The sequence below is a fragment of the Antechinus flavipes genome, chromosome 3, assembly GCF_016432865.1.
Source record: "Antechinus flavipes isolate AdamAnt ecotype Samford, QLD, Australia chromosome 3, AdamAnt_v2, whole genome shotgun sequence".
NCBI lineage: Eukaryota > Metazoa > Chordata > Mammalia > Dasyuromorphia > Dasyuridae > Antechinus > Antechinus flavipes.
In genome coordinates, this window is record NC_067400.1 from 196,826,772 (window position 1) to 196,970,950 (window position 144,179).

General features: G+C 33.9%; 1 protein-coding gene across 2 annotated transcripts; it reads right to left on the minus strand.

The window, feature by feature from the left end:
• Positions 1–11,024: 11,024 nt before the first annotated feature.
• On the minus strand, positions 11,025–120,992 carry PROS1 (protein S). 2 transcript variants are annotated; one of them, XM_051984376.1, is made up of 15 exons: positions 120,376–120,763; positions 77,030–77,187; positions 73,587–73,611; positions 70,398–70,484; positions 47,866–47,988; positions 47,610–47,741; positions 42,872–42,997; positions 37,948–38,069; positions 30,524–30,642; positions 25,630–25,819; positions 23,150–23,317; positions 21,506–21,674; positions 19,332–19,480; positions 14,741–14,966; positions 11,025–11,611 (listed from the first exon to the last, which is right to left on the minus strand). In XM_051984376.1, the coding sequence occupies exons 1-15, from the start codon at positions 120,452–120,454 to the stop codon at positions 11,451–11,453; spliced, it is 2,034 nt and encodes a 677-aa protein (XP_051840336.1). In that variant the 5' UTR covers positions 120,455–120,763; the 3' UTR covers positions 11,025–11,450. The 2 variants fall into 2 exon arrangements, with proteins under 2 accessions (XP_051840336.1, XP_051840337.1); XM_051984377.1 differs by lacking the exon at positions 14,741–14,966 and having other exon boundaries at positions 11,483–11,611; positions 120,376–120,992.
• Between the last annotated feature and the right edge of the window lie 23,187 nt (positions 120,993–144,179).

Consider the following 144,179-nt stretch of genomic DNA (forward strand, 5'->3'; position numbering starts at 1 on the left):
GACAAGGCTTTCTGGCAACAGGTGTTAATGTTCTCGCTAGTTAATTTTCGGATAAGAAGACCAGCTGCTTCTCCTTTACCTACTAACTTCTCAACAGCTACCTGTAGGCGAGCCACAAAATCAGGGAAAGGTTATACTGCTGGAAGTAAGAGAGCCAGCAGCTCCTTAACATAGAGATTTAACCCTGTAAGTGTTAATTGCCTCTTTCAATTCCTTAAATTTCTTCCACTCCAATGAGACCCACATTCTTTCCTGGGGGCTACCAAACATGCCAAATCCTTACTTCCTGGTTCCCTTCGTTTGCTGCCTTCTATAATTTAGATCCTATAAATCTATCTACTTCATGCTTCTTTCCCCACTACCTCTTCCTGTGATGTCACATCTACTTTTGGCTTGCTTTATCAGTCTTAGGGTCTTGTCTCCCTTCTCATGACCGGACCAGCCAAACTCATGAGGTCCCTGGTCAATTCTGTCCCTGTTCTGGTACCATTTGTAACCTCTTACTGAGATTACTGATTGTCATGGCCATACATACCAATCTTCCCATGATAGACATGGAGACAAGACCAATGTTAAAGTACCAAACAGCCTTTCTTTATTGGTTATATCAGCATGGGTTAGCAAGAAGCAAGAGCAAATGTATGTTTCTGCATCTCTCTCTTTGCATGTCTGCCTCTCTCTACTTCTCTCTGCATCCTTTTCCTGCCTGTGGCAAAGCTGGCCATTTATATTTACTCTCCTCTGGGATTACCCTGTGCCTAGCCCACTCAGCACTGCATAGGTGGATCTACAGAAGGGAAACACTGGAGTTAGTGCTGCATCCTAAGAAAAGATCTAACACCTGTAAGACACAACCTTCTCCCTCAAAAGCCAAGCCCTTTTCTACCTCCTGGGTCCCTACCAGCTGACATGGCATACATGGCAATTTTCAAAAGGAAAGTTTTTAATAGGTAAGTAAGAATTATAAATTAAGTAAAGAATTAGTGTTTTTAATATTGAATGGAAGCAGGAAATTGATTCCATATAGACCTTTCTTTATGTCTGAGAAACATAAAATTCATCACAGATGGTAAAGGCCAGAAGGAAATATATGGTCGAGCAGTCTGTCTGTCTTATCTCCACTCTTTCTGCCACTCCTTTCTTTTCCCTCCTATTTCTCCTTTCTTCCTCTCCCCCAAGCTCCTTTCTTAACCTTTCTGTCTCCCTTTGCCTTGAAAACATCATGTTGCTACTGCCTGAAACTGCCCAGCAGAAGCAGGAGAAGCTATGCAAGAACCAATTACAAAAGTTTCTGCATAATATTAGAGGAGGATTTCTGATTTTCTTAAGTTTCATACGGGGTCTTAGACTTATACCATTTATATTTGGGATTCACCAGGAGCAAGAGACATAGGCAAAGTCATCTTCATGGTAATCACAATACAATATTAATAACAACATTTCCCACAGTTAGATTTTCTGGAGAATATTTATTTCTCCACTATATATCCACACTCTCTGATGATGAAAATGCTATGATTCAAATATAATTCTCAAAGCAGTAAATCTACTTAATGAGCTAATTAAAATAAGCCATGGTTCATGTATTCAGGATCTAGAAAAAAAGGGATCAAGCCCATGACTAGTGGAAATTTTTGAAATTAAGCAAGAATTGGAAGTATTTTTAAAAAATCAGAAAACTAAATAACTCTTTGGGAAAAGTTAAAAGAAAAGAATTCAAGCAGAATAAAAAGGTTTTTTTAAATGAAAGGAAACAACAAAAATTTAATCACTATAGATAATACAAAAGGAAATTTCTAAAATGCATAACAACATTATTATTGTCTGCTATGCAGAGCAGCTGGAAATATAGGCTCAAACAATCCAATGAATTTTCTAAACTATTGGGGAAAAAACCACAGACCCAGAAGAGACTCTCAGAACTTAAGATTACTGACATTCCAGTGAAGTTAGAAAAACAAAAGAATCTTAATATTATATTTCAAGATATTTTTTCAAGGAAACATCCTATTAATTGGCAAAAACAAATAAACAATTAAGACAAATTGAGAAGAATCCACAGGACCACCATGAGGAAAAACACAAGATTTAAAACACCTAGATACCTCCTATTAAAAATTTAGAATTATAATGATAAGTAAAAAAATATTGCAGGCTTTCACGAGATGTAAAGATCACTTTCTAAAAAACAGTAGAATGCTTTTAGGATTTTCAAGATAAATATGGAAGAATCACAGAAACTGGAATAAAACAATTTCTACATTAAGTTGTATGAGTCATGAGACCAATATTATCCAGAAAAATTCTGTTTTCCTATGTAGGAAAAAATATGGACATTGGGAAACAAATGAACTGAAATATTAATAGAAAAATATTTATTTCAAGGAAGCCTTTAAACATCAAGAAATTGCTAAATTTTAAAAAATCCTATATTCATTGGGTTTGATTCATTAATGATTTCAAGAAGCAATCTAATCACCTAAAAAAGTCAGAAAGGTATCTCGGGGGGGGGGGGGAACACAAGAAAAAGCAAAAGGAGAATGAAGAATAATTGGTATAATATGAAAATGAAGCTTCTCCCTTTTGAAGGACAAGTTTGATTTAAAGTTACTTATCTGCTTATTAGTATATTAGTATATGTTAAACTTTGCTTAAATTGCATCTGTTAAGATTGAATTAATGATAGAAACAATAAGAACTTAAAACATTTATGTTTCCTTCATATTGAAGGACTAAAGAAAAGCACATCTAACAAGTATAATACTAAATGTTAATATACCCAAGTGTCCAATAATACCCCAAAGAGTAACAAATTGAATTAAAAATTCAGATTCAATGATAAGGTGATCACAGGGAAAACATTAAATCTATCATTATTTGTAAGTATTATTAAAATGAAAGATTAAAAGAAATAGCTAATCATTTGAAGATAACTTCTAGGAAAACTGAAAAGTAGTCTGGCAGGATTTAGGCATAGATTAAGATCTCATACTATATGATACAACAAAGTTGAAATGGATATGTTACTTGTATAACAGAGATGACTATATATAAAATTACTAGAAGAAAAGTAGATCATGTGTCCTTCATGACTGCAAGTAGATCAACTTAATTAAATAAGGAATTACAAAAGACAAAATAGATAATTTTGATTATCTGAAATTGAAAATCTCTTGCACCAACAAAAATAAAACATAAGAAGAGAAATTGTCAACTGGGAAAAAATGTTATCAAATATCTCTGATAATGGTATGATATTCAATATATAATGACAGCTAAAATATGTAAAACCAAATGCCATTCCCCAATAGAGAAATCATTTTAAAAACTGAACAATTCTCAAAAAAATACAAACTATTTATAACTATATGGAAGAAAGCACCACATTATTAATGAGAAATATTTATCATAACTGAGGTTTCATGTTATAGTTAGCAAGTTGACAAAGACAATTAAACATAGGAATAGTCAACATTGAAAGAGTTGCAGAAATATAGGCACACTTCTGCTTTGTTAATATGGTTGTGGATTGTTTCAAAAAATCTGAAAAACAATTTGGATTTGTGCAAAAAAAAAAATGAGCAAAAAGTCTGTAAATTTTGACTCAGAGATCCCACTGCGAGACATATACTTCAAGAAGGTAATTGATAAAAAGAAAGGATATATAACACAATATATTTACATTAGCAAATTGCAGGATAGTAAAGAGTTGGAAACAGAGTGCATGTTCATCAGTTGGGGAACAGTGAAACAAACTGGGCACATGAATGTACAATATTGCCATTCTATTACAAAAGAGAAGATTGCTAAATATAGAGAAGCACAGAAAGGCTTATATGAACTGATGCAAAGTGAAATAATCAGAGCTAGGAAAATTATATATGCAATCACTACAGGAAAGTATAAGTGGAAAATACCATTATTCTATCACCATGCTAGAGTATACATAAGGGCCTTTCTTCCTATCTATATTGACTTGAGAATATATACCCAATAGTGGGATCCCTGTTTAAAAGAATAGGAAGAGTTTAGTAATTTTCTTTTATGATTCCAAATATTTTTTTTCCAGAATTGTTGGGAAAATTTATAGCCCCAGTAGCATTGTATTAATGTATTTTCTTCTCACAACTACTCCAACATTAATGATTTATCTTTTTTGTCATCTCTGAGTAGTTGCTGGATGTCTGTTGGAATCCTTACAAACTGCTAACTAATTAGAGTTGATCTAATCTTACAAGAAGATTTTGGCCAGAACCTGAAACAAGGTACTAAGTAGAACTAATTAGTACAATGCTTGTGTTTACACCTTTGTGTTCACACCTCCCTTAAAGCTCTTTGGGCCAGAGAGCACTATGGGAGAAAACCCATAATCCCATTCTCTCAGAAGATCCACATATAAGGCCAATGAGGAGAGAGAGCTATTCCAGAATACATTTTCCACTTGGCTGGCTGATCGCAGAGGAGAGTTCAGCTGGACTGGAGAGGAGCGACTCTGGTGCAGACAGAGAGCACTTTGACAGATTTCAGCGGAATTACGCCAGAAGCCCTCTCTCTGAGGCAAGGCAGAATATATTCCACTTGGCTGGCTGGTGGCAGACGAAGAGTTTTCAGAGGATAAAACTACGAGTGGAGAGTTCAGTGGACAACCAGATTCATCTTCATCTTACACCACTGTAGTTGGTGGCTGGGCTCCTGCACTTCCCCCACTGAGACCAAGCTGGTCTGAAAGACTCACCAGAAAGCTAGCCGAGCCCCAAGTGAAGGAGACAAGAGATTCATTCCATCTCTGTGCTGGTTGGAGGCTAAAGGACAAAACCCTTGGATTTGAAGACATTCGGAGGGCTCTAAGCTAAACCGGCTGTGCATTGAGAAAAAGAAGAACTCCAACATTTGAACTCCCAACAGATGTCAATTTAAAACATCAGTTATTTTTCTCTGCATTTCTTTTATTGGTGATTTGGAGCTGTCTTTTATATAGTTTCTGAGAGTTAGCAGTACTTCTTTTGAAAACTGTTCATATCATTCCACCACTAATCCACTAGGGAATTGCTTATCTATTTTGTGTTTTAAATACATACACATACATATATACATATACATATATTATACACACACACACACACACACACACACACACACACACATATATATACACACACACACACACACACACACACATATATATATATATATACACACACACACATACATATGCATATATGTCAGTTTCTATTAGCAATATTTGATGCACTTTCTTCCCAGATAAGTTTCCCCTCTTATCTAGTTACATTAATTTTGTTGTAAGAGCTAACTATTTTTATGTATTCAAAATTATCTAGTTTTTTTTCTTGTTTGTTTTATGATCTCTATCACTTTTTGGTTAAGAATTCATTATTTTGCTAACTTTGGCAATAAGAGTTGAGAAAGAGATTAAAGGAATTAGAATAGGTAATGAGGAAATCAAATTATCACTCTTTGCTGATGATATGATGGTATACTTGGAGAACCCCAGAGATTCTGTTAAAAAGCTATTAGAAATAATCCACACTTTTAGCAAAGTTGCAGGATACAAAATAAACCCACATAAGTCATCAGCATTCTTATATATATCACTAACAAAATCCAACAATCAGAGTTACAAAGAGAAATTCCATTTAAAGTAACTACCAATAGTATAAAATATTTAGGAATCTATCTGCCAAGGGAAAATCAGAAACTATATGAGCAAAACTACAAAACACTTTCTACACAAATTAAGTCTGATGTAAACAATTGAAAAATATTAAATGCTCTTGGATTGGGCGAGCAAATATAATAAATATGACAATACTACCTAAACTAATCTATTTATTTAGTGCTATACCAATCAGACTCCCAAAAAGCTATTTTAATGATCCAGAAAAAATAACAACAAAGTTCATATGGAAAAACAAAAGGTCAAGAATTTCAAGGGAATTAATGAAAAAAAAAAAAATCAAGTGAAGCAGCAGTTACCAAAACCATTTGGTATTGGCTAAGAAATAGACTAGTTGATCACTGGAATAGGTTAGATTCAAAGGACAAAACGGTCAATAACTTTAATAATCTAGTGCTTGACAAACCCAAAGACCCCGGTTTTTGGGATAAGAACTCATTGTTTGACAAAAATTGCTGGGAAAATTGGAAATTAGTATGGCAGAAACTAGGTATTGACCTACACTTAATACCGTACATCAAGATAAGGTCAAAATGGGTTCATGACCTAGATATAAAAAATGAGATTATAAACAAATTAGAGGAACATAGGATAGTTTACCTCTCAGAACTGTGGAAGAGGAAGGAATTTATGACCAAAGAAGAACTAGAAATCATTATTGATCACAAAATAGAAAATTTTGATTACATCAAATTGAAAAGTTTTTGTACAAACAAAACTAATGCAGGCAAGATTAGAAGGGAAATAATAAACTGGGAAAATATTTTTACAATCAAAGGTTCTGATAAAAGCCTCCTTTCCAAAATATATAGAGAATTGACTAATTTATAAGAAATCAAGCCATTCTCCAGTTGATAAATGATCAAAGGATATGAACAGATAATTCTCAGATGAAAAAATTGAAACTATTTCTAGCCATATGAAAAGATGCTCCAAGTCATTATTAATCAGAGAAATGCAAATTAAGACAACTCTGAGATACCATTACACACCTGCCAGATTGGCTAGAATGACAGGGAAAGATAATGCAGAATTTTGGAGGGGATGTGGAAAAACAGGGGCACTGATACTTTGTTGGTGGAACTGCAAATACAGCCAGCCATTCTGGAGAGTAATTTGGAACTATGCTCAAAAAGTTATCAAACTGTGAATACCCTTTGATCCAGCAGTGCTATTACTGAGTTTATATACCGAAGAGATTTTAAAGAAGGGAAAGGGACCTGTATGTGCAAGAATGTTTGTAGCAGCCCTCTTTGTAGAGGCCAGAAACTGGAAACTGAGTGGATGCCCATCAATTGGAGAATGGCTGAATAAATTGTGGTATGTGAATATTATGGAATATTATTGTTCTGTAAGAAATGACCAGCAGGATGATTTCAGAAAGGCCTGGAGAGACTTACATGAACTGATGCTGAGTGAAATGAGCAGGATCAGGAGATCATTATACACTTCAACAATAATACTATATGATGATCAATTCTAATGGACCTGGCCCTCTTCAACAATGGGATGAACCAAATCAGCTCCAATAGAGCAGTAATGAATTGAACCAGCTACAGCCAGCAAAAGAACTCTGGGAGATGACTATGAACCACTACAAAGAATTCCCAATCCCTCTACCTTTGTCCAACTGTATTTTTGATTCGCAGGCTAATGGTACACTATTTCAAAGTCTGATTCTTTTTGAACAGCAGAATAACTGTTTGGACATGTATACTAATATTGTATTTAATTTATACTTAACATATTTAACATGTATTCATCAACTTAACATCTAGGGGAAGGGGGTGGGGAGAAGGAAGAGAAAAATTGGAACAAAAGTTTTGGCAATTGTCAATGCTGTAAAATTACCCATGCATATAGCTTGTAAATAAAAAGCTATAATAAATTTTTAAAAAGAATTCATTATTTCCCTTAGTTGTAAAAAGAACCATCTTCTAGTATCTTTTGGTTTTTCATAATCTTTTTATATTTACTTTGTGCATATATTTAAAACTTACTGTAGCATATAGTATAAGATGTTATTCTAAATCAGTTTTTCTGCAGCTTTTAATTTTTTCCATTTTCAAAAGCTCTTATAAACAAGGACGCCATTCTCAAGTAAGTTACAGTTTGAGTTTTGTCAAATACTGAAATGGTAAAGTCTATTATCTCTTGTCTATTCTGATTTATTTTTTAAAATTGGCACCAAATAGCTTGGATTATTATTGCTTTTCAGTAGAATTTGACATTAGGAAATGCTTTATAGTCTTGATTCCTTTTTTTTTTTTCATTATTCCCCTTGAAATTCTAGATCTTTGATTCTCAAAAATGAACTTTTGTTATTTTAATTCAAATAAAGTATCCCTGTGGTAGTCTGATTGCAATAACACAAAATCTGTGAATTAATTTGAATACCACTGACATTTTTTTATATTGGTACAGCCAAAACACAAGTAATGAATATCTGTTGGAATCCTTACAAACTGCTAACTAATTAGAGTTGATCTAATCTTACAAGAAGATTTTGGCCAATACCTGAAACAAGGTACTAAGTAGAACTAATTAGTACAATGCTTGTGTTTACACCTTTGTGTTCACATCTGATAGCAGCTGAGGTTACACCCAGAGGAGGCAGAAGAAAACAGAGGCAGAGGCTAAAAGGCAAAACCTTTGGATTTGGCGACCACGGAGGGAGCTCTTGGAACCAAGCAGAGAGATGGACCTCTAAGCTAACCGGGCTATATTGGAGATAATAAAAGATCTGAACTTTTATCACCTGGCTGTGTTTTGAGAAGAAAAAGCTCACCACATTTTGGCGCCCAACGTGGGGCAAACAGACCCCCTCAGTGGATTTCAGTGGAAAAGCTACGATCCTGATCCAGTGGAAAAGACTCTTCAACCCAGAAATTAGGGTGAGTGCAACAAAGAAATTTTGTTAGAAGAGTTAAAGTAGAATTTCAGCTAAGATGGGACAGATGGCTCTTTGGGCCAGAGAGCACTATGGAAGATGTGAACACAAAGGTGTAAACACAAGCATTGTACTAATTAGTTCTACTTAGTACCTTGTTTCAGGTTCTGGCCAAAATCTTCTTGTAAGATTAGATCAACTCTAATTAGTTAGCAGTTTGTAAGGATTCCAACAAATATCCCTTTTAATTATTTCTCTTCCTCTAATTCGCTACAGAATGTTTAGTTTAGAGGAAGCAATTTGTGACCAAAGAAGAACTAGAGATCATTGTTGATCACAAAATAGATAATTTTGATTGTATTAAGTTAAAAAGTTTTTGAACAAACAAAACTAATGCAGAGAAGATTAGAAGAGAAGCAATAAATTTGGAAAACATTTTTACATTCAAAGATTCTGATAATGGCCTCATTTCTAAAATATATAGAGAATTGACTCAAATTTATAATAATTCCAGTCATTTTCCAACTGATAAATGGTCAAAATATATGAACAGACAATTTTCAGATGAAGAAATTGAAGCTCCAAATCACTATTGATTAGAGAAACGCAAATTAAGATAACTCTGAGATACCACTACACACTTCTCAGATTGGTTAAAATGACAGGAAAAGATAATATTGAATTGGAGATGTGGGAAAACTGGGGCACTGATCATTGTTGGTAGAACTGTAAATGGATTCAACCATTCTGAAGAGCAATTTGGAACTATGCTCAAAATGTTATCAAACTGGGTATACCCTTTGATCCAGCAAATGTTTCTACTGGGATTATATCCCAAAGAGATCTTAAAGGAGGTAAAGGGACCCACATTTGCAAAAATGTTTGTGACAGCCCTTTTTGTAGTGACAAGAAATTGGAAACTGAATGGATGCCCATCAATTGGAGAATGGCTGAATAAATTATGCTACATGAATGTTATGAAATATTATTGTTCTGTAAGAAATGAGCAGAAGGATGATTTCAGAGAAGCCTGGAGAGACTTAGATGAACTGATGCTAGATGAAATGAGCAGAACCAGGAGATCATTATATACAGCAACAACATAACTATATATACAATGATGATGAGATGACTCAAACAAATTCCACTTGTTCAGTGATGAAAAGAGCCATTTACACCCAGAGAGAGAACCATGGGAATTGAGTGTGGACCACAACATAGCATTCTCACTCTCTCTGTTGTTTGCTTGCATTTCGTTTTCTTTCTTCCTTCTTGATCTGATTTTTCTTATGCAGCAAGATGATATAAATATGTATATATGTATTGTATTTAACATATATTTGAACATATTTAACATGCATTGGACTACCTGCCATCTAGGAGAGGTGGGGGGAGGGGGGAAGGAGGGGAAAATTTGGAACATGAGATTTTGCAAGGGTCAATGTTGAAAAATTACCCATGCATATGTTTTGTAAATAAAAAGCTTTAATAAAAAAAAGAATGTTTAGTTTTTAAAAAAAGAATGTATAGTAACTATATTTCCACAAGAAAACTGTAGATTGGGAGGGTTAGTCGCATTTTTTGGTAATAATTTTATATGAAACTTCTATTTCTATTGTTTCATCTTTTTTGTTTCACTATAAAAATGTTGACAATTATTGCATATTTATTATGTATTCTGCTATTTTAATGATTTTCTTACAATCCCAATTATTTTCTAAGTCAATATCATTCATATCAACAGCAAACATGGGGATTTTGTTACCTGTAAAGGTAATACCTCAAGTGTAGACAGAGACCACATGTGCTAAGGGGGAAGGGAAGAAGATGAAACAGTAGCATTCCTGAACTGGAATTGGTAGTTTGGGTCCTTGTTGGAGGATTAAATGACCGCCTGAGAGTGATAGCTTGACTTTTGAGTGAACTGAATTTAAATGAAGCAGAGCTATGCTACAGCTTCTCTCTTTTCCTCCAGAGTCAACAATCCAGTGGCAAGACAAGAATCCAAGACTGGAGACTACTAGCAGCTTCTAAGTCAGTAAAGAAAGGTAGAAGTTTGGTGGGCCAGTGGGTTGTGGGAGACTTTGGTGACAAGTTTTACAGCCAGGTGGTATAGTTAAAACTTGGCCTGAAGTTAGGAAGAACTAATCTTCCTGAGTTCAAATCTGAACTTAGACATGTACTTAGCTGTGTGACCCTAGATAAATCACTTTCTCTTGCTCACTTTAGTTCCTCAAGTATAAAATGAGCTGAAGAAGGAAATTGCAAACCATTCCAGTATTTTCTCAGAGAAAATCCTTGAAGGGATTGTGAAAAATTGGATATGATTGAAATGAATGAACAACTTATGTCCCACTGACTTGTCATATCTTATGAGCTAGACTCTATTTTGAAAACAGTAGGGAAATAAGTATATGTGAGTAATGGCATGCAGTCAGGTTTCAGTGCTACTGTTCACTTTATTTCTTTTTTATATATAACATGAAAAAGGAAACACATTTTCCTCTCATGTGTAAAACCCAAATATTCCAGCTCAAAAACTATTTAATGAAAACAAAAAGTAAATTTGACTTTTTTCAAATAGAAAAGTGAAAGACCAAATATAAAAAAAATTAAAGTTAAAAAAATCTTTACATTTCATTATTTTATGTTCTTAATGTCAACAGAGGCAAAAATTTTTTAAAAAGTTATTTGAACCATAAAAGTACTTTTTTCTATAAAAAGTGTTTTGCCTACCCAAAGAGGGTCAAAGTATTTTGAAAATAATCCCTCCCCCCAGTTCATTGCAAATAATAATGTTCAGCTTTCTTTGCAACTTGAGTCACAAAGAGGAAAAAGAAATCATATCTTATAGAGGAAACACTTTTAGAAAGTGTTTGGGTTTTTTAAAACTGTTGGACATGAATGAGATCTGATATCATTCTGTTTGAAGACTGCTTCATCCAGATCCAACTCTTTGCCATTAATTTTCACGTCCATGCATCCATTGTAAAAGATATTCACCAGTGTAGCATTGACAGGAACATCTGTACAAAAAAAAATAGTGGACTTGTAGCATTCTATTGATTTTCCAGATTAGTAAAAACATTCTAACGTTCTATTTCCAAATCACTTGCTTAACCTCAAGGAAGAATCAGCAATTTAGCATAAAATATATTTATTAATTACATTTATAAATATTATCTTCTCCATCTATACATATCAGAATAATCTGATAAATTTGATCAAAGTAGAAAATGCAGCACATGCTTCTCTGGGACTTTTTTCCTAACTAATTAAATTCTGTAGAAGTAAAGTAGTCAAACAATGAAATACTTTCTTTAGTTTGAAAAACAAAATGTGGAAGCTTTTTAAAATATCTGGAAATCACTGTTCTTATACTTGGTTAGGGTTGGAGAAGGAAAACAGATTTGCCAAGTTTCTTTAAGCTGTATTTTCTTGCTGACCAAATATATATTAAAAATTTGGTTGCAAATCTATCATATTCTTAAAGACAAGCAGTTCTTTTATTCTGCGATTAGTCTTAGGACTAATTTAAAGAGTTTTTTTTCCTCAATCTTTTATCTTCTCCCCTTTTTTCAGTTTCATCAATAAATTATGTATTTAAATGATATTCATGGCTCCCTCAGAGTTCACTTACTCTTTTTAAATACTCTCCAACTACTTTTTCTTTTGACACACTATGTCATTATCACAGTGAAAATATCTTTTGTTTCTCTTCACATTCTTCACCTTCTTCATATTCTGTTTCTGAGATGAACTTATCTGTACCTACAAAGTGTTCTGCCAAGTATAATGTAGCTAACATCCTGTTCTGATTCTCTATACATGAGGATCTTGTAATACTGAGAAGACTGGCACATGTGTGAGTAGTTCTGATGCTGATTTAGCAGAGTGGGCAATTTAGTGTTTTTTCTGCAATAGAAGGCAAAGGTTATGTTTAAAAATTCAAAGCAATTCTAAAATTAATACATCTCAAGTTTAAACATTAATAATAGCATTATTACTTTTATTTATCTTAACATTTAAATTATCACTGTTTATTTTATTTGTATAATTATAATTCATTAACATATAAATAATTTAATAATATAATTTGTTTTATTTTAATAACTATATAATTATATTTTATAAATTTAAAATTTGTAGTAATTTTATTTTAATAATTTATAATAAACGTATAATAAAAAATAAACTTATAATTTATTATAATTATAATATTGAATTTAGTTTCCTGACTCAATCCAATTTTTTTTCAAAGCATTATGCTATAATAACTAACTTTTCATTATACACTAGCCTTTAAATCAACTCATAAAACAAGTTTAATATATCTTCTTTTGTGCTTTTTTATTTTGTTCTACCTCTCTAAAAGTCTTCATTATATTAAATGAAATAGTTTCATTTAGTCATCTACACATAAAAGAAATATACTTCCTACTACAAAATGTATGATCTAAAAGTTATATCTTTTTCCAAAAAGAAAAAAAATTATTATATCAAGCTAATTCATTAACTTACAAAATAATAATATTATGTTACATCTAAACAAAGTACATCATATATATGAAAACAAAAAACAAATTCTTTTTTTCAATTAATCAAATACTGTGAAACATGCTTAGTTTTCATGAGATTATGGACACTAAAATAACCAGACTGATTCTGTCTTTTTTAATTGATCCTATTTATTGTTAATTTATTTTTTTCTGTTAAATAAACCATAATTCTTTGTTTCGGAACTTAATTCAGAAATTTCACTGGCTTTTAATGAGGTTAGTTTAGAAGTCCAGTTAGTTAGAAGTCCAGAAGTTATTCACTTCCCCATTCTTCAGTCAAGGAAATCTGTTACCTTTGAAGCAGACAAATAAACATCAGGGAGTCTAGCCTACTATCTTTACACTAACAAGCTATCCTTCAGGGATGTCTGGTTTGTTATCCAAAATAGTCTGGTTTGTTATCTCAGTCCTTATAGATGTGACTGGTATCAATCTACATTTCTTAGTCATAGCAAGAAAGGATGGAGTTGTTAGCCTCCACTCTCAATTTCCATCCAAATATATTTTTTTCTGTCTATAATGCTAGCCTTCCTATTTTCTGTACTCCTCAAAACTATAAAAGAGAGTTGTTCCCCTCATTTTGAGTTTTAATTTTGCTGGAGAAATTAAGATCATATTTACTGGTAAATTTTTGCTTTACTAATAAATTGATTATGCTTGAAACTCCATGCTTTAGTCTACCTTAATTTTAAGATTTATAATACCATTCAGTGAGTATCAGGTCAACCTCCCAAAAAAGTTATCAAATATTAGTTTACATCTAAAGCAAATGAATCACACCTATAAAAAGGAAAAAAAGGAAAGTTCTTTTTATATAGCTTAATTGAAATTGTTTTGTCATTAGTCTCCATGAAATCATGAAAAAATACACTGAAAAATTTACCAATGACATATTAATAACAAGATAAGAGAAAGGTATAATAGAATTTATAAAATATTTTGCCTTTTCTCATCCTTACAGCTCTCTGCTACAACAATATATTGAAAATAATATCAAATTTTACCAAAAATATTTCAAAAAAATAAATCCAACCTGTATTTAGCTATTGTGTATATATGATGAAAAGATTAAATCTAGGCAAGAGCATGATTAGATGAATTTGTAATTCATTAAGTGTCCAAAAAAACCACAAAAAAGTAGGGCTAAACTATTTGAGATATTTAAAATATAAAATTTATAAGTGATACAGCAAAATTTGAAGAATTGTCACATGATAAGGGGAAATGGACTCTTTTCATGTGACTCCACTGAGTAGAAATAATATTAATGGATTAAAGAGAGAAAGATTTGACATAAGGAAAAACTTCCTTAAGTTGAAACCTCTCCAAAATAAAATGAGTTTCCTCTAGAGGTAGTGAGCTCCCCATTAATAGGAGACTTCAAATAAAAGTTGTATATATTTATATTTGTGTGGAGAAGGCAAAGTTACATATAAGCTTACTTTTGACCTTAAGGACAGGGCCCTTGTCATTCAATCAGAATGACTGACATGAATTAATGAATGACAAAAATAACTAATCATATTATCAACTAGTTCATATTTCTCAGTCTCATACTTCTAGAGTCTCTGGGATTGTAAGGTTTTAAAGAAATACCTGGAAGTCCACCCAAATAGGTAGCTATTTTCCCCAACATTGCTTTGTCCAAGATGGCAAGTTTTGTTTTCAGATCTTCATGATAAATAGTTTCTCCTTGAAAACTGTTTGTCAATTCCAGCAATCCCCTGCTGACTCTGAGTTCCACTTTGGAATTCTCATGGGTACACAATTTCTCAACCTCCATCCGAGATACAATGGTATTTTCAATAGTTACTAGAACATCCTGAGAGGCAAGGTGAACACTTGTAAGCAAATATTAATAATAAATTCATTTAGATTAAATATTTAAAATGTTATTGTATTTCTACCAGGGAGATATAGGTGTATGAATATATGTGTGTGTGTGTGTGTGTGTGTGTGTGTGTATCAGATACTTTAAAAAGAAAATTTCCTCATGACAGTGATAAAATGTATTAACAATAAAATGCCTTAGAAATCAATCTACAATGATTTCCAAAAACTCAATAAGTCAATAAAATTTGTATCTATTAGTTCATTGCAACTCAACAAAATGTACTTAGGTAATGATAGACATAAAAATGAAAATATCATAGTCCTGACCCAGAAGGCATTTTAAATCCATTGAGGTTAAGCAAAGGAATAAGACACTAGATTGAATGTTATAAGGGCAACTAAGAACCCCCCACAAAAAGCTCTAAGAGGGAAGCATCAGTTTTCAGTTGTGAAAATCAAGGAATTCTTCAGACTAGATGTAGTTAGACTTCGCAAGAAAAAAATAAGCATTTCAATAAGTAGAGACTATAATAGTTGTGTTCTAGGTTACATATTTGAGGCTTAAGTGACAATAGAAATAAGTGAAACTAAAGTCAGAACAAAGGAAAGATTCTTTTTTGGCCTCCAAATGTATAGTATCTTCAAGATAACATTATTGGCAAAGGCCTGAATATGTGGAATGCTTGCTTAAAAAACCTTTATTTTTAGTTATATCCTTAATAACAAACATACATTTTAAAGGCATACTTCTTTTTTTGATCCATTTAAATATTTTTATCCATAATAAAAGATATAGACACATATCCTCCTTCTAGTTAACAATACAGAATTTTTAATCAATATGTTTTTGTTTCAAAGTTACCCTTGAAAAACCTTGTATTCCAAAATTTTATCCTTCCCTTCCCCCACCCTCTCTTCAAAGACAATAAATAATTCTCTATATATTAAACATGTACAGTTCTTATATATGTGTGTGTCTGTGTTTCCACAATTATCATGCTGCATAAGAAAAATCAGAACAAAAGACCATTGGAATTAGCCTGAATTATCTCATTATTAAAAATAATTGATCATCCCATAATCTTATTGCTGCAGTATACAATGTGTATTTTGACTGAAAATTGTCTGTTCATATCCTTTGACCATTTATCAATAGAGAATGGTTGTATTCTTATAAATTTGACTCAATTTTCCTTAGGCCTTTATTAGAACCCTTGGATATAAAGAATTTTTTCCAGTTTTCTGCTTCCCTTCTAATCTTGTCTGTATTGATTTTATTTATACAAAACCTTTTAAATTTAATATAATCAAAATTAGCCATTTTGTATTTCATACTTTTTTAAAAAATTCTTCTTTGGTTTTCCTTCTTCATGGATCTGAGAGATAGACTATCCTTTGTTCTTCTAATTTACTTATCATATCACTCTTTATGTCTAAATCATGAACCCACTTTGAATCTTATCTTGATATGTTAGATGTTGATCAATATAAAGGCATGGTTCTTACAAGCCAGTGGTTCTATGCTAGAATAAATGTCTAATTTTTTGAATGTAAAATTCACTTCCAATACCAAATCATAATTAGTAGTCTATGTTACTGGTTCTTTGAGGAAATATATTTTAAGAAAATTAGTCAATGTAAAACATATTTTGGCAGAAGGAGACATTGGCTTATATTTTATGTATATAGGTCTCATATATACAGAAAAATCATAAGATAAAGACATTTTTAAAAGTTGTAATCAATATTAGAAATAATTCTAATGGGAAAGATATGCATTTGCCCTTCTTCAAATATAAAAACTACATTAAGTTCTTTGAGTGTATATAAACAATTTGTGAAAGAAAAATGTAGTCTGAATATATTAATCAGTTTTGTTCAAAGAAATAAAGGATCTTTAGTAGATGAATAAAGTTGTTATTGCTTCACCTTTTCTTTTTAGCAATATACATTTTTCTTTCTAAAGCTTTATAATTTGCAGTACTTTCTGAAAGCTTTTAAAAAACATTTTGAACATCTCCTAAGTCAATTTCTCCATGAACATCTACTTTAACATGCCTTCTGCTGTCAGTAAGTATCTACTATGCACAAAGCTCAGAGTGAAATGTTAGACTTTAACAGAGGCAGTCTGATATGATTTTAACCTCTACATAAAACCTAAACATCCTTCCACTGAAACTGCTAGCAAGTGGCCAAAGAATTGTTTTAATTATCTCTCTTTCTCATCTTCTACCCTTACCTGATGAGATGTAAAAGTATCAAAATCTGGATAGTAATTAGGAAAGAGAAGGAAAAAACTTCATAAAACTAAGTAGGCAGGCTTAGAATCATTAGGAGGAAGTTAAAAAGATTAATTTTATTCTCAGTGTAGTGTTTCAAAGAAACTGCATGGAGCACCATGACAAATGTTGGTTCAGGAAATTGTTGAGTATTTAATCTTGGATATTTAAGCAAAAAATTCCAGTTTCATTCCTATTCTCTCTAGACCCTGATGCCTTGCACTAGTCTACCTTTCAGAATTATTCAGATAAAATGGAGGCTAATTTATCCACTTAAATACATCAGTTGAATATCAATTCATGTTTTTTACATCTCAGGCAAATGATAACATAAAAATGGAGACATCGTATATTTTTAAAATCAATTCATCTTTCAAACAGAACAAGCTAGACATAAGACATAAGTACATGAATTTACAAGTCCAAAAGACTACAATTGTTTTACTTCTTCCTTTTCCTCCCCCCAAATTCCCTCATAAAGCACAAAAGCCAGGTTATCATAACATTGAGGCCAGAATGCCTTTTATAGATGATACTAGTTTAGCCAATGGCAAGTCTAAGTAAAATTAATTAATAAACCAAACAAAAAGTTTTTATTAAGTTCCAAATGCCTGTGACTATGCCGAGTCTTAGAGATATGAAGACAAAAATGAAATTGCTTGTTTTCACGCAATTTACATTCTATCGGGAAAGGCAACATGTGAAAAGAATATACAAAATATAAACAAAATAAACACAAGGTAATTTTGTCAGGCAATATTGTGTAGTGGATTAAGAAGTAATCCATTTCTTATAGTTAAGATTATTATAATAATCATATAATAATTCTAAGAATTATTGAATCATGAAATTAAAATCATGAATTTTAATTTATGATCATGAATCATGAAAAAACAAGTTTATGTCTTTCCTTTTACACATGACAACTGAGTAATTGTACACAAGTCCCTTAAACTCTCAAGAGTTCCCCAACAACTTTGTGAGGCAGTTTCCTATACCAATGCAATGAAATCCCAGCGTTGATTCATTCCCCACCCCATCCTGCCAAAAAAAAATGCTGTTTAGATTCTTGTGTTTGATTCCCGGTTTCTATCTGGGAATAAAAGGACCCTGGATGCTAATTTTGCAATGGGACAGAATGTTAGTCTCTGGGTGTCTTATGGCCAGAAGAGAAGATGATGTATTTACCATCCCCACCAGCTTTCTATTACATTTTAAGAGGAAATGACAAAAATATGACTCCACTCACTCTTATCTCTATTAAGTCTCCTTCTTGATCACACAGCCTTTCAAGTTTCATGATATAAATGGACAGAAATATGGTAGATTTGGAGAATCAATTTGCATAAGGCCAAATATATAGTTTATGGCCTGCTTTAAAAGAGTGGAACCAGACCTTCATTCCAAATGTCTTCCCTGTGAATCCTTTTTGAATCTTAAGTATTCATTATAGTCCCTTGGAAATAAGAAATAAGTAATAAGTAATTATGATAATTATAATTATGCTATTAATGACCAGTAGGAAGCATTTGTGTATTTGAGTTAAGTATGGCTAAAGAGATAAGAATGGCTACTTTAATTAAATTTCCTTTGCCCTCCCAGTGTTTTGATGAAGCATAGTTTATTTGTTTGTTTGCTTATTTGTTTGTTTATTTTTTTTAATTATAGCTTTTTATTTACAAAACATATGCATAGGTAATTTTTCAACAATGACTCTTGCAAAATCTTCTGTTCCAATTTTTCCCCTCATTCCCCCTACTTCCTCCCCTAGATGGCAGGTAGTCCAATACCTGTTAAATATGTTAAAGTATATGAATAAATCCAACACATATATATATATATATACACACATATATATATATATATATATATATACGTATGTGTATATATATATACATATACATATATATAATGTATGTGTATATATATATATACAAAATATATATTTATACAGTTATCTTGTTGCACAAGAAAAATCGGATCTCGAAAGATAAAAATCTGAGAAGGAAAACAAAAATGCAAGCAAACAATAATAGAAAGAGTGGAACAGCATTGTTTATTTAGAATAAAATTACCTGGAATTCTGAGGAGCTGGAATCTACCAAGGACAATGCAAGAGGAACTGTATCCCCGGACACCAAGGCAAGCATGACACCAGTGCCTGCAGATGGCCGGATGGCCAAGGTCACATTTATCTGCCAGCCTTCAGCACTGACCACATTATCTGATCCAAAGGAAGCAAGCAAAAGGAGAGAGAGAGAGAGAGAGAGAGAGAGACAGAGAGAGAGAGAGAGAGAAAGGAAGAGGGAAAGAGAAAGAAACAGGCATGAAGACATTAAATGGCTTGGAAGGTGACTAAAAGTATCAGTTTATTACCCTAAACCTGTTTTACTCCCATCTTTGTATAACTTTGTATAAGTGAAAGAATTTGCTTTTAACAAATCTCAGTGATCAAAAGATCCCTTAGTTCCCCCAAAGGAAAAAAAAATTAGAAAAATCCAAAGTGCAAAAATACAAAGCAAATCTGATATTTTATTTTATTTTTATTTCTTTTTTGTTGTGGTGGTTGTTTTTCACTTCCAACAATAGCATTAGCTTTTCTTTACTGACTTTTAATAACTAAATGCTTTGCACACTGATTATGATGCAAGAAATTTTGAATATTGACCCATTTTATAGGCTGCTGTCAGGAAAAAAATGTTTACTATTTCATATTTCTTTTTTTTCTGATTAAGAATAAAATAAAGCTCTGGTTTCTGAACCTTCCAGGGGATAGAACAAAGCAGGGTATGGTGGTGGAATATAGGATTTGGAATAAGGATATGGAGGAGTAACAGTAACTTAATAGAGAAATGTTCTAAACATACTATTCTGTTTTATAATTAGCACAATTTCATGCATCAGAAGCAAAGACAGTCTTCAAGGTGAAATCAATTCAATTCAAGTAGCCTTTATTAAGCACCAATGCTATTCAAGGCTTTGTGTCAGATACTGAAATTATAGAGAGAAATTAAGATCTTTATTCTCATGAAGCAGAACAGACAACTATATTAAATAAAGTGAACAAAAAGATGAAATATAATAGACAATGTTGTCAGTGAATGATTACAGCAAAAGCATATAGTTTTTTTTAAAAAGCATATAGTCTTCATTTTTGCCACAGTCATTTTATTACACCACTTTACTTAATTATTTGTGGAGTTATTCTCCACCAGTGAGAAAGGAATGAGGAAGGCAGAGATTGAGTGTTTGTTATTCAAAAAAGAATAAAAATATTTTAAAGAATATACAAATAAACAAGAAAAGCAATTACATGTAAAGTAATATCTTAGAAAGAATTCTGGATTTGGAGTAAGAGAACCAAAGTTCAAATTCTAATGCTGCCTTTTACAGTGTGACCTTAAATAAGTCACTTCCCTTCTCTGTTTTTCAGTTTTGTCACTGAAACTGGGAGGTTTGGGAAAAACCAGGGAATTTTTAAACATTTTTGGCACCATGGAAAAGCCTGTAGGTCCCTCAGAATGATATTTTAGATATATAAAATAAAATATATAATTATAAAGGAAAGCAATTATGATAAAATAGATGTAATTTTCCCCATAAACCTCTCTCTCCAAAATATATAACCACAAATCCTTGGGAGAGGGCTCATGGACTCCATATTAAGAGCCATAGGATTAAACAATTACTAAGACACTTTTCAATTCTATATCTTATGATCCTATCACTCTGTATATGAATAAAATTTTCCTCCTCAAATATTAGTACTTCAAAAAATCTCAGACTTCATTAGTGTGAATCCTAAGCATTATCTTACCTTAGTAGATGATTTCATTAGTTTTGGGACCAAAAATCTTTATTATTTGCTGGCATCTTTTAATGATACCTCTTCATCTTGATTGTTAATCTCCATCTGAGATTAATATAATCTCAGATAACAACCCAAGTTTGCCTCTACACCATTGTAAATCATTAGATTAAGATTAAGTATTTTTAAGCTTCAAAAAAGTTCCTTCATAAATAGTTTTCTAATCTCAAAGCAGGAATATACTAGAATTCTGCTACAAAGCTGATCTATTAGCTAGGAATCTTTAAATATAAATATAAGAATATATGATTATAGTTTTTAGGTCATTTGGTATCAGTTATTAAAAGAAGGTAAATTACAAAGATATATGTAGCATCAATAATAGAGCTTAAAATGCACAAATTTCTTTAACTCTTTAACTCAAGAAAGAGAATAACTTACTATAGTCAATGTCAAATTGGGCAACTCCAGAACCAGGATAGTAGGAACCTTTTTCCACGGAGGCCAAACAATGTTTATTTTGTTTTTCTTGAATAATTTCTTTTACTTCTGAAGCTCCTTGATTCATCAAGTTCCATCCACGAATACATCCATCTAAGCGAGGGTTAATCTACATAAAAGTTGGCATAGAGATCAATGAGTTAATTTTTCAACACATCTAAGTTGAACAAAGTAAGCAAAATACTGGCAATATATTTGTTTGACTATACTAAAACATTACAACATTTTAGTCATTCTAAATTATTAAAAGATAGTTTCATTTAGCTAAAAATGCCAACAGAAATATTTTTATTCCTTCTTTCCTACAGAAATTTGAGTTTTAAAAAACTATTTAGCACTTGGTTACATAGATTTGCAGTATATAATATCATTGTAACCTCCTCCTACCAAGATCAATTGATAGTAATTGATGGTGTTTAATCAGAGATGATGATGTTTTAAAATGTCAACAACTTGTGATATCTTTATGAAACATCTTCCTCTTCCTCTGATGGATTCAGAAAGGATTATACATTGGCTGAACTGAAAACTGGTTACAATTCATGGAGCTTTTAAAAAGCTAAGTCGTGAAGATGGAGTCAACAAAGTTCTAGAGTTGGAAACAGTTTAGACAGGATTCAACAGTAGGTTAGGATGTCATTTGGTTGAAGGAATGGATTTTTTTTCCCTTCACCCCCCTACAATCTGCAAGAACAATGTAGCTATTCTCCCAGACATCTATCCTTATACTGTAAAGTCAAATTAAGAGAGTTTAAAGCATATTGAGAAAAAGACACATATTTCTGACATACAAATACATAAAATACAAATGCAAAAAAATCACTCAAGATAGCTCCAACTCTAAGAAAACAGTAAGGAAGGACTAATTTGCTGGTCTATTTATCACAGGATTCAGAGGCAGCTTTACTGCTTATAAATGCAGCACCTTTTCACAAAATAATAATGACTCTCCTTATGAAATGGCAGTTTATATTAGCTCAAAATCAAATTAAAATTTCTGCAAATAAAGAAAATGTTCATTCTCCCCTCCTAGTTCTGATCTTGACTTTTCCAAACTTGAAAACCACCCTTCAGCTGCTAGGTCTCATTCATGAGTTTTCACCAGTGCCTGGAGCCTTCTTTGCCGGATATATAAAAATACACTTATGGCCTTCTCACCCATCCATATCAATCTGCCAGGCCAGTCTTTTCTCCTGGAAGTCAATTTTCTCTAGAGCCTTCCTCCCATTCTACACAGTTGCATCTAATTTCCACACTTTGTCTTTTCTCTAGGTTTTAGTTCTCTTTTGCATGATGTCTTCTCCATTATAATGAAAACACTTTGAAGGCATAACTGTCTTTTTCCTTGTATTTGTATCTTCAGTACTTAGCACTGTATCTGCATTTAATACTAGTGAGCATTAATAAATTAATGATTGTATCATTTCTTCCTAACTATGTTTTAAAGACATATTATGATATTAATTTTTCTGCAAATATTTCATAAACTATTATTTTTGATATTTAAATACTTTTGAAACAATTAAAGGACTAAAAGTATCTGAGAGGTAAGAGGTACTAAATGTTATGATGTTGAATTATTACCAATTTTATAAGACCATTTTCCATCATCCGAGGTAATCCGGCGAAGTATACTTTAGTTTCCAAAAAACCATTATTAGGTTTGAAAAGACGTCCAGGGCTGTTTATATTCATAACTGCTTCTTTGGCTATTTTAACACTTATGCTATTTTCTAATTCTTCAACAGACACCTAGAATCAAACATTTTGAAATGTTGGGTTTAATAAATTAAATAATTTAAGGGCAGACAACAAAACAAGTTAAAGCAATAGCATTTGATCACAAATCCAAAGCAATGAGTAAAAAGATAGATTAAAAACATCAGTCTGCATAGAATATATTTTAAAATCCCAGTGTCCTACAAAGTATGGTATAAACAAATGAAACAGATTATATTGTAGAATGGGTAAATTATATTTTTAGTTATTGTTTACATATATCTTTGGGGCTTTTGAGGGAATAGGACATTTATAAAATATAAAATACTTATCTAATCAGTGAATTAAGAATAAAATTTTAAAGTAAAGGAGAATTGGCACTTCAAAAGCCCTATTACATAGAATATATGTAATATGCACATATAAAAATACACATATATGCTTTTTTTCACTTCCAGGAAATTCAAGTTACAACAACAAAAAAATCTGAAAGCTAATTATCTTTAAAATGATTTTGTTTTTAATTAGGTTTTCAATTGTTTTTGATAACAAGATATTAAACATTTGTCCAATTAGTGACTTAAGAATAAAATTTTAGAGTAAAACAGAATTGACATTCAAAAGTCCTGCCTATTATACAGAATAGTTATTTATATATGTGTATAATACATATTTTTCCATTTCCAGGAAATCTAAAGAAATTCAAATTACAATGTATCAAAAACCTGAAAGCTAATTTTACTTAAAAGGATTTCATTTTTAATTAGGTTCTTTCAATTATTTTTAAACTTTTGTTCAAAAGTTGCTTTTCTATCAAGAAAATTGAGAAAAAGTTATCTATGCAAATTAATTACAAGAAATTTATGATTGCTTCATGTAAAAATTATATAATGAATATCAAAAGCTTTCTTATATTGTAAGTAAATTGGCTGGTTTTTATGTATGCTATTTTAATGATCACCTCTTATTCTATATCACAAAATTATTCCAAATAATTGATTTTAAATTGAATTTCTTTCATTTAAAATGATTTTGTGAACTTTAAAATGTATATTAAGTTTCTTGATTAAAGCATACTCTGTAGTATAATTAATATCAATATTTTAAAATTAATTTATGAACTACCCTTTCGAAGTATATATATAAAATGATTGTTTTATTTGACATATCTTTCTATCCCAAAGAAGTTCCTATGAAACATTCTATAGCATAACTTACTAAGCTGCCAAATTTATAAATCAGTAATATGTTACAATATAATACTAGTCAAAAAATGTGAAAGACACTACAAATCAAAAGTTATATATAAATTACTAAAAAGCTTAATGTAAACAAAATAGGTGCAAACACATTAGAATCTATCATATTTAAAAGTTTCTGAACTACTTTTTGATATGTGTTTTTTAACACTCAATCTATTAGAAAATAGTATTTAACCCCAGAAAGAGATTCCTCTAAAAGTAGACAATATCATTTCATTTTCACAGGATGAGTTAGTAGCAGGAAGTATAAGAAAAATACAGTATTGTATATTATTCCACACCATTCAGTATTATGTCTCTAATAAGGGCCAAGTCTTGAGAGATTGTAATAAATGTCTTCTATAATCTTGATTTCACAGATTTAGAGAGAAACTCTGAATATTTCTAACATTCTTTACCATCACTTTTCCTTTCAAACTTGAGTATAATCATCTGTAATATAGGGCTAATAATAAATGTACTGCATTTGTCAATATGTTTTGTAACAATTCGCAACCCTTTAAATGCTATAGAAAGGTAACTTAGTATTATCTCCTGATTCGTGACCCAAACTTTTCCTATTAATTCAATTCCACAAGCATTTATTATGTGTCTACTATGTGCAAAGCACTATGCTAGGTATGATGACATCATTCCTTAAAATTATGTAGTATTCTGTAATATAAATAATTGAGATATCCAGTGTGGTGAAAGCTAGATTAATTGAAACAATAGATCAACTGATAGGAATTAGTACAAAAATCTGATTAAATAAATAGTTATATATAGGATGTCTATTATGGCTTATTTATTAAGGTCAGTATTTGCATTTACAACATAAGATAAACTTGAATAAACATCAATGTTGATATTTAATAAATTGACATTTGCTGTTGCTCATTCATTCACAGTCATGTATGACTTTTCATGACCTCATGAACCAAACTATCCATAGAGTTTTACTGGCTAAAATACTAGAGTAGTTTGCCATTTCCTTCTTCAGAAGTTCATTTAGTTTCTACTAAGATCAATCATCACTGAATTTTATAGGAGCATACTAAAAGTTTATAGGCAAAATGTGAGATTGGTAATCTTAAAACTTACAATGTTCCACACACCATCATTAATAATTTTGCCACCACTTGTGACTTTAGTCCCATGTTCATTTTTGAACTGAATTTCAATCCTCCCATCACGAAGGGCAAGCAGGAACCATGCTGAGTGATCAAGGGATTCTGCATAGAGTATAACACCTTCTGAGTCATAGGTCCTAAAATCAAATTCAGCTGAAAATCTAATAGCAAAATGAGAGATATTATTCAACATGTGAAATTTTGGAAGGTTTAATAACTCTTAATGACACTGTCAAACATTCTCTGGTTCAAAAGAGCAACTAATAATCTGGTTCTTTTGAATTAATCAAATAGTCAGAATTAGGTCTTTAGGTAGATTCTCTTTTGATATATCTCTTCAGATACAAATTATTTTGATTGCTTTCTTGATTACAGATGAGCTTTTGTCTTGCTTTTATCCCTGTATCTATAGAACCCCACTTCTTCCAACTTTAGGCTTTTGAAAATCTCATTTGAAGGATTATGAGGATTTTTAAAGGTATTTATCTAACTTGCATTGCTTGCAATCATCTAGTTCAAAAAGACAAAAACAAAAACCCGGCAACTTCTGAAGTTCATGAAAGTTAAATATTCATTTACTCGTCATCTTAATAGATTTTGATAAACAGCACTGAAAGAATAAAACATTTAAAAGGGAAAGAAATAAATACCTAATATAATGTCTGTCATATCAATCAATATTGATTGATTAATAGATAATTAATAGATGATTAAGCATTTACTATGTTCCAGGTATTGAAAGAGCCATAGGGAAAAACCATATAATTCTGGATGATCAATCAGTACAAGAGGCCTCAAAAGAGTGGTCAGATCAGCAGGAACAACTCCTATTAGCAAAGTTTACATTCCAATGGCAGAGTACATATAAATACATATAAAGTACATATAAAATTACATACAGAATAAATATAAGATGAATAAACATGAGTGTCTTTACAAAGTATACATACATACAGAGAGAGAGAGAGAGAGAGAGAGAGAGAGAGAGAGATAGTTTTGGAGAGTGGATATTAACAGATGGGGGAATCAGCAAAGACTTCATGAGAATAATGAAGATTAAGTTGTATGTTAAATAAAAAGAGGGAATTTATGAAGTGGTGATAAGGAGGAAGTGCATTTAATGCATATAAAATGGCCAGTACAAATCCAGATGGAGCAATAAGTATGAGGAATAGAGAGAAATTCAATTTGACTGGGTCACAGAATACAGGAAGGAGAGGGAATTATGTTTAATAAGTCTAGAAAGATAGGTTAGGGACAGCTTGTGTACAACTTTAAAACCTTAACAAAGTACTTTTGTTTTGTCCTAGAGACAAAAGGAAGCCACTGAAGTTAATTAATAAAAGAATTACAGGATCAGATCTCAGCTTAAAGCTTTGGCAGAAGCATATAAAATGAATTGGAATGAAAAGACATTTGAAGCAATTAAAAGACTTTCAGAGTAATCTGTGCAAGAAATGATGAGGATCCAAATCAAGATGTTAGTTGTGCAAATGGAGAAAGCAGGTTATATAGGAAAGATGTTGTGAAGAAAGAAACACCAAAATTTTCCAACTAATTGAAAATGTAAAAGACTGGAAGGATGATGGTAACTTCAACAGAAATAGGAGAGTTTAGAAAAGAGAAAGGTGTAAGGGGAAAGATAATGAGTTTAGTTTTAGACATGTTGAATTTAAGATGTCCCCTGGACACACAATTTGAAATGTGCAATAGAAAATTGGTGATGTGGGATTAAAAGGGAGATACTGGGCCTACATATATAGATGTGGGAGTCATCTGCATAGAGATAATTCTAAAATTCTTTAGCGTTTATAAAGTCACCAAAAGAAGCAAGGAGAGAAGAACAAGGAGAGAACCATATAATTCTGGCTGATGAATCAGTAGAAAACATCTCAAAGGAGTGATCAGACAAGTAGGAAGCAATCCAAAAGAGAGTAGTATCATGAAAGCAGAGAGAAAAGAGTATGCAGGAGGTATCAGTGGTCAACAGTATTAAATGTAACAGATAGGTTGAGTTCTAGGACTGCAAAAAGACTCCATTGGATTAAGCAATTAAGAGATCATTGGTAACTTAGCAGAAAGCAATTTCAATTGAATGATGAGGTCAGAAGCCACATCACATTACATTTTTGTGATAATAATCTTTAATTTAGGTCTTCTTCGTAGTGCCTTATTTGTATATCTTAGAATCAGCAAACATCCACCACATTGCATTTCTCCATTGTCCTCTGAATGATGGTCACTTTTAATTCTTGGAAAACCATAATGATCCACAACTTTAAAATATAAAACAATATCAGTAAAATATTGTTGGTATTTAAATGAGGCCTTTATTTAAAAAGAAATTTGGAGTGGTGTCTTCCATATAAAATAATACAACAGTTCTAAAGTCAGAGAAAGAATGAAAACATATTTGTTTTCATAATTCTTTGGCAAAATGTTTATAACTGTGTAAAGGTTATGCTAATCATAAATTGTAAAGGATTTTTAAGGACTTGATGATGATAGGGGCTTAAATCAGGAAAGAACTTAAGAATCATGTGGCCTTTTTAGACAGTTTCATTGTCTCTGAAATATTATCAAAAGATTAAGAGAAATAATTCTCAATATGTATTTGTATTTAAGGGATCTTGCTAATCTTGCAAATTTCTCTACTCTAATGGCACTATAGAATCAAGGTCTAAACACTTCTCTGGAGAAATTCTCTGGCTTAGTTTCCTTATTCTACAATATAATAAGATGAGGGTATCCCTTCAGGGAATTCTGATCGCTGGAGAGAGATATTCTAAGGCCCTGGTGATTTTTTTCTTATTAACTCTGATACATTCCTACCATAAAAATGACATTCTTGAAGAGGGCAGCCACAACTCAATGAAAAAGTACACCCACTGACCCCAAAAGCAGTCATTAAGGGCCCACCAGAAAGACATTCAATGCTATTTTGAAAGCAGAAAAAACCTGAACACATTTTTTAAGAGGAAAGTTGAAGTAAGAAGAAAGATGTTTCTACTTGGTATACTTTTCAACATTAAAACCATGCAGAAATAGTTTCTTTTGTGTTCTCCCCTCCCCAGGCAAATGGGGTTAAGTGACTTGTTCAGGATCACACAGCTAAGAAGTGTTAAGTATTTGAAGCCAGGTTTGAACTCAGGTTCTCCTGCCTTCAGTCGTGGTGCTCTATCCACTGCTCCACCTAGCTGCCCAAAAATAGTTGGTATGTTTGTTTGGTTTTTTTTAAGTTCAAAAGTGTCCAGCTTTCCAAGTGGCAAGTAGTAAAGTGAACAACTAACCACATGTATTATCACCTAGTTTATTACAATAACCTTCCAAATGTCCTCCTTGCCTTTAGTCTCTAATTATTCCAATTCATGCCTGACTTAGCAGCCAAGGTGATTTTTTCTAAAGTATCCATGTGATCCTATTATTCCCTAGCTCAAAAAGCTCCCTATTACTTTCAAGATCAAAGAGAAGTTCTTTTTTTTAATGTATAAGACTTTTCACAACCAAGCTTTTCCTAACCTTTCTAGTCTTCTTTCTCTCATGACCCAGTGACATTGACTTACTTGCATATTACTTACCTCACCTCTGTGTCTGTGACTGACTATCCCTTACATCTGGAAGCCCTATTGCCCCCTAGATTCTCTGGCTTCTTGCTATTAATTTAGCCCTAATCTAACTTTCTGTCAGAGGCCTTCTCTTCTCAGATCACCTTCATATATTTCATATATTTTTGTCTGTAATTAGATGATGATGATAGCTAGCATTTATATAGTATCTCCTATTTGTCAGGTCCTGTCCTATGTACTTTAAATATCTTGTTTGATCCTTATAACAATCCTAGCAGATAGACGCTATTATCTCCATTTTACAATTCAAGAAACCAAGGCAAAGAAAGATAAAATTAGTTGACCAGTGTCACACAGCTGATAGGTGTCTGAAGTAGATTTTCAATTCATGTCTTTCCTATCTCAAGCCTATCCCAAGTATCCACTGTACCACCTAGCTGCTTACAAAAAAGAAGCCTTAAGCACCTATTATGTGCTAGGCTTTGTGCTAAGCATTTTACAAATATTTTCTCTTAATTCTCACAAAGCCCTGGAAGATAGGTGCTATTATCCTCATATTACAGTTGAGGAAACAGGAGTAGACTGAAGTTAACTGACTTACCCAGGACTAATTTGAACTCAGAGCTTCCCGACTCCAGGTTAGTGCTCTACTGTCTACATAGTTACATATTATCTCTCCCTATCAGATCTTGCTAATTCAAAGTCCAGCACTTCATCCTCATAGCTGCTCTTTCTGAACAATGCTCTTCCATTGTGACCACCTTAAAATAATTCACATCACCTTACTAATAGGGTGTGATGAAGAATGATACTTTAGGGTGGCAATGCAAACTACTTTTAAATTTTTCCTAGTGGGGCAACTAGGTGGTGCAGTGGATAGAGCACTAGCCCTGACGTCAGGAGGACCTGAGTTCAAATCTGACCTCAGACACTTAACACTTCTTAGCTGTGTGACTGGGTAAGTCACTTAACCCCAATTGGCTTAGCAAAAAGAAAAATTCCCAGGTAAGTATACATTCATGCAGTCTGAAAAGACTGGAAGAAGGCAAGCAGATGGTTAAAGAAACTAAAGGAAATATGGGGAAGATTTGGACAAAGTTATCTTAAAGGTCATAACTAGATTCTGGATTTTTAATGATTTCAATGTATCACAGAATTGATTTAATATCCCTTCTACAAGATTTTTTTTTCTTAATTGATCTGGTAATTCATGCAAGTCAATGTTTCTCCATCCAACATTTTCTTCTTCCTTCCTTGTTCTCTAACCTCTAGAAATAAATAGCTGAAACAGCTGCTCACCTCGTGATTTCTGGCAAACGAAACCTTAAGTATAAAACAGGGATCCCAACAAACTGTTCTGCCAGATAGAGTAATTCATAATTTTTTTCAAGGTTCAGAGGAAGACACAATGGAACAATCTAGAAAAACATACACAAAAAAGCATATGTTAGAATTCCCATGGCTATGTAATGTGGTACAACTTTGTTCTGGTCCACAATGGACTTTTTTCAGGGAGAGAAGGGCATGTATATCCTGCATAATATATTTATATAAGCTGAGATTCCCCTTGGGAGTCGTATGTCTCATTATCCATCATATATACTATCTTACATCCCATACTTTTGTAATTTAGTAGTTGTAATACATGTAATTAAGTATTTCTCAATAATTGTGATTTCTAATTTAGCCAGATATATTTCCTTTCCATTTTTCAATTTCCCAATACAACCTACTTTTAGCATTTCTTCCCCACTGTTGCTAATGCCTTAACTCCATTATTGTATATTATTTCAAGATAATTTTTATTTAAAACACTTTTCATTTGAATATCATAAAGAGCTTTAAAAGTCAGTTGTCTATATAACTATAGTAATATAGTAATTGATAAGCCTAAAGACTCCAGCTTCTTGGATAAGAACTCACTATTTGACAAAAATTGTGGGAAAATTAGAAAATATTATGGCAGAAACTAGGCAACTAGGCAATTGACTTACACCTAATACCCTATACCAAGAAAAGATTGAAATGGGTTCATGATTTAAATATAAGGAGTGATACGTATGCTTATGGTAATAAGCAAATTAGGAGAACAAGGGATAGGCTACCTCTCAGATCTGTGGAGAAGAAAGGAGTTTATAGCCAAAGAAGAACTAGAAAACATTATAAAATACAAAATGTATAATTTTGATTATATTAAATTAAAAAGATTTTGTACAAACAAAACCAATGCAGCCAAGATTAGAAATGAAGCAAAAAACTGGGGAAATATTTCCATCCAAAGATTCTGATAAAAGTCTCATTCCTAAAATATATAGAGAGAATTGACTCAAATTTATAAGAATACAAGCCATTTTCCAATTGATCAGTAATCAAAAGTTATAAACAATTTTAAAAAGAAATCAACGCCATTTTAGTCATATGAAAAAATTCTCTAAATCACTATTGATTAGAGAAATGCAAATTAAGACAACTCTGAAGTACCACTTCACACCTTTCAAATTGGCTAAAATGACAAGAAAAGATATGATAAATGTTGGAGGAGATTTGGGGGGAAAATGGGACACTAAGGCATTGTTGTTGGAGTTGTGAACTGATCCAACTATTCTGGAGAGCAATTTGGAACTACGCCCAAAGGGCTATCAACAATGCATATTCCTTGGTCCAGCAATGTCTCTACCAAGTCTATTAAAGAAATCATAAAAAAGGGAAAGGGACCTACATGTGCAAAATGTTTGTGGCAGCCCTTTTTTGTAGTGGCAAGGAACTGGAAATTGAGTGGATGCCCATCAGTTGGGGAATGGCTGAATAAGTTATAGTATATGAATGTTATGGAATATTACTTAACATGACCTGATGCTAAGTGAAATGAGGCAGAACCAAGAGAACATTGGTGATTATGTGATGATCAACTCTAATGGACTTGGTTCTTTTCAACAGTGAGTTGATTCAGGCCAATCTCAATAGATTTGTGATGGAGGGAGAGCCATCCACATCCAGAGAAAGCATTATGGGGACTGAATGTAAATCACAACAAACTATTTTCACTTTTGTTGTTGAAGTTTGCTTACTTTTTTTTTCTCATTTTTTATTCTTTTTTTATCTGATTTTTCTTGTGCAGAATAATAAATGTGTTTAGAATATTTTTAGAAGAATTGCATATGTTAATATTGGATTACTTACTGTTTAGGAGAGGGAGATGTTTGGAAAGAAGAGAAAAATTTGTAACATAAAATTTTGTAAGAATGAATGATGAAAACTATCTTTGTATGTGTTTTGAAAATAAAAAGCTATTATTAAATTTTTAAAAATCAATTGTTTCACACCATTTCAGCAAAGTAGAAAAAAGTATTTTAAGAAGTAGAAAGATCACATGGTGAGCAAAGCATCAAGACCACCCTGGAATAAATATGTTATTTCATAATATCTCTCACATCACACAGTAGAGCAGACTCATCTCTGAAACTTATTTTGAACTCAATGACCCTTATCTTCCTGCATCACAAAAGAGCAGAAAAAGTTCTCCATCTTGTGGAACAATGCTTTTAAAACAATAGTTTTATTTGGTGTAATTAAAGGAGTTATACTTTTTTTCTTACTGCTACTTTTTAATAAATGTCATCAGATTAGCAGAAGCACACACAATATTTGGTTTTAAGATTCCAAACAAATACATTTGAGTTTTATTTTACAAAATTCTCAATATCAAGAGAAAACATTAGATGACTAACACACTCATTGTCACATGAAGTGGTTCAGAAAATTAAAAATTATTGAAATATTTTGTTAGGGAGCAGCTAGATGGAGCAGTGGATAGAGCACCAGCCCTGAAGTCAGGAGGACCTGACTTCAAATTTGGTCTCAGATACTTAACACATCATAGCTGTGTGACCCTGACAAGTTACAATCCCAATTGCCCAGAAAAAAAAAATTTTGTTAGCTATTTGAGTCAATAGAAATTTACTTTGCTTATATTTGTATAAAAATGCTTAGGTTTATCTCCAATTTATTTCATATCTATATTTTCATAGTTATTTGAACTATTTTTTCCTCCAAAAGACTATGAGCTCATTTATAACAAAGGCTTTTTAAAACTTTTCTCCATATCCTTGGCACTTAGCACAGTGCCTGGAACATGAAAGACACTAACAAATACTAACTGACTAAAAAAGTACAAAATTTAGTAAAGAACAGACAAGTGATACCTGGGGCAGCTAGCAGTTATAATGGATAAGGCATCAGCCCTGAAGTCAGAAGGACCTGAGTTCACATCTAACCTCAGACAATTAATACTTCTTAGATTTGTGTGACCCTGGACAAGTCATTTAACCCCAAGTACCTCAGAAAAAAACTATCATACCATTATATGATTGCAGCACTCATTGTTATTACTTGAAATAGGTAGGAATATACCAATGATAAAAATGCATATTATCTTCTTGAAACAAGCAAGTCATATAATAATCAAAAACCCATTTTTGAGAACAAATGCAAGTTTTACATTAGTAAAAAGAAAATTTGGACGCCAAGACTTATAATTTCATGCACATAAGGGATTTCTCATATATAAACACTTTTTCACTGACACAGATCTACAACTTATCTGCAACTTTACCATCTTAGAAATTTGCTTACAAGGCATAAAAAGATTAAATCACTGCCAACTGTCACGCAATTAATTAGTATGTTGTAGTTCAGGACTTGAACCCAGATAAATGATACAATAGGAAATAATCTCAGGACTGGAGACAGAAAGGACTGAGTTCAATTCCCAATTCAAACAATTAACAGCAATTGGACTAGGTCACCTAATTGCAGTTTGCCTCAGTTTCTTGATCTATAAAATGGGGTAATAGCACATACCTTCGAAGGTTGTTGTGAAATGAAAGGAGGTAATATTTGTAAACTATTTAGACTACACCCTGGCACATAGTAAGTGCTATATGAATGTCCACTATCATTATCTCCATCAACATCATTTTTAAAAATTGTTTTAAAATAAACTTCTACATAGTTTATTTAGTTTTAATCTGTTTATCATAGACTGGCTATATACTTGCCCATATGCAAATGCATATAAAATAATAATATATTCACAATCCTATTCATAATAGTAATAAGCACTATAAAATTCTTGTACTATGGTCAATTTAATTCAAGATATGATGTATTCTGTCTCAAGGTATCTGCTAATAAAAAAAGTACAATATCTTGGTTGGCTAGGTTAGCCTTTACACTTGGTTTGTGTTTCCAAATGGAAAAATCTGAAGAACTGTATTTATAAGTATAAATTCTTAGAGGATGGGCATTGAAATTTATGTATATATATATATATATATATATATATATATGCTATTCTCTAAATATATCTTGAATATATACACATGCACACAGATATATTTTTGTATATATATATATATATATATTTATTATTAAACCCCTCCCCTGGTGACCTATGATAGTATGAAGATGATCCTGGGTTTTCATATGGTTTACTAGTAGAGTAAAAGGTCTAATAATAATAATAAAAAATAGTAATAGCTAATATTTAGATAGTGCTTAGCATATGCTAAGAGCTTTATAACTGTTATCTCATTTTCTTCATCATTTTTTAAGGCTGACCCTCTAGCCATTATCCCATGCTAACTCTCTAGATAAAAGTGTTTGAGGTTTTTGGGGACCAAATCTGGGGCAGTTAGGAGGCACAATGAATAAAGTTTAAGCCTGGAATCAGCAAGGCCCTGTTCATATCCCATTTCAAATAATTAGCAATAGCTATGTGACTCAGGTCACTTAACCTCTGCTTGCCTCAGTTTCCTCATTTTTAACGTGAAGAATCTATCTCCCAGGATTGTTGTGAAGATTAAAGTAGTATTGCAAAACACAAAGTAGTTGCTATATAAATGCTAGCTATTATTTAATTGGGTTATAGAACGCCCAGTGAGGAACCTCCTTCTACTATTATGGATCAACAATTGCTCTGCAACTTAGAGAGTTACCTGACTTGCCCAGGGACATCTGGTCTTTTCAGAGGATGACAGATCATAGTATTATGGATTTTAGAGCAGAATGAGGTCTTAGAAATTATCCAGTCCAACCCGCAGATCCCACATCAGAGGACCAGGAAGGAAAGGTGATAAGGTTACAATTATACAGGTAGTGCCATAGGCTGCATTCAAATCCTGATCCTTTGATTCCTAAATCCAGCACTCTTTCCACTTTCCCAATTCAGGTCTTCCTGTTTCTCAAACTAGCTGTCTACTTATTATGTTATGCTGCCTGAAGGAAATATGTGGGCATAAAAATGTTAACATATTAAACATTCTAGTAAATATGCTAAATATCTGGTGCTAAGTTTTAGAATGATAAGCTTTGTCTTCTATATAAAAAATTTTCAGTATACTATCAAATTTCATCTTGAGTGTGAAGGAAATAGACTTTATTTTAACTATAATATGTGTTAATCTACAGATTTTGTTATGTCTCCAAATGCATGCTATTTTTTTTTAGTAAAGGAAAAATTGTACCCATACACAATCTACTACTAAACATAAAACTCCTAAATCTCAAGTCTCACTAACTAAAAGCAAAAATAGAATGCATGGATAAGTACATTCTTTAACCTAATCCTAGCTTTAACCATCAAAGACTGTTTCCACTTGAAGTTGAACATTTTTCAAATATCTGGTAGATCTCAAACTGTGAAAGGAGAGAGTCTGAATTTTGTTTCAGATTCAGATAAAGAATATTAGTCATTGGAAAATGCTATTATTGACATCTATTCAAAGATGCTTTTTTTGTCACACTAGAAATAAAGAACTTTAAATCTCTTTGGTGCCTGTAGTTATTTTGCAGGGGCTCTACTGCTGCTTCATCAGTGCCTTCTGATTCTCTACCACTGCATACCTTTGAATAAGCTCTTATGTTGAAAGTCCTTAGGGTCAACTTACATAAAATAGGCCATGACTAAGGGTTAGTTTTGTTACACAGCAGTTTTAATGGAAATACTATCACCTTCATAACTTGTCTCTATTGTGCCAGAAGGAAACAAACATTTGTTAAGTAAGAAACTGTTAAGTTCCAGGAACTATGTTAAGCACTTTACCAATATTATCTCATTTGATCCTCACAACAACACTGGGCAGTAGGTGCTATTATTATCCCCATTTTATACCAGAAGAAACCAAGACAGACAACGGTTACGTGACTTGGCCAGGGTCACACAGTAAATATCTAAAACTAGATCTACATTCACATTTTTCTGACTCTAGGACCTGGCACTCTAACTACTAGACCACATAGTACAGGAAGAATGTCTAAGAAGAAGTTTGACTACTTCATTAAAAGGTCAATAACGGGTTCATGATTTAGGCATAAAGAATGAGATTACAAATAAATTAGTAGAACATAGGATAATTTATCTCTCAGACTTGTGGAGGAGGAAGGAATTTGTGACCAAAGAAGAACTAGAGATCATTATTGATCACAAAATAGAAAATTCTTGATTATGTGAAGTTAAAAAGCTTTTGTACAAACAAACCTAATATAGACAAGATTAGAAGGGAAGCAATAGACTGGGAAAACATTTTTATATTTAAAGGTTCTGATAAAGGCCTCATTTCCAAAAAAAATTTTGACTAATTTATAAGAAATCAATCTATTCTCCAATTGATAAATGTTCAATTTTCAGATAATGAAATTGAAACTATTTCTACTCATATGAAAGAGTGTTCTAAATCATTATTGATCAGAGAAATGCAAATTAAGACAACTCTGAGATACCATTACACACCTGTCAGATTGGCTAAAATAAGAGGAAAAGATAATGACAATTGTTGGAGGGAATAAGGGAAACCTGGGTGGGACACTGATGCATTGTTAGTGGAGCTGTGAACAGATCCAACCATTCTGGAGAACAATTTGGAACTATGCTCAAAAAGTTATCAAACTGTGCATATCCTTTAATCCAGCCGTGTGACTACTGGGATTATATCCCAAAGAGATATTAAAGAAGCAAAAGGGACCTGTATGTGCAAAAATGTTTGTGGCAGCCCTTTTCATAGTGGCTAGAAACTGGTAATTGAATGGATGTCCATCAATTAGAGAATGGCTGAGTAAATTATGATATATGAATGTTATGGAATATTATTGTTATGTAAGAAATGACCAGCAGGATAAATACAGAAAGGGTTGGAGAGACTTAGATGAAGTGATGCTAAGTGAAATGAGCTGAAACCAGCAGATTATTATGCACTTTAACAACAATACTATATGAGGATCAATTCTGATTCCTTTTTTTTAAAGAGGATCCAATTCAGATCCAATTGATCAGTGAAGAACAGAACCAGCTACATCCAGCAAAAAAACACTGGGAAATGAGTGTAGACTGCTTGCATTTTTGTTTTTCTTCTCAGGTTATTAAATCTGATTCTTCTTGTACAAAAAGAGAACTGTATAAATATGTACACATATATTGTATTTTAAATATACTTTAACATGTTTAACATGTATGAGACTGCCTACCATCTAGGGGAGAGGGTGGAGAGAATGAAGGGAAAAGTTGGAGCAGATGTGATTGCAAGAGTCAGTGTTTAAAATTGACTCATGCATTTGTTCTGTCAATAAAAAACTTTTATAAAAAAAAGAATAAAGGTGCTCCCCCTCCTCTCAAAAAAAAAAAAGAGGACAATAAAAATGGGGAGAATTTACCATTTGGAGATTTTTACCTCACAATTCTTCTGATCCTGAGTAAGCCTGAATCCTTTCTTCCCATCACAATAGCAAGAATATCCTCCAGGATGATTGACACAAAGTTGAGCACATATATTTTCTGCACATTCATCTACATCTGTAGGGAAACAGAGCACATACTTGAGAACTCAATGTTCAGTTCAAGGTTTTAGCACTGAAAATAACAGACAATATTTCTCCAATGAAACAAATGCCTTTCTCAGATTCTAGTTGTAGGGGTGTAAAATAAAAATTTTAAATGTTTGACTCTGGAAATTGGAATGATTTATAACAATATATTTCATTCTTGCTTATTAATTTCTTTATTTTTCTTCTCTTCAGATTCTTTTTTGCCTATGTTTGAGTGTGTATAAACTTTTTACATATTTGATTTAATTATTTAATATTTTCCCCAGTTACATTTAAAACATATTTTTAAATTTGTTTTTAAAATTTTTGAGTTCTAGGTTCTCTCCCTTATCTCCACCCACAATTAAGAAAGAAACCACATGGAAATTATGCAAAACATTTCCATAAAAGTCAAGTTATAAAAGAAAACACTCCCACCCTAATGAAAAAAAACATCAAGAAAAATTAAGTTAAGAAAGAGACACAGAGAGAATAAGAATGCTTCATTCTGTATTCAGATACAATCAGTTCCATCTCTGGGTAGGGATAGGACTTTTCATCATAAGTCCTTCAGAGTAATCATGGATGATTGTACTACTGAGAATAGCAAAGTCATTTACAGCTGGTCATCCCAGAACACTGCTATGACTTATCCATTTATATAGTATATTTCACTTTGAATTCATGGAGGACTTTCAGGTTTTTTTTTTGTCTGAGAGCATCATGCTAATTATTTCTCATAGAACAATAATATTCCATCACAAACACAAATCACAATATATTGAGCCATTACCCAACTGATGGGCATCAATATCCCCTCAATTTCCAATTTTTTTGCCTTGAAGAAAGAAAGCTGCTATGAATATTTTTGTACACATAGGTCATCTTCCTTTTAAAAAAAATCTCTTCTGGCATTCATGCCTAGTAAGTGGTGGTGTTAGGTCAAAGGATATACATGAATTTATAGCCTTTCAGGTACAGATCATATCTTTTGATCATTTAACAACTGGAGCACAGTTCTTATTTTTTATAAATTTGACTCAGCTCCCTCTGTGTTTGAAAAATGAAGTCTTATCCAAGAAACTTACTTTGAAACTGTTTTTTACAATTAATATTGTTAACTGTATTTTCCCCCATTCGTTTTCTCTCTTTTTTCACCCTGTCCTCCTCAAAAGTGTTTTGAGATACTAATTCCTTCCCTCCCCCAATATGTCCTCTCTTTTATCACCCCCCTCCTGTTCCCATATCCCATTCCTAGCCTATTTTCCTGCAGGGGTAAGATAGATTTCTATCCCCCTGCTGAGTATATATGCTATTTCCTTTTTAAGCTATTCTGACAAGAGTAAGATTCATTCACTCGGCCTCTCCTTCATTGGAAAAACTTTTTCTTGACTCTTTTTCCATGGCAGATAATTTGCACCATTCCACTTCTCCCCTTCCCTTTTTCTCAGTATATTCCTCTCTCACCCTTCATTTCATCATTTTTTAAAAAGATATTATCCCTTCTTATTCAACTCACACCTATACCCTCTATCTCTATATACTTTGAACTTTCATAAAAATAAAATTCTAATGAATAATCAGTAATAAGTATCAATCTCTCATATAGGAATGTAAATAGACAAATCTTATTAAGTCCCTCATGGTATCATTTTCCTGATTATCTCTTTATGCTTCTCCAGAGTTATGTATTTGAAAAATCAAATTTTCCATCTAGTTCTGGTCTTTTCATTACACATGCTTAAAAGTTCTCAATTTCATTGAATGACCATCTTTGCCTGCTGGGTAGGTGATTCTTGGTTGTAATCCTAGTTCCATTCCTCTCTGGGATATCATATTCCAAGCCCTCCAGTCCTTTAATGTAGAAGCTGCTAAATCTTGCATGATCCTGATTGTGGCTCCACTATACTTGAATTGTTTCTTTCTGGATGCTTGAAATATTTTCTCCTTGATCAGGGAGTTCCAGAATTTGGTCATAATATTCCTGGGAATTTTCGTTTTGGGATCCCTTTTGGGAGGTGATCAATGGATTCTTTCAATTTCTATTTTACCTTCTGGTTCCAGAATATCTGGTGTCCAGAATAAAGGACAGTTTTCCTTTATAATTTATGTAAACATGATATCCAGGCTTTTTTTTTATCATGACTTTCAAGTAGACCAATAATTTTTAAATTATCTCTCCTGGATCTACTTCAGGTCAACTGTTTTTTCAATGAGGCATTTCACATTTTTCCCATTTTTTTTCATATTTTTTGATTTTGCTTTATTGAACCTTGATTTCTCAAAATCATTAGTTCCCCTTTGCTCAACTCTATTGTTTAAGTAATTAGTAAGCTTTTGTACCTTCTGTCCCAATTGGCCAATTTTGCTTTTTAAAGGAAGGCATTCTTCTCCTCATTAGCTTTTTGCATTTCTTTTTGCATCACTCTCAATTCTTTTCCTAATTTTTCTTATGTCTCTCTCTTACTTGATTTTCAAAATTCCTTTTGAGCTCTTCCATGGCCTGAGTCTAATTCTTATTTTTCTTGGAGGCTTTGGATGTAGGAGCTTTGACTTAGTCATCATCTTTTAAGTATGTGTTTTGATCTTCTTTGTCACCATAGTAATTTTCAATGGTCAGAAATTTTTTCTATTGTCTGCTTATTTCCCTAGCTTGTTACTCATCTTTTAATGCTTTATTAAAGTAGGGCTATTTCCAAGGTATAAGGTGCAGTGCCCCAACCTGTTTTTCAGAAATCCTTCTAGCCCTCTTTTCTGCCCTTGGAGCAGTGTCCCCATGCCACTATAGCTGAGAGTCCTGCTTTCCTTAAGCCAGGATTGGGGCAAGGGTCAGGGCTAGAGTTGGGGCTGGGGCTGCGCTGTCATGGTAGCATTTGAGGCAAAGAATCTGTTCTTTCACATAGTCCTAATAAATAAATGAATGAATCTAGGAGGGAAAGACCTTCAGGGTTTCTAATCAAAACAGAAATGATTGCTATTTACATTCTATCTGGGACAATCAGGACCCAAACAATGACCAAATAGGGCTCAGTAGGGCTCAGTCTCATTTCTTTCTCCCCTTTATTCCAGGGTTGCAGAGAATAAATACTAATATTGTTTTCAGACAATAAGCATCACAAGCTAATTGATCCCTGAAGCATGAAAACATTAGCTGTGGCCAATAAAACAAGGGAATGCACCTGCATTTCTCTCCTCTGAAACTACCTATAAGCAATCTAGTAAAAGTAAAAGGACCCAGACTTCTTGATCAGTATTCAGAGAAGAATGTGTTATCAGGAAAAGGATTTTTTAAAAGTCAGGCAAGACTTTAGAGCAGAGCACTGTAGCTTTGGGGACCCTGGTTATTCCCGAGTGTTTTTATTCTCGTGTGCATGTGTGTGTGTGTGTGTGTGTGTGTGTGTGTGTGTGTGTATACATATATATATATATATATATATATATATATATATATATATATGTCTGAAGAGAAATAAATTAAATCAATTGTACTATGAACTGTTGAAAGATATGTTGTGTACAAAATGTGTGAAATGCTGTCACCAGATACATCAAGACACTGATACATAAAATTTTAAAACAAAAAAAAAACACCTTGCTTGCCTGAAATTCCACAGATATTTTCAAAACATCTATACAATTCATGATAGTATCTATATAATGAGTGTTTCAGTGTTACTGGTGGGAAGTAGGGTTCGGGTAATCAGTTTCACCTGGTCACTTCTATATTGTTTCTAAGTTAATTTCCATGATAACCATGGATAATTATATGGACTGAAATTTACAAATATACTAAAAAGAATCCCCAGGATGATCTAGGTCACAGATTTGTGACCTAGAGATATGATAATACCTAAAAAGGAATTTCACACCACAGTTAAAATAAGAGTTTAAATTGGGGGTTAATGAGCAGTAGCTGGAGGCAGGGGGGGGGGTGGGATCCAAAAGACTGACTCAAACATATCAAAGAGTTTTTCTAACTTAGCTGATTGGATACAGATGACTAGAGCTTGTATCACTAATGAGTTAAAGATTGATTCTGGACTATCTAGTTAAAGAGGTAATAGACCCTTCCAATTATGAGGAAAAAAACCATAAAACAGCTCAAGATAATCTGATGCCAGTACAGAATAACGCACAAGAGTTACCAAGTAGGGCACTGAAATGGCATTACCATTTCTGCAGCACTGGAGTTGTGAGTTGTCACAATCATACATGTATCTTGGCCATAAGTATGCCTTATGTGTATATAATTTCATGTTTTCTGGGCATTCAAATTTTCTGTGTGAGTCCTCTCCCTAACCAATGGTGTGGCAGACTGTGAAAAAGTGTGCTTTTGTGTCTATAGGTATCTCTTATCGTTTATTTTGACATGATGTTTCATTAACTATTTGGGGAGGAGGGTTGAATGAGTATATCCTCTTTTTGAACAAGTAAAATTAAGGAACTCAGTTATCATGATTTTAAGTAGATACTAATCCACAACAAAATACCTTGGACTTGGTGTAAGTTTACCCATACTTATGTGGTAAGGAGACCTGGAATACAACACTATAATAGATCAAATATTACATAGAATTATCCTAATCATTTCGCCATGCTATACTATAGTGTTCTATATCTATTACTTGAAGTAGGGAATGTTCTTTTATTTATAAAAAAAAAATTGTTCTAATGACACTCATGATAGGATTAGCCTGCATCCTTATTTATTAGGAAAAAATTATTTGCTTAATGATATATATTAGAAGCCATTAGAAAAACTATGAATATAACCCACCCTTACAACTTTACCTTCACATTCCATTGACATGGGGTTATATCTGTAGCCTGTGGAACATTCACATTCAAAGTCCCCTGGGATATTCTTGCACAAAGCTGTCCCACAGACTTTTGATGACAAAGCACACTCATTCACATCTATAAATGATAACAAAATCTACATATTACAACAAAATTCATACTAGAACATGACAGTCAATTAAATAAATCAATCTGCATTTATGATATGCCTTTTCCTAGTTCTACCATGAATTTAAGGAACAGAAAAAAAAAAAAAACAATGTTTTGAGTTAAAGGTACTAATTTATACCATTAAAAATTACCTAGTTATAATGACCATCCTTCTTTTCTTCCTAGATTTAGCACAAATATGGATAAAACTTAGATTACATTCTTACTGACTTTACATAATTAAGGAAAAAGGGAAAAAAGTGTTTTTCCCTGCCCCCTTTTCTAATAGGAGAAAAAATGTGAAATGGTCTGAAGGAAGAGAACCAATAAAGTTCCAGATAAATGTTTGCTCTCTAAACATAAATTTTCAAATGAAAATTTGTCAATAATAGAAAGCAGTAAAGAAAATAATCATGTGATCCATTTGATATACATGGATGAACACTTTGTTCCAGTTAGCTTATATTTATTGCTCTGTTGAGTGAGGATATGAACAGATAAAATCAATTATCAGTGAAATTAAGAATGTGGCTTTATGTTCTGGGAACTTGTAATTTATTCCATACCAATTATCATTTAAACTTTTGTTCTAGAAATTTTAGGATTATTCATTTTATGATGTGATAGATAAGGTAGGAAATTAAATATCAATTACAGTTAGTTTCTTGAGAATGAGACATGAGAGAAATAGACAAAAGCCTGAGAAATTAAGAGGAAAAGAAAAAAAATGAGTGAATTTTTTTCTTCTGCAACATATGAGGAAAAAAATATAAATCTTAATGGAAAAAAAATTATATTTTCTTTTCTGAAAAAGGTATATTCTTTTAATTTCATCCAGAGCACAGAGAATAAAGACTATAGTTGAAATTCCAGACTGTTAGTCTTTCTAAGATATTATGAACAAACTCTAAAAATAATATTCTCGAAGTAATAAAATTTATCAAATTCATTATTTTTCTGGGTTAATTAAAAATATATATAAATACATCAGTAATACTTCTAGCAGGGTAATCTACTTCTAATGATGTTCCCAAAGGATGTTTAATGAAAATTTAAAAGAATTTTTAAAACAATAAAGTTCTGATGTTTATCATACTTTCATTTGATCCATCTATAATTTTATATAATTATACATGCATGACTTTTGTATTAGGCACAATAACTTGGGATAATTATGTGAATGATCCCAAACAAAATTATTTTAAAATAAATTCGATTTGACTTTGGAAAATAGTCAGAAATATGAGCCAATACACTTAAATATGTGTACACTCATATATGTTTATCTCTCTGTTAACATCCTTGACCTTATTCTGTTTTAGCTCTACCAGTTAGAAAATGAAGAAGAGGTTACAAATAATCTACCACAGTGGATAATCCATTTATAGATAATCCAAAACTGACCCTATAACCATTATTAGACAGTGAGTCAGTTAATAAGCACATATCATGAACATATTAAGCACATATGAAACATGTTTTCCTTTGATATATTGTTATTCACCATCCCCCAACCTTCAATTGAGGAAATTTCCATTTTCCTTCTCATAGAAAAAGCTTCAGGCACCATGGAGCTCATTGGGATGGAATAAAGAATTACATTCCCTGCCAAGATGCTGCTTTTCCTTCACTGAGAACAGACAAATCCTTAACTGTCTCTAGCAGAAGAGTTGTTCCATCTCTCAAGAGATATGCATATTCAGATTATTTGTGCTGTGAATGCGGTCAATTTTCCAGTCATTTCCTTGGTTTAAACAATACTAGTCTGCATTCCAACCTCTATCTCCAGTGGAAACTCAAGTTCTCCTCAACTTCTGTTGTAAGAAGAGTCATCTCATCTTACCTGGACACACATCACTACAGTACCTTGTAGGTATCTCCATATCATTTCCCTTTAAAGGCATATGTTTCCCCACTCTCCTCCCTTGCTTTTTTCCATGACTAAGAACAATAATTGCATGAACACTACAATTCCTGGTAAGTATATGTTAATCAAATGACACATTATTCCAATCACTATTCTCTCTTATTCACTGTACAAAACAACTATCTCTGATTAATACTGCCCAATATGTACTGCCTTTCCCTAATAGAATATAAACTCTGTAAAGGCAGAGATCATTATGATTATTTGCAGTTATTATTTCCAATACTAGTACATAGTAAGTGCTCACTTAATAAGTGCTTTTTTCATTCATTTATTCACTTAATTTTGGTGGAAAGTGATGTCATAATCAAGTTGCTTCAAATCCCTTTGTCTGTAGAACAGAAGTGAGGAAGATCATACAAAAAACCATAACTGAAGTACTGTTAAGTTTCTTATTTGCCTTAATCCTAATTCTAGCAGGCAGTATCCAGTAAGATAAAGTCAATAATGAGCCATTAGGGCTCTTTAAAACAATTGCAAATTAAAACAAACAAATAAATAAACTCCATGTTATAAAAATTGTTTAAAGTTTTTAATTTTTTAAGTAAAAAAATATTTAAAATGCTCAATTATAAATACTCAGTTTCATATAAACTTAACTGAAAATTATTTATTTGGCTAAACCTGAAATGAAACATTTCATTATTAGATGATAAAACAGAAGTCTACAATCTAAAATGTAAAATTAAAACAAAACAAAACAAAAATTTCACTGTAAAATTGTATGTATTAAAATATAACATAGGGTAAAATTTGAATCATTCGTTATTTCCCATTCATTTTCCTGACCTACACTGACATTTAATGTCAGCAAAAAACATTTATTCCTTAATTTATCAGACACTTGCCTTTTGATGTGAATCTTAATAACTTTATTTTAGTCTCTTTAATTATGAGCATTTGATTCCAAGCTTATCCACATCTTGGCTAAGACCCCATTCCGAGGTTTTTTTTTTTTTTTTTAATATATATATTCTCTTTACTATACTGTATGCCATCAGTTAATTGTCATGAAAGAAAAGCCCTATTTAAATAAGGGTCATATAAGCATGTTTTCTGGTCACTAGACATATCAGTGCTTAAAGTGCTTGATGATCTATACATATATGGCTTACCTTGAGAGTTAAGAATGAGTTGTGTTTTTTTCCTAAGAATTATATTCACCCATTCTTTAATGGGAAAGATATTATAATCTAATAGGCAGATGCCTTTGGATATTTAATGAGTCAATTTTTTTTATTCCTTTCTGTAATAAAAACTAGTATCTCACATCTGTGTATCCCTTTAAAGTTTCTAAGTGGAATACTTATTATAAACAACAGAAAGAAGCTTGGCTTCAATGACAAGAATGATTATAATAGTCTGTCATGATTATAATAGCCTGCCAAAGCAATATTCATAAATACATTGAAGGAAAATAGCTGGCCACAAATAGAACATTGATTTAGAAGGGAATATTCAATACTCTAAACCATTTTAAGATCATTTAAAACAATGGTTAAAACTAAATTTACTAAGCAATAGATTTACATGCTGCATTAGATTGCCTGTTCTAAGAAATAGTTACAGCCTTGCTATAATGGTACTTTATATTCTGAGATGAAAAGGGAGAAACTGGAAAAAAAATTACTTACCTTTGTGGTTAATCTATGAATGTGATTAAAAGAATAAAAAAAAATAAAACTTACTATACTTATTTGCTAAATCATTTCTTTTAATCAACTTATTAATAAAAATAAAAGTAAACTAAGTGAATTGTTATTAGTTGTGATGGGCAAAGATGAATTCCAGAAAATTAAGTTCCTCTTTCTCCCAAATAAAATTCTAAAGGTTCAACAAGAATGGATAAAAAGTGATTAGGCAATTTCCTAAAATAATCCAAGCAGTCTCCTAAGAAAAAAATCATGGGTTTGGGGGGAAGGAAGTCATGTGGAAGAGAGGAAGAGAAATAAAATCTACTTCTGAATTTAAAAGAAGCAAGTTAAAAAAAATAAATGAATGAATAGGGTACACAAATAGTTAAAGGAACTTGAATTATTAATTTAGTCTGGGAATCAAGTCTTCAAATAATTACATAAGAACATTATCAAAGGATCATAGAATCACAGAATTTTCATAAAATCTATGACCTAATCTATCTTCCCAATTTTATAGATGGGGAAAACGGAGGTCCAAAGAATTATGTAACTGTCTCTTTACACAGTAGCAAAGTTGAGAATAGAATGCAGACTCCTAATTTCTAATCAGACAATCAACAAATAATTAATAAGCAACTATCATATGTATCAGGCACCGTGCTGGGTGCTAGGGATGCAAAACCAATAATTAAATAGTCTATTCCCTCAAAGAACAGCCACTGCCAACTCTCTTGTGAAAGCAGAAAAATGGGAAATTAACTTGGGCTGCATCTCAAAGGATTTAGTTCAAACATGAGGGAAATTTTTTTTAAAGGATAGTTATTAAATGAATTGGGTTATTTAGGATGATTATGAATATTTTGTCTAGATATAGATCTTTATATAATTGAATGATGTGATAATGAAGTCAGGCTTTTACTCAACAATAGCCTTTTTCAGGGACATAATACAAAGGCAATGTCAACCTTAATTTTAATTTCATACAGAAAACCTCTTTATTCCTCGTGATCCTTACCTCTACAATCCTTTTTATCAGAAAGCAAATAGAAGCCACTCTCGCAGGAACAGCGGTAAGTTCCAGGTAAATTCGTACAGATTTGACTACAACCCCCCTTTATATAAGAGGGATCTTCACATTCATTGATATCTAAAAGAGAAAGAGGAAAAATATTTTTAAATCCATAACTGTGGGTAATCCTTTTTCCTGATCCTTTTAAAGATTTCTCAAATGGTTAAATCCTGTCATTTTGGGATATATATAGTAAACATACCTTCTTCACACCTTAATCCTTGCCATCCTGGTTTGCAAACACAAGTAAATTGGCCTTGGCCATCTAGGCAGCGTTCATAGCCAACTTCATTACAGGGCAGAGGATTGCACTGGTTTGGAATTGCTAAGAGAAATAGAAAATGTTGCAAATTAACCACAAAAATCATAATCTCAAGTAAAAATTATGAGAACCTATAAAAAATGTAAGAAATTCTATCCATCTTTTTTGGGGGGAAGTTTTCACAGAAAATCTTTTTCATGTTGTGCATTAGACAAATTCTTTATACCCTGTATCCAGCTGGGAGAAACCTTAGTCCAATTTTACAAAATAGACATAATGTATATGATTTTATGAATATATATATATATGCATGTGTATGTATACAAAATATCCACACAACTGAAAAATGATTAATGCAATTATTATGTAAGCACATTTTTTTTTCTGGAAGGGAGGTTATTTTAAATATTTATTTCCTTTTAAAGAAGGTTTTCTTCATTCTTATCATCATTGCTTACTTTGTCATTTTTGTTTTCTTCTTCTTCCAATCTTAATACAATATACTATTTTTGCTATGATCCACTAAATTAGAATTTTTTTTAAAGGCTTAGATGTTTGATTTAGGGAGGTAATCATTCCAGCACAATTAAAGTTCAGCTAGCAGATTCACCAAAAGCTTCATTCTTCCTGATGAAAGGATCAACTTCTCAACAAAAATTAAAGAACCCTAAAAGCATGATTATAGCATGTTTTATGCAAACTATATTTGAAGAAGGAAGAGACTATTCAGAATGATATAGTAGTTTCATTTATTGCCAACAAATAAACAATAGTTTATTAAAAAATATAAATTGAGGTTAAAACTTTGCTAGTTGCTTTCTTCCTGAAGCTGACATTTAAACCTAAATATATAAGTATACCAGCGGCAAAAGGGCAGTTTTTGTATGTTTTTATTTTATAAGTGATCAATCGTACTTGTGTTCCATAGAATCAAAAAGCTGAATCCCCATTTCAGTTTCCTTAGTCTTCTAGATCTTGCCAAAGAAAGTTGATCTTAAAATACCTACTTCTAAACTACTAGGTAATGGAGAACAAATCATTCTCTTTACTTAAGAAATAACAGAACCAGTTTCAGAGATCCAGAACAAAGGAACATTAACTATAACACAATAAATGGTGTTCAGGCTCTGATTAGGATCTTCAAAGAGGGGAAGCACTAACTCGAGGCAAACCATCTTACATTTTTAACAACTCTGCTTTTTAGGAAGGCTTTCCTGACATCAAACATAAATTATTCTCTTTTCAACCTCTACCTATTGTTCCCAGTTCTGCTTTCTGGAGCTAAACACAAAAAGTCTAATCTTTTCTCCACATAGTCCTTTACTACCTAAAAATGGCAATCATGTTCTTGAGCCTTCTTTCTCTCTACCCCTTCCCTACACTCTCCTTAGATTCCCCAGATTAAACATACCTATTTCTTTCAAGTGATCTTCATTTCACTCTCAACTAAGTTTAGCTAACTCTTCACTTTCCATCAGTTGTTCTGCTTGAAACATTATCCTTTCTCCCATGGGATACACCCTTGAATCTCCTCCCCACACCCTGCCATTTCAGCTTCCTTGTCTTCCCTCATTAGATTGTAAGCTCCTTGAGGACAGGAACTATCTTTTCTTATTTGTATCTTCAGCATATTATAGGCATAAATGTTTGTTAAACTGAATTGGATCTGATGTGGACACACCCTTAAACATATTTTTTTTCCTCTGAACACTTACTCTCCTACTTGCTTTTGTTCTTAATTATGGCACTCAACACAATATTCCAAATAACAACAGAACTATCACTTACCTATTATTGTGTGTGTATGTGTCTCTCTGTGTGTAGCATTAATTAAACATATGACATATGATTCTTTAAAGAACTGCACAAATAAGTAGACTTTATTAATATACAAATAATGTGGGGATTTATTTTTTATTCAATAAGTGACTCATCTTTATGATTTAAAATGTCACTCTATAGGGTAGGCTGAGCCAATATAATAAAAACGACAATTCTGCCTAAAGTAGTATTTATTGAAAGCCATGCCATTCAAACTAGAAAAAAGTCATTTTATAGAGTTAGAAGAAATAAAAATTCATTTAGAATAACCAGAGTTCAAGGATATCAAGGGAATCGATGAAAAAAAAATGCAAAAGAAAGTAGTCATCATACCAGATCTCAAACTGTATTATAAAACAGTAATTATTAAACAATATGGTACTGGCTAAAAAACAGAAATACTGGAAAAGATTAATTACAAATTACATTATAGTAAATGACCATAGTAATCTAGTATATGATAAACCCAAAATCCAAGCTTTTGGCACAAAAGCTCCTTAGTTGGCAAAAAACAACTGCTGGGAAAACTGGAAAATAGAATGGCAGAAACTAGATACAGACTAACATCTCACACTGTATACCAAGATAAGGTCAAAGTGGGTACATGATTTATACATAAAGGATGACACCATAAGCAAATTAAGAAAACATGAAACAGTTTGTCAGATTTATAGATAACGGAACAATTTAAGACCAAAGAGGATAGAGAGAGTATTACAAAGTGTAAAATGGATCATTATGATAATTTAAAATGTGTTGCATAAACAAAACACAGTGCTCAGCATTAAATATAATTCTAAACATGCAGTTTGGAAATAGAATTATTTCATAAAACTAGATTTTCACAAAAATGGAAATTGGTTTCCTGACCCATGAATTTTATTAGAACAAGAAAATCTATTCCATATAAGTAATAATGAAAGCATTTATAAAAATGAACCAGATGACCAGAGAGGCAATATATACAGATTTGGAATCTGGAATCAGATACAGTGAAATTAAATTTTGTTTTTATTACTTACTAACTCAGTGACTTTTGATCAAGTAACTTCTTTCTGAGATATTTTCCCCATTTTGTAGGATGAGAAGGACTAAATGATTTCTAGACTCTTCTAGTTCTATATCTATGATCCTTTGCTCTTTTAATGTTTCTCCCAGCAACGTAGGTGGGGTTAAGTGGAGGATGAATTAAAAGAATTGTTACATTGTGTAAGTAATGTCTTATAGAAGGACATAGTTGTTCTCTTTTACAAACTCCCTCAAATGGTAGTTTTATTAATAATTTATTTCAGGCTGTCATATTAAATTGAGAAGATTTCAACCACAGACTTTATGAAAGATTATATATCTTTATCTGATGTTTGAGAACCTGTCAAGCTATGTTGTAAGGCTCATCACAAGGCTGGCCATATATTGATTAATTTTTCAACCTTAGCTACTCTGAGTCAGAGATGGTTTGTGATCCATGCTGGTGGAGAGAATATTTACTAACATGCACCAAAGTATAATTTAAAAATAGGACTCTCTTATAGTTTAACTCTCTCAATATTCAAGAATGTCCCTTTATTTCAAAAATCCAAGAGCACAAAAAAGATGAAGAGAGGAGAGAGAGAGAGAGAGAGAGAGAGAGAGAGAGAGAGAGAGAGAGAGAGAGAGAGTATGAATGTGAATGTCAGAAAGAGTGATTAAGTGAGATAGAGGGAATTTATTAAGTGCTTATTATGTGCTTTTCATTATACTAAGTTTTGGGTACAATCCCAGAGTTGAGAAGCATTTTAGAGGTCATTTAATCCAACCTTAAGAGAAGCAATGTGCTATATGATAGGGCACTAGAACTGGAGTGAAGAACTGCATTCAAGTTACAAGAACATACGTCTCAAACAGACTGGACTCCCTTAGATTCCCAGTCCATTTTTAAATTCAGAAACTTAACAATTATATTTGTACAGATGAAATTCTGACAACTTGTCCATTCTACTAATTTTTATCTTGCTTTGCCTTTTGATTTTGATAAGTTAAGACTCCATCCCTAACACAAATCCTTTTTTTTTTAAATTTTTATTTAATAATTACTTTATATTGACACTCGTTTCTGTTCCAATTTTTTTTCCCTTCCTCCCTCCACCCCCTCCCCTAGATGGCAAGCAGTCCTTTATATGTTGGATATGCCTAACACAAATCCTTGCTTGAATTTAGCTTGAGGAGATATTTTAAACTCAATACATCCAAAATCAAACTCATATTTCCTTACAGAACTTTCCCTTCCCCTACCTTTCCTATTACTGTAGAAGGCAACACTCTCCTCTTAGCTAGCCACCCAGGAGTCATCCTGGAATCCTCATTATTTCTCACCCCACTCCCTTTTATTCTATTCCATCTATTAACAAGGCTTTTTGACCCCATCTGTTCAAAATTTTTCATAACATCCCTTTCTCTTCTCTAATATTGTGCTCATCACCTCATGCCTAAACTACTGTAAGAAACTGCTTGTGAATCTTTCTGCTCTACTCCAAATCATCCTTCACTAAAACACTGAAGTGATCTTCCTAAAGCTCTGATCCTATGTTACCACATCACACCATGCTATAATCCAACTTCATAAATTTTAGTAATTCCTTGTTGCCTCCAGGATCAAATACAAAATTCTCTGTTTGGTATTCCAAGACCTTCATAACCTAGTTCCCTTCTACTTTTCCAATCTTCTTAAACCTTATTTACCACCATATAATTTTTGTCCCTTTTCTTCTATGAACAAGACACTCCAGGACTTCCGGCCAAGATGGCGGAGAGGAAATACACTGCTGTGTAACCTCCGTGTTTTTTTCTCACTATCCATTGCATTTCATGCCTCTGAATTAATGCTCGACTGAAAAAAAACATACAATTACTTACCAAGAGAAACCATCCTTGAGACTCGTCAAGAAAGGTCTGTTTTTGCGCGAGGGCGGGGACAGTACTTAAATCGGAAGCAGTCTGCGGCCAGCAGCTGCAGCAAGAGCACAGATAGCAGCTCAGAGCCGAGTAGAGCAGAGAGGGGGTGGGGCGTGATCGCAGCCGTATCTGCGGGGAGAGCTTTGCTACAGGATTAGATACTTTGCTCCGGCAGCAAGTCAGCAGCCCAGCAGAGAAGCTAAAAACACCGAGGGTGAAGAATACAACCCCAATCAGCTGGAGTCTCGCAGGACCTGGCCACCCCTCCCCCACAGTGTTTCAACGCGCTCGGATCTCAGTGCGCAGGCTCCATAGCACAGTAGAACCCGTGCCTCACGACTACCCTGCCCCTCCCCCAAAGAAAGCAGCCTCCATTCAAGGGTTTTTATTTCTTCTGTTTCTTTGATAGTTTGTCTTTGATTATTAGACAGAATGAGCAAGAAACTGAAAAAGAATTTAACCCTTGACAGCTTCTATACAGATTAAAGAGCAGACTCCAAATCCTGAGGAGACTAAAAACAAACAGTCCCCAGGTGAATCCCGAAAGGAGGAGATCATATGTTCCTCAGCACAGATGAATCTCATGGAGGAAATTAAAAAGGCTCTCACAAGGGAGCTAGAAGAAAAATGGGAAAAGGAGAGGGAGGCTTTGCAAAAGGGGAAGGAGGCTTGGCAAAAGGAGAAGGAGGCTTTGCAAAAGGAGAGGGAGACTTGGCAAAAGAGCCTGGAGAAGTCAGTTAAAGAGAGAGTGGATAAAGAAACCAAATCCTTGAAAAATAGGATTGGTGAACTGGAAAACAAAATTGGCGAAATGGAAAAAAATTCCACAGAACAAAAGAACTCAATTGGACAATTAGAAAAAGATCTTAAAAAAGTGAGTGAAGAAAATACCTCACTGAAAATCAGGGTCGAACAATTGGAATTGAATGACTCGAGGAGACAAGAAGAATCAGTCAAGCAAATCCAAAAAAATCAAACAATGGAAAAGAATGTGAAATACCTTCTGGGGAAGACAACAGACCTGGAAAAGAGATCCAGGAGAGACAACCTGAGAATCATCGGACTTCCAGAAAAGTATGATGAAAAAAAGAGCCTGGACACTATTTTCCAGGAAATTATCAAAGAGAACTGCCCAGAAGTCATAGAAACAGAAGGTAAAATAGACATTGAAAGAATTCATCGATCCCCTACTGAAAGGGATCCTAAAATCAAAACACCAAGGAATATAGTGGCCAAATGCCAGAACCCTCAGGCGAAGGATAAAATACTGCAAGCGGCTAGAAAAACCCAATTCAAGTATCAAGGAGCCACAATAAGGATCACCCAGGATCTGGCAGCATCCACATTAAAGGATCAAAGGGCCTGGAATATGATATTCCGAAAGGCTAAGGAAATTGGTATGCAACCAAAAATAACTTACCCAGCGAGATTGAGCATCTTTTTCCAGGGAAAAAGATGGACATTCAACGAAGTAAGCGAATTTCATCTATTTCTGATGAAAAAGCCAGAACTTAACAAAAAATTTGATCTACAAACACAGAACTCAAGAGAAATCTAAAAAGGTAAAGATTAATCTTGGGAACTATATTTCGCCTATAAAGATGTATAAAGAATACATGTATACCTTGTTCTAGAAACTAGATGTGGAAAGGACATTGTACCAGAAAAAAGGGAAAGTGGGGGTACTGCATTTCATGAAGAGGCAAAGAAAAACTAGTATATCTGAGAGAAAGAATGGAGAGGGATGAATATAGTGAGTATTTTACAGCTTTCAGAATTGGCATTAAGAGAAGAATTTTAGACATATTCAATCTATGGTGAAACTTCTCCCACCTCATTGAAAAGTGAGAAGGGAAAAGTGAAAAGGGAAGGAATAAGCTAAGTGGAAGGGAATACGGTAACTGGGAGGGAAAGGGGTAAGTTGGGGGGGGGAACTTTAAGGGGAGGGGAGGGATACTAAAAAAGGGAGGGCTGTGAGAAGCAAGTGGTGCTCACAAGCTTAATACTGGGAAGTGGGGTAAGGGAGTAAGAAGGGAGAAAAGCATAAACCGGGGTTAACAAGATGGCAAGTAATACAGATTGGTCATTTTAACCATAAATGTGAACGGGGTAAACTCCTCTATAAAGAGGAAGCGGTTAGCAGAATGGATTAAAAGCCAGAATCCTACAATATGTTGTTTACAGGAAACACAACTGAAGCGGGGTGATACATGCAGGTTAAAGGTAAAAGGTTGGAGCAAAACCTACTATGCTTCAGGTGAAGCCAAAAAAGCAGGGGTAGCCATCCTGATCTCAGATCAAGCTAAAGCAAAAATTGATCTAATCAAAAGAGATAAGGAAGGGCACTATATCTTGCTAAAGGGTAGAATGAATAATGAAGAAGTATCTATACTAAACATATATGCACCAAGTAGTGTGTAGCATCTAAATTCTTAAAAGAGAAATTAAGAGAGCTGCAAAAAGAAATAGACAGTAAAACTATAATAGTGGGAGATCTCAACCTTGCACTCTCAGAATTAGATAAATCAAACCACAAAATAAATAAGAAAGAAGTCAAAGAGATAAATAGAATACTAGAAAAATTAGATATGATAGATCTCTGGAGAAAATACAATGGGGACAGAAAGGAGTACACCTTCTTTTCAGCAGTTCATGGAACTTATACAAAAATTGACCATATATTAGGACATAAAAACCTCAAACTCAAATGCAGTAAGGCAGAAATAGTGAATGCATCCTTTTCAGACCATGATGCATTGAAAATTACATTCAATAAAAAGCCACAGGAAAGTAAACCAAAAAATAATTGGAAACTAAATAATCTCATACTAAAGAATGATTGGGTGAAACAGCAAATTATAGACATAATTAATAACTTCACCCAAGAAAACGATAATAATGAGACATCATACCAAAATGTATGGGATGCAGCCAAAGCGGTAATAAGGGGAAATCCCATATCTCTAGAGGCCTATTTGTATAAAATAGAGAAAGAGAAGGTCAATGAATTGGGCTTGCAACTAAAAATGCTAGAAAAGGAACAAATTAAAAACCCCCAATCAAACACTAAACTTGAAATTCAAAAAATAAAAGGAGAGATCAATAAAATTGAAAGTAAAAAAACTATTGAATTAACTAATAAAACTAAGAGTTGGTTCTATGAAAAAACCAACAAAATAGACAAACCCTTAGTAAATCTGATTAAAAAAAGGAAAGTGGAAAATCAAATTGTTAGTCTTAAAAATGAAAAGGGAGAACTCACCACTAACGAAGAGGAAATTAGAGCAATAATTAGGAGTTACTTTGCCCAACTTTACGCCAATAAATTCGACAACTTAAATGAAATAGAAGAATACCTCCAAAAATATAACTTGCCTAAACTAACAGAGGAAGAAGTAAATATCCTAAACACTCCTATCTCAGAAAAAGAAATAGAGCATACTATCAATCAACTCCCTAAGAAAAAAACCCCAGGACCAGATGGATTTACATCTGAATTCTATCAAACATTTAAAGATCAATTAACTCCAATGCTAAATAAACTATTTGAAGAAGTAGGGATTGAAGGAGTCCTACCAAACTCCTTTTATGACACAGATATGGTACTGATACCTAAACCAGGTAGGCTGAAAACAGAGAAAGAAAATTATAGACCAATCTCCCTAATGAATATTGATACTAAAATCTTAAATAAAATATTAGCAAAAAGATTACAGAAAACCATCCCCAGGATAATACACTATGACCAAGTAGGATTTATACCAGGAATGCAGGGCTGGTTCAATATTAGGAAAACTATTAACATGATTGACTATATCAACAACCAAACAAACAAAAACCATATGATCATCTCAATACATGCAGAAAAAGCATTTGATAAAATCCAACATCCATTCCTAATAAAAACACTTGAGCGCATAGGAATAAATGGACTTTTCCTTAAAATAGTCAGGAGCATATATTTAAAACCATCAGTAAGCATCATATGCAATGGGGAAAAACTGGAACCTTTCCCAGTAAGATCTGGAATGAAGCAAGGTTGCCCACTATCACCATTATTATTCAATATTGTATTAGAAACACTAGCCTCTGCAATAAGAGTCGAGAAAGATATTAAAGGAATTAGAGTAGGCAATGAGGAAACCAAACTATCACTCTTTGCAGATGATATGATGGTATACCTAGAGAACCCTAGAGATTCTACTGAAAAGCTATTAGAAATAATTCATAATTTCAGCAAAGTAGCTGGATACAAAATAAATCCCCATAAATCCTCAGCATTTTTATACATCACCAACAAAATCCAACAGCAAGAGATACAAAGAGAAATTCCATTCAGAATAACTGTTGATAGCATAAAATATTTGGGAATCTATCTACCAAAGGAAAGTCAGGAATTATATGAGCAAAATTACAAAAAAGTTTCCACACAAATAAAGTCAGACTTAAATAATTGGAAAAATATTAAGTCCTCTTGGATAGGCTGAGAGAATATAATAAAGATGACAATACTCCCTAAACTAATCTATTTATTTAGTGTTATACCAATCAGAGTTCCAAGAAAATATTTTAATAATCTAGAAAAAAATAACAACAAAATTCATATGGAACAATAAAAAGTCGAGAATCTCAAGGGAATTAATGAAAAAAAAAATCAAATGAAGGTGGTCTAGCTGTACCTGATCTTAAATTATATTATAAAGCAGCAGTCACCAAAACCATTTGGTATTGGCTTAGAAATAGATTAGTTGATCAGTGGAAAAGGTTAGGTTCACAAGACAGAATAGTCAACTATAGCAATCTAGTGTTTGACAAACCCAAAGATTCTAAATTTTGGGATAAGATTTCATTATTTGATAAAAACTGCTGGGATAACTGGAAATTAGTATGGCAGAAATTAGGCAAGGACCCACACTTAACACCACATACCAAGATAAGATCAAAATGGGTCCATGACCTAGGCATAAAGAACGAGATTATAAATAAATTAGAGGAACATAGGATAGTTTATCTCGCAGACTTGTGGAGGAGAAAGAAATTTGTGACCAAAGATGAACTAGAGACCATTACCGATCACAAAATAGAAAATTTTGATTATATCAAATTAAAAAGCCTTTGTACAAACAGAACGAATGCAAACAAGATTAGTAGGGAAGTAACATACTGGGAAAACATCTTTACAATTAAAGGTTCTGATAAAGGCCTCATTTCCAAAATATATAGAGAACTGACTCAAATTTATAAAAAATCAAGCCATTCTCCAATTGATAAATGGTCAAAGGATATGAACAGACAATTTTCAGATGAAGAAATTGAAACTATTACCACTCACATGAAAGAGTGTTCCAAATCACTTTTGATCAGAGAAATGCAAATTAAGACAACTCTGAGATACCACTATACACCTGTCAGATTGGCTAAGATGACAAGAAAAAATAATGATGAATGTTGGAGGGGATGCGGGAAAACGGGGACACTGATGCATTGTTGGTGGAGTTGTGAACGAATTCAGCCATTCTGGAGAGCAATCTGGAATTATGCCCAAAAAGTTATCAAACTGTGCATACCCTTTGATCCAGCAATGTTTCTATTGGGCTTATACCCCAAAGAGATACTAAAAAAGGGAAAGGGACCTGTATGTGCCAAAATGTTTTTAGCAGCCCTGTTTGTAGTGGGTAGAAACTGGAAAATGAATGGATGCCCATCAATTGGAGAATGGCTGGGTAAATTGTGGTATATGAATGTTATGGAATATTATTGCTCTGTAAGGAATGACCAGCAGGATGAATACAGAGAGGCTTGGAGAGACCTACATGGACTGATGCTAAGTGAGATGAGCAGAACCAGGAGATCATTATACACTTCGACAACAATATTGTATGAGGATGTATTCTGATGGAAGTGGATTTCTCTGACAAAGAGACTTAACTGAGTTTCATTGGATAAATGATGGACAGAAACAGCTACACCCAAAGAAGGAATACTGGGAAATGAATGTGAACTATTTGATTTTTGATTTTCTTCCCGAGTTATTTTTACCTTCTGAATCCAATTCTCCCTGTGCAGAGGGAGAACTGTTCGGTTCTGCAAATATGTATTGTATCTAGGATATACTGCAACATATTTAACATATATAGGATTGCTTGCCATCTTGGGGGGGGGGAGGAGGGAGGGAGGGGAAAAAGCGAAACATAAGTGATTGCAAGGGATAATGCTGTGTAAAAATTATCCTGGCATGGATTCTGTCAATACAAAGTTATTATTAAATAAAATTAAATTAAAAAAAAAACAAAAACAAACAAAAAAAACATATATTTGCATTCAAATTCAAAAAAAATCAATGATAAAAGCTATCCTTATGTGTATTTGGAAAAAATAAAATACTATTAAAACATTAAAAAAAAAAAAAAAGAACAAGACACTCCATCTTTCAGCTCAAAGCTTTTTTCTTTGGCTAGGTCCCATGCTTATAATACACTCTCTCCTCTACTCCATTAATCAACTTCCCTGGCTTCCTTTACATTCCAAGTAAAATCCCATCATCTACGAGGAAGCCTTTCCCAACCTTCCATAATTCGAGTGCCTTCCCTCTGTTAATTATATTCTATTTATCCTACTTATAGCTTCCTTTGTATATATTTATTTGCATTTTGTCTCTCCCATTACACTGTAAGCTCCTTGGAAGCAGACAAAAAGAAACCATCAAATATTAAGGAGCCACAATCCAAATTACTGAGGACTACCAAGAGATGGAAAAAGGAGAAAAGGGAGGAAAAATGGAGTAAAATACAGTATGTGAAAAGGCAAAAAGACAATTGAGGGGAAATGGGGAAGGGTATGAGCATTGTTTGAACTTTGATCTGATTGAATTTGGGACTATCATACACATTTAGATTGATATGAAACTTTATTTCATCCTATAGAAGAGGAGGGAAAAGAGGAAAGGATAATGGGAAATATAGTTATTAATTTTGACTGTGATTGTGAATGGGATAAACTCTTCCACAAAATGGAAGTAGGGAGCAGACTAGATTAAAAACCAGAATCCTACAATCTGTTGTTTTCAAGAAACACATTTGAAGCAGAGAGATAGAAACTGTGTAAAGATAAAAGACTAGAGCACAATCTTCAGCAAAAGAAAAAAAAAAGTAAGGGTACCAATCCTGATCTCAGATTAAACAAAAGCAAAAATAGATCTAATTTAAAAAGATAAGGAAGGAAACTACATCTTGCTAAAGGTTACCATAGATAATTAAGTAATATCAATATTAAACATATATGCACCAAGTGGTATAACATCCAAATTCCCAGAGAAGTTTAAAAAGTTATAAAAAGAAATACAGAACAAAACTATACTAGTGGGGGATTCTCAACCTCTCTCTATCAGAACTAGATAAATTGAACCACAAAATAAAGAAGAAAGAAGTTAAAGAGGTAGACAGAATTTCAGAAAAGTTAAGTATGATAGACATTTGGAGAAAATTGAATGGGGTCAGAAAGGAATATAATTGTCAGTTTTTTTGTAGCAAATGGAATTTACACAAAAATTGACCATGTATTGGGGTATAAAAACCCCAAGATCAAATGTGGAAAGACAGAAATAGTAAAGGCATCTTTTTCAGCTCATAATGCAATAAAATTACATGTAATAAAGGGCCAGTGAAAAATAGATGAAAAATTAATTGGAAACTAAATAAAATAATCCTAAATAAACTAGTGGTAAAACAACAATCCACAGAAACAAATGATAATTTCATCCAAGAGAATGACAATAATGAGACACATAGCAAAATTTATGGGATTCAGCCAAAGAAGTTCTTAGGGAAAATTTTATATCTCTAGATGGATACTTGAATAAAATATAGGGAGAGATCAGTGAAAACAACATGCAACTAAAAAACCCAGAAAAAGAACAAAAAGAACCCCCAATTAAATACTTTGAAATTTGAAATTCTGAAAAATAAAAGATTAATAACATTGAAAGTAAGAAAATTATTAAACTAATAAACAAAGCTAAGAATTTGTGATATGAAAAAACAATAAAATCTATATTAATTTGATTAGAAAAAGGAAAGAAGAAAATCAGATTCCTAGGATCAAAAGTGAAAAGGGTGAACTTACCACCAATGAAGAGGAAATTAAAACAATAATTAAAACAAAAAATAACAAAAATCTGATAATCCAAGTGAAATGGATGAATATTTACAAAAATATAGATTGCCCAGATTAATAGAGGAGGAAATAAATTACTTAAATAGTCCCATTTAAGAAAAAAGAAATTGAACCAATTATTAATGAACTCCCTAAGAAAAATCTCCAGGGCCACATGGATTTACAAGTGAATTCTAACAAACTTTTAAAGAACAATTAGAATAAAATACAAGCTATCTGGAAAATTAGGGGAAGAAGAAGGTCTACCATTTTTTTTTATGATACAGAAATAGTGCTGATCCCTAAATCAGATAAAGATCCAAACAGAGAAAGAAAATTATAGACCAATTTCCTTAATGAATATTGATGCAAAAATCTTTAAAAAATATTTACAAAGAGATTGCAGCAACTTATCACCAAGATAATACACTATCAATAAGTTGTATTTACACCAAGATTTCAGGGCTGATTCAATATTAAGAAAACTACAAATATAATTGACTCTATCAATAACCAAACTAACAGAAATCATATGTTTATATCAACAAATGCAGAAAAAGTATTTGATAAAATACAATAAGCATTCCTAGTTTTAAAAAAGGAGAGAGCATAATAATAAATGGAATTTTCCTTAAAAACATCAGTAATATCATCTAAAACCATCAGTAAGAGTCATATGTAAAGGGGATAAACAAAGCATTCCCCAAAAGTATAGGGATGAAACATAGTTGCCCACTATTATTATTCAATATTATATTAGAGATGTTAGCTTTAGCAATAAGAGAAGAAAAAGAAATTGAAGGAATTAGAATAAGTAAGGAGAAAACAAAATTTAGCACTCTCTGCAGATGATATGATGGTATGAGTTTACTAGAGAATCAACTAAAAAACTACTAGACATCATTAACAACTGAGCCAAGTTGCAGGATAGAAAACAAATCTACATAAGTTATTGACATTTCTATATTTTATCAACAAATTCTAGCAGCAAACAATAGAAAGAAAAATTCCACTGAAAAAATAACTGTGGAGATTATAAAATATTTAGGAGTCTTCCTGCCAAGACAAAGCCAGGAACTACATAAGCACAATTACTAAACACTTTCCATAAAAATAAAATTAGAGCTAAACAACTAGTAGAATATCAAGTTCTCATGGATAAGCCGAGTTAATAAAAATTACAATACTACCTAAATTAATCTATTTATTCAGTGCTATACCACCAAACTGCCAAGAAATTATTTTATAGACCTAGGAAAAATAATAACAAAATTCATCTGGAAGAACAAAAGGTCAAGAATTTCAAGGGAATTAATGAAAAATGCAAACATTTTTGTCTTACTTGTACTAGATCTAAAACTATATTGTAAAGCAGCAGTCATCAAAACCATTTGGTTGGCTAAGAAACAAAGTAGTTGATCAGTGAAATAGGTTTAGGTTCACAAGACACAATAAAAGTGACTATAGTAATCTAGTGTTTGATAAACCCAAAGATTCCAACTTCTGGGATTAGAACTCACTATTTGACAAAAAATTGCTGGGAAAATTGGAAAATGGTACGGCAAAAACTAAGCATTGAAAAACCTAACCTAACAACCCACACCAAGATAAGGTTGAAAGCAAATTAGGATAATCTATCTCTCAAATCTGTGGAGAAAGCAAGGAATTTATAGCCAAAAAAGAATTGGAGAACATTATGAAATTCCAAATGGATAATTTTGATTACATTCAATTAAAAAGATTTTGTATAAACAAAACTAATGCAGCTAGGATTAGAATGTAGTAGAAAACTAGGAAAAAATTTTATATCCAAGAATTCTGATAAAGGCCTCATTTTCCAAAATATATAGAGAATTGAGTCAAATTGGTAAGAATACAAACCATTCTCCAAATGATAAATGGCCAAAGGATACAATTTTCAGACAAAGAAATTAAACCATTTCTAGTCATATGAAAAAATGTCCTAGATCACTATTGATTAGAGAAATGCAAATTAAGACAGCTCTGAGATATCAATACATACATCTCAGATTGGCTAAGATGATAGGAAAAAATAATGGTAAATGTTGGAGGGGATGTGGGAAAACTGGGATACTAATACATTTTTGATGAAGTCATGAACTGATCCAACTTTTCTAGAGAGCAATTTGAAACTATGTCCAAAGGGTTATCAGCTTGTGCATATCCTTTGATCCAGCAGTGTTTCTACTCAGCCAATATTCCAAAGAGATCTTAAAGAAGGGATAAGGACCCATATGTGCAAAAATGTTTATGGCAGCCATTTTTGTAGTGACAAGAAACTGGAAACTGAGTGGATTCCCATTAGTTGGAGAATAGCTGAATAAGTTATGGTATATGAATGTTATGGAATATTATTGTTCTATAAGAACCTATCAGCAGGATGATTTTAGAGAGGCCTGACGAGACTTAAATGAACTGATGCTAACCGAAATGAGCAGAAGTTATGATATATGAATGTAATGGAATATTATTTTTGTGTAAAGAATGGATCAGCTTGATGATTTCAAAAAGACCTGGAGAGACTTGCATGAATTGATGCTAAGTAAAGTGAGTAGAACCAAGAGAATATTGTACAATAAGCAATAACAATATTGTAAGGTGATCAACTGTAATAGATTTGGCTCTTTTCAACAATGAAGTGATTCAGGCCATTTCCAATAAACTTGTGACAGAGAGAACCATCTGCATTCAGAAAGAGGACTATGGAGACTGAATGTGGATCACAACATAGTATTTTCACCTTTTATCATTGTTTGCTTGCATTTTTATTTCTTTATTTTCCTTTTTGATCATTGTTTTGTACAGCATGATAAATGTGGAAATATGTTTAGAAGAATTGCATGTGTTTAACCCATGTTAGACTACCTGCTGTTTAGGGAAGGAGTAGAAGGGAGGGAGAAAAATTTAGAACACAAGGTTTTGCAAGGGTGAATTTTTAAAACTATTTTTGTATGTAATTTTGAAAAAGAAAAGTTTTTAATAAAAACATTTTAAAAAGAAAACCCCATAATACAAAGTCCTTGGGGATCACACAGAGTCAGACATGACCAAATGGTAAACTGAACTATATTTACTTATATAGTACTTATAAACTATATATGGTTAGTAGCTTTCAAACATAAAGATAATTAGCCCATTGGGGACATAGGTAAATATTTGATCTGATATATCAATATCTATTTATTTACATCTATGTCTATGTCTATATCTATATTTATATGTTGACTTATATATCACTACTTTCAAGAAAGACAACAATTTCCACCTCTGTGGAAAGCGCTGTGGCTGGTTGCTCATTCCTCCATTCATCTATCTCCAAGAAATATCTATCAACCACATGTCATATATTGTATTTTATGGCTATGAGTTCAAAATAAAAGCTTCCTTGACTCTTAGAATCCTAGTGTTAACTCAATGGAATTGATACAGTGCTTATTGGTTCACACATTAGAGCAAATCCTTACAAGGTGTTAAGTCACTAGTATTGCTAGAAACAATGCTTAAGTTAACACTTTTGAGAATTCACACATTGGCTCACACATTGGAGTTCACAAATAAGGGAGATACACAAAACTTTAATTTTGTGAATTCACACTTCCCATAATCCCACTTTTAGAGGAGGAGTCAACCTTTGGGGTCATACCTTTAAGAGATCATATATCAGAAGCTCTTAGAGCTTCAATCAGTCAGTCAGTCAGTGGAAGAGATTGAGTCAGAGTTGAGCAAGAGGCAGTAGCTGAAGAGCTAAAAGACAAACTGCAAGAGCTCTTGGAACCAAGGAGGGAGAGAGTCCTCTAAGAAAGCTAACCAGGCCCAAGGAAAGAGACAAGACTTGGAAGGAGAAAATAACTGTTTGGATTTAATCAGCTGGCTGCATTTGAGGTAATTATTACTTGGAACTGAAACTAAGGCTGCCTCCAGAAACCTCCCCAAAAAACCTGTTCCCAGAGAACCATCATTTATATTATACAAAAGAAGAGAACACCACATTTTGGCATCCGAATGTGGGGCTGACAGGACCCTGATCTCAGTGGAAAAACCTCTGATCCTGAATCCAGAGGAAAAGTCTCCTCGACCCAGAAATTAGGATGAGTACAAGAAAGAAATTTTGTTAAAAGAGTTAAAAGTAGAATTTCATCTAAGATGGGACAGATGTTTAGAAAACAGCTTTCTGTTTCTGTTCAAGGAAAATGTTTAGAGAGCATTGTCAAGGTTATTAAAAGCCAAGGTTTGATTACAATTTTGGAGTAGATCAATGAACTTTTAAAAACTATAAAGTACATATGTCCTTGTTTCTCTATAAAAAAAGAATCGGATCTAGATGAGTGGAAATTAGTAGGAGAGGATATTTGTCAATTCTACAATAAAAATGGACTTGACTCAATTTCCAAACACACACTTAATACATATAATTTAATACAACTGGCTTTAGGAAATTATATGTGTTGGAAGTGTTGGAAGAAGAAAGGGCAGGAGAGGGAGGTGCCAACTAAACTAGGTGAAAAGGAGGAAGAATCAGATAAGAATGGAGTTAAGTACAATTTTGAGTGTGATACTTCACAGCAGGAGAAATTAGATCATTCCACATCTCATGACCTACCCCCCTCAATTAACTCTTCATAGGTGGAGGAAGAAGGAGGAGGGGGAGAGGCAGTACTGCAATCAGAACCACCTATTAAAGGAGCCTGTGACAAGATTAGAAAAGGCATTGATTAAAGCAAAAAATGAAGGACAAGATGTATCTGATTTTATAAATGCATACCCTGTGATTGAAAAACTTGACTCTTCAGGTCAAAAAGGGAGAAGATACACTCCTTTTACTTTGGAAAAAATTAAGGATTTAAAAAAGGACTACACTTTTTATAGGGCTACATCATCTTATGTTAAGATGTTACTAGCTACTTTGTCTTATGAAATCTTAACCCCAAATCATTGAAAATCCATAGCTAGGGCATGTTTAGAACCTGGACAAAATTTGTTGTGGCTTTCAGAGTTTCATGAATTATGTAGGATTCACGCCCAATGCCATAGACAAACAGGAGTTATTGTATAAATCGCTTTTGACCAACTAGCTGGTGAAGGGCAGTATGGAGAGAATTCAGAACAGATTTCTTATCCCATAACAGTGTATGAGCAAATTTCTAAGGCTACAATAAAAGCTTGGAATTCTCTCCCTAGACAAAAAGATAGAGGGGAAGCCTTCACAAAAATAGAGCAAGGTTCCAATGAACTTTTTGCGGATTTTGTGGGATGTTTTCAAACAGCTGTAATAAGAACCACTGGAGATAATACAGCTACAGAAATAATAACCAGACATCTGGCTAAGGAAAATGCCAATGAGGTTTGCAAAAGAATTATATAGGGACTAGACAAAGATGCTCCTTTAGAGGAGATCATAAGACGCTGTGCCACAGTGGGCACAAATGCTTATTATATCCAAACTATGATGAACATGGAAAGACAGGGTCCTTCTTGGCAAAGGAATTCTAGAGAAACTCATCAATGTTTTCAATATGGAAAAGTTGGACATTTGATATCTCATTGTAGATAATGGAAATAGAGTGAGAAGACGGGGTGAGAGAAAACCCAAAACCCCATGTCCAAAATGCAACTGAGGCTTTCACTGGGCCTCTGAATATAGATTGACCCAGGGAAATGAGAGGCAGAGCCCAGCTCCAAGATATCATCCAAAAGACAGATGGGACATGATTTCAGCCTAAAAATAGTCAGATAGCAGAAAGAGATTACAGTCAGGGGAAATAGAGGCTTTTTAAATCAACAGGGCAGTGTCCAGTGCAAACAGCTCCAATGTAATTGCCAGATGATGAGGAGAAATCCCAAAAGTGGTAAATAGAAGGGAATTAGATAGGGTTTGCTTGTATTCCTACAGACAGAGAAGGAAACATATGGAGAAGGAATCAGATGGGTGCCAATGAGCCGTATTCACTTTGTCCATCAGAGAGAAACAGAAAAGCAGAAAAACTTCAAAACAAAGGAGAAGATTTAAGAAACATCTGACACTGAAAGAGCATGGCTGACAATGAGACTGGCAAAAGAACTTTAAAATCTTCAGGAATCATTAAATTCCTTAACACAAGATGAACAAAACCCAGCAGGAATCATTAGATTCCTTGAGATGAAAAATCATTGATGAGACTATTGCAATACTTCAAAACTTACAGGAATTATTGGATTCCTGGCACATGAACATTAATGGACAATGGATTCCTTTTGGACTATTTCTAGGACTTATTGACATGTATAAATTCTCATGTTGATTCATGTTGTTTGTTACATTACTACTAGCCTGTGTTATATTGCTATGTGTTTATGTAATTATGTGTAATGCCTCCCATATTGATGGATTTATGTATACCTGTTTCAAATGAGCCACCTCAAATGCAGCTAGCTGATTAAATCCAAACAGTTATTTTCTCCTTCCAAGTCTTATCTCTTTCCCTGGGCCTGGTTAGCTTTCTTAGAGGCCTCTCTCCCTCCTTAGTTTCAAGAGCTTTTGCAGCTTGCTTCTTCCTCTAGCTCAACTCCAACTCAGTCTTCTCCACTGACTGACTGACTGACTGAAGTTCTAAGAGCTTCTTATATATGATCTCTTAAAGGTGTGAACCCAAAGGTTGACTTCTCCTCTGAAAGTGGGATTATGGGAGGTGTGAATTCACAAAGTTACAGAGTTTTGTGTATCTCCCGTACTTGTGAACTCCAATGTGTGAGCCAATGTGAATTCTCAAAGGTGTTAACTTAAGCATTGCTTCTATCAATACTAGTGATGTAACACCTTATAAGATTTGCTTTAATATGTGAACCAATAAGATTGTATCAATTCTACTGAGTTAACACTAGGATTCCAACATCTCCCAATTTCTTTTGATTTAGAACATAGGTGGTCATGACCTTCCCGACTTCTCAAGGAGGTGAGAACCTCCCCAAAAAAGGTGATCATGCCTTCCCTGACTGCTCAAAAGAGAAGTGAAATCACCATAAAAACAAGGTAGTCACACCCTCCCTGACATCTCAAGGAGGGAGATGAAAACACCAAAGGAAATGGGAAATCAAATCAGATTAACAGGTTTCACATTTCAATCACAGAGGTGATTATTACTCTGAACTGAAACTAAGGCTGTGTGGTAATCTTGTTCTTTTAAAATAAGTAGAATAGTTCTCTCTGGGGGAGAGGGTGCAGGTCTCTTGGGGAGGTTTTCTTGGAGGCAGCTTTAGTATCAGTTGAAAGTAATAATCACCTCAAAATGCAGCCAGGTGATAAAAGTTCAGATGTTTTATTGCCTCCAATATAGCCCGGTTAGCTTAGAGCCCTCCGAATATCTCCAAATCCAAGAGTTTTGTCCTTCACCCTCTGCCTCTGCTTTCTTCTGCCTCCAGCCAGCACAAAGATGGAATGAATTTCTTGTCTCCTTCACTTGGGGCTCAGCTAGCTTTCTGGTGAGTCTTTCAGACCAGTTTGGTCTCAGTGGGGGGAGTGCAGGAGCCCAGTCACCAACCACAGTGGTGTGAGATGAAGATGAACTCTCGACTCGGTAGCTTCTTCCTCTGAAAACTCTTCTTCTGTCACCAGCCAGCCAAGTGGAAAATATTCTGGAATAGATCTCTCTTCACTGGCCTTATATCTGACTCTTCTGAGAGAATGGGATTATGGGTTTTCTCCCATAGTGCTCTCTGGCCCTAAGAGCTTTAAGGGAGGTGTGAATTCACAAAGTTACAAAGTTTACTTCGTGAATCTGGCAAACTTGTGAACTCTGAAGAGTAAAGGTGTAAACACAAGCATTGTACTAATTAGTTCTACTTAGTACCTTGTTTCAGATTCTGGCCCAAAACATCTTCTTGTAAGATCAGATCAACTCTAGTTAGCAGTTTGTAAAGATTCCAACAGGCTGTATCCAGAAAACCTCCCCAAGAAACCTGTTCCCAGAGAACCATCATTTATATTATACAAAAGAAGAGAACACCACACTTGACTACCCTTAAAAGGAGGCTAACATTTAAATTATTCTCACCAATAAGCTAGCAAATATCAAAGTAAATGACAAACAGACATCAGAGAAGTTGTGCAGATTAAAACAGATGAATGAATCCAAACGTTTAAATAAATTCTTTGCAGTTAAAAAGAACTGAAGGAGAGAGAATAATCTCACTAGAGAATTCTGCTCTTAGTTTCTATGGTTATAGGCACTGGAAGTTAAGAGATATGTTTCCCATATACCTACAGCTGTAAGGAGATTTTCTCTTTATCATTCAAAATCTCACTTTTCCATAATTCAACCCATTTGTCTTGAGCTATTCTTTAAAACTGTATCCATCTTACTCAGTATCTTGGCTCTGAGCAGCATCATGAAACTGTCCCTTAGGGAATTACCCAATTCAAGGGAATGGGATGTTATATTAATGTCTGGGACATAGTATTCTAAGGTTTGTGAAGCAGTTTACAATGATTATTTCAATTGGGCCTCATTTAAACCCATGGGGAAGGTAATACATTTATTTTAAAGATGGGTAAATTAAGGTAAAGAAAAACTAAGTGACTTGCTTATAGCCACCACTAGTTAAGCATCAAGAATAAAATTTGAATGCAGGTCTATTTTAACATCAACCATATTGTTTCTCAACTGAAATTCTTAGAGTAGGAATGTAAAGGAGATGATTGATAAGTAATTTATTGAGGAGTCAGAATCAAAAAAGCTTGACAATCTATTGTATCTGGGAAATGAAAGAAAGAAAAAATTAATAATCAAGATCCTCAAATCACAAACCTAGATGATCGGAAAGATGTTGATCCTATCAACAGAAATAGAATAAGAAAAGAAAAAAAAGAACAAATTTTAAAGATGAGTTAAGTGAAATTAAGAGAGGGTAAATAATTTGTAGGTGATCATAAAGCTATCAGTTTCAGGGTTTGAACCTTGATCCTCATGATGGCAAGTCTACTATATTATTGACTATGTACAATGTTTCTATATAGGTACTTAAGTAGTTCCTATACTTTTGGGTAGTATCAATCAAAATAAAACTATACAGAATAAAATCCTTTAAGTAAATGATTTTAAAAGTTGGCTAGTAAATAACTTTACAATTTAATATAAAAATATCATTTAAAAAACCCCACAAGTTCAAAATATACAAGAGAATGTCTTCCTTTCTATGCATTAGTCACTAATCAATTGTGGAAGACATAGATACTTTGATCAACACAATGATCCTTATCATTTCCAAATGCTATTCACTTCCAGAAAGAACTTATGAATTTTGAACGCAGATTAAAGTATCTTTTTTCACTTTGTTTTCCTTACTTTTTTTTTTGCAACAATACTATTGTGCATTTTTAATGTGTAAAGATTTATTTGCTATTGTTTAAATAAATTAGTTATGTTTTTATATTCAACCTACAAATGTTAAACATTGATTTGTTATTGTTTAAACAAATTATTTGTGTTTTTATATTTCTGTGTATAAAGTTTAACATCTAATATAGGATTTTTACTTCAATGTTTAATTATAAAATAAATATTTCAGATACTTACCATTGACACAACTCCTTAGATCTGTGTAGGCATTGGTTGACTGACGAGCAGCTACAAATGATCCAACTCTGAAAGAACCAAGGCAACCTGTAAAGACAACAATTTGTTTACAATCCACACACTTACTTGACGTGAACTTACAATAAGATTATGGCTAAGATAGAAAAGCATGCTTCTAATAATTATCAACATTCAGTAATTAGACAATATTGCCTGGGATTTCTAAACACAATCTAAAAGTAAAAAGTATGTGGGAGAGAAATTTAAAAATGGGAGAATTAGACATAACACCACACTTAATGCTACCAGACTACCTGCAGTCTTAATTACTTGAAACATAATCTTGAACTCACAAATGAAAAAAGATCTCTGAGGAAATAAGGGAAAAGAAGCAATGTTGGGGAGAAAACTGTTAAAATTTAACAAATCAAGAAGTGACAATTAATGGGATAAGGGAGAGGACAACAGCGAAAAAAAAAAAAAAACAGGGTGATTATAAAATATTCCAGGATTAATTGAAAAACAGAATGACTATAATAATATCTGCAGTTAATGTAAGCATTAAACCTTCATAGTCCCAGTGATCAGAGTGAGCTACCATTTATTACTGTTACTGATGTTCATAATAATCTCCCTACACCATGAAGAAAAGTTTAAGCTATTTTTCAATATCTCTTTTTAAAAACACAAGAAAGCGAGTTATATTTTTTAAAAAATTTTTCATCAAAAATGGTTAAAAATTTTTAAAAGTTTAGATCTTAAGTTAAAACTATCTTATTTTTTGGGGGGGTGTCTTATTCCCTAAATATTTCACATAAATAAGAGTAGTACTATAAGTTGTATTTCTTTTAAATCTATTTTCTTTTACAGTTTGGAACTTCAATTGAAAAGATGTTTATATATATATATATATATATATATATATATATATATATATATGTATGTATACACACACACGTGTGTGTGTATATAAGTGTACACACACACACATATATATGTATATATAAAATACTACACATATAGATAGAGATGTCATGTGGATACTATCTTGGACATGATGATTTTGAGATGCTTATGGAATATCTACTTTGAAAAGTTCAACAGAGTTAGAAATGTGAGACTAAAGCCTAGAAGAAAGAATAGGGCTTCATGTAAAATAGAAACTTAATATCTAACTTCTGATTAATTCATTAAATGTATCTAAGTCAAGAAGCATGAAACATGCCTTAAAATTAAAATTTTAAGATTAATCCAATTATGGGAGGAAGAGATTTCTACTCATATGGGTAGACTTCATTACGTAACATTGGATGACAATTAGATAAGTTACCAATAGAGGGGAAATGGTGGGAAAGGATGAAGCTTTTAATTTAGTAGATTCCCATTAAGTGAATTGTTCTGGATAAGTGCTAAGCTCAAGATGTTTCTGATCATTTAATTGTTAGTCACTTTAAAATTTTGTTATCATGGATCAAAGTCCCTTTCCCCCAGGGAGTTTCTTGTTATGAGATTTAAATGTTATTAGGACCCTATTAATGCTGATATCCTAGAACAAAGTACTAAGCTGTTTTCTTTTTAAGAAATAGATATGGCATGCTTTTTTCTTTTGTGAACAAGTCCCTGGACTCGATTTCACTTCTGTCCACCACTTCCTTTCTCTGAACTGACTTTCTTACTACCCCGGGTTTACTTGTGGTAGAAAACAAAAGCTTTTCCCCCTCTCTTTTTCATTTTTCTCTTTCTGTGTCTCCCAGAAACAGCATACTATTCCTCTTTTAGATATCACCTCATTCCACCATCCAGGCCAAGTCATCATCTTGCCATCTGCCCAGCCATTGTTCTCTCTAGACCAGAAGACCTTCTAAAATTATTTCCTGGGTGACTTAATCCACCAACATACCTTAGGGTCATGCTTTTCTGATGGATAAGTAAGCAATCTCAAGCATGCATGATCACATATGACTCATATATACCTACACTGCCCTTAAAACCAGATACCCCTGCACATCTCATCCAATAACAGTCCATTCTGTTCATAGCCTTACCATTTTCTACACTCATACCCCAGCCCTGTTTTCCATCTCTTATTCTCTGAAGAGTTATCAGATCAATTACTTCCATGGCCTTTAGAAAGGGCATATCTGTTGACTCCCCTATGGCTACACTCACTAAATTGATGATTTATCCAAACCAAAAGACCCTTCCTGGACCATTACTCCTTTGTATGTTGTCTTTTCCTTCTAAACTTCTTTGAAGGCAGAAATTTTCTTCCTTTTGTATTTGTAACCCTAGTGATAAGCACAGTGCTTTGGAACATTGTAAACAATAAAGTTTTCATTGATTCCTTGATTTTTTCCATTTTTTGACACTCTTGACCACTCTTTTTTCCTAGGCTTTCTTATCCTCCATGACAGCACTTATTTCTGGATCTTCTACTTGTCTGATTACTCTTTCTCAGACTTTGCTAGTTCATCATAAACCTTATATTTTATAGTTTTTAAGCCCTCCAAAAGCTCTTTCTTCTCTCTCTTTTGATCTATTTATTCTTCTTTTTAAATACTCTGTCATTTGGTATTACCATAGATTCAGTTTCTATACAAATGCCTTCTAAATCAAATATCTAGGCCTAATCTTTCTCTGTAACCCATCTCTAGATAGCTCTAGCTATCACTCAAACATGTCCTCAAAAATCACCTTTCTCTATCACTTCAAGCATGTCCCAAACTGAACTCATCATTGCCCCTAAATTCTTCTTCCAAAGTTTGGAACTTTGTTTCTGTTGAAGACACCAATATCTTGCCAATCTGTCAAATTTAAAACCTCAGAATCACCTATGACTCTTCCCTCTTTCTCACTCACCTTGCTCAATTATAGAGACCCATATTTCATATTAGATAAAAGTCATCTATTACTAGTGGTTTATAATATATTACATGCTGAACACATACTCCTAATTTATTACAAGGAATTATATGCATTGTGAAGAGACATAACACAAAAAGCCAAAATGCCTGAGAGAAATTAAAGTCCAAATGTATGTAACTATCTAACACAGATAAAGAACTGAAAAATGTAACAGTTTCTTTGGGTGACAAGATTGTCAGAAAGAATAAATTAGAATTGAATTTGATGACTTCTAAAGTCCCATTTAAATCTAAACATTTTTTATTATGATTATTTTGAACTTACCTAAGTACAATGGATAAAAATAGTTCTAGAAAGAAAAGAAGAAAATATATCTTAGTAAATTTAAATTAAACTATAGATATAAATTTCATCTAAAATCTTTAATTTAGAAGACATAAATAATCATTTCATTCTCCCATTTCCACTTGACATCAGATTTCAAATTGGTATGAACATAAACATGGCACAATGGAGAGTACACGAACTCTAAAATCAGAGGACCTGAGTTTAAATCTCACCTATAAATCTTATTATCCTTGAGACCTTAGGTAACAAACTTCTATGGGACTTAATTTTATCATCTGTAAAATGAAGAGCTTAGATTAGATGGCCTCTGAGTTCATATCTAGATTTGTGAACCTGTAATTTCAGATTGAAAAATTATAAATGCATCAGAAATTGATCAGAATTCCTTCGAATTTGCCGTTCTTTCTCCCTTCCTCATCTCTCCAGCTCCTTTGTTTTCAAAGGTATCCACAACTCTGTTACTGGGCTGGAGAAAAGGAATTAAAATTATCCCTTAGTATTAAGAATGCTTCTCCTTCCTCTTTTTTTTTCCTTTCCCCCCTCTTTTCTGTTCTTTTTCACTTTGCCATTCATTGTCTAAGACTTCTGAGGGAAAGGAGGGTAGATGGGGGAACCTGAGGTCTGCAAAAAGAGAAGAGAAATCCTCTGAAACAGCAATGGTGAAGGAGATGAGAAGTACTTGAGAAAAGGGAAAGAAAAGAAGAAAGGGAAAGAAGAGAAAAGAAAAAGATTCCTCACTTGTAGTGGAATAAAAACTGATATTCCTGTGGCAAACTGGGCTGGCCATTTTTCATAGAAAAGATGTATATAATTTGGGCATTTACAAACTAGAGACTAACTACAAAAGCTTATCTGCCAACAGGTGGCCATTTACCCAAGATAAACTCTAGGAACATATGTAAATAATGTTTTTAATGATATTTTCCTATATTTGGAGAACAAAATATTGTTTTCTTTCTCCCTTTTGCTTATTCACATAGTAAGCAACAAAACAAGGAAAGAATCCTTTTGCTTTAAAGTATAAAATTCAATCCCGAGTGTACTTGTAAAAAGCCACAATATATTATATAGATTATAGAGATTAAGATCAGATCTTACCTTAATACTTAATATCTATGTTACCTTGAAATAAACCCCTTAATCTCCCTTAGGTACCTTATCTGTGAAATAAGAAATTTGGATGAGAAGGGCCTCTCAGATCTTTTTGAAGTTCTAATGAGATCCCTTCTAGATCTATGATTCTATAAATTCAGAGCTGATAGCTATGATATGCTGTTAAGTGTTTAACAATCAGGACTCAAAAAAAATGTAAGTACAATACACTTTTAAGCTGAACCTGAATTATTAACATTTTCTCCATCACTTTCTTAATTATATACAATCAATAAAATGATAAATCAAGTTGTGAGTTGTAGCATTTTAGATTTCCAAGGTATAAATTCTGATGTTGTTCATTCATGTCCAACACTTCATTGACCTCATTTTAGATTTTCTTGGCAAAGACACAGAGTGATTTACCATTTCTTTCTCCAACTCATTTTTACAGATAAAGAACTGAGGCATGTAATTTGTGGAGGGTCACAAAGCTGGTCTGAGGCCAGATTTGAACTCAGAAAGATGGGTTTTCCTATTTCAGGCTAGTACTTTATTCACTGTGCCACCTTACTGCCCCCATAAGGTATAAGGTATAAATTCTCATACTGAAAATTAAACAATCAGTTTTCTTGAGGTGTCTTCAGCTCTAGCTATCTAGCTAGAAGGGGCCTTGGAGCACAATAAGAACAGATCCTTAAGGAGCTGATGAAGCCCAAAGAGTTAAATGTCTTGGCTGGTAGATAACAGCAGGGATTACACAAGTGCTAAATAGTAATCTGAAATTAGCCCTTTTGACTATTGATTCAAAGCTCATGCTATTATACCATAAGAATCAGTTAAAAGTCACCTAGGAACAACCCACAGTGACTATGAAAGGAACAGAGAAGGAAGATTCAGAGAGCAGCATCACAAGGGAATTCAAAGTACTGTAATTACTATTGTTGCTACTGCTGTGTGGTAGAAATCTTTTGAGCTGTAAGAAGCTCTCTTGTTCCCTATAACTTAGATAGCTTTATCAAGATACTGATTGTGTTAGTTGGGCAGCCACAGAAGCTATTAGTTAGTGCACACAATACATTTGCTTCTATTGTCCCTTTCTTTTGTCAGCTTTCAATTAATACCTGAGATGTCTCTGTAGATCATAAGGATAAAAAGGAGAATCCTATAGTATCTCCTGAGTGACACTGGCCAATGGAATTATATACAACACTAGCACAACCAGGTAATGTGGTAAGTCTGGCAAGGTGAACATCTGCCCCCCCCCCCTTTTTTTACAGTTTCTTTAAAAAAAATTTTAATAATAGATTTTTATTTTCAAAATACATGCAAAAATAGTTTTCAACTGTCACTCCTTGCAAAACCTTATGTTCCAGATTTTTCTCCTTCCCTTTCCCCCATCTTCCTCCCCTAGACAGCAAGTAATCCAATATATGTTAAATATGTATAATTCTTCTATGCATATTTCCACATTTATGCTGCACAAGAAAAATTAGATCAAAAAGGAAAAGAAAGAAAACAAAAAATTAGTAAACAACAAAAAAGGAAAAAATACTATGTTATGATCCACATTCAGTCCTCACAGTTCTCTTGCAAATGGCTCTTTCCATTCAAATCTTTGGAACTGACCTGAATCACTTCATTGGTGAAAAGAACCACATCCACCAGAATTGATCATCATATAATCTTGTTGTCATGTATAATAATCTCTGGTTCTTCTCATTTCACTTAGCATCAGTTCATGTAAGTCTCTCTAGCCCTCTCTAAAATCATCTTGCTGATCGTTTCGTATAGAACAATAATATTTCATAACATTCATATACTTTAACTTATTCAGCCATTCTCCAACTGATGAGTATCCACTCAGTTTCCAATTCCTTGCCATTACAAAAAGGGATGTACAAACATTTTTGCACATGTGGGTCATTTTCCCTTTTTTATGATCTATTTGGAAAACAGGCCTAGTAGAAACATTGCTAGATCAAAGTATATGTACAGCTTGATAGCCCTTTGGGCATAGTGAACTCCCCTTTCTGTAATACCTCGAGAAATATATGACTTATTGGGTTATAAACTCAAGTTTGGTTCCCAAAAAAGGGGTCATTTTAATTAGCCTCAATAAAGCCTCTACCTGAATAAATACAGTGAAATCAACAAGTTCCTCTACAGAAGCTCATTTCACAAGGTTTTTATTAGGGTTTCTCTTTAACACTGGAAAAGTAAGTTTATTCCCTTCAATAAAAGTTCTTTTTGCTACCATGTGTTAATTCCTATTGTCCTGTTCCCCCAAAATTCAAATCTCAGCCCTTTACACATTCCATTCTTACCGTCTCTGGCTCATTTTCAAAGACTTCTCTAGCTTCTTCTCTATTACATAGCTCTTCAATGCACTCTCGTTCCAGGTTTCCTTTTTTAGTTTCTTCCATAAAAGTGTTTGCTCGGGGTTTCCTCACAAGGACTTGTGAGGCATGCTGCTTCAACAAAACTTTGTAGGAAAAAAAAATGTTTGCATTAATTCATTTTTTTTTATTTCTCTTTTTCAACTTGTTTGTTTCTAATATCAGTACCCATAAATATTTGGACTGAATTTTTTTTTACTAATAAATATACATGTTTACACAGGATAACAACTTTTCAGAATACATAGTTAGGAAACTCCTCATATATTGTACACAATATCAAAGAAATTCACAAGTCTAAGTCCCACCAAAAATGTCTATTCTCATTGGCTTTACTTTTTCAGTTCTTACTTACTTCCTAACCCCTTGTAATCTGACTCAATAGAATTCAATAGAAATTGTTCTTGATAAAATTACCAGTCATTTGTTAAATCTGATGACTGTAGCTCAGTCATCAAACTTGACTTTTCTTCAGCTTTTGAAACTGTTGATTAACCCTTTACTCTCTCATATCTTTTTTAAAAATGTCTTTACTTGTTATCTTTTCATCTTAATGATTTCTCCTTATTATATCCTTTTCTATATCTTCAGTACTTCTAGGTTTAATTATTAACTCAGAAAATTAGAGACTTGAAAGGAATCTCAGCATCCTTTTACACCTATTAATGCTCATACATAAACTAGATGTCCTCTACAATATATGAAGCAAATAGTCATTCAGTCTCTGTCTGAAGACTTATAAAGACGGAAAATTCACTAGCTCTTGAGATTAGCTCCATTTCTGAATAGCCTTAAAGATAAGAAAGATTTTTCTTCCATTTTGCCTAGATTTACATCTTTTCACCTTCCTACTATTGCTACCGCTCTCCCCTCTAGAGTCCAACATATTCCACTTACCCTCCAGATTCTCTCTTCTCTAAGATAAACAAGTTCAGTCCCTTTAACTGAATCTTATCTCTCTTGAACTCAATACCCTTCCCTATCCTGGCTGACTTCCTTTGGATACTCTTCAGCTTATTGGGTGTCATTTTTTAACTATGGCACATAGACCTGAACACGAAACTCAGATAAGATCTGATTATCGCAAAATATAATGAGACTAATACTTTCTTTTTCTTGGAAACTAGGCCTCTCTGAATGTTTCCAAATATAAAATTGATAATTTTAGCTATTGCTTCACACTGTTGACTTATATTGAAACTTTCTAGCAACTAAAATCCCCAGATCTTTTTAAAGACATCTATCCATGTCATTCCCATCTTGTAGTGATGGTGTTGACTTTCTAAACCTGAAAGGTTTAATCAAAAAAGAATAGCCTAGACATCATCTTTCAAGAAATTATTAAAAAAAAAAAACTGTGCTGATATTCTAGAACCAGAGAGTAAGATAAAAATTAAAAGAATCCACTGATTACCTTCTGAAAGAGAAACTAAAATGGAAACTTCCAGGAATATTCAGCACACCCAGATCAAGAAAAAAATATATAGCAAGCATCTAGAAAGTAATAGTTTAAATATTTTGGAGCCACAGTCAAAAAAACACAAAATTTAGCAGGTTCTACATTAAAGAATCTGAGGGTTTGGAATATGGTGTTCTATAAGGCAAAAGAGCTAGAGTTACAACCAAGAATTACCTATCCAGCAAAATGTGTATAAGTGTTCAGGGAGAAAAATGAATATTCAATGAAACAGAGGACTTTTAAACATTCCTAATGAAAAGGCAGGGCTGAATAAAAAAATTCAATTTCAAATATAAGACTCAAAATAAGCATAAAAAGATAAAAAAGAAAGAGAAACCATAAGGGAATCAATAAGATTAATGCAAACATTTCTACACAGGAAAATGATAATTATAATTCCTAAAACTCTTCTCATTATTAGAGCAGTTAAAAGGAGTATACATAGAGGCTACAAATGAGAGTTGACTATAATGGAATGATATCTTTAAAAAAAAAAAAGTGTGTGGGGAGGGGTAGGGGGGAGAGAGTGGTGGGAAAAAAGGAATGCTCTGGGGAAAGGAAAAAGTAGAAACCCCAGAGAGGGAGGGAAAGGCCCCAAAGAACTTTTACAGTGGAGTTGGAAGATGGAAGAGATGTGGGGTGGAAGGGCAAGGAAGCACATGAATCTTACTCTCATAAGCTCAGAGAGAGAACAATGTATCCATTCAATACAGGAAAGAAGGAGGAGAAGGAAATATAAAAGGGTGGTAGGTGATGATAGATTGGAGAAAGTAAATGTAAAAAACAAAGCACTTTTGAGAATAAACAGGATGAAAGAAAAGAGAAAGAGTAGGATAAATGGGGGGAGGGATAGGAGAGAGAGAAATACATAGAAATCATATATATAGGAAAAATTTTATAGCAAGTTTCTCTGATTAAGACCTCATTTCTCAAATATATAGAGGAGTCAAACTGATAGATATAAGCACCATTCCCCAATTGTTAAATAGCCAAAGTATATGAACAGTTTTCAGATGAAATTAAAAGTTATCTATAGTCTTATGAAAAAATACCCTAAATCACTATTGATTACAGAAATGCAAATTAAAATAACTCTGAATTATCATCTTATATCTATTAGATAGGCTAAAATGAAAAAAAATAAAATGGCAAATATTTGAGGGGGTGGGGACAATTGAGATTCTAATGCACTTTCAATGAAGTTGTAACTAAAATTTGTAACCTCCCACCCAGAGATTACTGAGTATCAATCATGCCTAATTCTTAGGCCTTCAGAAAATCCCAATCAGAGGTCTTCAAAGATTTCTGGCCACCACCTTGCTGAGCAGTGGTTCTCACACTCAACAGAACACCCAAGGACAGCCACTCGCAAGCTTAAAATCTTTATTCCATGTGTTCACATCCTGCCCTCTCCTGCACTCTTCCTGACCTCCCACTGACTCCTTTTGAACTCCCAGTGAACTCCCTTGAACTCCACCTACTTCCAAGTCCCCATTGCTTATATTGGATCTATGAGATCACACGTACAACCAATTAGAGATGATGCAATCTCAGTGCGACCACAGCTTCCATTCATGAGGCAGTTCACACTGCTCACAGAAAACCACATCCAGGTGTCTCAGGATTCAAGGCCTCTGTACTTCATAATTTGGCTGTGGGAGTTTCCTCTTCAGACCCTTACAATTCCCTTCTCTTGTAAAGCAGGGACTGCTCATCACATCAAGCTAACTCTAACATCAACAATAGCTTGCTTGATCAATGAGATTACTGTGTGTGTGTGTGTGTGTGTGTGTGTGTGTGTGTGTGTGTGTGTGATAAAGGCAAACAAAAGTAAAACAGTAAGAACTAGATTCAACAGGGGCCAAAACCAAGAAAGGATAACACAGTATTCAACCCAATCAAGAAAGTCATGTTCAAGTCATGTTCATAAGTCTGTGGTTTCAATTGTATACACCTTCTAGTATCTTGTAAATAAAGGCACAGAGGAGGAGTGTATACAGAAAAAGTCATGTCCTGCAGCATTGCCTCACTAACTTTAGCAGATGGACATGTTGGTTTTTCACCCACTAATTTAGAGGCATTGTCTATAAGTGGGAAACAGGGCAAAACCTCTCCCTAGGCCACCATATGAATCGAGTAGCCATGGAAGAAGTACACAAGCCCATTGTCCAGTTCTGTCAGTCTCTGGATGTTACACATCAACCAGGATGTTCAGCTGCTACACTAGTGCTGCATCTGCCATCTTTGGTGTCATGATTAGGAGGAACATGGCTGTCATCAGCATCTAAAGGGCTGCTGACATCTGGCCAGTCTTTCTGGGCCATCAATGTCTGCGATGCCTTCACTGTCTGGTCCTTTTCTTTTTGGTTCCCCAGGTCATAGATGTTTCTGATTAGGATCCATTCCTCTGCTATTGGGTCTGCATCTGGAATGACAAGAGCATACTGGGGACCACAAACCCTGACCCAACCTGGGCCCTTCCAGATGCCATCTAAGCCTTTCCACATCACTATGGAGAGTGGGCTCTTGTCCTTGTTGGCCAGTCTGTTAGTTAGCCATGCTTTCTGCGTGTATCAGAAGCGCATTGCTGGGATGAGATTCAAGGAATTTGAAAATTGCAGGTAATTACATGTATTGCTGCATCTAAGCGAGCCTCCTTGAGTCATGTAAAGAGTCATGCAAATCCCAACACTACTTCTGTTTCTTGTTTAAATGGGAGCATCTTGAGAGTACGAATAGCCTGTCCAATAATGGCTTGGCCAGTAGGATTATATGGGATACCAGTGGAATGGACAATGCCAAATTTAAGGCAGAAGGACTGAAAATACAATGCAGATGTATAAGCGGTCCATTATCTGTCTTAAGTGTATGTGAGATTCCTACAATGGAAAAACAATGATAAAGGCTGATCACATGCCTAATTGCTGCTACAGACTGGAGTGAAGCTATGAGGAATTGAGAATGTGTATCCATAATTACATGGATGCTCTGACTTTTAACATAAGTGATATCCATTTGCCATTAAGCATTAGATCTCAAACCATGAGGGTTTTTCCCTGGAGGGAGCATAGAAGCATGGAAAGGAAGGCAAGCTGCACAGCCCTTTACCATGCCCCTAGGTTCCTCTTTTGTTATTCCAAATTGCAAAGGTAAAGCTCTAGAAGCCTGATGAAAGAAAATAGAATTTAAAAGTCCACTATGAAAATGGACATGCAAAAAAATAATATTTAACCTGAATGCTTTCTCACTTGCTCTCAAAGTTCTTTAAAGAACTGATATATATTAGAAGCTACAAATTTTATTTGGGCTGTGGCAATTCTCTGTACCACACCTGAATAAGCCGAATCAAATATTATATTTACATCAAAAATTTATTGCTAATTACATAATAGCCAGGTTATTTTTAATGGAGACCCATGTGCAAAGTTTAGAGCCGTGGCCAATAAATTTTCCACTCTGGGATGGTTTCACAGCACACATCAATTTGTGCATTAGTATAAAAGGTACATATTTTGTCAGATCTTGTCCCAGATAATTGGACTACTCCCTCAATGGCCTTTATTGAAATTCTAGCCACAAGCACTGGATAAGTAATAAGACTTTGTTCTAGTTGTGCTTGGAGGTTTACCCACTCCATCACACTGTCTCCTTGATAAAGGACTGCTGTGGGTGACTCTTTTGTATCAAAAACTGATATTTCCAAGGCTTTTTGAGTGACTCTTTCAACCATATTGCATAAAGCCAATTCAGTCTCTCTTGGAACCTCTTGAGCTTCTTTTGTAACCTGGCATGGTGAGTCTAAAGCACTGTCTTCATTTAAAATGTCATATAATGGTGGTAACAACATTTTGGAAATACTTTTCTTATAGAAGTAAGATCAGCAGCCACATGCATTTGACACATAGTAGGCTATGTGTCATCCCCTGTGACAAAACTGTCCATTCAAAATTTTTATAAGGCTCAGCTAAATTAATGCTGGGCACTGAAAAGGCAAATACCTTCATATTCTCTTATCTACAGGAACAGAATAGAAATAATCCTTAATCCAAAAAGGCCATTCCTAAGCAATTGAGAAGATGGAAACCTAAGCTGAAGAGCTCCCATTATCTCTATCTGTCCATTTACTTTTCTCAAATCAATCAACATTCTCCATTTTCCAGATTTCTTTTTTACAGCAAATACAGGGGAATTAAAAGGACTTAGAGAAGCCTGTAAATGTCCTTGGTCAAGCTGCTCCTGTACTATATCTAATAAAGTGTGAATTTTTTCACATTGTAAGATGTCTCTTCCCCACACATTGATGGGGATCTTTTCAACTACAAAAGGAGTAAAAACTCCTGTTTCACCTTCAAATGTTCATCTCAAAAGGGTGGTACTAGCTTCAGCTGCTATTGATCCTCCTATGCTAGACATATAGGTTGTAGTTTAAGACCCAGTAAAATTTGGCAAATGGATGTGACCCATTATAAATCTTTTGATCATTTGTCTTTTATCCATGTTATATACCTTTTCAGGATTTACTTTTGCAATACCAGCAACAAAAGAGATAACCTGAGTGATCACTGAATTCCTTATACAAGCTTTGAAATCATGGGTATGCCACAAGTAATAAAAACAGATAATGGACCTGCATATACTTCTAAACATTTTGCACACTTTTGTGCACAGTATAAGATTTTACATACCACTGGCATACCTTTTAATCCTCAAGGACAGGCAATAGTAGAGAGGAGAAATGGAGACATTAAGATGCTCCTCCAAAAACAAAAGAAAGAGGGAGTCACAGATAACCTAGAGAACTTCTAAATTTAGCTTTTTATAGAATTAACTTCTTGATTTTTGATAAAGATGCACTAGCTCCAGCAGACAGATTTTATAAACCACCGGAAATGCAGTGTCCAGTGCGAGCAGCTCCACTATCTTTAGATAATCGCCAGGTGATGTGGAGAGATCCAGAAAGTGGTGAATGGAAGGGATAAGTTAGGTTAACTGCTTGGGGGAAAGGGTTTGCTTGTATTTCTACAGGTGGAGAAGGAATCAGATGGGTGCCAATGAGTCGTATTCACCTTGTTCATTGGAGAGAAACGAAGCAGACTCTTGAAATGAAGAAGACCCAAGAAACATTGGGTGATCCCATTGCTGACTGTGCCCCCCCCCCACTGAGCATGGCAGTTATGGCAATTAACTCATGAACATAAAAAACTGTTAATGAGACTGATGCAGTACCTAAAAACCTTCAGGAATCATTGGCGTCTCCGAGACATGATAAGATTGTTGTAAGACCTGAAAACCCTCAGGAATCATTGAATTCCCTGACACACGCAGTAATGGATAATAGATAGGTTTTGGACTATTTCTTGGCTGCTGAAGGAGGTGTATGTGTGATTGTTATTTATATATCCTTCTTCTAGGATTTCTGGAAATCTTTTACAATATCATGTTGATTCAATATTGTTTGTTATATCACTACTTGCATGTATAATTCATGTTTGTTACACCACATTGAGCCTGCACCAGCTGTGGGGAAGAGCTTGTGCTATATTGCTATGTACTTGTGTAATACCTCCCATGCTGATGAATTTATGTATACTTGTTTCTAGTAAGATTCTTCAGCCCAGAAAACCACTAGCAATATCTGGTTTGACTCCCTACTTCCCTTTGGTGTTTTTCATCTCTCTTCCTGAGAAGTCAGGGAGGGCATGATCACCTCCTTTTTGGTGTTCTCACCTCCCTGAGAAGTCATGGAGGGCATAATCACCTGTGTTCTAAAACAAAAGAAAGCAGGAGATGTAGAGAGCTGAAACTCTGGAAAGGTATATTTGAATCTAAGACAGCAGAGCACTTAAGGCTAATTACCTACTCATTGTATGATAACGGTTCTATAAACATATGGGGATGTGATGGCTCTCCTCCCGATTGGCACTTGCTGAATATGTTATGATGAGATAATCAGAGGCAAGGATTAGAGGACTGAGGGAGAGGATAAGACTCTCTCTATCGCAGTATGCTGAGGAGAGAATACTTCAGCTCCAGACTCCAGAGTCCAGGATTCATCCTTAATGAGCCACGTGGCAGCTTGCCTGCCTCCTTCACTTCTCCTTCTAGAGCCCAAGGACTTTGACTGATCCCGACTTTGACTGATCCTGAGGCCGCCCTCCCCCCTCTGGCCCCCCCCTGCCCCGAGAGCTAGCCCGCACATTATAGAAATTAAATTCAATCATTCTGTAGAACAATTCAGAACTAAGCCCAAAGGGCTATAAAATTATGCATATCCATTTACCAAGCAGTCTGCATCCTAAAGAGATAAAAAACAAAAAGAAAATGAATTTATGTGTACAAAAATATTTAGACCAGCTCTTTTTGTGGTAACAAAGAATTAGAAATTGAGGCAATATTCATCAACTGGGAAATGGCTGAATAAGGTGTTGTATATGATTGTGATAAAATAATATTGTGTTATAAGAAATGATGAGCAGGATGCTCTCAGAAAAATCTGGAAAGACTTATGTGTACTGATGCAAAACGAAATGAGCAGAACCAATAGAACACTATATACCATGACAGCAATATTGTTATGATGAACAACTGTGAATGATTTAACTATTTTCAGCAATACAATGATCCATAACAATTTTGAAGGACTTATGATGACAAAAGCTTTCCATCTTCAGAGAAAGAACTAATGGAGTCTAAATGAAGACTGAAGCATACTTTTTCTTTTCTAATCTTCCAGCTAACCAATTCCAGTTTATGGGGCCAGCGTTATTTAAAGGTTATTGCTTGTTCTTCATTCTCAAAGAAGACCATGGCATTAGGAAAGTGATGCCATGCCATGCCACAAATTAGCTATATACAATATTAATGACTGCCTGAAATCACACCATTCAATGACACCTGTTGAAGATCTTAGCTTAAAAGGCCAAAGTCTCCCACTTCATCCAGGGCCATCTCCAGTCATTTTGATCTATATCTTGCTACTGGATCCAGATGACTCTGGAGGGGAAAATGAAGCATGAGGGCACTGAGCCTATAAAGACAAATCTCAGAGGAGTTCTGTTTTGAATATCTCAAATTTTATTATCATCTAGTCAAAATCTATTTTTTTCACGAAAATTGTATGAGATACTTTATAAAAACTTTGCTGATACCTATGTAAACTACATCCACAGCGTTCCTTTTATCTACTGATATCCTGTCAAAAAACATAAAATGAACTTTTATCTGTCATGATTTGTTCTTGATGAAAACACATTGGTTTAACAATCCCTGCTTCTTTTTCTAGACATTTAAGAACTATCTCTGATACGTCCATGAATTTTCCCAGAACAAAAAGTCAAACCTTTTCTTCCTTTTTTCCAAAAAAATTGAGATATTTGCCTCTCTCCAATCTTGTGATATTCTTCTCATTTTAAAATTCTATTCAAATAACTTTTCATAATCAAAATGTATAAGCCCTAATCTCCTTCTTGTGCTCCAGGCTCAAATTACCAACTGTCTCCTAGGCATTTTTATCTGAATGTCTCTCAAGCATTGTAATATTCTTCTCTAAGATGTAATATTTTCTGGGAGCAGGTTTCTTGGTGGGCTTCTGGAGTTAGCCTTAGTTTCAGTTCAGAGTAATCACCCCAAATGCAACCAGGGATTAAAATCCAAATCCTTTATTGTCTCCTTCAAAATCCTTCACTTGGGGCTCTGCTAGTTTTCTGGAGGCCTTCCGGATCTTGGTTTCAGTGTTCTCCACAGGACAGCCTGCCATCACTTCTCTGTCTTCCTTCGTTCTGCCCGACTGCTTTCTCTGGCTTATGAATCTCCTTGACCGAATCCTGGCTTGTGAATCTCCTGGAGTGAATCCTGGTTGAGGCTCCTAGTTTATATATGCTCTCTTAAAGGTATGAATCTTGTCGAACTCTAGTAAGTATTAAGTACATAATCACTGTCTCTATCAATTCCAGTGACTTATCACCTTGTAAGAATCCTAACAAAGCATCTCAAATTCAACTTGACCAAAACAAAACTCATCTTCTCTTTCTAAGCCTACCCTTCTTCTAAATTACCTTCACCATCTTTTCAGTCATTCAAATTCTCAACTGCATAATCATCAATGACTTTACAATCATTCATTTTCTATCATATTTCTCATTCAAGTATCAAGTCTTGTCAGTAAATTAAACCTCCTCAGCATTTTTACTATCTAGCTCCTTATTCTCAATTCACAGTCATTATCAGGCTTTCATTATTTCTTATATCAGTAGCCTCCTAATTGTTCTCCTTACTTTTAACCTCTTTCTTCTCTTAATCAACTGATCATGTCATTTCTATGATTAGAATTTTTGGCATTTTTGAACTAAAATATACATTCTGCAGTTTATTATATAAAACTCTTTACATTTTTGCTCCAATACACCTTTCAGAGTTATATTACTCTTTTTCACACTATCTGCCAGTCAAACTTGCTATTTCTGAAGGTAGGAACATTCTCATCTCTTACTTCCATACTTTTGACTAAGGTGTCTCTGTTAAGATATGAGAAATGAGGGGTGACAGATTACTCTAGTAGCAATGGAGTCCCCAGGGCAGTATTGCAGGTTTTTGCAAAAGTATCCGAAGTCCCATCTGCAGGGGAGGTTTTTGACAAAAAAAAAAAAAAAAAAAAAAAAAAAAAAAAAAAAAAAAAGGTTTATTACACTAAGAAGCAACTTTCCAGAGCATTCGTTCTAAAAGAATTTAGCAAAGGTTTGGGGTGCAGTATTTTTTAATAGCCTTTCTATAGTTTTGGGCTAGGGAGAGATTAAAGGCTAATTTTCAATTCAATAAAGTGTGATGATTGTTTCCCAGACCAAAGTGATTATCTTATCACTTGGGAGTGGGAGATTCCAATGGGAACCAGATAGTTTTCTCAAGGGAGATTCAGGTGGATGGGAATCATTTTTAGGTGCTATTTACATTCAATCTGGGACAATCAGGACCCAAACAATGACCAGATAGGGCTTAGTCTATACCCTATTGGTGGCCAAATAGAATCAGTCATTTTTCAGTCTCTTTGTGACCCCATTTGGAGTTTCCTTAGTAACGATACTGGAATGGTTTGCCATTTTCTTCTCTCTCATTTTATAGATAATTGATTGAGTAATTGACTCCAGACTCACAATCCATTCAGTGTTATTATCTCCTCACTATCTTTCAACTCTCTATATCCAGTCTGTTATAAAGACTGGTCAATTTTATCTTAAAATTTATCCCTTGAAAATTCCTCCTTCTCTACTCTGATACCACTGCCACTGTGGTGCAAGCTCTCATCATGCCTTCACTAATGAAATAAATTGTAGGTTGATTTTCTTGCGTCAAGTGTCAGCCATCCACATGATTTAGCCTCTTATCACCTCCAGGTTCAAATATAAAATCTCTGTTGGCATTCAAAGCCCTCCATAATGCCTTGCCCTCCACAAATCTCTCCAGTCTTCTTACACATTATAATCATCTCTTCCCTAACCATGTTCTCTGGGATAGAGTGTCTCCTTGGTGGTCCTTAAAAAAGATTTTCCACTTCTCAACTTGGGTAATTTTTATTGGCATGTCCCTCATGTATGAAATGTTCTCCTTTTTATTATACATCTCCTGGCTTCCCTGAATTCTTTTATTCCTACTTAAAATCCCATCTTGTCTAGTAAGGCTTTCCTTTTTCCAATCCCTCTTAATTCTAATGCCGTCTCTCTGTTGATTATTTTAAACTTCTCTACTATATAGCTTGTTTTTACATAATTGCATATTTTCTTCTTCATTCAACTGTGAGCTGCTTGAGAGAAATCATATTATTTTTTTTGCTTGTTTTGTATCCCCAATCCTTAACATAGTACAGGCACACCTGGAAGATATGAGGAGATTGGTTCCAGACCATAATAATAAAGCATATGGCAGACAAAGAAAGTCACAAAAATGTTTTGGTTTTGCAATTATTTAAAGTTATGTTTACACTATATTGTTGTTAAGTGTGTAATAATATATTCAAAAATAATGTAAACATCTTAATTTAAATGTTTTTTAAAATTTAAATTTAAAATTATTATTTTTTTAAATTTAAAAATGTATGGCTAAAAATAGGTAACCATTATTTGAGTCTTCTTAAGTCATAATACTTTTGTTGGTGAAGGATCTTGCCTTAATGTTGATTGATGGCTGCTAAGTGATCAGGGTGGTGGGTTGCTCCAGGTTGGAATGGCTATGCCAATTTCTTAAAATAAGACAGTAATAAAATAATACTCTTGATTTTACTAGAACACTTGAGAGGGCATTCTAGGGTTGTTAATTGATCTACTTTCAAGATTGTTGTACCTGAAGAAGGAATGAGATAAGGTATGGCTAATAAATAGATGTTAGAAAACACATAACATTTATTGTTTTCCATCTTATATGAGTGTTATTCATGGCCTCCTAAAGCAATTATAATAATAACATCAATGATCACTGATAAGAAAAAAATAATGAAAACAATTGAGATATTTCAAGAATTACCAAAAAAATTACACAGCGATATGATGTGAGAGCATGCTTTTGGAAAAAATAGCATCGATAGACTTGCTTAATGCAGAATTGCCACAAACTTTCAAATTGTAAGAAAAAAAAAAATACTTGCAACATGCAATAAAGTGAAGCACAATAAAACAAAGTATGCTTCTACCTAGTCAACACTTAGCATAGTGCCTGGACCCCAAAGTATTTACCTAATAAAAGCTTGTTGACTGACATCTTGATATCAACTCTAGCATGCTATTAAGTAAAGCATTAAATTTCTGATACTCTACATCTTTTACATCTTTTAAAACAAATCATGGGATCATAGTTCTAGAGCTAAAAGTGACCTTTAAAGACATCCAATCTTCTCATTTTACAGAGGAAACAGTTCCTAAGGCCAAGTGACTTTCCCAAGTTAACAAAGGTATTATGTGATAGAGGTAAGATTTCAACCCAAGATCTCTGACCTCCAGAAACAATGATTCTTTCACTTTACTAAAATAGTAGAGAAAGAAAAGTACAGCAGGATAAGGAAGCAGCAGAAAGCATACAGGTGGGTTAATAATCAAGTATAGGAAATTCTCCCAAGAAGTTCCTACTATGTTATGAGCTACCAAACATTGCTGCTATAAAGAGTCCAGTATCAAAGAAGACAAATGATAGATGCTTCAGGAAATTGGTCATAGCCTATAGGTTGCAGACTGTTTGAGGATTGCAGGCAGGATGAAAAGATGAAGTTGGGCAGCTTGGACTTGGAGTCCTAGATGTATCCTTTGCATGACCCTAATATATTCTTTTCATTACATTCCTTTTAGAACTGGCATCAGAGGAGTTGAGGTGTTTTTATGTCCACAAGTTGCTATGAGCATGTTGCATAGGAGCTAGGACATATGCCCCTGGGGGAGGGGCTGATATAGTGATCGAATCAAACAAATCAAACAGGATTTCTAGATGTTATATCCCCAATAATGTCCTTATTGATTCACTCCTTTACCCACCAAAAGAATATTACTATGAGTCAATAATCTGAGGTATCCTGGTTGTTGACAGTCAGGAATTCTAATAGAATAGAAGGCATAACATGAAAGCATTAAGAAAAGTATAAAACATTAGATTAATTCATATTTGGGAGAAATTACTTCTTGGAGAATAAGTAAGAACTGGAAAGACAGAATATTTAAGGCAGAGGGAATCATGAACATTCAGTTTATTTAGTTATATTTCTACCAAAATTCATCAACCAAGATATTTTCCCTTCATTCAGGGTAGCTTAATAATAAGACTTATTTTGTTCAGTCATTTTCAGTTATGTCCAACTCTTCATGACACCATTTGGGGTTTTCTTGTCAGAGATACCAGAGTGTTTTGCCATATCCTTCTCCAGCTCATTTTACAGAAGAGGAAACTGAGGCAACAAGTTAAGTGACTTGACAAAGGTCACAAAGCTAGTAAGTGTCTCTGAGGTTGGATTTAAATGCAAATCCTCTGACTCCAGCTTCCTATCTCCTATGCTACCTAGTTTCCCCATTAATAATAAGACTACCTTAAATAAATTCAAGTCCCACCTCTTCTTTTTTCCTGATCCTCTAACAGGGGGCCTCAAACTTTTTAAATAGGGGGCCAGTTCACTGTCACTCAGACTGTTGAAGGGCCGGACTATAGTAAAAACAAAAACTTTGTTTTGCGGGCCTTAAAATAAAGAATCTTCATAGCCCTGGGTGAGGGGGATAATTGTCCTCAGCTTACATCTTTGTTTTATACCACCTTGTGTTCTTATTGTGCTCTACTAATATTTATTAGCTTATGTGCCTTATTTTACCAACTAATAAACTAATAATTCCCAACTAATAATAAGAGGATATGGACTAAATCTTATTCATCTTTGTGTACAGTATACAATGAGCACAATATCTCGAATATTGTGGTCATTTAATAAACAATTGCTTAAAGAATGCAATGAATTTATAGTCCATTTATAAACATTAATTTTGTTCTAGCCACTGTGCTAAACTGCTAAGCTGGGAGGATATAAAGACAAAAAGATACTACTCTCATAGTGTTTTTAGTTCAGGGGATAAAATGACATGAAAACAATTACATGCAAACAAACAAATTACTGGAGATAATCAAAGGAGGGAAGGCACTAGACAGTTTAGTTTTAATCTAAGAAGGATTCTCAAAGAAGATGGGATTTTTAGTTGGTACTTGAAGGAATCCAGGGAAGTCAGGGAGAATGGTGAGGCTGTATATCTAAATTATCTAATTTAGCATGGTGCTTAACAGTTCTCTAGTTCAGTACATGTACTTAGTACTTACTATAGTTCTACAAGATTCACACCTTTGATAAGAGAGCACATATAAGCTAGGAGCCTCAACAAGATTTCAGTCAGGAACTGAAGGCAGTCGGGAAGCTAAAACTCTCGGAACCAAGGCCAGACTGAAAGGCTCTCCCGAAAGCTGCCCAGCCCTAGGAAGGAGATAATAAAGGATCTGGATTCTAAGAAAGCTAACCAGGCCCCAGGAAAGGAGACAAGACTTTGAAAGACAAAAAAGGATTTGGAATTTAACCCCTAGTTACTCGTGTGATTACTGAACTGAAATGAAGGCTACTTCCAGAGTCCCCAAGAAAACCTCAACAGAAATATTACACTCTTCTACATGTAAAATACATGTGTTATTATCTCTATTTTATAGACTAGAAAAATGCTCAAAAGAAGCCTCACAAGCCAGTGATGTAAAACTTAACAATCTTATTAATAACCTTTTTATACTGACTAAAATTACAATATATCATTCTTTATATGGAAGACCTCAATATTATTGAGAAGCAAAGAAGAAATACAGAATGAGTAAACTAAAACTTCTGAAACAAGCAAATATTTCTATTTGAAAGGTAGTTTGGTTGTGTCTGGCATACCAAATTCAAAATTAGGAAGGACTGGATTTAAATCTTACATGAAAACAAGTAAGTCATTTAACTTTTCTAAACTTGTAGCAGGTAGCTGGAAGCAGTTAGGTGGCTCAATGGATAAGCACTGGGCCTGGAGTCAAGAGAAACTGAGTTCAAATTTGACCTCAGAAACTCACTAGTTATATGACCCTAAGCAAGTCACTTAACTTCTGTTTGCCCTAATTCACTGGAGAAGGAAGTGGCAACATACTCCTGTATTTTTGCTAAGAAAACCTCATGGTTTTGGTTTGCTATGATATGTGGGATCACTAAAAATGGGGCACAACTGAACAGTAACATTGGCTTTCAAAAAAGACTGCTGCAGACTTGATTGACTTTGTAAATCAAACTTATTCTAAAAAAAAGTTTGGAAGAGCAATTAATCCTTACTTGATGTTTTAACAAAAAATGTCATTACAATTTAATATTAATTAAGTACCCACTATTTCTATTGTGACCACAAGCATTTGCATGTGCGCACATAAACACACATTCTCACATATACACATACATAAACACAGAATCCCTGATCACATAAATCTTATATTCTACTAGGAATATGTATACAGATATGTAGCATGTATACAGATAAATACCAGGTAAGTGAAAGGAGAAAACACTAACTACTGGGGAAAACAGGAAAAGCTCTCTAGATATGAAATTATTTTAAAAACATGACTTATTTGAAAAAAAAAATGTATTTTCTGACCACTTAGAATTCAACAGTATTGTACATAATATTAATTGAATTATTACAGTACATGATACAATTCTGAGCATGTTTTTTCAACTATAGTTGAACAGAAATAATTATATCTGTAGTCATCTCATGAAAATCAATGGGGTAATGGATAAAGAATTGGCCTCCCAATCAAAAAGGCCTGGGCTCTTCTTATCAAAGTCAAGAAGACTGAACACTTGAGAATGTTATAAAATGCTTTAAGAAACTCAAAGAGGGACTTCCAGCCAAGATGGCGGAGAAGAGGCACACAGCTGTGTAAGCTCCGCGTTTTTCTCTCAGAATCCATTTCATTACAAGCCTCTGAATTAATGCTTGACTGAAAAAAAAAACCCACAAATAGTTACCAAGAGAAGACATCCTTGAAATTCACCAGGAAAGGTCTGTTTTTGCTCGAGGGCAGGGACAGATTTAGATCGGGCACAGGCTGAGGGCAGGCAGCAGCAGCGAGAGCATGGGAGGCAGCTCACAGCCGAGCAGACTGGAAAGGGGGTGGGGTGTGATCTCAGCTGTCTGTGCAGGGGGAGTTTTGCTACAGGATTGGATACTTTGGCCTGGCAGCAAGTCAGCAGCCCAGCAGGAAAGCTAAAAACACCGGGGGTGAAGAATGCAACCCCAAACAGCTTAAGTCTCTAGGGACCTTGCCACCCCTCTCCCACAGTGTCCCAGCTCTCGGAGTCTCAGAGCTCAGGTGCAGCACAGTCCTGCTAGTGTCTCGCTGCTGCACCCGCAGTATGTAGAGGAAGCTCGGTTAACACCACCCAGCCCCTCCCCCCAAAAAAGCAGACTCCATTTAGGGGTTTTTCCTTTTTTTCATTTTGCTAGTTTGTCTTTGATTCTTCTCTGACAAAATGAGCAAAAAATTGAAAAGGACCTTAACCCTTGACAGCTTCTATATGGATAGAGAGCAGACTCTAAACCCTGAGGAGACTAAAAACAGACCGTCTCCAGATGAATCCCCAAAGGAGGAGATCATAGCACAGATGAAGCTCATAGAAGAAATTAAAAAGGCTCTCACAAGAGAGCTGGAAGAAAAATGGGAAAAGGAGAGAAAGGCTTGGCAAGAGAGTCAGGAGAAGTCATCCCATTCATTTAAATGAATGGATAAAGAAATAAAATCCTTGAAAAATAGGATTAGTGAACTGGAAACAGAAAATAGCTCTCTAAAAAATAAAATTGGAGAAATGGAAAAAAATTCCATAGAACAAAAGAACTCAATTGGAGAATTAGAAAAAGAGATCAAAAAAGTGAGTGAAGAAAATACCTCATTGAAAATCAGAATTGAACAAATGGAATTGAATGACTCGAGGAGACAAGAAGAATCAGTCAAGTAAATCCAAAAAATAATCAAAGAATGGAAAAGAATGTGAAATACCTTCTGGGGAAAACAACAGACCGGGAAAACAGATCCAGGAGAGACAATCTGACAATTATTGGACTCCCAGAAAAGTATGATGAAAAAAAGAGGCTGGACACTATTTTCCAGGAAATTATCAAAGAGAACTGCCCAGAAGTCATAGAAACAGAGGGTAAAATAGACATTGAAAGAATTCATCGATCACCTACTGAAAGGGATCCTAAAATCAAAACAAGAAAGAAATATAGTGGCCAAATACCAGAACCCTCAGACAAAGGAAAAAATACTGCAAGAGGCTAGAAAAACCCAATTCAAGTATCAAGGAGCCACAAAAAGGATCACCCAGGATCTAGCAGCATCCACATTAAAGGATCGAAGGGCCTGGAATATGATATTCCGAAAGGCTAAGGAACTTGGTATGCAACCAAAAATAACTTACCCAGCTAGAATGAGCATCTTTTTTTCAGGGAAGTAAGCGAATTTCACCTATTTTTGATGAGAAAGTCAGAACTTAACAAAAAGTTTGATCTATAAATATAGGACTCAAGAGAAATCTAAAAAAGTAAAGATTAATCGTGGGAGCTATATTTCTGATATAAAGATGTATAAAGAATACATATATACCTTGTTCTAGAAACTAGATGTGAAAAGGACATTGTACCAGAAAAACGGAAAGTGCGGGTACTGTATCTTATGAAGAGGCAAAGGAAACCTATTATATCTGAGAGAAAGAATGGAGGGGGATGAATATAGTGGGTATCTTACTGCTTTCAGAATTGGCTTTAAGAGAAAAATTTTAGACATATTCAATTTATGGTGAAACTTCTCCCACCTCATTGAAAAGTGAGAAGGGAAAAGTGAAAAGGGAAGGAATAAACTAAGTGAAAGGGAATACAGAAACTGTGAGGGAAAGGGGTAAGATAGGGGGAGGAACTCTAAGGTGGGAGGGGATACTAAAAACGGAGGGCGGGAGAAGCAAGTGGTGCTAACAAGCTTAATACTGGGAAAGAGGGTAAGGGGGGCAAAAGGGAGAAAAGCATAAACCGGGTTTAACAAGATGACAAGTAATATAGAATTGGTCATTTTAACCATAAATGTGAATGGGGTAAACTCCCCCATAAAGAGGAAGCAGTGAGCAGAATGGATTAAAAGCCAGAATCCTACAATATGTTATTTATAGGAAACACACCTGAAGCGGGGAGATACATGCAGGTTAAAGATAAAAGGTTGCAGCAAAATCTACTATGCTTCAGGTGAAGTCAAAAAAGCAGGGATAGCCATACTGATCTCAGATCAAGCTAAAGCAAAAATTGATCTAATTAAAAGAGATAAGGAAGGGCACTATATCTTGCTAAAGGGTAGCATGGATTATGAAGCAATATCAATATTAAACATATATGCACCAAGTGGGGTAGCATCTAAATTCTTAAAAGAGAAATTAAGAGAGCTGCAAGAAGAAATAGACAGTAAAACTATAATAGTGGGAAATCTTAACCTTGCACTCTCAGAATTAGATAAATCAAACCACAAAATAAATAAGAAAGAAGTCAAAGAGGTAAATAGAATACTAGAAAAATTATATATGATAGATCTCTGGAAAAATGTAATGGAGACAGAAAGGAGTACACTTTCTTTTCAGCAGTTCATGGCATCTATACAAAAATTGACCATATATTAGGACATAAAAACCTCAAACTCAAATGCAGTAAGGCAGAAATAGTAAATGCATCCTTTTCAGACCACGATGCAATGAAAATTACATTCAACAAAAAGCCAGGGGAAAGTAGACCAAAAAATAATTGGAAAATAAATAATCTCATACTAAAGAATGATTGGGTGAAACAGCAAATCATAGACATAATTAATAACTTCACCCAAGAAAATGATAATAATGAGACATCATACCAAAATGTATGGGATGCAGCTAAAGCGGTAATAAGGGGAAATTTCATATCTCTAGAGGCCTATTTGTATAAAATAGAGAAAGAGAAGGTCAATGAATTGGGCTTGCAACTAAAAATGCTAGAAAAGGAACAAATTAAAAACCCCCAGTCAAACACTAAACTTGAAATTCTAAAAATAAAAGGAGAGATCAATAAAATTGAAAGTAAAAAAACTATTGAATTAATTAATAAAACTAAGAGTTGGTTCTATGAAAAAACCAACAAAATAGACAAACCCTTAGTAAATCTGATTAAAAAAAGGAAAGAGGAAAATCAAATTGTTAGTCTTAAAAATGAAAAGGGAGAACTCGCCACTAACGAAGAGGAAATTAGAGCAATAATTAGGAGTTACTTTGCCCAACTTTATGCCAATACATTCGACAACTTAAGTGAAATAGAAGAATACCTCCAAAAATATAGCTTGCCCAAACTAACAGAGGAAGAAGTAAATATCCTAAACACTCCCATCTCAGAAAAAGAAATAGAACAAACTATCAACCAACTCCCTAAGAAAAAATCCCCAGGACCAGATGGATTTACATGTGAATTCTACCAAACATTTAAAGAACAATTAACTCCAATGCTAAATAAACTATTTGAAAAAATAGGGATTGAAGGAGTCCTACCAAACTCCTTTCAACCAGGTAGGTTGAAAACAGAGAAAGAAAATTATAGACCAATCTCCCTAATGAATATTGATGCTAAAATCTTAAATAAAATATTAGCAAAAAGATTACAGAAAATCATCCCCAGGATAATACACTATGACCAAGTAGGATTTATACCAGGAATGCAGGGCTGGTCCAATATTAGGAAAACTATTAGCATAATTGACTATATCAATAACCAAACAAACAAAAACCATATGATCATCTCAATACATGCAGAAAAAGCATTTGATAAAATCCAACATCCATTCCTAATAAAAACACTTGAGAGCATAGGAATAAATGGACTTTTCCTTAAAATAGTCAGGAGCATATATTTAAAACCATCAGTAAGCATCATATGCAATGGGGAAAAACTGGAACCTTTCCCAGTAAGATCTGGAGTGAAGCAAGGTTGCCCACTATCAGTATTATTATTCAATATTGTATTAGAAACACTAGCCTCTGCAATAAGAGCCGAGAAAGAGATTAAAGGAATTAGAGTAAGCAATGAGGAAACCAAACTATCACTCTTTGCAGATGATATGATGGTATTTTTAGAGAACCCCAGAACTTCTATTAAAAAGCTATTAGAAATAATTCATAATTTTAGCAAAGTAACAGGATACAAAATAAATCCCCTTAAATCCTCAGCATTTTTATACATCACCAACAAAATCCAACAGCAAGAGATACAAAGAGAAATTCCATTCAGAATAACTGTTGATAGCATAAAATATTTGGGAATCTATTTACCAAAGGAAAGTCAGGAATTATATGAGCAAAATTACAAAAAAGTTTCCACACAAATAAAATCAGACTTAAATAATTGGAAAAATATTAAGTGCTCTTGGATAGGCCAAGTGAATATAATAAAGATGACAATACTCCCTAAACTAATCTATTTATTTAGTGCTATACCAATCAGACTTCCAAGAAAATATTTTCATGATCTAGAAAAAATAACAACAAAATTCATATGGAACAATTATTGAAAAAAAAATCAAATGAAGGTGGCCTAGCTGTACCTGATCTAAAATTATATCATAAAGCAGCAGTCACCAAAACCATTTGGTATTGGCTAAGAAATAGATTAGTTGATCAGTGGAACAGGTTAGGTTCACAAGATGGAATAGTCAACTATAGCAATTCAGTGTTTGACAAACCCAAAGATCCTAACTTTTGGGATAAGACTTCATTATTTGATAAAAACTGCTGGGATAACTGGAAATTATTATGGCAGAAATTAGGCAGGGACTCACACTTAACACCATATACCAAGATAAGATCAAAATGGGTCCATGACCTAGGCATAAAGAATGAGATTATACATAAATTAGAGGAACATAGGATAGTTTATCTCTCAAACTTGTGGAGGAGAAAGAAATTTGTGACCAAAGATGAACTAGAGACCATTACTGATCACAAAATAGAAAATTTTGATTATTTCAAATTAAAAAGCCTTTGTACAAACAAAACTAATGCAAACAAGATTAGAAGGGAAGCAACAAACTGGGAAAACATCTTCACAGTTAAAGGTTCTGATAAAGGCCTCATTTCCAAAATATATAGAGAACTGACTCTAATTTATAAGAAATCAAGCCAATCTCCAATTGATAAATGGTCAAAGGATATGAACAGACAACTTTCAGAGGATGAAATTGAAACTATTACCACTCATATGAAAGAGTGTTCCAAATCACTATTGATCAGAGAAATGCAAATTAAGACAACTCTGAGATACCACTACACACCTGTCAGATTGGCTAAGATGACAGGAAAAAATAATGATGAATGTTGGAGGGCATGAGGGAAAACTCAGATACTGATGCATTGTTGGTGGAACTGTGAACGAATTCAACCATTTTGGAGAGCAATCTGGAATTATGTCCCAAAAGTTATCAAACTGCGCATACCCTTTGATCCAGCAGTGTTACTTCTTGGCTTATATCCCAAAGAAATACTAAAGAAGGGAAAGGGACTTGTATGTGCCAAAATGTTTGTGGCAGCCCTGTTTGTAGTGGCTAGAAACTGGAAATTGAATAGATGCCCATCAATTGGAGAATGTCTGGGTAAATTGTGGTATATGAATATGTTATGGAATATTATTGTTCTGTAAGAAATGACCAGCAGGATGAATACAGAGAGACTTGCAGAGACTTACATGAACTGATGCTAAGTGAAATGAGCAGAACCAGGAGATCATTATACACTTCGACAACAATATTGTATGAGGATGTATTCTGATGGAAGTGGATTTCTTTGACAAAGAGACATAACTGAATTTCAATTGATAAATGATGGACAGAAGCAGCTACACCCAAAGAAAGAACACTGGGAAACGAATGTGAACTATTTGCATTTTTGTTTTTCTTCCCGGGTTATTTTTACCTTCTGAATCCAATTCTCCCTGTGCAATAAGAGAACTGTTCAGTTCTGAAAACATATATTATATCTAGGATATACTGCAGCATATCTAACATATATAGAACTGCTTGCCATCTAGGGAAGGAGGTAGAGGTATGGAGGGGAAAAATTGGAACAGAAGCGAGTGCAAGGGATAATGTTGTAAAAAAAAATTACCCTGGCATGGATTCTGTCAATATAAAGTTATTATAAAATAAAATAAAATCTGAAAAAAAAAAGAAACTCAAAGAGGATGAGATAAGAAACAACCAAACACATGAGAAGCAAGAGAAGAATAACTGTATTTTAATTAGGATGATATCATACTAATCTTTAGATCATTTGGATTTGAAGTGTTACATAGTGATAGCTGGAATTTATTTACTACTGGAGAAAGAAAGCGATTTGGTAATAAGAAAATTTGGCAGTCCTCTCAAATTTTAATGTAGATATGAGAAAGAAAAGGCTAATGAATTGCTGATAGTAAATAACATCAACAAGAGTAAAAAAAGCCATTGGTCTCTCCAAGAATTACTCAAACGCTTAGGGTGTAAAACAAGGGAAAAATCTCTCTTCCCACACCAGACATACTACTGTTTGTCCACAGAGGCATCAGGACTGTCTGAATGTTCCCAAACTGTTGCTGATGAATACTGTTTATCAAAAAGACTGAGAGGTCTACTCATTATCCTAGAGAAGACTTCTTCAAAAACTTAAGGGATTGTTGTTCTAAACTGTTGTTGCCGTATGGACATGTTTGGGGAAAAGGAGGAACATATGTCTGTCTCACTATATGTGGGTGCTTGGTTTGGGGGGCAGCTGCCTGGGATTCTCAGCTATGTAACTGTAGGGAGCAATTTCTTTTAATCCCCTTCATTTCTTAAACTAAAAAAAAAAAAAAAAAAAAAAAAAAAAAAGGTTTACATCACAAATTAATCCTGCTTCCTGGAGTTTTGATGGGAAGTTCTATTAGTGAAGTCCAACTATTGTTGTCAGATTTCCTTGTCCATTTGACCCTCACATTGTGGGACACCAAAACACCCGTGGTTTTGATGTCTGGTAGCAGGAGACGCCAATAAAAATTTTTGTTTGGGATTTATTTGACTTGGGGTTTTGGCAGGTCTTCTCATTTATATAACTAGTTCCTAGGATTGTGTTTGTGTTTTGAAAAAGAGCAAGCAAACTGTTCCTGCATATTTTAAAAAGCAACTATAAAACAATTAGTTTGAATTCATAATACTCTCTCCCACCTCTCCCAAACAAAAAAAAGTATGAACTACTGGTTCTCACAAGATTTTGCAACAGCTGAAACCTTTAAATAAAATTTCAAGTGATCCTGTACTGTGAAATATTTTGAAATAGTTATTTATATCTTCTCAAAGATATGATTCTCAAAGATGTGGTTCTGCTGGTACAGGAAACTACTAGTTGAGAAAATTCCCTCTCTGCCAATGAAGTTTAAAACCTTGTCCAACAGTTAATGATCTTAGAGAATTACCTAAACTTCTCAGGGTGATAGCAATACCTAGTCTCTTTATGTTCTGCACTCCTCTGAATTTTTGTGTTCCATTCAAGAAGAAAAGTTTCAGAAGATAAGCTGGAGAGTATCCAGAAATCAACTAGGAAGAGGAAGGACCATGGGTCCATATCATATGAGGACTGATTGAGGACAAGGGAATGTTTAACCTGAACAAGAGAAGACCTGGTGGAAAGTAGGAGAAATAAGAAGCATAAAAGTTTTGCTCAAATATTTGCACAGTTTTCCTGTGGATAAAGGATTATTCTTGTTCTGGTTGGCTTCTGAGGGCAGATCTAGAGGAAATGGAGAGAAAGTTGAAAAGTAGTAAACTGGGTTTTATGTCAGGAAAAAAAAATTAAAAATAAACTGAAGCCTTCTAAAATGGAATGAGTCATTTTGATTATTAAGCAGTTTTCCCTCCTTGGAACTCTTTTGAACAGAGGCTGGATAACTACTAGTCAAACATATAATTATGGGAACTCTTCTGGGTACAGTTCCAACTAAATGATCAATGAGCTCCTTTCCAACTCTCATATCTGTGAGGCCCAATTCTGTTAATTCTGTAATTACTGTTATGGCCCTTCAAAAGACCAGAATCCAGTGATTGTTCTCATCAGCTAAATATCCATGTAAATACAAATAGAAAAGTCCATGAGTTGAGTGTGTATAATTCTCTTCTATTATAGCATTTTACTTTAAAGAATTACTAGTCTATTACCTGTAATAACTTCCATACTCTCTCTAGGTAAATTAGTATTGTCCATTCCTTCTTCCTTTACCTCAACCCAGCTACCTGCCATAAACTCATTCATTTGAATAATGTGCTATAAAATTTTTGCTACTGGCTAGACAATGCTAAGTATCTTAGCATTGTCAACAGGGAGAACTGAATTTCAGACTTGTTTCTGAAATATACTAGCTATGTGAACTTGGACAAATCACTTACTCTCTTTGATTCTCATCAATCTAAAATGAGGATTAGATTAGATGACCTATAGGGTTCCTTCCAGTTCTAAATCTAGGATCTTATGATTCTATTAGTCCAGCCCTCTTCCCAAAATTCTGTCTCAATTTATAATGTACAATGCCATGAAGATACTAATCTAGAGACCACAAGGTGAATGATATTTTAGAAGTGGACCTTCTATGACTTTTTTCAGGAAATTTTTTTGGGGCAGATAAAAGAATCCTACTTCTGTTTTGGTCAGATTGAGTCATGATGTGTCTAGGACATCCACTTTAATGGTGCTGAACTGAGTCAAGGTTGGAGTTTGTTAATTTTCCATTTTGGTCTCATGTGGCCAATTTGAGGTGCAACATTGGTTTAGATCTCTGGGCTTATGTACCTGATATTTCCTACAAAAGCTCTAACAAGTTTCTCTGGCTACTGTGGCTACCAAAACGGAGTCTGGAGAGTTGATTTTTTTAAAGTGGGATCTCAAACAAAAAACTGCTAACATAATGAAAGAGATTATTAGAGAGCCCTCTCCCTTATTCAATCCCCCCCTACTTTAACTATCTTTATCCCAAGTTGGAAAAAAGCTGATTTTGGCTGCAGTTAGTAGTGTTAACACTGTTTGCCATAGATTTCCCCAAAGATATTCCCTCACTCTTTGCTCTTTATTCTTTCACCACTATCATTTGTTTTCATTTTATATAAAGAAAAATTGAAGTCACTGATTACTGTTATGTGGTTAATAACAGCAACATTGATAACGAACAGAAGATATGTGTAAGTTTGGATAAAAAGAGACACATTTTGCTTGAGCATGAGGCGAGATGCTGATTTTCACTGGGAAATCATATTTACTTTGGAGGGAATTTATGATAATTTCCCTCAGCCAGTTATGTAGATAAATAAGAGAGTTAAGTGAGCACACAGAGAGATTGATAACCTAGAGTAAACCAAAAACCCCCCAGAAAGATAAGCCCTTTATTTCAGATAAGCTTTTTATGACATAGATGTGAACCACCAGAATCCAGAAGAGAGAATTCATTACTATAGGAATCCTCTTTTGAATCCTATGTATGAGGTTACATAAAGATTTATCCCTTTTTTAATATACTGCCTTCCAACTTTTATGTGAGGTGAGAATTTAAAGGATAAGTGACCCCTCTGCCCTTCTACCAACATTTGCATAGATATTATCAATCCCAAACTCATATTTTGTTTGGTGCTGATCTCTTTGGCTTTTAAAGCTAGTTACAACCTTTCTACCTCTCTAGTTTTCTTAACACTGCACTACTTTCCATGTATGCTCCAGTGGTTCTGGCCTTCTTGCTTTGCTCTTCCTTCCTCATGACATTCTATCTCCAATTCCATGTATTTTATTTGACTGTCCCCTATTTCTAGAATGCTCTCCCTTTTGTACTTGTCTCCTGGTTTCAATGCCAGAACCTTTATTATATATGATATATGGTTGCTGCTTATTGTCTCCTCAAGTAGAATGTGACTTCTTTGAGGACAGGTCCTGTTTTTGTCTTTTTTTGTATCCTCAATGCTTGGTATAAAATAAGTGCTTAATAAATACTTCTTGATGTTGCCAAGTATTAGGATAAACAGTTATAATGAATGAAACACTTTCTACTTGCAAAAAAGTTTAGGGAAGACAAGTACAAATAAAATTAAATATGTAATAAATTTACATAGGCTAAATTCAGATAAATACAAAGTAATAAAATACAAGGTAGACAAAGAATGAGGGTACTAGACTTTAGTCCAGATTGAATGGTGATTGAACTGAATCTTGAGGAAGAGAGGGATTGTGTGACAATAGAGATGAAAAAGGAAAGTGTTCTGTGCATAGGAGACAAAGTAGTGCAATAACACAGAGATGGGAGCTGGAGTAGTATATATAAGAAATCAAGAAAAGTCAAATTTATCCCAGAATGAAGAAAGAGGAATTATGGGAAATTAGACTGAAAAGATAGCTGCAGATCAGTGAAGGTCTTTAAAAGCTCAACAGAGTAGTTTTAATTTTGTCCTAAAAGCTATAGGGAGTTACAAGATTCAATTAAATAGGGGAGTGATGTGCTTATATTTACATTTAAGGAAAATCACTTGGGCATCAATGTAAAAGATAGACTGAATTAATACCTAAATTGCAAGCTATGAGGACCGGTGCTAAAGTGTAAGCTGTGAGAATAGAAAGAAGGGGACAGACGCTAGCTAATGGTGCTATGGAGGTAGTAACTGTAAGATTAAGAAACTTATTGAATATGTAGTATGAGACAGAGTGAAAAGTTGACAGCAACACCATTATTACGAACCTGGGAGACTGAAGAATGGCCAGCTAATCAGTCAACAAGTACTTATTAAGCTCCTACTATGTACTAAATACTGTACTAAATGCTAAGGATACAAAGACAAAAAATAGTTCCTCTCAAAGAACTTACAGTGAAAAATAGAAAACAACATGAAAACAATACCCTACAAAGAGGATATATACAGAATAAAATAGAGAAAGGCTCAAAGACATTAAGATTAAAGCAAGCGTACTGGGGAAAGTTTCTTACAGAAGTCGGGATTTTAGCTGAGATTTTAAAGAGGGCAGGGAAAAGATAGGCAGACACCAGGAACAATTATGGAAAATGCCTAAAGTCAGGATAGAGTTTCATTTTTGAAGAACAGAAAAAAGACCAGTATCACTGGAAAAGTAGAAAGAGGTTAGGTTATAAAGGACTTTACAAGATTTTATATTTGATCTTAAAGTTAATAGAAAAACACTGCAGGTCACTGTATAAGGAGTGATATGGTCAGACTATGTACTTATGTAATATATAATAAAGCTCTGGCATTGAAGGAAACAAGAAAAGCCCTCTTGCAGAAGGTAGAACAGAGGCTGAATTTTGATGGAAGCTAGGAAAAACAGGAGGCAAATACCAAAGGGAGAGCATTATAGAAATAGGGGACAGTCAGTACAAAGGCACAAAGATAGGAATATTATGACCAAAAAAGAACAAAGCAAGAAGGCCAACTGGAGAATAGGTGAAGGTCAGTAAAGTGTTAAGGAGCCAGGAGAGATAGGAAGGAGCCAGATTGCAAATAACTTTAAAAGCCAGAGAGAATTTTATATTTTTTTCTTTAGATTGTTTTGCTTCTTTGATTATCTTACTCCCTTTCTTTTTCCAAGTAAAATATTTTACCTTTACAATTAGTTTTTCTTAAACTATATTGCCACTCTATTACCATAGTTTTACACACACACACACACACACACACACACACACACACACATCCCATTTATTAACCTTTCCTACTTTCCCCATTTTGCTTTCATTATTTACTTTTTTGTTGTTTTTTTCTTTTATTTAATTAACTATTTTTCCCTTCTTTTGTCCATTCTTATTCTCAGTTAAATGATTAATTCAAAACCTCCTATTCTCTTTAAATAGACTCCAGTCTTACTCTTTTCCCTCCAGGATAAAATATATATCTCATTCTTTCAAATTTCTCATGTTTATTAGTTTTAAAAAGCACACTTTAAAAAAATAAGGTTTGGGTTTTTTTTTTTTTTTTTTTTTTTTTTTTTTGCTTTCCTTCATTAATTTTCTTTCCTTTTAGTTTATTCTAAAATTCGGTTCTCTGTTCTGAAATAGCTCAGGCAATAGAATTCAAGATGGCCATAGTAATTCATAATTTAGAAATAATTTATTTGTAATTGGCCTAGATGGTGTGCATGGCCAGGACGGACCTCCAGAAGGATTCTGGCATGGTTCAGTGCCCAACTGAAGGAGGGACAGCCTTATAAGCATTTCTGTTTGGCTTGTTACATTTTGACATTAAACTGTGATTCGAGTTTTACAACAGGAGAATGGGGGTTTTGCTGGATGAAAGGAGAATCCACCGGGGCAGATGTTTTTTTTTTTTTTTTTTTTTTTTCATTTTTTTTTAATTTAATGATTACTTTATAATGACAACATTATTCCTTGCACTCGTTTCTTTTCCGATTTTTTTTTCCCCCTCCCTCCCTCCACCCCCTCCCCTAGATAGCAAGCAGTCCTTTATATGTTGGATATGTTGCAGTATATCCTAGATACAATATATGTTTGCAGAACCGAACAGTTCTCTTGTTGCATAGGGAGAATTGGATTCAGAAGGTATAAATAACCCGGGAAGAAAAACTAAAATGCAAATAGTTCACATTTGTTTCCCAGTGTTCGTTCTTTGGGTGTAGCTGCTTATGTCCGTCATTTATCAATTGAAACTTAGGTCTCTTTGTCAAAGAAATCCACTTCCATCAAAATATGTCCTCATACAATATCGTTGTCGAAGTGTATAATGATCTCCTAGTTCTGCTCATTTCACTTAGCATCAGTTCATGTAAGTCTCGCCAGTCCTCTCTGTATTCATCCTGCTGGTCATTTCTTACAGAACAATAATATTCCATAACATACATATACCACAATTTACCCAGCCATTCTCCAATTGATGGGCATCCATTCATTTTCCAGTTTCTAGCCACTACAAATAGGGCTGCTACAAACATTTTGGCACATACAGGTCCCTTTCCCTTCTTTAGTATTTCTTTGGGATATAAGCCCAATAGAAACACTGCTGGATCAAAGGGTATGTACAATTTGATAATTTTGGGGGCATAATTCCAGATTGCTCTCCAGAATGGTTGGATTCGTTCACAACTCCACCAACAATGCATTAGTGTCCCAGTTTTCCCGCATGCCCTCCAACATTCATCATTATTTTTTCCTGTCATCTTAGCCAATCTGACAGGTGTGTAGTGGTATCTCAGAGTTGTCTTAATTTGCATTTCTCTGATCAATAATGATTTGGAACACTCTTTCATATGAGTGGTAATAGTTTCAATTTCATCCTCTGAAAATTGTCTGTTCATATCCTTTGACCATTTAGCAATTGGAGAATGGCTTGATTTCTTATAAATTTGAGTCAGTTCTCTATATATTTTAGAAATGAGGCCTTTATCAGAACCTTTAACTGTGAAGATGTTTTCCCAGTTTGTTGCTTCCCTTCTAAACTTGTTTGCATTAGTTTTGTTTGTACAAAGGCTTTTTAATTTGATGTAATCAAAATTTTCTATTTTGTGATCAGTAATCTAGTTCATCTTTGGTCACAAATTTCTTTCTCCTCCACAAGTCTGAGAGATAAACTATTCTATGTTCCTCTAATTTATTTATAATCTCGTTCTTTATGCCTAGGTCATGGACCCATTTTGATCTTATCTTGGTATATGGTGTTAGGTGTGGGTCCATGGCTAATTTCTGCCATACTAATTTCCAATTATCCCAGCAGTTTTTATCAAATAATGAATTCTTTTCCCAGAAGTTAGGGGCTTTGGGTTTGTCAAACACTAGATTGCTATAATTGACTATTCTGTCTTGTGAACCTAACCTTTTCCACTGATCCACTAATCTATTTCTTAGCCAATACCCAATGGTTTTGGTGACTGCTGCTTTATAATATAATTTTAGATCAGGTACAGCTAGGCCACCTTCATTTGATTTTTTTTTTTCATTAATTCCCTTGAGATTCTCGACTTTTTATTGTTCCATATGAATTTTGTTGTTATTTTTTCTAGATCATTAAAATATTTTCTTGGAAGTCTGATTGGTATAGCACTAAATAAATAGATTAGTTTAGGGAGTATTGTCATCTTTATTATGTTCGCTCGGCCGATCCAAGAGCACTTAATATTTTTCCAATTATTTAAGTCTGACTTCATTTGTGTGGAGACTTTTTTATAATTTTGCTCATATAATTCCTGACTTTCCTTTGGTAGATAGATTCCCAAATATTTTATGGTATCAACAGTTATTCTGAATGGAATTTCTCTTTGTATCTCTTGCTGTTGAGTTTTGTTGGAGATGTATAAAAATGCTGAGGATTTATGGAGATTTATTTTGTAGCCAGCTACTTTGCTAAAATTATGAATTATTTCTAATAGTGTTTTAGTAGAATCTCTGGGGTTCTCTAGGTATACCATCATATCATCTGCAAAGAGTGATAGTTTGGTTTCTTCATTGCCTACTCTAATTCCTTTAATATCTTTCTCGACTCTTATTGCCGAGGCTAGTGTTTCTAATACGATATTAAATAATAATGGTGATAGAGGGCAACCTTCTTTCACTCCAGATCTTACTGGGAAAGGTTCCAGTTTTTCTCCATTGCATATGATGCTTACTGATGGTTTTAAATATATGCTCCTGACTATTTTAAGAAAAAGTCCATTTATTCCTATGCTCTCAAGTGTTTTTATTAGGAATGGATGTTGGATTTTATCAAATGCTTTTTCTGCATCTATTGAGATGATCATATGGTTTTTGTTTGTTTGGTTATTGATATAGTCAATTATGCTAATAGTTTTCCTAATATTGAACCAGCCCTGCATTCCTGGTATAAATCCTACTTGGTCATAGTGTATTATCCTGGAGATGATTTTCTGTAATCTTTTTGCTAATATTTTATTTAAGATTTTAGCATCAATATTCATTAGGGAGATTGGTCTATAATTTTCTTTCTCTGTTTTCAGCCTATCTGTGTCATAAAAGGAGTTTGGTAGGACTCCTTCGATCCCTATTTTTTCAAATAGTTTATTTAGCATTGGAGTTAATTGTTCTTTAAATGTTTGGTAGAATTCACATGTAAATCCATCTGGTCCTGGGGATTTTTTCTTAGGGAGTTGATTGATAGTTTGTTCTATTTCTTTTTCTGAGATGGGACTGTTTAGGATATTTACTTCTTCCTCTGTTAGTTTGGGCAAGCTATATTTTTGGAGGTATTTTTCTATTTCATTTAAGTTGTCGAATTTATTGGCATAAAGTTGAGCAAAGTAACTCCTAATTATTGCTCTAATTTCCTCTTCGTTACTGGTGAGTTCTCCCTTTTCATTTTTAAGACTAACAATTTGATTTTCCTCTTTCCTTTTTTAAATCAGATTTACTAAGGGTTTGTCTATTTTGTTGTTTTTTTCATAGAACCAACTCTTAGTTTTATTAATCATTTCAATAGTTTTTTTATTTTCAATTTTATTGATCTCTCCTTTTATTTTTAGAATTTCAAGTTTAGTGTTTGACTGGGGGTTTTTAATTTGTTCCTTTTCTAGCATTTTTAGTTGCAAACCCAATTCATTGATCTTCTCTTTCTCTATTTTATACAAATAAGCCTCTAGAGATATGAAATTTCCCCTTATTACCGCTTTGGCTGCATCCCATACATTTTGGTATGATGTCTCATTATTATCATTTTCTTGGGTGAAGTTATTAATTATGTCTATGATTTGCTGTTTCACCCAATCATTCTTTAGCATGAGATTATTTAGTTTCCAATTATTTTTTGGTCTACTTCCCCCTGGTTTTTTGTTGAATGTAATTTTCATTGCATCCTGGTCTGAAAAGGATGCATTTACTATTTCTGCCTTACTGCATTTGAGTTTGAGGTTTTTATGTCCTAATATATGGTCAATTTTTGTATAGGTTCCATGAACTGCTGAAAAGAAAGTGTATTCCTTTCTGTCTCCATTACATTTTCTCCAGAGATCTATCATATCTAACTTTTCTAGTATTCTGTTTACCTCTTTGACTTCTTTCTTATTTATTTTGTGGTTTGATTTACGGGGCAGATGTTTTAACATAGATAGGGATCAGGGTTAGGCAACCATCCTCTCAGAACAGATACCCTTAGGAGCATTTGTTGTTCTGGCCCTTTGAAGTGCAAAAGAAGTCCCCTAATCTAATTGAGCAAACATTCTTCTGCTAGCCCCCGGCCTTTGAAGTATGGGAGAAAGGAGGGCCAGTCCTTTTGTCCATTTCACTCCCCCCTTTTAACGTTCATAGTTGTGACTCATCTGAGGCCAACCAGGAATAAGCCACCTTAAGAGCGAAAAGTTCCAGGTCTGTAAGTCATCCTGAATGCAAGAGATGAGGCACTTTTTTATGCAGGGTGCTATGAGGAGAAGGAACAAGAGGACTGGGCCAGTACCTCCCAAGGACGGTGGTCAGCCAGTCATACAGTGACTGCTTGAAGCCTCACGACTGGCCTCCCGGTCATCTAACTACTTATACAGGGAAGCAAGAGATTCCCTAATGACACCCAACTGATTTTGCATAGAAGCAACAAGATGCTCCCAGTGCCACACACAGACCCCTTGCTTCACGAACAGTGGATCTAACACATGGCACGTTTGTAACACAACTTCTGCCATGAAGCCCACTGACCTTCCAAGATGAGTAAGGAGACCCTCTAGGGCCCTAATGTCTGCATTGACCTGAAAACTAACAAGGCAAATGTAAGGCCGGAGAAACCGAGGCAAGACAGATCAGAGAGCTCCCAACCTTCTATCAAAGGGAGAGTTTGATTGACAGGACAGGATTCAATTTTTAAAGTATCCAGTGGTTAATGTGAGTTCTCAATGACATGTATACATACACATGGTACAACCACAGGAGTAAACCAAGGCAGGGGCAAGGTCAGAACACAGTGAGTGGGAACAGACTTTGGATCTGGTTCTGACAGCAAGGTGGGAGACACAGGACATTCTGATAGGAGCCAGGAAGTCTGGACTTCCCCTTGAGTCTCACATTAACATTTTATAACCTTAGAACAAATGGCCCTCAGTCCTTAATGAACCAGAAGCAGGTTTGCAACTAAAGGCATCAGTTACAGATCAGTTAAGATCAGTTAAGCAAAACAGTTAAGGAAACTTGAGACAGAACAATTTAGGGAAACTGAGGCAGAACCTATTAGGGAAACTGAGTCAGGACAATTAAAGAGAACTGTAGCATAACATTCCACATTCTCTCTCCTAAATATTCAAACTTTGAATATTAGCACCTTCCTCTAGATACCCAGGAGGTCGTAGCACCATAATTTTGACCAACCCAAAATAAAACTAGAACAATGTAAGGACTCATATGGCAAGAGCAAGTCTCTCCCTGATAATCCCAGAGTTAAGAGCAGTACAAGGTTCCCTGTTACAAGCATGTCAGGTCCTCTATAGTTCTGGGGCACCATCTCAGCCAGAGAAGCCAGTTTGAGATGGTCAGTTCGCTGTGAGTTAGGTCTGTGGTCATTTGTGCACTTAATTCAGTCTCTGCTTACAGAGCAGCAGGGCCCAAAAGCTCAAGCCCATTCAGAGGGGCAGATCTCTCCAGGGGAGTAGGATGAGGCTGTAGTAGCACCACCTGTCTCGAAAGGATCAGATTGCAGAGCAGATTATGCACAGTTAGACCATCATGGCAGGCAAACCCCAAACTTTTAGATGCCTGATATCAAGCAAAGTCCTCTGAAATGCTGAGGTACTAATTAATGAACTGGGGTTACAGGATTGAAGAAAAACAGGTCAGAGAGAGACTGCCAGTCTCAGGACAGGTGTCTGATTTCTAACTTTTCTAAAAAAAAAAAAATAATAATAATCCCCAAAATTGAGTCTGCCAGGGCAATTTTGACAAAATAAGGGATTCTAAAACTAAAGCATCCAAATTAAATCTGAACTAGTGAGATGGGGGTGGGGCAGAAATGCCTAAGGCATTTGAGTAGTGAGTAGGAGGTAGGGCTTCCCATTCTTTCAGGATTTTGAAAAAAATATACCAGTTTTCCCAATGTTCTATCTCTTCCTCCCCTTTTTTTCTCATGAAAAGGAATTATCAAATGACTATTCCCCATATAAATCCCAAGAGCGAATCAAAATCCCTATACATAACAGACTAATACAGTAGCATTTCCTAAAAATCCCTCAAACATAATAGCAATAATCACAGAGGTTTTAACAAATCCCATCCCAATCTTAAACACACAGTAATAGATGGTCCAGGCAAGGTTTAACAGTCAGTCATCAACCATTCCCAAAGTCCCTTATATCAGTCCAAAGTACATTCGATGCAGGGTCTAGTCCATGGTCTCATATAAGAAAACTGCTGCTTCAGGCTGTGAAGTGATAGGAGGCTCTCATTTCATGGATAAAGTGGGTGTGTCATGCTGACAATCAAAGCTGATCAAAGCTGATCCAGGTTCCAGAAGCAAGTCAATAGCTGTAATTTGACCAAAATCTAGAACAAAAACACAAATCTAACACATAAAGATTAGATCAGTCTAAGATAGAAAGACTCAGTTCACCAGACTGCTGCAAAACATGAGGAGGCCAAAATGGATTGGCCAGCAGTTTCCTGTGTGAAGAGATGAGTTTGCTTTACAGGCCAAGCAAACGGGTGCAGCCCCAAGTTGCAACTTCAGTGAGGTCTCACAGACCCCTGTTAATTGTCCTCTTATCATGTAGAAACCTTAAAGAAATAAAACACAAATATCCAGTAACAGATGACCAGGCAAAATGCTCAGTTACCCAAGCATTTAGGATACAATGATTACATATAACCAGACTGAAAATAGCAAGGCATGACATACTGTATATACTCGAGTATAAGCCGAGTTTTTCTGCCCAATTTTTGGTCAGAAAATCTCCTTCTCGGCTTATACTCGAGTCACTAGATAAAACATGTGTAAATATCCTTTGAATGCCCCCCTGCTGTGTAATAGGAGTGCCCACTGTAATACTACAGGGCCGGCCGTTGCTACGGTGATGCGGCTGTTCCTGTAGTATCACAGTTGGTAACGGGACTAATGTTGGCAACTGCTCTACATACATATACCGGCACCCACTCTCTTCCTCTGCGGGCACCGGTGCGCTACCTAAACCTACTGATATAATAAGTTTTCCCAGATTTTTGGGTTAAAATTAGGGGCCTCGGCTTATATTCGGGTCGGCTTATACTCGAGTATATATGGTAATTGAATTGCATTAACAGTTCTATTGAGTTGCATTAACAGACCATTGCTCTGATCAGAGAGATCAGTTACAGAAGGAAAAATGCAAGAACATAACTATAATATAACATAAGCAATTGAGTTTTAACTGCTTATCAATTGTCCCAGTAACTGTCAGAGGGTGGAGCTTTAAAACTCCCAAATAGCATTAACTAATTAATTATAAACCCAAGAAATTTTACCTCCAATAACAAATTCCATTAATCAAATTTCTGATAACTCTTAAACAATTATTTATCATAACCTTACAGTAATAACAGAAAGAAATTTTGCCTCAGTAAGTTCACAACTTAGAACAATTATCATATTTAAGTAGATGTTACATAAGTGAACATTATACATACAATTAAATTTGCTTTTAAAATACCCAATACATAGAAAAATATCCCAAATTGCTTATTGTCCATAACAGAAACATTTTCAAAAGGACAAAGAAAAAAACTATTATTTTCAGAGGCCATTTAAATAACCTCAGGATGACCTAATACAATCAATTTAAACTTATACAGAATACCCAATTCCACATAAAAGAATTCAAGAAGGTTTTTTTAAAAAACAGCAATTAAACTTTTAGAAATACTCGTATCAAAGTATGGATCACATTTATGACCATATTCCTCAACCAAGAAAATATTTGTATCAAGAAACAAATATTCACTCAATTAACCTAAAAGTAAGCATGTCCTTAAAAATCACAGTTTGCTGCACTGGCCGTAATCAAATAAGAAATAAACGACAGAAACATACTCAGGGTGGGGGGTGAGGAGAGGAGAAGATTCCATGTGGCCACCTTCCCCCACTCCTGCCCCATAGAAAAAACTTCCCTCAGGTTCCCCACTCAATTTCCTACATGGGGATCCTTTTCAAGGTTTAGCCCATCAGTTTCCCAACATCAGGTTTCTTCCCAAATCCACCCATTTCCAACTTTCTCTTTCTCCCTGGCTACATACTTGAACAATCTCCTTAAAGAACTTTCCTACCAGATGCTCCTTTGGTAAAGTAGCAGAAGGCAGTGGGGGTGGGAGGCTCCCTCCCCCACCTCTTCACCTACTCCCAAAAGTCTTTCTTTCACCTTCCCAAAACCACACAAACCTCTAATTTCCCTTACAAATCAGTCCTTCCTAAATCACCTGCATTGCTCTTTCCTTTTTCCTTCAAAAACCTGTAAGATTCACACTATGATGAATAGCCCAAACCTCCATAAAAACCACACATGTCCAGCAGAACTGGAATTAAAGTATAACTTATGCTAACAAATAACTCAAAATATTTCAGAAGGTAACAAACTCTGAACCAAACTAATACAAGACTCTTACAAATGCTTTTTTCTTATTCTACCTGAGTGTTGTCTGACAGTAATTAGCATCTCTAGGCAGAGCTTCCATGACCGAGCCCAGGCTAAATTGGAATTCTATTCTCTTCTTTTTTTCTTTCTTCCTTTGTAGTAAGAAAGTTATCGATACTCAAACAGATTCCAAGATCTTATACTCAGAATAAACAAATCTAGCATGCAAAGACTATAACATAATCATTTCTCACAATTTTTTTCTTTTCAGAATCATCCCAAAATTCTTAATGAAATTCCTTCCAGGAAAGACTTAGCCAATTCCATTCACTTACAAATTTAAAAATTTAACCAATTCCCAAATTTCTAAATCATTGTTCTTTAAATTTAACAAAGCTCTTAAATCAGCAAACAGACTAGGGGCTTTTTCCAGGATCTCTGACCCCAGAGAGAAGTTTGTTTCACCTTGAATTCCCTTTTTCCCTTCCAGAATCCAAAGGGACTTCTGTGAACTTGCAAGCCCTTTTAGTGCTGTTCTCTGCCTTCACAAAAAATACCTAGATATTCCATTCAAACATTTTTTCCTTAGCACACTGCAGATATATATATATATATATATATATATATATATATATATATATATATATATATATATATATATATATATATTTAACTTTCCAAACTTCCAAATCCTTTTCAATCTATTTTTTTTTTAATTTTCTTTCTTTTTTTTATTTCTTCCTTCCTCTCCCATTTCTCGCTTTTTCTCACAGGCTGCTGCAGTCAGAGACAGAGAGAGGGAGAGAAAAAGATTTTTCAAACTTCTTGATATTTTCTAAGCCTGCAACACAGAGGCTGAATTCTTATCTCTTACAAGCTTGCTAACTTTTTAACACAGAACACAAAATACAAAGCAAACAAACACACACAAACACACGCAGATCTCCATTTTCACCTTTTACATTTTTTTAATCCTGTTGTTGCTTTTTGCTTACAAATTAGTGCAACAGATTAAAAATTAGAAATCACAATTTTAAACTAAACACCGTTGCAACATTGTTAACAAAGCTTTTAGACAGACAAATCACACAGAACATAGACCACAACCAACAGCCACCAACAAAACAGACACACAAATCACACAGAACATACAGAACATACAGACTAGTCTTCCAGAACCAGGTCAGGACTCTTACGATGGCGTCCCATGAAGAGCCAGCAGTCAAACACTGCGTCCAGCTAGGCACACTTGCACAGATACGGGAGTACTCAACAGACCAGACAGGTGGCTGCAAGATAGTTAGGCAACTGCAGCTGCAGGGGCCCCTCAAAATAACCAGAACTGGCTTTTAGAATGCTTTATGCCAATTTTGGACCGAATTCAAAATTTGGGTCTTACTCTCCTAGTCCGCAGTAAAGAGATTAGTGAATACTAGAGGCCGAGGAAGGTCTCTCAGTGGCCATCCCCTAGGATCCATAATCTTTTTCATCCTCCAGGGAGAGGGACTGCCCTCAGATCGAGCCAAAGGCTTATCTTGGTGGGACCTCCAAGTGAAATAGCCCAGGCAATAGAATTCAAGACGGCCATAGTAATTCATAATTTAGAAATAATTTATTTGTAACTGGCCTAGATGGTGTACGTGGCCAGGACAGACCTCCAGAAGGATTCTGGCATGGTTCTGTGCCCAACTGAAGTAGGGACAGCCTTATAAGCATTTCTGTTCGGCTTGTTACATTTTGACGTTAAACTGTGATTCGCGTTTTACAACAGGAGAATGGGGGTTTTACAGGATGAAAGGAGAATCCACCAGGGCAGATGTTTAACATAGATAGGGATCAGGGTTAGGCGACACCCTCCTGGAACAGACACCCTTAGGAGCATTTATTGATCTGGTCTTTTGAAGTGCAAAAGAAGTCCCCTAATCTAACTGAGCAAACATTCTTCTGCTAGCCCCCGGCCTTTGAAGTATGGCACAAAGGAGGGCCAGTCCTTTTGTCCATTTCAGTTCATGATTGTACCCTATTTATTCCTAATTTAATCACTCCATGTTTCTCATGAGGTTAAAACTTATGAAGTACAAAGTTGGGCCTCCTTCTTGTAACCAATTTCTTTGTTACTGTTTTTATTTTTCTATTCCTATCATTCCTTCCTCCAGTACTTCCTTCTGAGAAAATATCACTTCATGGGAACTAATGCTGGACAAAACTAGCTCCATGTCTTAGATATTATCCTTGTCCAAAATCACTTAGTTCAACTCTATCCCCTAATTTCCTCATTCTTACTATTCTTCCCAATGGCTATATCATCCCATCTCTGGGTCTATGTCCCTTGTCCAATTTATGCACCCTCCTACTCTGCAATGTCCTCTTCCAGGATTTATTGATTCAGTTATAGGGCAATTGAGGGATTGTATTAGGAATAGTGTCTTTCATATAAAAGAAGATAGATTTTCCTTAAAAGATATTGAAATCATCCTTAATGACTTAATTTATTCAAAGAATAAGGCATAATGTCATTATAGTAGCTTCCAATGGCCTTCATACAACAGCTAGCTTTAAAAATATGTAGATAAGTGGTTCTCTCTCAGACGTGGTCAGCATGCCAACATGACCAACACATGTTAAGGAACTTGCACTCAACTGATTCAAAACTATATCTAGGTTAAATATTCTTCCATGCTTTTCTCTCTCTCTCTCTCTCTCTCTCTCTCTCTCTCTCTCTCTCTCTCTCTCTTTCTCTCTCTCTCTCTCTCTCTCTCTCTCTCTCTGTGTATGTGTGTGTGTGTGTGTGTGGTGTCAAAGAATTTGAAGCTGAAGGGATGTCCATCAACTGGGAAATGACTGAACAAGTTGTGGGATATATGATTGTGATGGAATACTATTGTGCCATAAGAAAGATGAGTAGGATGATTTCTGAAAAACCTGGGCAGTCTTATATGAACTGAAACAAATGAAGTGTGCAAAATCAAGGCAACAATATACACAGTAACCACAATATTTTAAGGATGATCAAGTGTGAAAGACTTAGCTTATTCTGAGACAATGATCCAAGAAAATTTCAAAGACTTGATAAATTTTGAGGACAGATTGAACTTTTTCACTTAGTTTTTCTGAGGGTTATGTGTGTATGTGTGTGTGTTGTTTTTTATAACATGGCTGATATGGACATATGTTTTGTATAACTTTATATGAATAATCAATATCATGTTGCTTGCCTTCTCCAGGAATGAAGGAGGAGCAAGAAACAGAGAGATAATTTAGAGCTCAAATTTTAAAAATTGAATGTTAAAGTCTTTCTTAAATGCAATTAAAACATTTAATGAAATATATTCAAAATATTAAAATCCACAAAAAAGAAAAGTTTGAAGTAAACAGAACATTTAACCTTAATTGCAACTAAGGGATATTAGATGTAATTGGCAGGCCAAATTATTTGTAATGTAACAATTATTCTGTTTGAAATCACAAGTGTGTATTTGTGTGGAAGGTGAAAGAAGGCAAGAAGATGGGGAAAAAGGTAGAATGTTTTAAAATGGTGTGTACTCACTCAGTGGCGGGGGGGGGGGGGGAGAGGGGAGTGTGTGTGTGTGTGTGTGTGTGTGTGTGTGTGTGTGTGTTACTAGAACTGCCAAAAGAACATAACATTTTATGGAGAATATGATGTCATAGAAAAGAGGAAATTTAATTGCAATTTTGGATACTGTTGGTGTCATGACTGGAGAAAGACCATAAAAGAGAAAAAAAAAACAGAAACTTTTTGAAGACTAAAAAAATTAAATGTCTTATGTGAAAAAAAAAAAAAAAAAACTTGAGACATTTGCTAAGATAACTGAATTTAGTCTTTAAAGTTTGGTGAAAGTATAATGAGAATGGCTGAATAAACTGTGGTATGTGAATATTATAGAATATTATTCTTTGGTAAGAAATGACCAGCAGGATGATTTCATTAAGGCCTGGAGAGACTTACATGAACTGATGCTACGTGAAATGAGCACAACCAGGAGATCATTGTACACAGCAACAACAAGATTATACGATGATCAATTCTGATGGACATGGCCATCTCCAGCAATGAGATGAACCAAATCAGTTCCAATAGAGCAGTAATGAATTGAACCAGCTACACTCAGTGAAAGAACTCTGGGAGATGACTATGAACCATTACATAGAATTCTCAATCCCTCTATTTTTGTCCGCATGCATTTTTGATTTCCTTCACAGGCTATTGTACACTATTTCAAAATCCGATTCTTTTTGTACAGCAACCGTTTGGACATGTATACTTATATTGTGTTTAATTTATACTTTAACATATTTAACATGTATTGGTCAACCTGCCATCTGGGGGAGGGAATGGGGGGAAGGAGGGGAAAAATTGGAACAAAGGTTTGGCAATTGTCAATGCTGTAAAATTACCCATGCATATAATTTCCAAATAAAAAGCTATAATAATAAAAAAAAGAAAAAAAAGAAAGTATAAAGAGAATTCTTGACTGGCTTTAGTTAGTCTACAAAGAGCTAAAAATTAGGACTACATCCAGAGTTCAGGAAGAGTCCTCAATTGCAGTTGATGGCAAGAGGTGAATCTGGATAATATCTTATGAGTGCTACATTGTTGAAATATGAAATCTTTCTATCGTTTGTTTATGCTGTTAATAAATTATATGACTGATAAAACTGACATTTGTTTAAACCTAAGAGATCAGATTTCAGAAAGAGAAAAGAGAGAGAGTTTATAGGGAGAAGATCTACTATGTGTAAGGTGCTGAGCTAAGCCCTTTACAAATATTATTTCATTTGATCTTCACAACAACACTGTGAAGTTGTTGTTACTTTTATTGCTATTTTACAGTTGAGAAAAATAAGAGAGATGAAGTGACTTGCCCATGGTTACATAGCTAGAAAATGTTGGGAGACTGAATTTGAACTCAATTCCACCAGATTCCAGGCCCAGGCTTCCATGCATTGTCCTACAGAGCCACCTAAAAAGATTTTTCAGTTTACTTAATAAACTGGAGTAGGGACTTTGAGCTAACTAAGTAAGGATGCTATGCATTTAAAGTTAATTTTCCGGGAAGATCAGAACAAACTCGTTTGATTGACTTAGAATCCAGTATAAGAATTAGTAAGGAAAGAAACCAGTAAAGAAAAGGATGTTCATTCCATAACTATAAACACTTATATTTTTCTAATATTCAGAGTCAGTAACTCTCCTGAAAAAAGAAGCTTGGCAAATTTCCATAATAACATTAAACTGAGTAGTATTTGAAAAAGGTAAGGGATTTTTGTTCTTTTTTCTCTGTGTAGTAAAATTCTCAGGAAAATTCCTCAAATCTCTATTGATTTATATAAATTCCATCTAGATTTTTAAGAGCTAAAGTAAAGGAATTTTATAAACTGGTCATTTTGTGTTGAGGTTTTCCCATTTTGCTTCAGAGAAACAGAAATTGCATCAATTTTTAGCATTTAGATTTTTAAAATACATATAACAATTTTGATTTATGTAAAATCAGTGTTGTTTTGTTCTAATTCATACTTAACCTCCTTCTTAATTTCTAATTTGAAATTACTAAATTTGGATTATTTTCCCTTTATTTTACCAAAAGCTGCAAAAGCTATTTTAGAGTTCAAGGTTTTCATCTCCTTCGGTACTCAGAGGAAAACTTTGAGAAACAATATTACTTGCCAACACCCTACCTAATTAAAAAACAAACAACAACAATAACAACAACAACAACAAAAACATCACCCTTTAAGATAATTCACCTCAGGCAACCTTTAAATAGTAATAACATGACTTTGAAACCAAATTAATCCTCCAAATGTGGAAATACTCTACTCTTCCAAAAATATGTATTATGTATCCCACAGAAGATAATAGGAGACTTAATTCAAGGTATGAATATATGGGAAGCTACTCCAAACATGTCAAGGAAGCAAATTAACTTTTTCGATATACCTAGTATTAAAATGTGAGGTTATCAAGTGATCTAGGTAACAAGTTTTAACATGCCTTCTTTTGATCTCGAAGTTACCATGGAACAGCAGCCTACTAAAGAAACAAGCTGTCATCGTTCTTTTGCGTGGCAATGTGAGTCAATAGAAGTTCAAAGTACAGGGGCATTGAACAACGTTAGGTGGAGAAGCCGGAGAAAGGGAGGGATGTTTTGAGTTGGTTACTGGTGGGGGCAGGGTGAGCAGTGAGCCGAGTGGAGAATAAAGTTTGGCTTTCCTGGATTCCAGAGTTGGAATGCACTGATTGGGAACTTCATTCTAAAATCGGGAGATAAGTGAAGGAAAGGAGGATGTGACAAGACAAAAATTGCACTCCATTATTATTAATTAGTCCTAGTATTCTTTGGACTTGTTCCAAAAGAAGACAAGTCGGCAGTAAATTACTGTCGTCTCAACCTTTCAAATATTTTTCCTACCCGACCCTCCCTCTCCATTATACATCTTTTTAGATAAATGCAGTTGCCCCCTATTTACTTAGTATTGATTCTATTAGACTTCTACTAGGAGGAAAGGGGTGAGGGAGACAAGAATAGATAAAAAGACCCAGGGAAAAGAATATCCCAAAGACCAAGAAATAGAACTTGACAAAATTGTCTGCGGGTTGGATGGGGGACAGGAAATGGGGCACGGCTATGAATATAATTGATTACTCACAGTTTTTTGCTTCTGAGATCAGGATCGTGAGAAAGAGAGTCAGAATGAAGGCAACGCAGCGCCCTCCAAAGATCTTCATTGTGAGAAGGCCCAGCACCAAAGATTGCGCGATGAAATAATGCAGTCTTGTCTGTGCTGCGACAGCTTCGACTGCTTCTGCTTCTGCTTCTGCTTCTGCTTCTACTTTTGCTTCTGCTTCTGCTTGCGCTTGTTTCGGCTTCGGCTTCAGTTTGTTCTCTATTTACTTTGTCCCAGTGCCTGAGAGCGAGGCAGCAAAGTGCGATAGTAAGCAAGAGGGAGGGGAGAGAGTGCCAGCTCCAGGTCCCCCAGCCCCTCCTGGGGAAAATGATAACAGTGGGACAGGATCCATCCCAGAAACAGGACATTTTCCAGGAATATTTTCAGAGTTTGTGGGGGTGGGACAGGGTGAAGAAAGCCGGTTTAGTAAAAAAAAAAAAAAAAAAAGCCCGGGTATCTTTCCTTCCTTTGCAACCAGGTCAAAGTAGTTCGCTTTTTTTATTTTTCTTTATACATATCTTACGTTTGGTTATATAAAGAGATAGATGAAAAGTAAAGTTTTTAAAAGTGAACAGAACACTGAAAACCTTTCTGCAGGAAAAATTTGCTTGACTACTGCTGCAATATCATTGGACTCAGTTTATAGCAGCGTGCAAAGTTGATAAGGAGATGAAGGGCTTTCTACTGCACTTTCCTGAGGGTGTTAATTCGCAGAGGTTGGTTTCAGTGAATACACTCAGGAATCTATAATTATAAAGGTGTTAATGGAAATAAAATAGATAGTTCTGATATTTAATATTGTATTAGTTCATTTATACAGTCCTTTCTACGGACTTTGAAATTGAACGTAATTCGAAGAAGTCAGTATTTTGAACAAAATAGTCCCTTTTAGGTATGCGAACTTGTCGACTTTATTACTGGCAAAGAAATGGAAATTTCTGATTATTTAATATTCTGGTTTTACATAAACCAATATTAAAGGGCTAAAACCTCCATCCAAATGTGGTGTTTTAAGCTGACTGAATTACTGCTTCAGTTCTTAGCCACAATGCTGAAGAATATTGGGGGGAGAGGAAAAGAAAAAAAAGAACAGATAGGGAAATCATCAATATTATCAGCTATAAATAAGGAGACAAAATAAAAATGTCATTTTAAATGAATTTTTGAAACTATAAGTAATAACCTACACGACAAAATTCTCAAGTCTCAAAATATTATTCCTATCAGCCTACAAGAATTCTATACACCTCCTGTCTGAAATTCTCATTCCTCTCATTAATCTTGTGTGTAAGAGCATTTATTTATTTACACATATATTTTTAAAAAATAATAGATGTACTTATTTTACAAAATCAATAAAATAGAATGATGATATTTTTTTAAAAATATTAATTGGTGGTATTGTAATTAATCTCACTAGAAAGTAGATGAGTAAGGGGATATGAAAAAGGGAGAGGGTGATAGAAAAGAGGGCATATGGGGAAATCAGAAGCAAAACACTTTTCAGGAAAGACAGAATTAAAGGAGAGAAAATAGAATAAACAGGGAAATACAGTTAGCAATAGTAAATATGAAAAATTCGAAGCAAATTTCTTTGATGAAGGCCTCATTTTTCAAATGTATAGGGAACTAAGTCAAATTTATTAAAAAAAAAAAAAAAAGAGCCATTCCCCAATTGATAAATGATCAAAATATATGAACTATGCACAGTTATGAAACCATATCCTTTGACCCAACAATACACTATTAGGTATTAATCCCAAAAGAGATTTAAAAAAAAAAAAAGGAAAGGGTATATTTTGATCTGTGGTTATGATGGAATATTATTGTCCTATAAGAAATGATGAGCAGGATGCTCTTTAAAAAAAACCTGGAAAGTTCTCCATGAACTACACATTAATAGAAATATTGCGAGATGATCAGCAGTGAATGACTTTTCTATTAGCAATGACTACTCTGAAGACTTATAATGAAAAATGCTATCTATACCCAGAGAAAAAACTCTGTTTGAATATAGATTGAAGCATACTTTTTTCACTTTTTTAAAAGTGTGTGTGTGTGTGTGTGTGTGTGTGTGTGAGAGAGAGAGAGAGAGAGACAGAGAGACAGAGAGACAGAGAGACAGAGAGACAGAGAGAGACAGAGGGAATGAGATTTTTTAGCGAGTGGGTGCTATGTAGGGAAATCTATATTTTCTTTTGTAATATGATTTTTATGGAAATGTTTTGACTTCTCAATGGAGGAGAGGAAGAGAGAAATGTTGGAATGCAAAGTTCTAAAAACAATGTAAATCTTATTTTATATGTAACTAAGAAAAACAAAAATATTTAAACATACAAAATAAGAAAGTCAATCAGGGAAAAAATAGACTAAGACAGCTAAAGGTATGTGGGAGTTTATTCTAGCTAGTTAAACCTAGCTAGGATTTTTTTTTTTTTTTTTTAAACACCAGGGAAGCCTTAACCACAGAGATGCTCTCCATAATGAGGTAGGCACATGCCCCTCCTCCACCCTTCCCTCTAAACAGTTCTTTTCCCAGTCGTCCTCTTTGGGCTGGGGGGGGAGGGGAGGGTTGGAGGTGGGGACCGAATTATGATAGTTAGACATTTAGAGCTCAGGATATCTAGGCAAACATTGGCGCAATAGTGTGGGCAGGACTTTGTTAGACTTATAAATAGTGGTGTGGGACGAGACCTTAAGTTAGAAGGTTATCTTTAGTGCGGTATTTAGGTTTTCCTCTCATGATGGCGGGAACTCTGTCCTTTCTTATTGGTCATTGGAGATCCCAGAGTAGTCTTCCCCCTATCTGTCAGGTCCCCTCATCCTTTTCCTCTACCCTCCTTCCCATTCTCTCTCCCATTGTTTCCTGGACTTTCTATTTTTGTTCCCTCTCCCAGTCTGTCTCCGATTCAATTCCCGGGTTTGCCCTTTTTTGTAAAATTCTAGTTTTGATTCCGGGGCTTTAGCTTTTTTCTTCATACCCATAGTGATTTGCTGGTCTTGCCCTTTTTTCCCCTTGGCTAAACGCAGTCCTTTAAATCCTTGCACCTCCGCCCTGTCTAGGAGTGGAGAATGCCAGAATCAGTCTTGGTAAATCGTAAAGTTTTTTTGAGTGCCTGTTTCCCAAGTAAAAAAAAAAAAATGTCAAGTCCCACCAAGGTAGGAAAAGAGCATCGCATTAGTTTGTAAAGAAAGCTTCCCCCCCCCCCCCTTTCGAAACTGTAATTCTTTTTTAAATTTGGAGGTTCTTCCCCTTTGGGGGAAAATCCGAATTGGAAGAGTCAAAAAATGAAACAGCTTTTTAATGAAGTGTTTCTAGCTCCTTTGTTTTGCTTTGATATTTTTGTATAAGTCCATGTTATACAAGTCTAAATGGACACTACGATTTATCTCGACTACTACCTACTACTACAACTTTCTATACTTTGGATGCAAACCAAACTAAAATTTCCTATACTGTCATTGAACATTTTATTTCTATTTTTTACCCTGGTTCCACTTATTCCTGGTTTACTGTTTTTGTTCACATCCTCCTACATAAGACCTCCATTGCCTTTCCTGAATTCTCTGGGCATTCCTTGCTATCCTAAGTGTTTTTTGTTTTGTTTTGTTTTCTTAAGGCTCTTGTGAATTGTAAAAGATCATGTGAATTAGCTCATCACAGTGACCTAGAGGAAATATTCCCAAACAGAAAACTATAATAGAGATTTCCGGTAGTCTGCAGCTACCTATAACATGTTGATTTTCTTTCCACTTCAGTTTTTGGATCAAGAAGAAGATAGAAAATAAAAATCTATATCTATCTATATATGTATGTGTATATACACATATAGGTATACATATACCTATATGTATGTACATATATATATATAAATATATATATATATATAGTAAAGCCTTTTTAAAATTTTATTGCTCCACACTACAGTGTTTTCTTTCAAGTTGAATTGTACTTAATGAAAATTTTATAAATCTTAAAATACATTTTAAATTAACATTTACATTAGTTTGTGATATTTTCTTTATGTCACTTTAGTTTTCTAATATATTCCTCCCCCATTTCCCTACTCCTTAAACAATCTAAAGCAAAGAAGAATGCATAACGTGACAAATATGGAAATATGTTTAAAAGAATTGTATATATTTAACCTATATCAGATTGCTTGCTGCCTTGGGGAGATGATAAAGGAGGGAGAAAAATTTGGAACACACAGTTTTATAAAAATAAATGTTGAAAATTATCTTTATATGTATTTTAAAAATCAAATACTATTTGAAAAATAAAGCTAAAAAGTGTTAAAAAAAAAAAAAAAAAAACATAAAAACAAACTAGCCAACACAACTAAACTACCTGTATGTGTATGTTATGGCCTTTTTGTACTCATTGCCCTTTACCTCATCACAGGAGAAAGGAATATGGGGTGTTATTTTTCTCTCTTCTCTGGGGTCCAGTCTTGTCAAAAATTACTTTTAAGGACTATTTTGTAATTTTGTAATTGTAACGAGATTGGTTTCTGCTCTTTCATGTTTTGGTGTGCTGCAGATTCAGACTTTTATAACTTATGTTTGGATTTCATACTCTTTCCTTTTATTTTTTTTCACAATTTATTTTCATAATAGATAACCCATAGTTATTTCCCTTTGTTTCTTAAAAAAAAAAAAAAATCAAGTGGAATTTTTCTTCTAGATGTATTTAAAATAATATTGGTATTGTCCCCACAATTTTCCTGAAAGGCCACCACATCATTGATGTGGACTTATTCTCTTCCCCTGTCAGGAAGAAGCTCATCTGTCTATAACCAATTCCCAGACTATCCTGTTTGTATATGACTTATAAGACTGGCACTCTTTATCAACCTCTATTGTCTTTCCCTCCACCTTTGGGCATTTTTAAACCATATTTGAGTTATTCATTAGCATATCTTTGGAACAGGTCTGAGGCCTCTTCCTTGATCCATCTCTTTTAGCTACCAAATTTTTCCCTGGTTCTGAGAAACCCCCAAAACTGTATTTGTCCTATAAAAGATCTGCTCATAATAAAGATCTTTGCTAAGTCCTTTTCAGGACTAAACCCACTATGAGGTTTGTTCTCTCTTTTTCTGTATGTCTCTCTGTCTGTCTTTGTCTCTGTCTCTGTCTGTCTGTCTCTCTCTCTCTCTCTCTCTCTCTCACACACACACACACACACACACACACACAGACACACACACACACACAATGCCTTCCCTTTAATAGCATCTTTCTCCTTACTATATAGTTAACTCTGGTCTACTAAACAACTCTGTGGATCAAATCTACCATTCAGTGGTGTACTTCCATATTCCTTTAATGGATTCTTCCAAACTCCTTTTCTTGATGACAATAATCCTATTGTTCTCCCAACTCAATTTCATATTTGTCACTCCTAGTTCCTGTTTTATTTACCTTTTATTTTGCCTGTAACCTCTTCTCCTAAATACTTTTTGACAAAGAGAATGTTCATTGTGAATATGTCACATGTTTATTTAGAACTAGGAATTGCTACCCTGACTTCATCATCATCATCATGAATCTGCTGGGATTGCTTTGGATCATTACTGAAAAAATCTGTCTTTTACAATTGATCATTACACAGGATTGCTGTGTACAATGTTCTCCTTATTCTGCTCACTTCACTTTGCATCATTTCATGGAAGTCTTTCCAGGTTTTTCTGAAAGTATCTTGCTTGTTAATTTCCATGAGCATAAAAATATTCTATTTCAATCATATATTACCACTTGTTCAGCCATTTCCCAATTGATGGACACCCCCTCATTTTCTACTTCTTTGCCACCATGGACTGCTAAAAATATTTTTATACAAATAGGTCCCTTTCCCTTTGTATACATACAAATAGTATGTATAGTTTTAAAGCCCTTTTACCATAGGTCCAAATTCCTCTCTGGAATGTTTAGATAAATTCATAACTTCACCAATAGTAAAATCAGAGGTTCTTAACCTGATTCTCATACAATATTTACCCCTTAATATAAACCACTTTCTTGATACATTATATGGCCATTAAAATGAACCTTAGTTCTTCCTGGGAAGAAGTTATTACTTAACCCTCTTTTCAACTTATTTGTGTTTGGGGCACCAGCAATCTTTCAATCACATAGGTTCTCAACTTTATTCAATAAAATCATATGTGATTATCATTTAGTTTTGTTGCTGTTTTTCATCTGCCATTTTGAATTATTACATTAATCTAGATCTATATCCTCTAATCTATATGGATTATCAGGAAGTGATTATCTTGAAAATTATTTTGCTTAATTGTGCCATAGAAATAAAAATTTTATATTCATTGTATCCTAAAGTGATTTTTGAATCTAATGTTAATTTTTAAGGAAAGTTACTTTTTTATGGTAGGACTTGTTACTTGATAATGCAGGGAAAACAGCCACAGTCAGAATTGTCAAAAGAGGTAAGCTATGGATATTTTTATAATTGTTAAATTATCCTTAATTCTAATTAACTATTTCTTCAATTTTTTCATACACTTCAAGATACTGCTATCTTGTTTTGATCTTTGTTACCTCTAAATATTCACAGATCTTCAATTTCCCCTATACCTAATCAAATTCTTTCTCTTCTATGAAGACTTTAGTGATCTTAGTCACTGCTCCATGTCTAATCTTATTCTTTATCTATTTGACCTTGCTGATCACTATATTTCTAGCATTATGCTTATTTATGGATGTCTTTTCCTCTGAATAGATTTGTAAGTTCTTTTAGAAACAATGTCAGTTTTCATTTTAGCATTCTTATGCACCCAGAATATTATATTGAACAAATTATATGACCTTAATTAAATTTTCTTGAATAAGGTTGAAGTGACTCTTCTAGAATTATTGTTTTAAAAATTAATTGTATCAAATTTGCAACACTTTTTTCCTTCACGGGCTAATAGAGAGAGCCTATTTAACTTATAATAAAGCTGAATTATAGTATGACTACTTAGAGCTGCATCTTCTGTTTTCAGAGCATAAGGGCCATGCAGTCTAAGAATAGGTGAGGGGGAAAAAAAGAGTATAGGAAGCTGTATAAGATAGTTTTTTAAGTAACCATTAATCTATCCTGAGCCTTTGTATTTTATGATATTCTTCCCTTGTTTGATATTCTTACCCAAGATTATATATTTTCCCCAAGGACCCTATTGATAAGATGTGGAAGATAAGAGTAATAAGTGGTCAAACATGGTGTCTTTGCACAGAAGTGCTTAGTAATATTTATTACATGGGCATTATAAAATATTTAAATATTTTACTTCTCTACAGTATAATTTGTTTTGGAAAACAATGGCATAATAAAAGAAAGATTCATGAAATCAGATTTTTAGTCACAGTTTCACCATGGACTCACATAACTTTGAATAAGTCACTTTTTTGTATTGGATCTTCATTCTAATTTGTAAAATGATGGGATTGGACTAAATGATCTCTAAAATTCTGTGATTCTGTAAATAAATTTTTTCCTCCCTTTTCTGACCCCAAGAAAACATTTTTTTTTTAAGTTTGTCTGTGATATCCAATTCCTTTGTAGCTTTCTTGGGTACTTCATGTTCTGCTGCTGCCCCAGGCATCCCACTTCTAGGTCACTACCTTTACTAGCCACACTTCCCATTCCTTTAAATACTTAAGAATTGGAAAATAAGCAATCTAAATGAATGAATTTGTATGAAATAGTGAGCTAGAATTTGTAGCAAAGTAGTGTTGCATTTAAAAGCCTGGTTTTAATCTATGTTTAAACTGTTACATTTGTGACAAGAGGTATACGTTACCTCTCAGCCACAGTTTTCTTATCTGTAAAATGGTATTTGTTGTAAGGAAAATACTTTTTAGACTTCAAAACAATATATAAACTTAAGCTAAAGAAGTAATTTTTTTTAATTTATCCTTATTAATGTGAAATCAATTAAATATTTGTGGTAAAATCTTGGTATCAGAAGGAGGGCGAAAAGTTCACAAATAAAGATATTTGTTCAGAGCAGTTACTTTTTTTTTAAATAACTTTTTATTGACAGAACCCATGCCAGGGTAATTTTTTTACATCATTATCCCTTGCACTCACTTCTATTCCAATTTTTCCCCTCCCTCCCTCCACTCCTTCCCCCCAGATGGCAAGCAGTCCTTTACATGTTAAATAGGTTACAGTATATCCTAGATACAATGTATGTGTGCAGAACCAAACAGTTCTCTTGTTGCACAGGAAGAATTGGATTCAGAAGGCAGAAATAACCCGGGAAAAAAAACCGAAAATGCAAGCAGTTTATATTCATTTCCCAATGTTCTTTCTTTGAGTGTAGCTGCTTCTGTCCATCCTTGATCAATTGAAACTGAATTAACTCTCTTTATTGAAAAGATCCACTTCCATCAGAATACATCTTCATACAGTATCGTTGTTGAGGTATATAATGATCTCCTGGTTCTGCTCATTTCACTCAGCATCAGTTCATGTAAGTCTTGGCAGTCCTCTCTGTATTCATCCTGCTGGTCATTTCTTACAGAACAATAATATTCCATAGCGTTCATATACCACAATTTATACAACCATTCTCCAATTGATGAGCATCCATTCATTTTCCAGCTTCTAGCCACTACAAACAGGGCTGCCACAAACATTTTGGCACATACAGGTCCCTTTCCCTTCTTTACTCTTTGGGGCATAAGCCCAGTAGAAACACTGCTGGATCAAAGGGTATGCACAGTTTGATAACTTTTTGGGCATAGTTTCAAATCAGAGCAGTTACTTCTTTAAAAAAAATCAGAACCCCCTGGAAGTTTCCCTTCAATGATCCAACCAGTAACCATTTAATAACCCCTTATTATACACTACGTGCAGAAGGTACAAAAAAAGGGCAAAAGACAGTTTATTTTCTCTCTGGTTTAAGGAGCTGAAAAACATGAAAACAACCATGTACAAACATTGGAAACAGTCATAGGGGAAGGCAAAAATCATTAAAAAGGATCAGGAAAAGCCCTTTATAGAGACCTGCTGTCATTAGCTATGACTTAAAGAAGCCATAGAAGCTAAGAGGCAGAGATGAGAGAGATATAAGCTTTCTAGAACTGATCTTGCTTTTTTACATTTGGATCCTTGGTTTTATTTCTGAACCCATCTATTTTCTAAAAGCTTTTCTTTTTTCTCCCCATGGAGATTTTTTTCCTTAGGGACAGGTAAAGGCAGTTTAGTATAATCAATAAACAGTATTTTTACTCTGTTTAGGAATACTTGGGTCTAAATCACATACTAAATAATTGTGCTACCTTTGTGACAAAGTCATATGACCTCTCCAAGCCTCAGTTTTATTATCTATACATGGGGGTGATGATAAAAAACACAGACCTCCTTAATTGTTTAATCATTTCAGTCATGTCTGACTTTTTGTGACCCTATTTGGGGTTTACTTGGTAAAGATGCTTAGAGGCCTTTGCCATTTCTTTCTCCAACTCATTTTACAGATGAGGAGACTGAAGCCAACAGAGTTAAATGACTTGCTCAAGGTCATCTAGCTAGGTGTCTGAGGCTGAACTTGAACTCGGTTCTTCCTGTCTCTAGACCTGCCACTCTTACTGCGCCATCTCACGAACCACCTATAATCCTTTATACACAAATAAAAAACACCGAATAAGTGTGAGATATTCTTATTAGGGAGGAAATAAAGGAGGAAGTATAGCATGTGTATCTATGAATTGTTTGTAAGTCATTTCTTATATTGTCTAACTTTTTGTGTGTCCAATCTCTTCTCCTCAATTACACTGTAAGCTCTTTACGAGCAGGATCTTTGTATTGTATATTTCTTTGTATCCACATTGTCTATCTAATAAAGTATTTTTAAAAATAAGTTAGTGCAGCTAGGTGGTTCAGTGTATGATAGAGCACCAGACCTGAAGTCAGGAGAATATGAGTTTATATCTGGCCTCAGACACTTAACACTGTGTGATCCTGGGCAAATCACTTAACCCCAATTGCCTCAGCAAAAAAATTTAAAATAAAATAAAATAAGTTAGTCAGTGAATGTTTCTTTAAATTAATACTTCAAATTAATGTAGCTTTGCTTTAGTATAATAATGTATGGTTTTAATTGTTTAATAATATTTAATAATAATAATATAAAGTTAAATATTCATTAACAGAAGCATTCCTAAAGAACATTGTGTTTTGTTTTTCTTTCCTTTAAAACAGAAAGTCCATTAAAGTGTGGTTACAATCATCAGTTTTTCCAGAATTGAAATTAGACAGGCAAATTCTGACATCACAATTTTTGACATAAAGGTAGCCATGGAATTAGGAAAATATGGGATAATTACTACACTGACTCATATGGCCTGATATGATTCTAGCAATGTAAATAGAATAGAATTGAAAGTATCAACATGCGAGCTATTAAGACATCCCAGGATGTCAGGAAAACCTGTATTGGTGTAAGTAACAAATCTGAATATATAAATTCAAGATAAGTGATATAGTGTTATGAAGAGATTGATTTATGTTTCAAAATATTAGACAGATGACTATATTAATTCTCCTAATATCATGACAACTGTATACAGTTTAACTTTTTTATGCTAAGAGTTTAGTGAGACTTCTTTCCTTTTTTTAATGTAGTTTTTCTATCATAAAGCCTTACATTGATTAGGCATATTCTGTACTTCCACAAATTTTTTTGTTTATATTTTATGATATTCTATTAAATAACTGGAGCAGAAGAGTCGGGCAATCATTTGAAATTTGTGATTAGCTAGAGGGTAAGAAACAAAGAATACAGTTTATTCGAAAATGGGAATGGGAATGGGAAGAGATGCTAACTTATTTTCCCCTTATTGAATACCTTAAAATCTTCTGCATTTTAACACTAAACTATCACATGGATCTTTTAAAATTTTTCTATCATAAAGCCTTACATTGATTAGGCATATTCTGTACTTCCACAAATTTTTTTGTTTATATTTTATGTTTATGTTTATGTTTATTTTGTTTATATTAAAATTTTTAATTGTTTTTGTTTTTATATTACAATTCTGAATATCCACCTTTCCTACCAGGCCTTACTGTGACAATTGTTATATGATTAAGGAAAATAAATTAACATCTGAAAGTATGTGACATTTCCCAGAATATATGTGACATTTCACACTCATGTAATCCTTGACTTGTTTTGAATTATTTTTGTGCAAATAATGAGGAAATGTGTTTAAATATACATAATATTTTTTGTGTAAATCCAAGTAAACTTAGCTGCTATGTTGTTTTCATACCTATTCTGCCTAGCTTTCTTTCACTCAAAAAATAATTCCGTGAATGATAGTTGTGCTTTCTCTTTAGGGGCTTCCAAATATCATAAATATTGCATTAAAATTAGTTTATAACTACTGAAATTTTATCAATAGAGAATAGTGAAAGTAGCCCACAATCATACTGAGCCCACTTTCTATTGGATTTTATGAATAATAATGTGCAGATAAGTGAGTTTCTTTTCTTCTACTATATATGTGTGTGTGTGTGTGTGTGTGTGTGTGTGTGTGTCTGAGTCTATCAGTCTATCTATCTACCTATGTAAGCCATTTCATTATTGACAACTCTTTGAAACACTTATTCTAGAGGAATGTTTCTATGGAAATATCCCATAGACCTTTGTTAATTCCATTCTGGTTTGCATTTTTCATTAATGATTTTGATGAAGACACATATTACCTGATTCTGGGAAGAAGAATTAACATAACACATTGCATAGTGGAATTAAGATCTCAACAAAGTTTGACAGGCTAGAATAATGTGCCAAATCTAGTTAGGTAAATAATTTTTACACCAAACCTATGATTTCATCAGTGTGGAAGCTCCTGGTGAAGGATATATATATGTAAATAATTTATATTTTTATTTTACAGTCAGCTATATTATCTATTGTTACTAAGTCTGTAGCTGACTACATCCTCAAAAGTTGAACTGTAATATCTTTACATAATAAGACTATTTTTATTTTCAGAAGAAAACTATTAGCCCATAATTTGAGGTGACCACAATGAGAGAGAACATAATGGAAGAAAACATAATGTATGATGGAAAGAACATGGTACTGGCAATCAAAGTATTTGTGATCAATTCTTGTCAATGCAACTTGTCAGCTGTTAGGACTTTAAATACTTGTTTCTAATATTAACCTTTGTAGACCTCAGATTTCTCATTTGTAAAAGAGGATAATTAGGTGATGTAATGAAGAGAGGGCTAGGCTTGGAGTCTCAAGAAGACATCTTTGTGAATTCAAATCTGGTCTCAGCTTACTAGCTATGTGACCCTAGTGAAGTCACTTAACTTCTTTGCCTCAGTTCCTTATCTGTAAAATGAATTGAAAAAAGATTTGGCAAACCATTTCAATATTTTTGCTAAGAAAAGCCTAAATGGGATCAAGACATTACTGAAATAACTGAACAACACAAATATAATGATAATACACTATCTACCTAATAAAAAAAATTAAAGTACTTTATAACCAAAAAAGAACTATTTATGTAGCAGCTTTTTATTATGATGTTTAGAAAGTTTACAACTATTCATTGTTTTAAATATTTTTATAGTAATGGAAAATAATGCTTGGGTTTACTGTTTCAAACATTTAAATGTTTTTTGGGGGGTGAGAAGTTTTTCACATCCAGTTAAGTGGTAATAATGTATATGTATTAAATGTTCAAGTGTTTCTCCAAATAATACAATGAGAAAATTTTACCTGTAGTACAGACTTACCAGGATTGTGGTCAGGCTCAAATAAGCATATATGAAATTCTTTGCAAATTTCAAAAGTCTATCAATGGCATTAATGACTAAATATAATCATTAGAAATAGTAATCTAGGTGCAGTGGATAGAGCACCAGCTCTGGAGTCAGGAGGACCCAAGTTCAAATCTGACCATATTACTTGACCCCAGTTGCCTCAGCCAAAAAAAAAGGAAAGAAAGAAAAAAAGAAATTAATCTATAGCAAATAGAAACACCCAGGAATCTTAACAGATATGATTTCTGACACACTATAATGCAGGGTGTCACAGGGTGTTGTGAGATTTTGTTTTATTTCTTTGCATTCCCATTTATGAACATGCAGTTCAATATATGATTATTAAGCACTTGGTAAGCCCTTGAGATATGAGACAAAAATGGTATTTTATTTCAAGAATTTATATTCTACTGGAATGATACATGTACCTAGATAAATAAAATTATCTTGTATCTAATTATTCTTGGTTCTATTAGGTTTTATGAAAAAATAACAATGAGCAAATAGTGTTTTAAAGTTATTAGATGTTTTAAATATATATCACCTTATTTCTACTACTGTATAAAAAAGATAACCACACAGTCCCAGCTCTTTGCTCACCTAACTACAGGAGATAGAGAAAATAGAATAACTGCATTAAATCAATATGACTGTGAGGAGTGCAAGCTCTTGCTAAGAACAAAATGAGGAGGACTTTTTTTCCATACCCAACAATATGGAAAGTAAACCAAATCAGTTCAAAGATTCTGTTAAAAATTTGCTTTACAAACAAACAGTAAAGTAAATCTTACATAATTTTTAAAAATCCATTAATGGATAAAAAATGTATGTGTATGTATATTTTTCATGTGTATATATCTATATCTATACATTAAGATGTTTTTGAATGACTTGACTCTTGAATAACTTGATTATAAGTTTGTTATAAAACCATTTTTGTTTTCTAGGTTGACAAATAAACAAGATAAAGAAGGTGCTTGGTCAAAAGCATGCCTAATTGAATATGTTTCTAGAAAAGCTGGTCAGTGAGCAAACATGTCTCTTGTCAAGTTGTAAATTTCTCAATTCCTCATTCTGTGTTTGCTAATTTTAATTTTCTGTTAATAGAGCCTGTAATTATGCCATGTAAAATATGCTATGTGTTACAGTGATTTGCATGTAGACCTGAAGAAAATTTGTAAATATATAGCTGCAGAGCAATACCAATCTACTGTGGTAGAAAAATTTCCTTCCTTCAAGGTCTCTAAATCAATGAAATTACAGTTCTAGTAAAAAAAAAATAGATAGATAAGTAGATAGATTAAAAATTTGTTGAAAATTATATAAATAATCAAGGTAGTAAGCTTAATATTACAAAATGAACATTAAGGCTAATATCCCAAATATTGCCTATGATGCCTATCTGATATACAATCTAGGTCCAAAGAAGTGCCAGGGACAACACAGTGTGCTTGCGTGTGTGTGTGTGTGTGTGTGTGTGTGTGTGTGTTTGCATACATGCTAATAAAACTTAGTTTCTTTTTTAAATTTAAAAATAAATGCAAATAGAAGTTCTAATATTTTCTTCCCACATTCCCATAAATTAATACACCCAGCTTCAAACATCAAGACTATTGGGCCACTATAATATTTGTGATAAATAACTTATCAAAGCCGTTCAAAATACAAGGTGTCCCAAAAGTCTTAGTTCTACTAAAATTACTAAAATTTAAAACTACATTAAGACTTTAGAAGTTCCTGTATTTTATTTCCTTTGTGTGCAAATAAGTTATTAATGATAAAAAACAATAATTGTAGCTGACATATATATTGTTTGTAAAGTCTAATACACACATTTGATAAATCTGGTATTGTAGATACAGTGCTAAAGTCAGAAACAAGCAATTGTGTTGGGTTTGAATCTACCTCAGACACTTACTAGCTGTGTGATTATGTGATTATGAAAAGGTCACTTAACTTTTCTGGTGCTCAGTTTCCTTATCTGAAAAATTAACACTTTGGACTAAATTTTTGATCCTATAGACTATATTTTGCTAGTTAAATGAAAATACAATTTCTTTTTTTTTTACTTTAGATTTGCATAATTATATTGTGTTATTTTGAGACAGCTATTTTAATATGAGTAAATATCACATATTTTGTGTCTAGGTTATGTTTATTTTTATCATTTATCATTACACATTTTTACACATTTAGCATGTTTTTAGAATGGTTATTCAACAATGTTCAGCACTGGCAAGAAAATTAACAAATCCATAAGAAGAGATCTTGTTTGGATATTGACCTCTATTGGCAATGATTAATGATTTAAAAGCTTGTGTCAAAAGAGGCACAAAGGTTAAACAAGGTTTTGAGAAAATGGAAAAAAAGGAACAAGATGAGTGAAACAACTAAGAAAAGAAATGTATTAATTAAAGTACACAACCCAATACATTTCATGTCAAAAACACCAAAATTGCAGGAATAATATATATTTGTTATTTTTATCTATTAAGTTTCCTTTTTATTTATGAAGGAAGCCACTGGGTGGGAATTTGTTATTTCTATGTATCTTCAAGTTTGAATGACATATTTGTAATACTTGTAGTATACAGTTATCATAATTATACAAATATCATGTTGTAGGAAGAGTTAAACAAAAAACTTTTTTTTTTTTGCTTATAAGCCTCAATCATCTCTCAGAATTTTGTGATTTTGTCTAATCTCCTTGTCATCTTTCAGACAAAGTGAGTTTTCAACAGAATTGTTAGATCAAAATCTGTTTCTCTGCTTTTTTTTTTTTTTTTTTTTTTTTGTGGAAGGGTAAGAAAGGGTGTACTCTTCAAAAAAATGTTGCCTGAATAAACACATTTAAGGTTTAAATTATTAAGTGTGGAAATAAAAATTAAACATGTCTTTTTTATTTCTAAATAATGCATGTAAGGTGAAATAGGGTTGCTCACTATCATCATTACTATTCAATATTGTATTAAAAATGTTAGCTTTGGCAATGAGAGAAGAAAAAGAGATGAAAGGAATTAGAGTAGGTAATGAGGAAATCAAATTATCACTCTTTGCAAATGATATGATGGTATTCTTGGAGAACCCTAGAAGATCAACTAAAAAGCTACTAGAAACAATCCACAACTTTAGCAAATTTGCAGGATACAAATAAAGTCACATAAATCATCAGCGTTTTAAAATATTACCAACAAAATCCAGCACCAAGAGATACAAAGAGAAACTCCATTCAAAATAATTGTCAATAGTATAAAATATTTGGGAATCTATCTGCCAAGGGAAAGTCAGGAACTATATGAATATAACTACAAAACACTTTCCACACAAATAAAATAAAGTCAGATTTAATAAGTTGGAAAAATATCAAGTGCTCATGGGTAGGCTGAACGAATATAATAAAAATAACAATATTACCTAATTTAGTCTACTTATGTAGTGCCATATCAATCAAACTCTCACAAAATTATTTTAAAATCTAGAAAAAATAATAACAAAGTTCATCTGAAAGCAAAAAATCAAGAATTTCAAGGAAATTAATGAAAAAAAATGCCAATAAAAGTGGCCTAGCTGTGCCAGACCTAAACCTATAATATAAAGCAGTGGTCATCAAAACCATTTGATACTGACTAAGAAATAATCAATCAGTGGAATAGGTTAGATTCACAGGACAAAATAGTCAATAACTATAGAAATCTAGTGTTTGACAAATCCAAAGACCCCAGTTTTGGGGATAAGAATTCATTATTTGACAAAAACTTCTGGAAAAATTGGAAACTAGTATGGCAGAAACTAGGCGTTGACTCACACCTAACATCACATACCAAGATAAAGTCGAAATGAGTTTGTGATTTAGACATAAAGAATTTACCTTTCAGATCTGTGGAAAAGGATGGGATTTGTGATCAAAGAAGAAATGGAACTCATTATTAATTATCAAATAGATCATTTTAATTATATTAAGTTAAAAACATTTTTGTACAAACAAAAGTAATGCAGACAAGATTAGAAAGGAAGCAATAAATTGGGAAAAGATTTTTATATTTAAGGGTTCTAATAAAGTCCTCATTTCTAAAACGAATAGAGAATTGATTCAAATTATAAGAATTCAAGCCATTCTTCAATTGATAAATGGTCAAAGGATATGAACAATTTTCAGATGAAGAAATTAAACCCATTTCTAGTTATATGAAAAGCGGCTGCTCTAAATCATTCTTGATCAGAGAAATGAAAATTAAAAGAACTGAGATATCACTATACACCTCTCAGATTGGCTAAGATGACAGGAAAAGATAATGACAAATGTTAGAGGGATTGTGGGACAACTGGGACACTTAATACATTGGTGGTAGAATTGTAAACTGATCAACCATTCTGGAGAGCAATTTGGAGGTATGCTCAGAAAGTTATCAAACTATCTATACCCTTTGATCCAGCAGTGTTTATGTTGGGCTTATATCCCAAAGAAATCTTAAAGGAGAGAAAGGGATCCACATGTGTAGAAATGTTTGTGGCAGCCCTTTTTGTAGTGGCAAGAAACTGAAAACTGAGTGGATGCCCATCAAGTGGAGAATGAATGGCTGAATAAGTTATGGTATGTGAATATTATGGAATATTATTGTTCTATAAGAAACAATCAGCAGAATGATTTCAGAGGGGCCTGGAGAGACTTACTGATGCTAAGTGAAATGAGCACAACAAGGAGATCATTGTACACAGCAACAACAAGATTATATGATGATCAATTGTTATTTGCTAGCATTTTTTCTTTCTCATTTTTTCTTTTTGATCTGATTTTTCTTGTGCAAAAGGTTATTATATAAATATATATACACATATTGGATTTAATTTAACATGTTTAACACTTTGAATTACTTGCCATCTAGGGGAGGGGGTGGAGGGAAGGAGGGAAAAATATGTAACAAAAGATTTTGTAAGGGCCAACGTTGAAAAATTATCCATGCACATTTTGAAAATAAAAAGCTTTAATAAAAAATAATGCCTATAAGCATAAATTGAAATTTAAAATGTAAATAAAATTGCATGTAGTATTTTTGCATTTAACCTGTGTATCTCTGTCTCTCTTGATGTCATAAGAGAAAGGAAGGAATAATTGTCCTATCATTAATTGGGAAATAATAGCCTTTTATTAGAGGGTGGCACATAAAAACTATAATAGATTATTATTGGACAGAAACTGGAAAGAAAATGGGTTCTGACCATAGGGAAAAAGAGCCATGTTTTCCCAATTTATGGTAATACTATTCTCTGATAATAATTTTTTTCTTAAGCCACATAAAGATTTCATCCCTTAGGGAAACATATTTGTAAAGCGTAGATTTATTAATTTTTATCTCCTAAGAAAGTCAGGGACGTGTAGTAATTATTTGTCTACAGGGCAAATATATCATATGATTTCTGTTAGTATTCTTACTGATGTAGTCAATTATGCCGATAGATTCCTAATATTGAACTAGCCCTACATTTCTGGTATAACAAGTCCAGTTGGTTATAATGTATTGTCCTGGTGATAAATTGCTGTAATCTCTTTAGTAATTTTTTATTTTAAATCTTTGCATCATTATTCATTAGGGAAATTGGTCTGTACTTTTCTTTCTGTTTTGGTTCTGCCTGGCTTAGGAAGCACCATATTTGTTTCATAAAAAGAATTTGATCAGACTCTGTTCTCAGCTATTTTTTCAAATATTTTATATAATATTTCAATTAATTGTTCTTTAAGTATTTGGTAAAATTCAATTGTAAAGCCATCTGGCCCTGGAGATTTTTTTTTTTTTTTAAGGAAAGTCATTGATAGCTTTTTCAATTTCATTTTCTAAAATGGGTTCAGTATTTTATTTCCTCTTCTGTGAATCTGGGAACTCTATGATTTTGTAAATATTCTTCCCTTTCAATTAGATTGTCATACTTATTGGCATAGAGATGAGCAAAGTGGCTCTTAATTATTACTTTAATTTCCTCATTATTGATGGCAAATTCACCATTTCAATTTTTAATATTCATAATTTGGTTTTCTTATTCCTTTTTTATATAAAATTAGCCAAGGTTTAATATTTTATTTTTTCCATAAAAGCAGTTCTTAATTTTATTTATTAGTTCAATAATTTTCTTAGTTTCAATTTTATTAATGTCTCCTTTTATTTATTTAGTTTGGCTGAGGCAATTAGGGTTAAGTGACTTGCCTAGGGTCACACAGCTGGGAAGTGTTAAGTGCCTGAGGCCAGATTTGAACTAAGATCTTCCTGACTTCAGGGCTGGTACTCTAATCACTGTGCCACCTAGCTACCCCATTGATTTTTTTATAATTTCAAATGTGGTGTTTAATTGTGGCACTATAATTTGTTCTTTTTCTAGCTTTCTAATTGCATGCCCAATTCACTGAATTGCTTTCTCTGTTTATATTAACTTAAACATTTTAGCTGCTATGTCCTGAATGTGGAGCCTTGATTTGACTTGTTTATTCTTGGCTGCTTCCCTTTTCATAATAGTTCTAGAATTTATGATATTGTTTTCATTTGGGGATCTCTTTCAGGAGGTAATTAGTGGATTCTTTCAGTAACTATTTTACCCTCTGATTGTAGGGTATAAGGCAGTTTTCCTTGAAAAAAAAAATAAAGTTTTTAAGTATTTAATTTTTTTTAAAAAAAGACCTTACTTAATTGTTATATGAAGAGATAAGTTCTTTATACGTTAAATAACTGTGCCACATGAATCTTCTGTCATGTAAATACAGATCTCAAATACAAAACATTAAGAATGTTCTAGTCAAAGTTGATTCTTTTTTTCTTAATAGTATTTTTTAATAATTACATGTAAAGATAGATTTGAATGTTTTTTTTTTAAGATTTTGAGTTTCTATCCAAAAACCTACTTGAAACAATTAATAGCTTCAACAAAGTTGCAGGATATAAAATAAATTCACACAGATGATGAGCACTGATATATATTACTGACAAAGCTCAACAGCAAAAAATAGAGAAATTCCATTTAAAATAACTATAAACAATATAAGATATTTGGGTGTCTACCAGCCAAAACAAAACCAGGAAGTATATGAATACAACCACAAAACACTTTTTGTACAAATAAACTCAGATCTAAACAATTGGAAAAATATCAATTGTTCATGGGTAGGCCGAGCTAATATAATAAAAGTGAAAATTCTACCTAAATTGGTCTGCTTATGCAGTGCCATACCAATCAAACTTCCAAAAAATTATTTTATAGAATTAGAAGGAAAAAGAACAAAATTCATCTGGAAGAACAAAAGGTCAAGAATATCAAGGGAATTAAAGAAAAAAAAATACATTCATATGAAAATATTTAATATCTCAAATGCCAAATGCCAGATACTACTACTTGAACTTTTGTTTTCTCTTTTTGATGTTAATGCTTATTTAAAATTAAATTTTAAATTAAAATTTTTATTTTTCCACAACTAAATATAAAAACAATTTTAACATTTATTTTTTTTTTTTTAATTTTGAGTTCTAAGTTCTTTCCTCTCCTGTCATTGGGAAGTGAGATATTTTAATACAGATTATGCATGTGCAGTCATACAAAACATTAACATGTTTTGACTTTATTTTCTAAAATCCATCCAGTGAAACTACCTCTTGCCCTCAATTGTTGTTTTTAGTTCTCATTAAAAGTTCCAGCTAAAAGAAGCATACTATGTTATAGACAGCTATTGAAAAGTTGTAAGTATTGACATTATTTCATGAATGAAAACATATAGGAGATAGTTCTCTCTTTAATCCCCTGCCCAGCAGGAGAAAAAGAAAGGTCTCAAGGATTATATTAAATATAAGCGGGCAAACCTTGGTATATTTTTTTTTTCCTGAGGCAATTGGGGTCTAAGATATAAGACCTTTATCCTAACATTAAGAGGGAATGGTTATAACCTGAGGCAGAGTAACTGAATAGGATAATTAAGGAAACTGGGTCAAGACATTAAAAGGGAACTGTGGCACAACAATGGCACGTCAGTCTATTAATAAGGTTGAAGGGGAAACAGGATCTATGTGTAGAAATATATAACTATTCTTTTATGGTAAGAAAGAACTGGACATTGAAATTGGAGCCAATATTTGTAGAATGGCTGAACATTCAAATATTTGAATGAAATGGAATCCAGTTATTTTACAAGAAAATATGAAATGGATAATTTCAGAGAAACATGGTAATGTTTTTATGAATTAATATAGAGTGAAATGAGCAGAATCAGAAAAACAATTTTACTGTAACATTGTAAAAATGAACAGAAAGAACTTTGATCAGCAAAATTGGTCATGATTCTAGATGATTAATTGTAATGACGGCGCTAGCTCCCAGGACACCCCAGAATCAGCTAGAGTCAAGATAAGCAAAAATCCTTAGTCTTTATTCTTGGTCTTTAGATGCAGGATTGAACAGGATGGAAGCAGAATCTCCTCAAAAGTCTTCTTCCTCATCTACTGCAAAGAGTGACTCTGGCTCGTCTTACTCCACCCCCTAGTCCCTCCTAAAATCCTCTATATACACCAATCATTGAGTCATCACAGAATAGAGGGAAGGACCATTTTCCAAGCATATGCCCATAGAGTATTGCCCAATCAGTAACTAGCCCTAAGTGCTTGAATGGACCTCAGTGCATCAACTCAAGAGTTTCAGCCCTCTAAAATTGATGATTAAGAATATTTGAATAAGCATATTTATTGCAAGAGTTTTCTTTTTATTGTGTGTATGTGTAAGAGATGGAATATGTAGGATGAAAGGAAAATATTTTAATGGAAAAATTAATTTAAAAAATAAAAAGGAAAATAGCATAGACAATCTTAAACCATAGGATTTTTTTTTCCCCTGAGGCAGGGTCACACAATTAGGAAGTGTTAAGTGTCTGAGACCAGATTTGAATTCAGGTCCTCCCGATTTCAGGGCTGGTGCTCTGTCCACTGCACCCCCTAGCTGCCCAAACCATAGAATTTCAAAGCCATCAGGATCTTACTAGTTTTACTGTCATTAATTACAGTGCTGAGTGTACTTTGAGCTTATTCTCTTCATTTATCAGGAGGAAGCTCATCTGCCTATTATCAGGCTTAATCAAGTCTCAGAGTATCCTGTTTGTATGGAATGGTTGTAAGATTGGAACTATTTATCAGCTTCCATTGTCTATCCCTCCAAACCATGGACATCTTTAAATATCCTTAGAGATAGCTATTAGCATATCTTTAGATATGTTTGATCTGTCAACTATATGCTCCTCCTTGATCCCTCTCTCTGAGTTACCAAATTCTTCCCTGGTACTTCCTCTTCTCCTCTGAAGAATGCCCAAGGTTGTATTTCCTGTATAAAAGAAGTACCCATTATGAAGATTTTTGCTAAGTCCTTTTCAGGACTAAGCTCACTATAAGATAGTCTCTGTCTCTGTCTCTCCTCCTCCCTTTAATGGCAACTTTCTCCTTACTAAAGCTAACTCCTCAGTCTGCTATGAATTTCATCTGCTGCTCAATGGGGCCTATTTAGGCCTCATGGCATATCCTTTGTTGGATTCTTCCAAACTCATTTCCTTGGTAATCCTATTGCTCTCCCAAATCTATTTTGTTTTTTACCACTCCTGGTGCCTATTTTATCCTTCCATTTTGTCTGTATCTTCCTCTCTTAAATAAATGGCCCTTCTGGCAAAGAGAATGGCCATTGTGAATTTGTTACATGTTTTATTTGAAACTAGGAATTGCTACACTGATTTCATCAGTACCACCACCAATTAACATATATAGGCATCTTGTTTTACTGATTTTGCAAAGTAATTACATCTATTCACTTTTTTAAAAAATAGATATCTAAATAGATGCTAGTATACAGAAGATTAATGAGAGTAATGAGGACTTGAGACAGGGTGTATATAGAGTTTTGGTAGGCTGATAGGAACAGTATTTTCAGGGAGTTGGGGATTTTGTAGTGTAGGTCATTATCTATATATTCAACAATTTATTCAACCTGATATTTTTATTTTGTCTCCTCATCTATATATTGACAATATTGATGGTTTTTCTATCTGTTCTTTTCTTCCTTTCACCCCTTAAATATTTTATGACCTTGTGGGGAGGAACTGAAGCTGTAATTTAGCTATGATTTAATGGTGAAAATACTGCTTTTGGATGGAAGTTTTACTGTTTTTATGTTGATTTATGCAACCTAGAATGTCAGTTAATCAAAAATTTTAATTTATTTGCCAGTGGTAAAGCCAATATGTTTAAAAGGACCATGTTGTTCAAAATACTAATCTCTCATTAAATTCCATTTCAAAGTCTGTAGAAAGGACTAAATTGTCGTGATAAGGGAGCTACCTGCCAGTAGCTGCTGGAGGCCTAAATCAAACTTGTTGAATAGATCTCTTCATGTGAGAGGATGATGATGATACAAGGAGATTGAGAGGCCATTGTATTATCTGACCTCTCTCCTCTTTCCTCTGCCTCCAATTTATTTCATTCCCAGTCCACATGTACCACCTGTGTCAGTAAAGGCTACTTTGCAACTCCTTCAGATGTTATGATTCACAGTTATGGAGACTTTTGGAGAATTGAATGGCCCCTTCACCTAGACATGGTCCTTAACAAGTCCCTGTTTTTTTTGTTTTATGGATATTTCCCCCCCACAACACGGTCAATAAGTTTGTGTATTTGCTGTTATCTGAGTCCGCACACTGAGTAATGCACTATCACCTCTGGATGGTTATAGGGTAAAATACCATAGCAGGTGTTGATCTTTTGAGATACCATGGAGGCAAACTTTCAAATGGAGAAGAGGACTATAGTCAGAACAGGCATTTAAGCCTCTCATCAATCTCCTGGCTCCGTCCTTCGATGTGTTGGCCCATTTAATTCCCCCAAGTAAAAAACTCTTCTTCCTTTCCTTCTCCACAGGTTACCAAAGGAACTCTAGGAGGATCCTACTCACAAACAGCTCCTGGATGCTGATGCTTCTTATGCCCCCTGTTGGG

Bases quoted from the DNA above. Each gene is read 5' to 3' on its own strand.
- PROS1 (XM_051984376.1), bottom strand. From the start codon at position 120,454: ATGAAGATCTTTGGAGGGCGCTGCGTTGCCTTCATTCTGACTCTCTTT. The intron at 70,485-73,586 runs GTAAGTTCAAAA...TTGTCTTTACAG, and splicing joins TTTTTATCCATTGTACTTAG to GTTGCCTTGGTTCTTTCAGA. The intron at 47,989-70,397 runs GTAAGTATCTGA...TATTTCTCTTAG, and splicing joins TCTAAGGAGTTGTGTCAATG to CAATTCCAAACCAGTGCAAT.